The sequence below is a fragment of the Notolepis coatsorum genome, assembly GCF_963971535.1.
Source record: "Notolepis coatsorum genome assembly, chromosome: 3".
Taxonomy (NCBI): Eukaryota; Metazoa; Chordata; class Actinopteri; order Aulopiformes; family Paralepididae; genus Notolepis; species Notolepis coatsorum.
Window position 1 is genome coordinate 49,974,290 of NC_140167.1, and position 144,179 is coordinate 50,118,468.

The following is a 144,179-nucleotide window of genomic DNA, read 5'->3' on the forward strand; positions in this document are numbered from 1 at the left end:
GTAAAAATAACAAATAGTAACCTATATTTCTAAATGTTCAGAGCAATATGATGACAATCGAATCAATGAATCGCAACATTGTATTGTCATCTTGAATGCAGCACGTTATTAAAGGTTTGTTGGATACCAGCTGAGGGTGCCATATATTTTCTTTGCCTTGCTTTATTATAGACTACTTTATTTATTTAGTTAGTTTGGTTGTTTGTTTGTTTCTTTGTTTGTTGTGAGATGATGATGACTGGGAGACTTGCATACTGTGATTAAAATCATGAAGAAGGGCTCGCAGCGTATCGACTCGGATCCAAACATTGTATATTTCAAATACAATTATTTTGGGAGCGTTAAACAAGAGTTGCGAGCCCTTCATGATTTGAATGACACAATTCGGCTCAGCACCAAAGAAAGGGTGCATGGAATCTATCACAAACATGCATACAGTGATTGTGTGTGTGTGAGAGAGAGAGACCAATGTTTTTTTGTGAGTGGAAAAAACATTTGGAAGACACGTTTAAAAATGTTAAAATTTATTTTCCATTTCATTTAAAGAACAAAAAACAGGACAGGAGCAAGGAGAATAAAGTGCAAAATCCTTTGGTGTCAAACTGCAAAAGGATTAATCTCAGCACAATAATAGGCTGCTATCCAGACTCCTACAAAAGTTCAAAACGCATCATACTTTAACAGAAACACTCCCATGGTCTCCTCACTCTGCATGGTACACATTACATAGACAACTTATTCTAGTTTCTTAAAATTAAAACACATCTGAGTGACTCATGCCGAAGACAAAGAGTATGGTCCATGATTGATGACCATCATTTATGGAAATTTCTGCAAATTATTCCACACACTAAATTCTCATTGACACAAACAGCATTACAGCATACAACCAGGTACCACATTTACATGTATGCTTAGGCTATGTTATCTTGTTTCATATATAAAGGTGCACTATGCAGTTTTTGGAGGAGGGGGGGTCTGTTTGCAGAGCCTGCAAAATACTTTACTGTAATTCATAGAATTATTCTAGCTTATGTTATCATATTTTTAGGTACTGTGAACGACAGCTTCACTTTTCAGGAAGCTTTCTAGCTTCAAACAGTGTTCCAGGGATCCCGGTTTCCTCTGAGGACAGCTAGTTTATTCAGTTATGAAAATATACCTTAGAAATTAATCACTTCTCGGACTCGCATAAAACTACATAGTGCACCTTTAACTTTCACAAACGTCTATGTTGGTTTCACCTTAATTAACCTTAATTAACCTTTCATAACAGAAATGTACACACATTTAGACCCAAGGATCGCTGGCTGTTAGATCCTTCATCATCCTTGCAACTTGTCTCCGGTTGTCTGAATGTTGACGTCAGAGCTGCATAATACACGGATAGTAAAAGTGATATTTCCTGTTTCATGTGAACCAGATTGTTCTTTTTTTGCCTGAGAGTTAAAAAACAGTGAAACAGGAATACGTGGCTTGGTCCTCTAGTGATGACAACACCTAACAACAGCCAACGCTAACGTTAAATGAGTTGGAGTTGTAGTGACTTAAAGGTACATTCAGCCACTAGATGTCACACTAGAGCACCAGCATGTCATTTATCCAATCAAGTGCATTCCATGTGGGGAAATGGGAAGTAAGGAGGGGATACATGCAAACAACAACAGCAAAAAGTACCATTCTAAAATCTCTGTGGATGTATTATTAAAAAAAAGTATTACTCTACATAACATTTGTATCTATAGCACCTTTACAATTTAAAAGGTAATTATAGCCAAGAATTATGCAATTCATTAATTTAGCTCATGGGGGCTAGATTTAGCTGATGTTTGCGTAGTGATTACAGGAGCACCAGACCCATGTATTCCAGTTTCGCTCAGTTCTTAGCCTACTCCCAGGCTAAGGAAACATCTGAACATCACATTATAAAAAGGACTGCCCCTTTAAGGGGCTGTAGGTTCTCTGAACACTGACTCTAGTTAGAAAATAAGGACACACTGTCAGTCATAGATGCGAAGCAAACTTGTGCAATGACTGTGAGCCGCTACTAGGGGCAGCGCAGCTTACGGTGAGTGAGTGAGTGAGTTAATGAGTGAGTGACATTGCCGGTCATAGAGGTGCTTTGCAAACATTTATGTTCACTGAAAGTGTCCATTTTATTTCATACGTCATCCTGTATGTCCATCCATTGCTTCTGCTATGGTTCCTTTTTGTTCATATTGTATGTACTCTTACTCCATGATAAACATCTCTTGTTATCCTTGCGGTGGCCAGCAGTGGCTCAGTTGGTAGACAGTGGCGTCGACAACCCTATAGAGTCGTAGGTTCTTGTTGCTATGTGTTTTCCAGCAATGGGTTTTCATGTATGGTGACCACAGTAGACCCACTGATGGTGCTGAACTGCTCTATGTTGCTTCTGTCCGAGCTGCTCAGTTCCACTCTGGGGAAATGGAAACCATTTTCTAAAACTGTGTTGGAATTGGCAAAGCTGCCTGAGGCCGACACGGAGCTGACCCTCACATTGCTCATAGGTATGCTGCTTTGGACCGTGGACGACGATATCTTCTTCTGACGAGCTTTGGAGCCCCCACTGGCCCCCAGCACTCTGGACACATGGGTCCGCCTGTTGACAGAGGGATAGGAATGATGAGTGATGATGATCATTGCAGTTATATAGCGCTTGTTACATCCCAATGTATGTGCTTCCCCAGTGTGTGTCTTGTTCTCCATTTTGTTTCCTCCCTCCAGCCAGAACCAGTCCTCCACCATTGGTCCCTGCTAGGCCTGCCCTTTCATTAGCAGCACAGCACCGATTGGTGGATGGGTTTCAAGTCTCCAAGACTCAATCAGTAACCATCACCCACCACCCAATCATGGATCACCACACACCTGTTAAAACATGGCTTCTCACCTCAGTCACTCTCTCTCTCTGGCATGAGGCTAGGCATGGTGACATTTTGTGACATAGTACTTTTGATAATATCCCATTTTGTTTATAGGCTTTTGTGATAGTGAAAGTGCCTTTGTGTGTATGGCCGCAGAGAGAGCAGAATTGATAGCTTTAGATTGTTTTGTATATATTTTGCCATTCTTGTCTGTATCAATGTGTTTTTCTCTCTTTTCAGGAAGCACAGATGGGGTGAGCTGCCATTTGGATATTGTTTTCTCCTGTTTTGTTTACGTAAGGGTAGTTTAGGTAATGTAATTTCTTTTACCATAGATTAGGTTGGTTTATTTGGAGAATAGTGGTGTTTGTTTGTTGTTTTGGCCTTGGCTCACCCTTGAGCTACATGTGCTTCCTTTTGCGTTTAACAATAAATATCCTTGTGTTTACAAACGTGGTCCATTTCTTTCAACCAACTGTTATGTTACAGCCCTTAGACCCACAGAGGTCGTAACAGCGCTTTTCTAGACACTTAGTGCTTTACAATGTAGGGTGGAAATTGTCTCCTTCACCACCACTGTGTAGCACCCAACCTTGGGCTTCACAGGCTCAAAGGCTGCCATACACCGACACAAGGCACACATCACACTACACAATGGCTGACAGGCTCAGGAGACAGGGATTGGGAATTTGACCAGGAACGTCGGGGAACACTACTCTTTGCGATAGACGCCCTTGGTTCTTTAACAACCAAATTCAGTCAGGACCTCTCATCCGAAAGGACGGCACTTGCAACTGTATGGTGTCCCTATCACCGTGACAGTGGCATTACATTTGTATAGTGATTTTCTGAGCGCTCCCTGCTGGACAACAACACCACTTTCCAACAACAGCCCAACTGGGGTTCAAACCGGCGGTCTTCTGGGCCCTATTCCCCGTACCTGGCTAACTTGAGTTAGCCGGATAATTTTCAGCATAGTTTGACTTAAGCTAGACATTTCCGTTCCCCGACGTCGGATTGTCTAAATCGCCATGGTAACAGATCAGAAAGTTTGAACCTGCTCCGGAGCAGGGTTTAGTTCAGTTAGCTGGATAACCTGCATGGCCACACCCTCGCAAAGAAATCCCAGCTCGCTTCCTGAAATAAGTCACAGTCTAGATCCCATTATACCATTCTGAATTATGTTTTTGTGCTTCGTTTGAAATGTAAAATAATAGGTCTACCTAAAATGCTGATAATAAATCATATTCAGCCTATGAATTTACTTTGTCCTATATAATGCATGTCATATTTATACGGATACGACGCTCACGACACTGTTATTTTAATAACGGACTAAACGGATCATTGCAAATGTGAATCCTACGGGGATATTTTTAATGAATGAATCGGGCGTTTGGCTCTGATTAGTTTAATATTCTTCGCTGTGTATTTGCTTAACGGAGCGCCCGGATTGTGTTTCATTCAAGCATATGAAGCGTCTATGTGCGGATTGTGGATATGAATTATGAGGAATCTGAATCTGTGGAGTGTTTAATTGTATCACTGTCACTGTGACAGTGTCACACGTTATTGTGATATTGTAACTGGGATTAAAATGTATGAGGAGATGCGCTGTTTGATGGATTTGATGACGTGACGTGACTTGATCAATTGAATGAGCCTTTGACATTTTTGATGAATGAATTTGAGAAAATGCATTTATCTTTTCAAGCACTGTTATCTGATGATGAACATGAGGTGTCACTGGTATAAACCAAAGGTTAATCAATTCAATGCATGTATGGATTATGTCCGAAACAGATTAAAACCTGATTAATAGTGAAACTGTAGCCTCCCTCCAAGCCTCTCTTTGGGAACCATGTATTTATATAGTACATAATACCTAAGCACATACAGTACAGATATCCTCATAATATAATTTGTATCAATTAGATATACTATTTGGGCTTGTTTTTATCCTTATTCTGAAAGAGTTGAACTAATTATTTTCGCTAGCAAGATCTCATTTGATTATTCATTCCATTAAGCCTACTGCCAGCAGGCACGTTTAAAGAAATATAATCTGATTGATTGGGGTAATGAGGGACTTAAAATTTGCCTATAGATTATGCATTTAACTTGTCGGCGAGGCTATTGAGCCGTACTGTATTGTACCCATTCTGCAATCTGTTAATAAAGTTTTATATCAATCAATCAATCAATGCCGTTAGAAAATCAGGATTTCTGCGATCGACACCTGCTGTCTTTTCAGCTGAGGCGCGCGCGCACTTATCCTGAGTATCAAGTCTGGTTCGAATTAACGAGAGTGAATCAGGGTTCGAGGAACAGGGAAATCCCGGATTCAAACATCGGGTTAATTGAATCTGGATAATGGGACTTTTGATCGACTTAGTTGAACCAGGTACGGGGAATAGGGCCCTGATCATGATGATGTCAGGGAGTTAGCGATCCTCTCTGCGCCGCCCCCTATCTCCCTGTCTCCGGCTGTCCCTGAGCAATGACCGGAGTGTTGAATGTCCCGTGATTAAGACGGGGAGGACGCGACCCTCTTTGCGCCGCCCCTGTGCCTCAAATAGATTCGCTATCAGCTCTATCTTCAATCTTTCAAAATGTTCAGTTGCTATCACTATCGGCTCTATCTTTAATTTTTCAAAATGTTCAGTTGCTATTGCATGCACTCATCTGTGTTTCACTACACACTTGAGTGCATGCTTACCAACTGTTAGTCTGCAACACTACTATCACCGACATCTAAGAAGGGAGATCCCCCCTTGAATGGCCCTTCTAAGGTTTCTCTCCTCCACACTGCCTGTGGAGCATTTTTCCCTATTGTTAGGTTTTAGTGAGTTTTTCCTTACCTTCGCGTGGGGTATGTCTGGGAGTGCTTGCATTCTTTCATGCATTCTTTCATTTATTTGCATTTATTTTAAATTTGTTGGACCTTATGGTGTTCTTGTTCTGTTCTTGACTTATTGTTATGTTTTCTTCTTGAGTTGTTTAAAGAAGACCTGTACGGCCCATGGGGACATTAACGTGTGTTGTCGGGCCTTATAAATAAATTTGATTTGATTTGATTTGATCATGAACCTGGAGCCCTACCCATGTAAAAAAAAAATATATATATATATATATAGAAAGAATATACCCCGAAGAAACTCTGACTTTGTTCACATAAATATTTTGCATGTTAAAAGTGGCCTACTTTACAGTTATTCTCTATGAATGTGAATATTTTGTAAATATTTTGGTGAAAGGCAACCAGTAGGAAAAATTAAATGTGCTATTTAAGTTTCATTGACTATATTTATCCCCACCCCCAAAAAAGCAATAGGCACAAGTTGATTAACTGTATAAGCAAAGCATGTCACCAGATTTTAAAAATAGTGAAACAACAATACATTTGTTTGTTTAATTTGGCTCATGGTCTCATGGGCCTCAGTTGCACAGCGTCTATAATGAGGAATGTTGCCTGACCTGTTGTATGTCTTCAAGATGATGAGCAGAATAGTGAGGATGATAATGATGCCAATAACAATGACGGCAATCATGGCCCCGGAACCTGGGATCAAGAGAGAGAGAGAGAGAGGGAGAGAGAGAGAGAGAGGGAAAGAGAGAAAAGGATATTCTCAATGTTGTTTCCATTCTAATATTTGCATGTTACACACATTCCCCACTGGTCTGCGTGCTACGGATTTGTTGTGTTTTTTTAACACTTCAAGGTATGCAGACAGTAACTCGATGTCAGGACCATCCGCATATACTGTACATCAATTATTTTAGGTGAATCTGCTTCCTTTCATCAAAGGGTTAACCGTTTGGTGCCACTCCTTCGCAGTACATCTAGATTAGAACTGATGACGCACTGAGCCGTTATTTATAAGCCCTCGCTTATCTTAACTGTGGTCATAATATCCTATTGGTTTCCACCGGGGACACTATTTGATAATTACCAATTGGTTGGCTGTGAGAATGAGTAGTTCATTTACACGTCTGGTAATATTTGACAAAATATCCAATTTAGTGGTCAGGGAGGGGTAAACGCACACACATAAGATACAAATACACGCGCACACACACACACACACACACACACACACACACACACACACACACACACACACACACACACACACACACACACACACACACATTGTTTATGCTTACTTTGGATGAGTATTTGTTCTTTGGACTTGGTGGTGGTGGTTGTATTTGAGAACACAGTAGTGAAGTTGGTCACAGGTGAGACGGTTGAAGTTTGCATCTTCAGCAATAACCTGAAGGAGGAGAGAACGTTGCATTTAATGAGGCACATTATGTCTGAATCCATAATAATAATAATAATAATAATAATAATAATAGATTTATATAGCTCTTTTCCAAATGCTCAAAGATGCTTAAATAGATTAGATAAATAGATAAATTAGATAAATTAAGTATGTTATAGTGGTAATACGATGATAATTACTGTACAATAAGACGGTAATAAAGGTGAGAAATGTATGTCAACAAGACATGAGCACGCCACGTCTGCCATCTTAACTGATACATGATATCAGTAAGAAGAGAGAGGAGTCACATTAAGTTGCTGGGTGGCAGGCATTAATGTGTGGCGAGAGAGTGGATATTTTTCTAAGAACGACAGAAATGAGATGCCTTGGGTTCCCGACTCATTTACTGACATAACATTCCTCACTCCTCAGCTCTGGAATGTTGAGCCCCCAGCCTGCCATGTCACATTCTAAATGAGTTCCCTGTGAAAAACCATGTCACCTTTATTATAAATCCTATATTTTTAAGGTTTTAAGACTTATAATTGACCAAATAAATGTTTGAAGCTTATTGCCAACATTTATATAGAATTTACTAGAGATCGGATGATTAAAATGAAGGACATTATACAAATTATCAGGGTCTATCTTAGCCATTTCCCGCCTTTTTATTAGCCATCTTTAAAGGGCTCTAGTGGGCTAATTTCCTAAGCTAGTGCAAATGTAGTACTACTAGTATCACATGAAACTAGAGATATTACTTGCAAATAGAGTATATTTTTCTCCAAAATGAAGCTATTTTAAGATAGCTTAAATTTGATGGGAGTAAAATGCCACGGACATGGCCATTTTCAAAATGGCCCCTTGATTTCTGACCTCAAGATATCTGAATGGAAATGGGCTCAATATAACCACAGAAGACTCATATTTACAGTCAGCTAATGTATGCTAGTCACATGCAGAATTAGGCTTAAACCAGGTAGTGTAAAAAAAGAAAATACCACCATACAACCACATACAAAAAGTTCAAAAATAACATAATTCGTTTTTTTCTGTCTTCCGGTTTGAGAACGATATGTAGCGGACACGTTTGGTCAACGCTCCGCTCCCGTTAACGTCAATTTAGCTTCAAAACCTTATTTGCACAACACTAATGTGTTTAAACCTCATCGTATATATTAAATAAGACCTTCTACTAACTATATCAACAGAAAGAAAGATTCAACATGGGACCTAAGGAAAAGAAAGAGACTGGAAAGAGACACAGAGTAGACAGTACAACGGACCCGGCTGTGACACGCTCAGCGAGGGATATAGCAGCGGCCAATACAACGGCACCGGTGTTGACTTGCCCCGTTGGGGAGACAGCAGCTGATAATATAACGGTCCCGATGACTACTTGCCCCGGGAGGGAGATAGCAGACGACAATATAACGGCACCGGCGGGGACGAGCTTCGTGAAAGGGAAAGCAGTGGAAATTGAGAAGAAAATATCCGACAATACTGCCGCGACTCCCAACGCTCCTACAACCTCAACTGATACAGGCATGGAGAATACACCACCCGATTTCAAGTCTCTGACTAACCTGATAAAGGATCGGATGGATAAAGCGGACGTCAAGGCGGATGCCAAGGCTGACGCTTTCAAATTACACATCGACGCCTTCAAATTACACATCGATGCTAAATTCGAAGAGGTTAAAACAGCGGCCGCAAATCAAACCGAGCGTATTACTGCAGTGGAAAACACTGTGATCGAAATCACATTGAAAGTCGAGGAGAACAAGAAGGCATTTCACGATGGATTCATGGAGCTAGCGGAGGAGATACAACAGGTGGACAAAGCGCTTTTGAAGAAAATACAAGACAACGAAGAGAAAGCAATGGAGAGGCTGCTCGAGACAGAACGTCACTACCGTAGATATAATGTCCGTATTGTGGGATTGGATGAATCAGTTAAATGCACAGGCGACACATTTCCAACAGTGTTCTAAATTCTAGGTAAAGAAATCCTCCCCACAGTGCCGTTAGTGGACCATTGTAACAGAATCGGTACACGGTTGTTACAGGTTGAAAAAACCCTCAGCTCGGAACTAGGCAGAATCTGCATATGGCTCGCTGATAACAAACTATCATTACACATGGGCAAAACAGAGTCCATTCTCTTCGGTTCAAATAACAAACTCAGCAAGACCGACGGCTTCTCAGTTACAGTGGGTGACAATATTGTCACAAGGAAAGATGAAATTACCTACCTGGGTTCCATCCTAGAGGCTAATCTCTCCTGTGACAAAATGGCATCCAATGTAATAAAAAAAGTCAACCAACGAACTCGATTCTTGTACCGGATCTCCTCTCTGGTAAACAAGAATACCCTGAAGACTCTGGCAGGAGCCTCAGGAGCACTCATTCAGGGGTACTACGACTATGCTTGCACCTCATGGTACCAAAGCACCTCAAAGGCGCTAAAAACAAAATTACAAACATCTCAAAACAAACTGGTCAGACTACTGCTTGACCTTACTCCTAGAACCCACCTCACCCCTGCCCACTTTGACAACCTAGGATGGCTTAGAGTAGACGACAGAGTACAGCAACTTGCAATGGGCCTGGTCTACAAGATACACTACACGACCAAGGTACCCATGTACATGTCAAAATACTTCCCAAAGGTCAGTGAATACCACGATCACAACACCAGAGGGAGCTCCACAAATCATGTTAAACCCAGATTCGGCTCAAATAAGGGACTAAACACGTTTCGCAATTATGCCACATCAATGTGGAACGCCCTACCCAAAGCTGTAAAGGAATGTGGATCACTACCCACTTTCAAAACCTCTCTCAAGGGACACCTACGGGAGACTGCAATTCAACACTGGCCCCTGTAAATATCCTAACCCAACCCCCTCCAATGTACAGTAATTTACCTAGTATGGTTTTGTCAATAGTCCAATGTACAATTTTGTTTGTTTGTACAGTGTCTCCCCCCCCCCCCCCCCCTCAATGTACAGTTTTGCTTGTATATACAGTGTGCCCCCCCCCCCCAACCACCTCCAATGTAGATTACCCAGTATGGTTGTCAATATCCCAGTGTACCCAACCCCCCCCACCCAACCTCCTCCAATGTACAGTTTCTACGTCAAATGTATATACCCCCTTTTCCTGACTCCTTCTGTATCACAAACAGTACTGTATTTGCAAATCTGGTATGTCATAAATGTATAGATGTAGCAGTACTGACTATCTGTATGTCATGTATGTCATATATGTCCTGATGAATTGAAAATGGGGGACCCTGATGTAAACAAGACGAAAGTCTTTCTCTGGTCTGCATCCCCTTAACAATTGTGTGTATTGAGCTGTACTGTATTGTACCCATTCTGCAATCTGTTAATAAAGTTTTCAATCAATCAATCAATCAAACCCCAACGGCAACAAGACGAGGGTTATCATTGCTACTCTGCGCAAAACAGAAATAAGAGACACGATCATCAGAGAGGCACGTAATCAATGGGGGAGACTGAAATATAATGACAAACCAGTGTCGTTCTACGAGGATTTATGCAGGGAGGCTATAACCTGACGTGCCCCTTACAAAGAAGTGCTGCAGAAACTCTACAGGAGGAAACTCAAACCCAGCCTTCGCTACCCAGCGTCTCTCTCCATTGTGGGGGAAGATGGAAAAAGATTCGGGTTATGCTCGCCTGAAGACGCCGAAGAATACATGAAGCAACATAGGCCCGTCTCAGAAGACAAGCTTATTCATCTCTTTTTCTTATTTTCTATTATTTTTATTAGAATGACTTTGCCACGGCTCAACTACAAAAGCGACAGCAAATAAGCCTGTAGGCAACATTGAGGTACAAAGAGTTTAATACAAAACAATAGGCACTATATTTATAGATTTATGGTTTTTGTGCAGGCAATAATCGAACGTTGACATTGGGAACACTCTGGAACATTCTGGATTCTTCTTTCGACCGTTCAGGGACATACTGGAATATACTGGAAAACACTAGAAGGACATAACTCTTGGACAGGAAGAATATTCTGGAACATAACATCAGTGTTTACAAATAAACAAGGGTATTCTACAACTTTCTAGAATACAAACATCCGGTATGTATATGCATATTAACCAGATATGGAAGTTCAATAAACCCTCATAACGGTTTAACGCCCACACTTGTCGGGGGACGAACTGCATACAAGGTTTTAAAAACCTCATCCTCATCTAAAGGTATAAGCCTGACAAAGTTATTTTAATATTTTAAGCAATTGCTCCACTGCTTTATGGATTTGCATAATTTAGTTCTAAAAATCTCTTTTTTTGTTGATTTTTCTTTTTTTTTCTTTTCTTTTTCTCTTTTTTCTGAAGGTTCCAACATATACATGTTAGTAGAAGGTTCAAATAAATATACCAATGGAGGTATACTTTTCATTTTTCACACTGTTTTTATTACATTAATGGGAAGGCGCTAGACCACGAGTGACATTCTATTAAATTAGAATGAAAGTTTTAGATCCTATGGCAATTAGCATAGGAAAGTTAAGGTTAAAAGGCTCATTTTGGGCAATCCAGTGGTTTAAGGGAGGGAGTTATACGCGAAGGTTGTGTCTATGGAACACAGTCCTGTACGACTCTCTGAGGGAGGGGGATTTAGGGGATTATTTGTATATATATGTATGTTTTTAAGCTCGGCTCTCAACGGGACCTCAATAGTTGGATATATATCCATTGTGGATTCGCACTCCAGAAGCATTACCAACAACTACACAACAACATGTATAGATTATGGCTAGTTTGAATATAATGATCTGGAATACTGGGGGAATAAATAAACAACATAAACGCAAAAGCGTGCTCACACTGATGAAAAACAAACAGGTTGACGTGGCTCTGCTAAGCGAAACGCAAATTTTAGTGGAAGACAAAGCTACGTTAGCGGACAACATATATCATAACATTAGTCACTCTACATTTGGAACGAGAACCCGTGGAGTTGCTATAGTCATGAAACGGAAGTTGAATATTGAATTGAAGGGAGTATGGTCTGATGCAGATGGTCGGATAACCATAGCTAAGATTGTACACAGGAATAGGAAAATAGAGTTGGTAGCGGTATATCCCCCAAATTTGTACGAAGCTCATTTCTACACTACACTTACCAGAACAATGTTAGACCTTCCTGAATACTCATTTATAATTGGTGCGGATTTTAATGCCATTTGGGATCCTGGGATGGATAAATCTTATCCCACCTTTTCCAACGAACAGAAAAATTCATCTAATGCGTTAAAGGATTGGTCGAAGAATACAGGTGTAAATGATCTATGGCGATCACTCAACCCCACGACCCGCAAGTACTCTTGTCGATCTGCAAGACATAACATACTTTCCAGAATAGATTATTATTTTTTTGCATCCCCGAGACTATTTGATAACTATGACTTGGAAATGGTACCCAATGCACTATCAGATCACTGTTATTTACTCCTAAAAGGATCATTTGGTATACTGGCATCTCGAGCCCCAAGATGGTGATTTAACTCGATACTGCTGAATAACAAGGAATTCATTACACAACTCAAAGAAGCTCTTTCTGTATTCCTATTGGAGAATGCAAAATCGGTGCAGGACCCCAGAATATTATGGATGTCGGTAAAGGGATCAAGGATTTTACCGGGTGCTTTTCCTCCAAAATACGCAAGAATCGTTGCTCAAAACTGGCACAGCTGGAAACGCTTTACTCTACGTTATTTTCTTCTTTACAATACAACTACTCGTTCGACTGGAAACTCAAATTAATGTGCTAAAAAAAGAGATTAATGCCATTTATAAACAACAATCTGAAGTACAAATACGTAGCACAAGACAACAGCACTACTCTCAAGGTTCTAAACCAAGTCACCTACTAGCTATGCGGTTAAGAGTCAACGCAAAATTTGCAGATATAAATTCCATTAAAGCACAACAAGGACTTGTTACAGACCCTAAAAAAATCAACGAGACATTCAAAAAGTTCTACTCCAACTTGTATAAATCAGAAACGACCTTCGATCAAAACAAAATGGACACATATCTTAATCAAATTAACCTCCCCAAACTATCAGAGGATGACGCTAAACAGTTAGAAACACCCATCATACTAGATGAACTTAGGGAGGCCATATCTGAAATGCAAAGTGGTAGGGCTCCTGGAAGAGACGGTATCCCACCAGAAATGTACCTCTCATGTTTGGACGTAATTGGACCCCTATTACTTAATATGATTTTATACTCAATCAAGGAGGGGAACTTCCATAAGAACGACAATATTGCACTCATAACAGTCCTAGTTAAAAAAGACAAAGACCCCACCGATTGCGGTAGTTACAGACCCTTAAGCCTCCTCGGAACCGATATCAAGCTGTACTCTAAGGTATTAGCCATCAGACTCCAAAAGCATATGACGTCTTTAGTTCATCCGGACCAGACTGGCTTCATAAGAGGCCGCTTGATCACGGATAATATAAGACGATTACTACACGTACTAGATGCCAGCAAGGATGACACCACACCTAAGGCGATGCTGTCCCTGGATGCGATGAAAGCTTTTGATAGGTTGGAATGGTCTATGGGCAGTATTAGAAAGGATGGGGTTAGGGAAAGGATTCATTGATATGATTAAAGTATTATACAAAGACCCATCGGCCATGATTACAACAGGTATAATCACCTCCGAAATCTTTCCGGTATCACGCTCTTCTAGACAGGGTTGCCCTCTTAGTCCCGGACTATTCGATTTATCATTAGAGCCTTTAGCACAATATATAAGACAATCCCAATCCATAGAACCAATCGCAATCAAGGGCACACAACATAAAATTTGTTTATATGCGGACGACGTAATACTGTTCATGCAAAACCCTAACACCGCAATGCCTCATCTTCTCAAGTTGATTGATGAATTTGGCAGTCTATCGGGATTTAGGATAAATTGGCCAAAGTCGGCTTTCCTTCCACTTAATGCCCCTGCAAAAAATATACTCCTTCCAGAAGAAATACCAATGGTTAAAAACTTTAGATGTTTGGGAGTTGAAGTATTCCCTACTATAAGCCAAACGGTGAAGTACAATTACATAAAAATCCAAAATAAGATCAAATACGACTTTGACAGGTGGTCAACACTTAAAAACTCAGTTCAGGCACGGGTATCAATAGTTAAGATGGATGTCCTACCTAGAATCAACTTCATTAGCTCAATGCTACCGTTACCCCCTCCAGATGGTTACTGGAAAAAATTACACTCTACCGCATACACATTTATTTGGAACAACAAACCACCACGTATAAAAAGATCCACCGCACAGAGAAACAAAGCCGATGGAGGTATGGCATTTCCAGATTTTTACCACTATTTTAAGGCGTACACTTTAAGACCACTGACAACCTGGTTTGATTCCCAAGCATCAGTATCCTGGAGAAATTTAGAAGTAAATATAGTAGCACCACATAGACTGCAGGACATAGTATACACCAAATTATCAATTAAGCAATGCAAATTGAAATTTGGCCCCATTATTACTCATGCGATCCGGATATGGCGTGAAACACAAAAAAAATATTCTAACCCACATAAATGGCATAGTCATACTCCCCTATTCAATAACAATGCACTCCTGATTGGAAAACGACCTATAAGATACCCTAAATGGGAAAAGCAGGGCATACACACATTAGGAGATGTTTTCAACAAACAGGGTTTTTGTAGATATGAAGAAATACATAAAAAATTTAATCTCACCAGATCCACATATTATTTTTACGCACAGTTATTGGTATGTTTGAAGGCTCATGGAGTCCCATTAAGGATACCAATTGAACACCACAGATACCACAAATGCTTCTATGAAAGAGAGACATCGAGAGGTTTTGTATCAGATTTTGATCATCAATTACTAACGTCCTTGTATGGAATCCTCCCCCTAGACTCAGTCTGGAGGAGGGATATACCAGACCTGGAAATAAATTTTGATTGGCAAGAAGCCTGGGCAAACGTTCGACTTGCGTCACGTAACCCGGACCATCAACAAATCAATCTTAACTATATTCATAGGACATACCTGACTCCTATAAGATTGAACAGAATGGGACTTAAACAAGACTCCAGATGCTCCTTATGTACAAAAGGGGAGGAGGGTACATTTATGCACATGTACTGGGATTGCCCACCAGTTAAGATATTCTGGAAAGAAGTGTCCCAGCAATTATCAAATCTCTTAATTCTGAATATACCTGTACACCCCTCTGTATTGCTGTTGAATGATGTTTTTGAGTTTACAGTCCCTATACAGCTAAAGAGATTAGTTTTATCTGGTATCACAGCGGCTAAAAAGCTGATAGCATCACGATGGTTTCAACCGGAAAAAATGTGTAGGAAGGTTTGGATTCTTACATATCTCGATGTGATTTATCTAGAAATATCTACAGCAAGGATTTTAGGTGTCAGTGAATCCAAAATTGCAATGTGGTTAGAAGTGGTGGAGAGAATAAAAGCTAGCATATGAATTGTAGTGCCTGGTAAGGAGCGAATGATAATGGATGGATTATCCAAGTGGGGGTCCGGGGGGAGCGAGCGAGAGCATATGTGTGTAGGGTATTAGATAGCAAGTATTAGGTATATATCTCGTATAATACATTTATTTAAATGGTGATTTAATTGGATGTGTACTGTAATGCTTGTATATCTAATTTTATGTTGTTATGTTTATGTTTATGTGTATGTTTAAAAAATAATAAAAAAATTAAATATAAAAAAGAAAAACAAATCGTTTTTTTCAGCCAGACAAAGTGAGGACCATTTAGACTTGATCATGTAATTATGTTCTTATTGAATGTAATGCCTTTGAGATTATCTGATTGGTTAGAAGGGCTTTATGAAACTTTAGAATGTAATATATGTGCACTGCTGAAACTCACACACAGTAGACTGTTAGTCAATGTATCCACATTAAGATGTGTTTTGCAGCAAAATGGTATTTGTGACCTGTATTGGCCCAGAGGAGACACAGGAGAGAAGGTTCTTTATTGAGGCAGTAGGAAGGCTGAGAGGGAGACAGAGTAGAGGAGACACAGGAGAGAAGGTTATTTATTGAGACAGTATGAAGGCTGAGAGGGAGACAGAGTAGAGGAGACACAGGAGAGAAGGTTCTTTATTGAGACAGTATGAAGGCTGAGAGGGAGACAGAGTAGAGGAGACACAGGAGAGAAGGTTCTTTATTGAGACAGTATGAAGGCTGAGAGGGAGACAGAGTAGAGGAGACACAGGAGAGAAGGTTCTTTATTGAGACAGTATGAAGGCTGAGAAGGAGACACAGGAAAGAAGGTTCTTTATTGAGGCAGTAGGTAGGCTGAGAGGGAGACAGAGTAGAGGAGACACAGGAGAGAAGGTTATTTATTGAGACAGTATGAAGGCTGAGAGGGAGACAGAGTAGAGGAGACACGGGAGAGAAGGTTCTTTATTGAGACAGTATGGAGGCTGAGAGGGAGACAGAGTAGAGGAGACACAGGAGAGAAGGTTCTTTATTGAGACAGTATGAAGGCTGAGAGGGAGACAGAGTAGAGGAGACACAGGAGAGAAGGTTCTTTATTGAGACAGTATGAAGGCTCAGAGGGAGACCGAGTAGAGGAGACACAGGAGAGAAGGTTCTTTATTGAGACAGTATGAAGGCTCAGAGGGAGACCGAGTAGAGGAGACACAGGAGAGAAGGTTCTTTATTGAGACAGTAGGCAGGCTGAGAGGGAGACAGAGTAGAGGAGACACAGGAGAGAAAGTTATTTATTGAGACAGTGGGAACTTAAGGCTGAGAGAGAACAGAGTAGAGGAGACACAGGAGAATAGGTTCTTTATTGAGACAGTAGGAAGGCTGAGAGGGAGGCAGAGTAGATGAGACACATGACAGTAGGTTCTTTATTGAGGCAGTAGGGAGGCCGAGAGAGAACAGAGTAGAGGTGACACAGGAGAGAAGGTTCTTTATTGAGACAGTAGGAAGGCTGAGAGGGAGACAGAGTAGAGGAGACACAGGAGAGAAGGTTCTTTATTGAGGCAGTAGGAAGGCTGAGAGGGAGACACAGGATAGAAGGTTCTTTATTGAGGCAGTAGGAAGGCTGAGAGGGAGACAGAGTAGAGGAGACACAGGAGAGAAGGTTCTTTATTGAGGCAGTAGGAAGGCTGAGAGGGAGACCGAGTAGAGGAGACACAGAAGAGTAGGCTCTGGTAGGATGCACCAGCTCTGAGCACACAATACACCAGTTTTAACTCACTGGACAACCTCTAACTGCCAGCTGTTACATATCAAGATGTACTGAATAACAAGTTTGCATGTGTATAATTGACAAACAAATATAAACTAGAAAATGGCACTCAGTAGAGTGTAAATCTCCACCAGGCGGCAGCCACACATTTATTCTCTCTCTTTTGCACAGATCAAACAAACACACCTACAATATTTAAAATATACATATATTATCATTAATTATAATTACCGGTATCTAAACACACTAGTACAACATACACCAAGACCATCCACTGTCTGCAGTAAATAAAAAAAAGCCCAACTGTGTTGACAAGTCACTAGTCTACCAAGGACAGCTGGCATTAGGCGGGGCTTAAGTGTAGAGGGCAGAGGTGGGACCAAGTCATTGTTTTGCAAGTCACAAGTCAGTCTCAAGTCTTGGTACTCAAGTCCCGAGTCAAGTCCCAAGTCAAGACAGGCAAGTCTCGAGTCAAGTCCCAAGTCAAGACTGACAAGTCCCAAGTCGAGTCCCAAGTCCTAACCTTTGAGTTTCGAGTCCTAAACAAGTCATAATACGCGCTTCACCAAAAAAAATCATTATCAACTTGTTGGCAAAACATAATCTAATTACTATAAATGTAATAATATTCAGAATCAGGGTTAGTCTTACAACTAGATACATTTGGGCAAGAGCTGCTTGAGAAAACCAGTTCAGGAGTATATTGAGAAAAAAAAAGAATAAGGATCAACATATCAATTTTAAAGGTAGGATAACAATAACCAAAATATTGTCTTCCCACTTTGACCAATCATTTATTTAACGTCTGCCTGCCCTGTATATACAGTCTAATGAGTCTATGGCACATGATCCATAATAGCAGACCTCGGTTCAACTAACTAGTCTACCATAACCCTTTATCAATTTTGGGGTATAAAAAATCTGTACTGAAATGACAAGGCATCTCTGCATTTCGTATATTAGGTATTAGAATTAGGTAGGGCCTAATTCGTGTGTGAGTCTCTCTCTCTCTCTCTCTCTCTCTCTCTCTCTCTCTCTCTCTCTCTCTCTCTCTCTCTCGGATCAAATAACAAACTCAGCAAGGCCAACAGCTTCTCAGTTACAGTGGGTGACAATATTGTCACAAGGAAAGATGAAATTACCTACCTGGGTTCCATCCTAGAGGCAAATCTTTCCTGTGACAAAATGGCATCCAATGTAATAAAAAAAAAGTCAACCAACTAACTAGATTCTTGTACCGGATCTCTTCTCTGGTAAACAAGAATACCCTGAAGACTCTGGCAGGAGCACTCATTCAAGGGTACTACGACTATGCTTGCACCTCATGGTACCAAAGCACCTCAAAGGCTCTAAAAACAAGATTACAAACATCACAAAACAAATTGGTCAGACTACTGCTTGACCTTACTCCTAGAACCCACCTCACCCCTGCCCACTTTGACTACCTAGGATGGCTTAGAGTAGACGACAGAGTACAGGAGCTAGGTTAACAATATACTCATTATCACCATACATAAAGATTTTCCGGGAGTAAATACTTGATATCTTAGTCATAACAAGACGTTATAATGAAAGGTCTCGTTATCTTGCATGTTTTTCTACGTAAGCAAGTCAAATTACTTAGCGACCCTTGTTGCCAACGTAAACAGACTGCACAGCGAGCACATTAGAGATACACAGATATGAAACGAGTCACACAGAACGTATAACGGAGGCTTAAATTAGACCAATGTGACTCAAACTCACGACAGTAGTACACAACTACACGTACAGACGCACAAAATAGAATCTGCATCGATTAACTGATAACCAAAACCCAGCTTAAGCCGTTAAACCCCTGTACCGAATCACCGAAGCCAATACGCACACACACAGTTGAACTGGAAAGGTTTACCAAACATACACTCCCGGCATTCATAACTCTGACAATTATATTATTATTAACGTCCCGCATTCGAAGAAAAGATATCCGGACCCTCATATGTTCATCTTCCATACCCTTAATAAGTGACTTACCCAAACAAATCCGTACTCTCAAAACTTTAGAAAAATGTTTCGATACCCGAATCCACAATCATCCGATGTCTGGAAGTTGACCCATGGTCCATTCGATCTTAATAAACGGACGACCACCGGTCCAAAAGACAAATAGTGAGGATATCCATGTGTAAAAACTCGATTACTGGGTGCCGCCCTGACAGTCTAGACTGGCAGGTAAACAAAACACGCCCACTATCTCCGCAGGTGACACTGGAGCCGGCTGTGCGAATGAAGTGTATTTGCTGGAAAGTAATTAATTCACGGCACATTTAATAACATAATTTTTAATCGTTGGGCATGGGGGAATGTATCAAGTCTTCTCAAGTCAAAAGGCTCAAGTCCAAGTGAAGTCACGAGTCATTGGTGTTAAAGTCAAAGTCGAGTTGCAAGTCTTTTTTTATTTGGTCAAGTCAAGTCCAAAGTCATCAAATTCATGTGACTCGAGTCCACACCTCTGGTAGAGGGTGGGGCAAACATAGACCAATGAAAGCAGACCTCCATGCACTATTCCTATTACACTATTACACCATTAAACACGATTACACTATTACATTATACAGTAACACTATTACACTTTATTACACTATTTTTTTTATCATACTTTTTTTATTTGCAGTTGGTATACAAACCTTCAAATACACATCCTCCTTCCGTCTTCATCACATAAGCATACATACATATCATACACAATCACAATCCCCCTATCATATTATATACCACACCCCCCCTCCCTCCCCCCAGCTCGTCCCCCCCCTCCCTCCCCACCCTCCCTCCCCAGTCTCGGGATGCAATTCTCTTCCATTATCCCCTTCTCACTTCCACATACTATCTTCCCAATAGGTTGCCCACCGTATTTGCAGCTCCCTCCCACATCTCAATTGTCCCTGCCTTGGCTCTATTCAGTCTCGCTGTGGAAAGCTCCAGCATCATGACCTCCAGGAAATATTCCAGAAATTTTTTCGTGCAGTGTATGGGGCGGGACCCAACGTATCACCGCTACTAATAATTTCTTTGCTGCTGTCAATCCAGCCAACCATAATTTCCGCTCTTTACTTGTCAGCTCCATATTAGAGTCATCATTTAGCAACAGAATAATCGGTTCCTTGGGGATCATCTTGCCAGTGAGACTAGATAGAGTCAAGGCCACCCCCCCCCCAAAATTCCCCTACTTCTGGACATTCCCACATCATGTGCATGAATGTACCTGGCACACTCTGAGTACATCGATCACAATTCGGGCTAGGTGCATACTTCATAATGATATCTCAACAATGGGGTGTGGTAAGCTCTTTGACACACTTTGAAGTGAATCAGTTGACCGGATTCTTTGAGGAGTGGAATATGTTCTCCCAAACCGTGTCCCAATCAATTTCCTCTCCTTATATTATTATCCTTATATTATAATATGGCCATCCATTCCACAATTGGGTGAATCCGTAAGTTTATGTCCCAACGCCAACTAGGTACTCCATTGGCACGGAGTGCCGATCGCAGTTGAAGATATAAAAAGAAAGAGGTCCTAGGTACCTCCGAGCGCGCACACAGGTCCTGAAAGCTGATAAGCCCCTCTGAGTCGAAGATGTCTCCTAGATGTCTCATCCCCTCTGCCTCCCATTCCACCAACTCAGAGGGGGGGCCAGAGAACACTATTATTATCTTTTTATTAATATGGTTTTATTATTATCCTAAAGTAAGTTAATGTAGTTGACTCAAAAGTTTAATTGCCTGTATTAACACATCCCACGCCGGAAACGGCTTACGACGCGTTTCAAGTTCATGCGAATTCTGCCATTCCACGGCGGACGACGTTATTGAGATCATATTTCATTTTTTTGCCATGTTATTCATAATTCCCTCACGGAGCCTGGTCTGATGCAGTGGGAGCATGCACAACTCTGCAACGCTTCAATACTGCCGCCTGGTGGATGATCGGCGAGTTGCAACCGGAAGTGGATCTCTTGTGATCCCGGTGCATCTGACAAATGCGTCCGGTACTCGCATATTGTTGCGTGACTGTAGACACACGTCCGTGTGTAGCGATCGCTGCCATAACGCAATAATCTATACGATTTGGGCGTTTATTATGATGATACAAACCGGAAATGGATTTAGGAGATCGCCGTCAAATAAGTGGGATCTTTCTCCTCCAGTCTCATCGGCGAACGGTAAGAGGACGCTGACGTTACTTTCAGCCTGTTTGTTTATTATTATCAATGCAAACCGCTCTGATCAATATATCACCCATACTACATAAAGCATTTACTGACGATCACGGAATTATAAACGACCTGGTCATGGACCAGTCGACCAAAAGATTCGCGGAATGACAGAGTATTTCAAACGGAGCTTTTATTTCATCACAGAGAAGAAGAACAGTCACCCCGCACGGGCTCATCCCCTCGCACCAGCATCAGAAGAAAGAATATCCACATTACATGACATATATACCCTCTTGGATGGGGAGAGAAGGGGAGGGGTGTGTGTGTGTATGTATTTGTGTGTGTATGTATGTGTGTGTGTGTGGTGTGTGTGTGCTTGTCTGTGTGTGTGCTTAATGGGTTCCAGATGTAGGCGGGAGAGATCGCTACTCTCGAACAACATCCCAACAAATCATGGGCCTGACAGCTGGGTGGGGGAGATGTGTGCACGTGTGTACGTGAGTGTGTGTGCGTGTGCGCGTCAGAAGAGGAGGATGTGTGTGTGTGAGGCGCGCGTGTGTGTGTGTGAGGAGGGAGCCACAGGATGGATGCAGCAACGGGGTCATCAGGTCACATGCAGGGAGGAGGAGGATACAGACACACAGACTCCAGGCCCCATTAGGAATATTATACATTATGGCCTTTAGATATAAGATATTACCAGACATTATGAACGATGAACCTATCAACTTTAAGATATTCAACATCAATGAACAAAAAAACTATCACCCCCCCCCCGTTCATCCGCGCATGATAAGTCATAACGTTTAGGATCATGTACAGTTGAAATTTTTAATATAGCGTGGATCGGCAACAAACGGCAGTTTATAATCTATAATATGCGTTTATGCCTATATCTCACGTTCTAGGAATTACTGCAGAAAACGATAAAAACATATTTATATTCTAGACGGTATTTTCATATGAATGTATGAATGAAAAAGTATAACGTTCCCACATCCTGAACGATAGATAATCGATGTTGAATGGGCCATAGTAATGTCAATTTAGCAATACAATTTAAAAAGTTATAGCCCTGCAAAGAAGGTGAACATCTCCATAGACTTAGAGTGTTGGCAGAGAGTGGTATAAGATGCTCAAATTGCGTGGCAGGGAATGTGTTAAAGAAAAACGTCACAAAAGAAACAAACAGGTGTTTGTTACTCCGTTTGACAGAATGAGCACCCCTCCCTTCATTCATTGCATGATGGTTCAGTCCATGCACAGCAGCGCAAGCGCGTCTATGCTTTTACCAACGCGTTCGTGTTTCCGGGTTCCCGTTTTGCGCTCTGATTGGCCACTGACCTACGCTAGTACGCCCCCCTCGTAAGTAGAGAGTTGGCGCTGCACTCAACCGATTCATTCAACAGGAAGCGATTTGCGAGTACAATACACCATCACGCCAGAGTGGATAAAGAAATGCTCCAGAAATGAATATGCATAGGGAAAGGCTTAACGAGTCAGCGCGAGAGCCGCTTAACGAGTCAGCGCGAGAGCGCACACACAAAAGCACACACGCATGATATCTGATTTATTAATGCCAAATAATGGACGACGACCGCAATTGGCACTTGAAAAGTGTAAATGATGGATTAGTCAGTGACAATTCATGACAGCTTGTATAGCTCAACTGGTTAGTCCCCTGCCTGTGGACCATATGGTCCCCGGTTTGAATCTCTTGCTTACTTTTTTTTTCTTTTCGTAACGTTAAATAATCTATCCACTCTGGTGTCCCAAAAAGGACAATAACACCACCTTATGCATACTGCACCTTATGTGAATACTGTGATACTGTGAATACTGTATATTTCAGTTGGTTAGATAGTCAATTCTATTTGTTTACACTGCTTGTGTTGTTTTCACTACCTGTATACCCCCCCCATGCTGCTATGATGCCTGAATTACCCCAAGGGGATCAATAAAGGAATATCTTATCTTATCAACCAGAGTGGATAAATTAATTAACGTTACAGAAAAAAAGAAGTATCCAAGAGATTCAAACTTGGGACCATATGGTCCACAGGCAGGGGACTAACCAGTTGAGCTATACAAGCTGTCATGAATTGTTATTATAAAATACAATATTATAAAATCCTGTCAGGAAGCGTGCCTCAAAGCATGAATGAACCAGCATTTACCGGCATTTCTAAGCACTTTAAACGTACCAGAACTTTAGCGCACATAAAGTCAAACAGCTGTTCCTGGAGGCAGTACTGTGATACGCATTTGCATTTCAGCGGCCTACTACGCTCATAGCAAGGGGGGCGTACTAGTGTAGGTAGGGATGGGTACCTTTCACATTTGAACCGATACCGGTACCGGTACCTGTGAATCGATACCGGTACCCAACGGTACCTTTTTTCGGTACTTTAGTCTCAAGAAATTTTATTTACCTACCTCAGTCGTAAAAAAAAAATCCAAACTTCAAATAACTACAATTTCGACAGTTTTCGGCTTGTCATTGCTCCGACTGCTTTGTTGTTGAATCAAGTCAAATCCTACAGTAGGTAAGAATATATTGTGCGTGTGAACGTTGACATGAAAAGAAAAAAGTATCTCACTTGATTCGATACTCGGTAGTACCGACGTGTTTCGGTTCGGCACCTCAAAAGTACCGAATTCGGTACCCATCCCTAAGCGTAGGTCAGTGGCCAATCAGAGCGCAAAACGGGAACCCGGAAACACGACCGCGTTGGTAAAAGCAGCTTGCAGCGTGAACAGTCAAACTGACAGGAAAATGTCCTCTCTACAGCTCATGAATCAGGAGCTCAGAAACGAAAGAAAAAACTTCAGCATTGCAAGAGGAAAATAATAAAAAGAGGTCGACAGCTAGTCACCAAGTATTTTCACAAGAAAGGTAGCCCATAACAGCTTGGCCAACATTTTGTGGCTGACGTTAGCTACCTGTTGCTATCAAAAATTAGATGAGTGTAGATGAGCCCAGTGAATTTGTATCCAGCAGCTATGCCCTTTTGCTATGGCTAGCTAACCTAACCTGTATAATGTTACATGCTAATCACATCTGCTCTAATGCACAGAGATGCGGCTTCAGGATCAGTACCCCTTCCCTCAGGCCAGCTCCCAGTTGAAGGAGAGGGAGGTAAGCAGCAGGGCTTGGGGTTAACACACAGATTTTAAATATGCTTACCATGCATTGAATACAACTTTAGGCAATATTCACATTTAGTTACTCTAGTTCTTCCAGTAATTGCAATACCATTGACCACTGGCACATTACATTGAGGTTGTTACAGTAGCTATAGCTAGATTTGAGCAATTGGAAAAGATCTATACAAATTATTATTATTATTATAACAATTAAGAGATAGCTCGAGCTGTACTGTGTTATTACTATTATAGGGCATTTTATAAATTATGTACACTATGGATACTCTAGAGCCAGGGCCCTCGAGCAAGGCAGCCAACGAGGAGAGCAGAGGTGAAGAGGCAGAAGTACCAGTACAAGAAGAAGTTGAGGACCATGAAAGCAGCACAGATGAGGAGGAAGCAGCTATGGACAGTCAATGTCAGGGACAACGTGAGGCTCCGACACAGGATTCCACAGATACTGAGCCACCTGTAGTGGTGTCTGAGATAGAATTGAATTGAATTGAAAACCTTGATTTATCCCAGAGGGGAGATTCAGATGTCCATTACAGCATAACAGACATTGTAAAACAGTTAGTGGAAACAGTTAATACATAACATACACTTATTACTATGTGTTAAAAACAAGATGGACAAATACATAGGGATAAAAAGAGCTAAAATAGGGATAAAATAGAGCTAAAAATGGTGAAAAGAAAAATAAACAAGTCCAATCATGATGTTAAATAATTAAATTAATTGGTTACAGTCCACAACCCAGCTCCTCCAGTCCACGGCAGTTAGCCCGTCCTGGCCCTGCCTGGTTGTGGAGCCTGATTGCCACCGGCACAAAGGACTGCCCGAATCGCTTTGTGGTATGTCGGGGGGGAAAAATCTGTTGCTAAACGTGGACCACATTGCGGTCAGCTCATCATGGAGGGGGTGGCAGGGGTTCTCAAGGATAGCATACAGCTTCCTCCTCGTCCTCCCCCACCACCTCCAGATTGTCCAGGTCCGCTCCCACCACAGAGCTTGCTTTTTTTACCAGTTTGTTTATTTTGTCTGTGTTGGTGTTGCGCCCCCAGCATACCACAGCGAAGAAGAGGGCACCAGCAACCACAGTACTGGTAGAACATCTGCAGCAGTTTGCTGCAGACATTAAAATACCTGAGCCCTCTCAGGAAGAACAGTCTGCTCTGTCCCTTCCTGTAGAGGGCCTCGATGTTGTCCGTCCAGTCCAGTTTACCATCACTTGACCCAGGGTTGTTCCCAGCCTAGTGCGACTCAAGGTTCTTTAGTAGACTATTGCATTGGTCCATTCATTGAAGATGAACGCAATGCCACATCCTTTACTAGGCTCACCCATCAATAAATAAATGGCCAAATGGCCGCGTGCTCGCATGGGTTGGGGGCCCACAAACACATTCTTTCGTGGGGCCCAGAATCTACAGCTACGGCCCTGTCTGCATTGACTGTTGGTTATACCGGAGAACAACACATCATCCAACCTTAACGGATGTACCAATCTTTTCAATTTCTTTCCACGCTCCTGGTGTAGAGTGGCCAAACCATGATTTTGAGTGGGCGCAATTGGAAGGCTCGTGGTATGTCATAACGTTTGGGAGCGCTAATCCGCCTTCAAGTTTAGGTCTCTGCAGGGTAGTGAATTTAATCTTCAGGTGTTTTTTGTTCCAGATATATCCCCTCAGTAGTTTATCTACCCTTTTCCAAAATCATATTGGCGGTGGGAGCGGTATCATCATGCTTATGAAGTTTATTCGCAGCAATATATTCATTTTCACAGTGGCAATCCTTGTCTGAAGTGAGGCTGGTAGTTTATCCCATCTATTTACATCTCTCTCAACCTCTCTAAAAATACTCTCATAGTTGGACTTCACCATATTGGGGAGGGCAGTCTGTATTTGCACACCTAAATACGTTATCTCCTTTTTTACAGGAATATCTTGGGGGAGTGACAGTGTTATATTCTTTGCGGCTCCATTCAGTAACATTAAAGCAGATTTCGTCCAGTTAACCTTATATCCCGACAATTTCCTATATTCTTCTAGCGTCTTCATCAACGATGATATTGAGGCGTTGATGTCTGTTACATAGATCAGCATGTCATCTGTGAATGCCGAGATTGTGTGTTTGGACGATTTTATCTGGATAGGTGCAACAAAAGGTGTTGAGCTAACGGTTCAAGAGATCAAATAAACGGGGCGAAATTCCGCATCCCTGTCGCGACCCTCTAAATATGGGGAAGGGGTCAGAGTGCAATCCGTTGGTTACTACCATGGCCGTCGGTTTCGCATATAGAGTTTGTATCATATCTATGAAACCTTTCCCCATGCCGAATTTCTCTAGGACCGCCCATAGGTATGGCCACTCGAGGCTGTCGAAGGCCTTTTCGGCGTCCAACGACAGAACCGCACCCGGAGTATCCTGCTGTTGCGTCTCATGTATAATGTGTAGTAGTCTCCTGATGTAAGCGGCATGGTGGTGTAGTGGTTAACACTGTCGCCTCACAGCAAGAAGGGCCAGGGTTCGATTCCCGCTTGGGGACCAGGTTTCCATGATGCCAGGTACCCAGGTGGGGTATCTCCCAGGCCTTTCTGTGTGGAGTTTGCATGTTCTCCCCGTGCTCGCAAGGGTTTCCCCCCCGATAAGATAAACCCAATGGAAAAACATGCACAACAACAGATCGCTAATGCTGTAGCGTCCTTGACGAAGACGGACAGGAGCACTTGGATTGGTCCCCTGGCGCGGCTCACGTTGACGCCTGTCTGCTCCCGGCTGCCTTTGGGGGGGAAGGACGACGGGATGGGTTAATCGCAGAGACAAATCGCATCGGCGATCCTAAAGAGACAATGCATGCGTGTGTGTTCCGGTGTGTGTGCTAAACTAACCGCTGTGTGTACCGCTAAAAACATTGAGTGTCGATGCATGCCGAATAAAGACCTCTGCAACAGGTCCTGCATTATTATTATTATTATTATTATTATTATTATGATTATTATTATGATTATTATTATGATTATTATGATTATTATTATTATTATTATTATTATTATTATTATTATTATTATTATTATTATTATTATTATTATTATTATTATTATTATTATTATTATCTGCCGCTAGGCGTCCCTTCATGAACCCAGTTTGGTATCCATGAATCAATTTGTCCATGTACTTTTCTAATCGCCGAGCTAATACTTTAGAGTACAACTATTTGTCTGACTCAATCAGAGATATTGGACGATAATTGGAGCATTCCTTGTGATCCTTCCCTTTCTTGGGGATTAGCATTATCAGCGCATTGTTAGTGTGATCTATGAACGCCCCTTTTTCAATTGCCGAATCTGTGGCGCTAAGTATGATTGGACCGACTAGATCCCAAAAGTGTAGCAGGAACTCCGGTGGAATACCATCTGGTCCCTGTGATTTCCCTTTCGACATGCTTTTCAATGCACTTTCCATTTCACCCAAAGATAGCGGCCGAGACAAATCGAGTGCTTCCTGTTCGTCCAGCGTGGGGAGATTAAGATTATCAAAAAAATCGTTGCATCTACTAGGGTCGAAGTTTATCGTTGATTTATATAAATGTTTGTAAAAGGAATGAAATGTGTCATTAATCTCCTTTAGGTGCGAGACCTCATTTATCAATGGTGCGTACGCACCAGTGGCGGCTGGCCAATAGTGGGCGCTAGAGTGCCGCCCTCCCTGGTTAAAAGAAGAAGAAGAAAGAATTATTTGTATGAGGAGGCAGCAGCCTATTCATCCTCCAGCCGAGCCGGCGCCTAGCCCCCTCCACTCCGTTTTCATGAGCGCTCATTTCTGCTCCGCTGTAATTGCGCAACTCACAGGGCAAAATGCAAATACGTATAAATAAATACGTACGTACAACATAGCGCTGTCAAATACGATACCAGAGGGCGCTTGCTCGAGTGCCCGATGCAGTCACTATTGGCTGAGAGTGACACGTGACATCGCGTCTGGACGTTGTGCTCTGGGCTCTGGCTCTGCAGATGCGAGGGGCTACTAGGAAATAGTTGTCGGAAATTGATAATAATCACAAGATACTGTACATTCAGACAGTGTTGGATCTAACTAAATAGATTTATATGGACACTTTTATGGAAAGTTCAAGCCTGGAGTCTGGACCACAAAGCTTCTCGAACTAGGGTAGGCTATACTCTGTCTTAGCTGGTTCGACAACAAACAACAACACGCTATAATGGCTAGCTGGATGCTGTCTGGACAGTGGATATATACATCAACAGTCTGGACAGTGGACATATACATCAACAGCCTGGACATATCAAGCCCTCCTGGACCGCGTTTAAACTAAACAAAGTGAGTTGCGGTCTCTCTCTCTCTCTCTCTCTCTCTCTCTCGCTCTCTCTCTCACTTGCTCTCTCTCTCTCTCTCTCTCTCTCTCGCTCTCTCTATGCTGTGTTCTTGTTGAACTAACTCATTAATTTCGTCGCGGGTGGATCATAATCAACCAGACAATGAATGGTAACTTGTTTAAAATGACAAGATATACATATGTTCATTATTGTATTGATCAGAGAGAGAGTGGAGTTTCTTTTGGATTTAAAATAAGTGGATTATGGCTTGTTCAATATCGTCTATGTTTGAATGAATGAATGAATGAAAACTTTATTTAACAGATTGCAGAATGGGTACAATACAGTACGGCTCAATACATACAATTGTTAAGGGGATGCAGACCAGAGAAAGACGTTTGTCTTGTTTACATCAGGGTCCCCCATTTTCGATTCATATCGATAGTTTAATAGCTAGCCTTGGCTCGTTTAACAATATGCAAAATATGTGTACAGCCCTGTACTCATACTGAAGTTATTCTTGGTATATACTACACATACTAGGTCTGATTGTGTAACGAATCGATTCCACGTCGCGCTGTGTGTGAGTGAGAGAGAGAGAGAGAAAGAGAGAGAAGGAGAGATAGAGGGGGATACTAATTAATTCCGCCCCCCCCCCGTGAAGAATTCACCAGCCGCCACTGGTACGCACAGATGTGCGTAACCCGTGCATACAATCATTTCTAAGCAAAGTGTGGGACTTATCAATTTGAACGTGTGCTTGACTTTGTGCGTATATCTCCGCACAGCTCAGACCGTGCATACCTGGCGCCCAGCGGTAGAATATGAAGACTGCAATGCGGAAATAAGCTTTTGTGCATTAGTTTGACTGGCGTGTTCGGTATGACCTGTAATTCATTATAGTTAATTGTAAAATAGTGACAGTAGTGTAATTATTGTCAAACCCTATAAATAGCATTTGGAATAGGTCTTTCTTTCCGAATGAATGCAGCATGGTTTATATATAGCGTTATCGGAATACTACGGGGTGCACTGACTGCGCTCCGCGGGGAACTGTTTTCAGAGATAGGACAGTCTTTTCGCCATAAACAATCCATGAGCTAGTTTTTTTGTATTGTTGTATGCGTGGTGTATTATGTCTGTTTTCTATCTGCTTGGTTGGACTGCCTGTATTTTTTCAGTATTTTTTCGTATGGTTCCTGTCTTTCTTTGTTTATCTTTTCTCTCCCGGGATGCGCCCCGGGCCGATGTAACTATTGGTTGAGGGGCGCAATATAAATAAATGTATCATATCATATCATATTGCTATAAAACAATGGTAAATACTGAAAAAAGCCATTTATAATGCATGTCCCCTTTAAAGAAGGTGACAACAATAATACACTGCTTGTTCCACCTTCTACATGTAGATTAATTAAATGGCATACTACAGTAATGTTACACTGCAACTGTTCCTATGGTTTTCAATATTGTAAATAAAACATGTTCTCATTTTGATGTAAAAGAATTCCTTTTAATCCCTGTCCATTACTTTGGATAGGGATAGGGATTTATCATGGGATATCAAATCATTAATATTGACACTGGTTTGTCATTTGCGGTGCATACAATGCATAATAATACGAACGTGAATCGATAATTTCTGCCATTAATCAAAGGCCATTTTAGGAGACAGAGGCCCCAAACAAATCAAGTGTAGTTGGCATAAAAACATGGAGTGCACTTAAAAGCTCTGGATCAGTTCTGTGAGGGCGCTGGGAGCGAAGCACACAGCAATGCAATTGGAACAGGTGCTTCCAAAGAGAACAATATTTGCATGGGCTATAAAAAGCAGAGAACCTGTGGCACACGGAAGAGCCGCCTCTGAACAGTTGCATGTTGTTGCGCGTGTGCACATCCACGCACACACGCTAGAGGCCTTGCACGGAGTGTTTGTGTGCTTCTCTGTCTTCCAACATGGCTGCCCTGCAACATAGCTATTAACGGCAATGGAATAGTTGCTATAGAACGGTTGCTACGGTATGTGCAAAACAATGGTTGCCATGTGTTGATATGTGAGAAATACATAAACAAAAACAATCAACTTAATACTGTCACAGTAGAACAGTAATATCTGTTTTCACTGCACAGAGATTAGGCATTTTCTTTTTAAAGTAGACTAGTTACCAATGGTTACAGCCATACTGGAAGAAGGAGAACAAACATTCCATGCAAGGCCTCTAATCATATTTATCTTGCTCCCTCGCTCACAAACGTACACATAGATGTAGAAGCTAGAAAGAGAATGAGAAATAGAGAAACAGAAATAATTCAGCTGTCACTGGTAACCCTATATTCAAATTCACCACATGACATGCAAAATATTCATAATTTCTATTTTCCAGACTGGCAGCATAGGCTGTGTAAGAGGACTAGAGGCTGGTGTTTACTGAGGGCAGAGAGAGAGTGTGTGTACAGTACAGTATGTGTGGTTGTTTAAGGGAGTGTGTGTGTACAGTATGTGTGTAAGTATGTGTGTGTGTTTAAGAGTGTGTGTGTGTGTGTGTACAGTATGCGTGTGTTTAAGAGAGTGTGTACAGTATGTGTGTGTGTTTAAGAGTGTGAGAGAGTGTGTGTACAGTATGTGTGTGTTTAAGAGTGTGTGTGTGTGTGTGTGTGTGTGTGTACAGTATGTGTTTAAAAGAGTGTGAGAGAGAGTGTGTGCGTGTACAGTATGTGTGTGTTTAAGAGTGTGAGAGTACAGTATGTGTGTGTGTTTAAGAGTGTGAGAGAGAGTGTGTGTGAGAGAGAAAGAGTGTGTTTGTGTGAGAGAGAATAGCACCTGTATGCCTCTCATCTCATGTGTCTTTCATAATCAGTCTACAATTCTCACTCATGACACATGCCAGGTGTCAGTATAGCCTGCATGTTGTAACTGGACATGGCTTTTGTCATATCACTCAGAATAACACTTATTGTGACGTTAGAGTTTTTTTTTAAGTGGGTAAAAAAATTAAAAGGTTTATTAGTTTTGTTATATGGGATGTGAAAACTTTAAAGCTCAATATCACAAAACAATATTCTACTAAATTAATGTAGAAAAAAACGTATAATTCCAAGCTCACCTTATCTCCAGGTATCTGTTCTGGATATTATCATACCATATCACCCAGCTATTCAACACAATACATGTATTGTATTTCAGACGTGTAAGGAAGTAATGTGGGTCTTGCAGTGTGCATGGATGTGTATCAATGAGCGCATGAATCAGCCACTTTAGTGCCAGTATGTCACAATACAGAACTTAATAATAAACTATTGTTCCAAGGAGGAACAACACCTCAAGGGTGTAGTCATTCTCTCAAAGTCCTTAGTGGAGCTTCTCTATTACTCACTAAGACTTCCCTGTACGTACACCAAAGAGAATGACACAGACCAAGTCTAGTCTGGATCACAGGACTGAGACTGTAGACCATAATCATGCCATTAGCCGACTATTTCAGTTGGAATTCTCCTCCCCATCCACTATCTGCGACACTATTTTGCAAGGGCACCGTCGCTGCAGCCTGGGCTTAAAGTGATGATTGGTTGATTGATTTAAAGGAATACAAACAAGCCAGAGCGTTTTTTGCCTATACCGGAATGATAATAGATGCAGTCAGACCGGCACTGGCACAGCGCTAACATAGTGTGGAGAGATGTATGTATGGCTACATAATATATTTGGGATTATATTAGGCTCTGGACTCAGAATGTAAAAGTAGATCAAGAAAGCAATAATGCACACTTAGTTTCCTGCTATCATCGTACATAAGTCTAGTACTGTGTAGACCATTCACAATACTTTAAACCCAACCACAAACAATTCATTTCCACAGTTATATGAATTCCTTAATTACTTGTCCAGGACCAGCCTTTATGTCTGGACTCACACTGTAGAGATAAATCAAGGACACACAGTGTCATAGATGCAAAGCATTCTCACATACAGTGATCTGGTTACACACAAAGTGCCATGCCTGTGAGCCGCCACTAGGGGCAGATGAATGAATGAATGAATGAATGAATGAATGAATGAATGAATGAATGAATGAATGAATGAATGAATGGATGAACGAATGAACGAGTGAGTGAGTTAGTGACGTTGCCGATCACAGAGGTGCTTCGCCTCTAACAAGAAAGTGACAATAACGTTCCTGCTTGTGTCTCTCATAAATAAAACAACCCAGTCACAACCATTTGACCTCAACATCAACAATTCATTATCTTCTCTTATACCACAGTCAGCGCCATAATCACTTGTCCGGTAATGAGCCAGTTATCCACTTCAAACTCTAACCAACCAAATCAGAGCTGGAGAACAGAAGCTGTTTCCAGGCGAGTGATTCCAGGTATACCGTTGATCCTCCTGGAGGTTCACAGGGAGGTTATCCGTCTACATTTCCCTTCCAGGTCAACTCCTGAATGAGACAACTGCTGATCTGGTTCCAAGATGAATGTTAGAGTTACTGATCTGGGGCCTGCTTTTCAGCTTCTGACATGACAGGGACAAATGTGGTGGAGGCTTGAAATCTCGATAAAGGATCTGTATGGAGATCTCTGTAAAAACATGGTCCAAACTCCAAACTGTGCCATTTTCATGAATTGTGGTAAATTCTGTGGATTGTCAAGTTGTTGGAAGTCCATGTTCAGATTCACCAGCGAGCCTGTGGCAGTGGTGAGCTCAAAGGGATGGGTAAGAAAACGCAGAAATGTCAACTCTTATAAATGTTATCAAGGCAAGAATACAATTATGTTGAATCCCAATATAGTATTATATTTGTGTCTTTAGATTAGATTCAAATGTATAGTCAAACTCATTATACAGCATAAGTACAGTACAATGAAAATAAGTTTGGCATCCAACCAGAGTGCAAATGTAACAGTAAAGTGCAACAGTAATATACAATGTACAGGTGATTAAACTGGGTACAAAATATACAAATTGTATTGAGTGTAGTGCTAATCAGATGTATGTACAGAGTTGTAGTATAATATGTACAGTGATACCCCCCGCCGACCCCCCGCATTTCATTGTATACTTGTATGCCGTGACAAATAAAACTCTTGACTTTACTTGATACAGGTATACAGTATGGTAGTACTGTAGTCATACTGGCCAGCAGCGTAACTAGTAACATAACTTTAAGAGCACATTTAAAACCTGCTCAGTGTGTACTGTATGTGAGGCCTAAGCTTCAAACTCTTGTAAAGTCAACCATCGTCAGGGGTAACCCAAAGCACCCAGAAGCATGTATAACTTCATACTTCCCCTCCAAGCCAGATCCACGAAGCGTTAGGATAGGTCCTCTTTTTTTACAAGCCAACGCATGTCACATATATGACCTATGAAACCATACCAACGCCAATAAAGAGAGATGGAACTGAGATAGCGTACAGGTTTCATGGACTCACAGCTCTGACCTTTGCGTGTGTTTTGTATGTGCTGAAAGTTATAGGATGAGATAACATGCCAGACGACAGAGACCAGACTGGATCGTGAAGATATGTTTTGTAATCAAATTTTTTTAATAACAACAATAATAATGACAAGACAATAAAAAATAAGAAATACTTACAAATCAAAACCTAACTAATAAATACAAATTACAAAATACCAAGTAAAAATAAAAAACACCACAAACAACACAGAAGATATTAGACATTTCCTCCCCTACTCCCCCCCCCCCCCCCAAGACCGCGGGATCCCCCAGGACCAACACCCCACCCCCACTACATTGTGCCTTTGACCACCTTGGCCGCCGCGGTCCACAATTCAATACCTGCTTGTCCCACCCCAACCACCCGAGCAGTCGAGATCTCCAAATAAATAACATCCAGCAATGTCAGGGACCAGTTAACTCATTCCCCTATTCATTATTCATCTAGGGACCTTGGTGTTACCATAGGGAATGAGTCTGAGATCGCCAAAGTGCAATACCGGCCACATCCAGCTAGACGGTGGTATCGAGCACCCTTTGAAACCTTGTATCTTGGCCTGTGCAATGGTCAAATGTCACAGGCTCACTTTTCTTTGTCGGGCCAGTCTAGCGGTTCTCCCGGTTGCATTGAAGCACGTCAAATATCCCTGATCCATATGTTGTGGTGGGTTATGTCGTGGATCAAATGGACATCGGATGTACCAGATGGCGATCAAACAATTGGAATATTATCTTTGGAATACTCCCGATCACAGGTAAGGACTATCCGACGTCAATTTTAGCTTGATCGTGCAATGCTTTTATACCGATCGGACTGATAAGCGTTTTTAGTGTTCAATACGAATGCCGTTACTGGCAATCAAATAATCAGAAACGACCCCCCCCCCTTTCATGCATTCATGATGAAACATAATACCTATGATATAGATTTGATTTGGGAATAATAGCGTGTACAGGCAAGAAACGGCAACGTTTATAGTAATATTGACGTATAAGGCTATTACTCAGCTCTTCGGGAATTACCCCAGACCACGCTATAACCATACTTATATTCACCACGGTAAAACACGGGAACGTATGGATGAAGAAATTCATTCTTTTTCACATATTGAACGATAGATAGGTGATGTCAAATGGGCCATAGTATTGTATCCATAGCTATAATATAGATTATAGAATATAGTTATAGCCAGGGGCGTAGCTGTAGATTCTGGGCCCCATGAAAGAATGTATTAGTGGGCCCCCAATTAATGCGAGTGCGCGTCAGCGCGCAAGAGAATATCTTTTTTTGCCATTTATTTATTGATGAAAACGCATAATATGGTTTTTACCTATACATTCGGATCAGCAGTTCAGCACCTGCACTGTTGGTGGGTGAGCCTAGTAAAAGATGTCGCATTGCGTTCATCTTCAATGAATGGACCAATGCAATAGTCTACCAAAGAACCTTGAGTCGCACTAGGCTGGGAACAACCCTGGGTCAAGTATAGTAAACTGGACTGGACGAACAACATCGAGGCCCTACAGGAAGGGACAGAGCAGACTGTTCTTCCTGAGAAGGCTCAGGGCCCTCATTTATCAACGTTGCGTACGCACAGATATGTGCTTAACCCGTGCGTACAACCATTTCTAAGCAAAGTGTGGGATTTATCAATTTGAACGTGAACTTGACTTTGTGCTTATATTTACGCACAGCTCGGAGCATGCGTAGCTGACGCCCTGTGGTAGAAGATCGTTACTGCAGACGGACGGCATATGCGCTCCTCAGTTCATGCATTAGTTTCAACGCGGAAATAAGCTTTCGTGCATTACTCCCGACACTGGCGCGTGTTCTGTATGAACCGTAATTCATTATAGTTCATTGTGAAATAGCGACAGTAGTGTAATTATAACGGGCTCATGCACGAACAAAAGGTTGGCTTGCTTGTTTGGCACGGGGGGCAGACGCAGAACACCCACCTCCAAACGCCGAAATGCTTTCTACTTCAATTTGTTGGTTAGAATAGATTACCTCGCTCCGTTGAAACTTCACTGAGCTCCATGCACAGACGTGATAATAATAATAACAACAACAATAATAATAATAGCTTCATTTTATATAGCGCCTTTCAAGAGACCCATGCAAGGTCGCTTTACATAGATAGGGGGGGGAAATAACAAAGTAATAAACATAGTGGACAGACTATGTAAATATGATGATGGGATTCAAGTTCGCGTTTTTATTGATCACATAGGCAGGCTATACATAGGCTACATGGCACGGTCCATCGTGATATTGTAGATGGATCGAGTAATAGACTGTTATTACTGTACCACCCATTGTGACAACAGCCTTGTGAGCTCCCACACACAGACATGATGGAATTCAAGTTCATGTTTGTATTGATCACATAGGCAGGCTACATCATACATGGCAGTGAGATTCATTGTTCTTGTATATGCTCTCGTATTATTGTTTATATAGGCTACCCAATACTGACATCAAAATAGATTGTATGCCTCTAGAAATCATATGCAGCAGGTAGAAAATTGACGGAAAATCTGTCGCGATTTGGAATAAAATTGAGGAGAACTTTAATCCCTGGGTATTAATCGAACAAAACGGAAAAAGGTAGTCATATTCCAGCACGGTCTTTATTAGTGTTTGCGCTGCCCAGGCAGCAATGGTTAATAGATATCATATCCGACATCACCGTACGTGTACACGTCTGTCAGCCTGTCACGTATTTCTCCATAACACGCTTCCCTCGGCTTAGTCCACTTTTCCACATTTCATGGGGGTGTTCCATTACCGTATATGGTTAATCGGGGCGGTTCTGGTATGCAAATACTTAAAACAGTGCACGAGCTCCAGCGTAGGATCAAAGTGATATTTATCAAGACAGGTGTGCGTAGGACCTGTGTACGCACGTGTGATAAATCCAGTTTTTTTTGTGCATGCACACATTCTAAATTCTGTGCTTACGTATGAAAATAGAACACTTTCTAAGAATTTTTGATAAATGAGGGCCCAGGTCTTTTAATGTCTGCAGCAAACTGCTGCAGATGTTCTACCAGTCTGTGGTTGCTGGTGCCCTCTTCTTCGCTGTGGTATGCTGGGGGGACAACACCAACACACACAAAATAAACAAACTGGTCAAAAAAGCAAGCTCTGTGGTGGGAGCGGACCTGGACAGTCTGAATCACATTTTTTTTCTCTTTTTTTTCTACCTTAAACAGATCTTTTTCAAGTTCCAAGTTGTAATACTCTTATTAACATGCGAGTCAACAAATGCTTGCTTTATGCAGCCATTTAACACAAAAGGATGACCCTCATGCATTGCAAATTTGCATCAAATTCAGAGTGATGCACAAAATAACTTAAAAGAAAATAATAATTTAAAACAATGAATAAAGTGTGCATGAAATAATAGGGGAAAGAAAACATTAGGAACTTGTTACATTCACCCACACAAGGGCTGAGTAATCACCCCCCCCCCTCTCTCTCACACACACTCTCCCAGCTCTCTTTCTCTCTTGCCCCTTCCTCATCTCTCTCACCCCCCCTCTCTCTATATATCTCACACACACACACACACACACACACACACACACACACACACACACACACACACACACACACACACACACTTCAGAAACAAACATAGTATCAATGAGAGCATCAATCATACACCTGAGTGATGTCCAGTAAACAAAAAAAAAATATATATATAATTTGGGCCCCCCCCCAGAGCTGGGCCCTTGGAATCATCCTAAGCTACCCCCCCCCCCCCCAGCTACACCCCTGGTTATAGCTCTACAAACAAGGTGACGCACTCCTATCTTTTAAAGCGTGTCAGTGCTAGAACGGGGCCCGACTAATTCCCGGCGGTCAATGAGTTAATTACTGTGAGTTTCTCAGGTTCTTTCCATCTCATTGCAATCAGCTTTTTGGCTGCTGTAACGCCTGCCAGAATAATAATTTTCTGTTGTATGGATGTTGGTAGTAAAGATATATCATTTAGAAGTAATGTTGCTGCCGTGATTGGAATTGATATACAGATGTTTGAGAGTTTAGTTGCTATAGATTTCCAAAATATTTCCCATAGCAAACAATTTCCTAGGTGTGAGATACGTCCTATGAATGTAATTCAAATAAATGTGTTGGTGATTAGGGTTGCGGGAGGCTAATATAACATTTGTCCAAACGTCATCCCAGTCAAACTCAGGATCTAACCCTGGGATGTCCCCTCACCAGACTGTATCTAATGTACATTTTTTATATGTGGATTTGATTAAACGTGTATACAAATCTGAGACAAACCCTCCTGTGGTTGTCCTGTCACCGATAAGCCTGACAAAAGGGTGTGGGTGCAACGCCTGAGCCCACAGCACACCGTGGGCCTTGAGCACCAACCTTAGTTGTTGTAGGTAAAGGAAGAATGATTCGCCAGCAGACGAGGCTTCTATATGACAACAGGTGAAACATTGCTTCACCAAAAACAGACAAACAAATTCATTTAAAAATGTTTTTATAAAAAAAATTAAATAAAAAAGATAAAACATATTTTTTAGATGCCAACATTTCATTAGAATGACTATTACCTCTGTGAATCATACCAAAAAAGTGTCATGGGTTCAAAACAGCACCCCTTTCAAGTGACACATTTCGCTCCCAATCACTTACATTGGGTTAGTGAAACAGAATACTCTAACCCAAAGCAAAATAGTAGGGGAGAACGGGGATAGTTGTCACACTTTTTACTCGAGTGTGAATTGCTCATCATCAAAACATCTTTCAATAGTCATTCCTACATTAAATTGAAGCTTAAGATGTTGGCTTGAAATGTGTATCCCTCTCATTTTCCAACGTATTGTAACAAAGAGTTAATCACCTATCAAAGACACTCTGACACATTGTGACAACCAACCCCATCATCGATTTTTTATAATAATAATAATAATAATTATTTTTTTTAATTATAATTTTTTTTATGTTGTGGGACTTGTACAGCACTTTGTTCAACTTTGTCAGTGCTGTAAAGTTTAAACCTTTTTAAATCATAGACAAACAACACTTTGCTTTCATGAAATATTGTAAGCCGTCATTTGAGGCTTTATAAAAGCAGCACAATGAACACAAATCTGTCAGTGCAGAGTCCGACCTCATCTTAAATAACAAACAGCATTGCTTGTTGTAATTAACAAAGAGAGGCAGAGTTGATTTTGCACAAACAAACAAAAAATCATATTTTCTTAAATGTTCTTAATTTTTTTTTACATAATCGAATGTTATTTTCATATTCGAATCCCATGCCCATCGAACGAAGCTTCGAAGTATTATAAGACAGCCCTAGTTGGAAACACATCTTTAGGCCATCCTATATAACAAAATAAGAACACAATAAATCGGCCTAACAATAATAGCCTACACAACATGTGACAACCAATCCCAAAGAAAATGTGACGACCAACCCCAACTGGAATGTCTTGATAGCATCAAGGCTAACAGCCATCTAACACCTAGTTAGCTAGCTAACAACAATCTAAACTATAGCTATCCCTTCACACTTTTTAAGGGTAATAATTGTTTCATTATAAACCAATTGTGTAAAAGCCTAGAAGAAAAATACTGAGGAGCGGAATATTTACAAATGGACATGAAAAACACAAAAAGTCCTCTCACCTCAAGTCAAGCTGTTTCACTCCAAAGATGACAATGTAGGCACATTTAAATACCAAAATATGGGAGACAGGACCCTCTGGTGGTGAAATATAATGAATGTGACAACCTACCTGTGTGACAACGTCCCCCCGTTATCCCCTACCTTATACGTCGTTGATTGGACAGTAACTGTTTTAAGGCCCGCCTAGTGAAACACTGTCTCACCCTATTCATTTGAATCAGGCTCGAATGACTGACAGTTTTGACACCATTGATAACCATTTCCTATCCATTGCTTCCAGTTCCTAGCCGAGAGCCCTGTACAGTCAGTAATGTTACTGTGTAGGGTAATGCTAGTTGTTAGTAGCCAGATTCACCTTCATGTGAAAATGAAACTTTGCACCAACATTAGGACCGAAGTATAAACCAGCAACATGAAGAGGACTTATCCTCTTAGCCTGCGACAGCCCATATGTGGGAAGCTTTTAGGACGATTTTTTTTTTTTTTTTTAACCTTTATTTAACCAGGAAGTCCCATTGAGATACAAGATCTCTTTTGCAAGGGAGACCTGGCCAAGATGACAGCAATAACATTTGCAATATATCAGACAGCAATAAAATGTGCGATACATCACACAAGAACATAATAAAAGTGCATGTATACAATATACAATACATCACATGTAAACACAAAAACACAAAACAGAATAGTCTACATAATAGTAAAAGTGTACGACAGTAAAATACAGGGTAATACAGTAATTTTTCAGTTTTTCAGTTGGGACCCGACTACAGAAAGCAGCGACATTCTTCTTGTAGGAAGTTATGTAATAAATAATAAATAAATAAGATTTAAATTCGCAGAGAGAGACCAGGGTATCTAAGTGGATATGGTCCTGTAGCCCATTCCATGCCCAAGGTGCGAAGCTTGAAAAAGCTGTTCTTCCTAGTTCAGTGTTTATTCTCGGGTTTTTTAAAAGTAGCCTCGGGTGTGCATATTTTGTAATACAATATATTTATCGAATTGAAGGCTTATTTGTTGCCTGTCAATAGCAACAAGTCTCGAGTTACATGCCGGTATTTGAGGCTTGTGAAAAGTACACGGTATTGCGCAAAATACCACTCCCGACTCAGGCTGCAGTAATTCCGTCAATCTAGATCCGATCTCGAAAATGATTGTGGATCGTTGTAGCCAATGAGTGTGGCTTCCAATGATACCCCATGTGGGGATGTGTGAATCAGGGATCTAGGTGAACAACTAAATTCTTTAACAGGAAGCCAAATTAATTGAAGTCTAGAGAGAAAACTGAGTTTTTCTTTGTACACAGTTTACCAAAATCACTCATAATCACTCATTTCTGAATGGATCTTTATGGCTCCATCTGGATTTGTAAGCCATACCACCTTCTGGGGAAATACTACCTCTGGACTACTAACTACTACAGAAAAACTTGAGTAACAAGTTTTTTTACAACTCAAGTTCAGACCTATGTTTCTTTCTGGAATCAGAAACTTCAGAATGTCATCTTTCAATGCATGCACATGCATGCTCATGCATGTGCTATAAATATAAAGTATGTTGTTTTGGTTTGCAAAAAAAGTATGTAGTCATCAAGTTGAAGTTCAAAAATTGCCACTTTTCTGCCCGCTTGATCGGAAAAAAAGATGAGGAGGAAAAAAGTAAGTTATGTTTGTAAAGCCTGGACGCTAACGTTAGCCAGCCGAATTTGTTAGCGAACGTTAGCCAGCCGAATTTGTTAGCTAATGTTAGCCAGACAAATTTGTTAGCTAACGTTAGCCAGCCAAATTCATTAGCTAACGTAAAAAAATATATATATATATTTTTTTAAACGTCATTCATTCCATAAGAACGTAGAATAAACATTTACATGTTCTTGGTATCTGATTCTAGGGACATCTATGGATCTCAGGGAATGTATTCCCAGTGTCAGAAATATTGTATCTGTTACTAGGCTTGAGTAAATTGTAATGAACCAAAGGAGAATATCAATTATATATATATATTTGTATCTTTGACTTTGAATAAGGCCATGCTAAAATTGACCAGACCTGAAAAATCTAAGCAACTGAATAAAGGGAAGATGATTAAACAGAATGTTTTGTAGATACAGTACTGAATTCTGCCATCCGGACACATGCAATTTGAAATATGATTATAGAATATAGAATAGTAAGCCTATAAATGACCTTATTATGGCCAAGTCGCACATCTATGGATTGGGACAAATCTCCCCTTTCCAATGGCAGAGTTCAATCTGGATTTAGTATCACAAGGCGTGATTCACAAACCGTGAATGAAATCTACTACAGTTACTTTTTTCTAATGTAGATTTCTCCATCATTTTTCATCAGATTGCCACACAGTTTTTGCTAGACGTTCACAGAAAGGTAGAGAAACTGCGTTCTGTTTTATGGCAATAACGTTCAGGTTTGTGGGAGATAATCCTGAAAAATAAGAGAAATAAAAACGTTTATCCAGAAATCAGATGATTGACAGGGGCTGGCGTGAGCTGGGTAGGGTAGTTTTTCGAAAATCGAAAGCCCTGGGTCTCTTCCTTCAAAAGACTACACTCACTTTTGGCTGCGCCACTTCCTCCCGTCAATATGCGCCGGTTTCCAACTCAATTAGCTGAGATTTCTATAATCTTATATTTCACTAATAACAGTTAAAAAAGAATCATTGGTAAACAAACGTAGCATAAATCATCTAATAGTGGAGGGTATTCAAATAGAGGATGGGCCTCTAATAATGGACGGGGGTTTGATACATGCAGACAAATACAGGCCGGCTTCCTATACAAGGTCGCAAAAAAAAGTTTCTTTTATTTTCCGTGCCATGATATAGAATGAGATAAACTCTTGCCAATGCTAATTAAGTGCTGTCTCTCTCTACCGTTCTCTCTACCGTTCCCTACTCTCACTTCGTTGGCGTTAGCGTTAGCTAACGTTGTCATAGCTAGATCTGTGGTATCGGCTGGATGACGTTGGCTTTGTTTTGCAAACGTTAGTTAACGTTCGCTATCTATATGGTGTTGGCAGGCGGGGCTGGCTTTGGCCAGTTGACATTACATATCATGATGGCTATGATAGCGTTAGCTAAAGCTACTGCATGTTATCAACTCCATTCGACTCAGGTAGAGTCAAGAAGGTACCACACGCTAAATTGTCAGTGCGGACCCCGCAACCTATAGACAGTTCCAACTTCAGTGTGTGAATTACGTTAATCCACCACAGTTTCACAATTACAATTGGCCAGTTTGTGAAATTAAGGCCTGCCTCTTATATAAGCCTCTCTCTAATAAAGGCCTGGTGCTCTTTGCAGCTGAGGTAAATACAAGACCTGTCCAATATTAGAGGAAATACGGTAATGCTGAAAATATACACTTTGACTGCTGTTTTGACAGGGTTAGGGTCTTTTCTCTTGGCTACATTTGAAAAGAAAACGCAACATTAATTCATACATTCTGTAGAGATGGATTTAATGGCGTGATGTCATTTGTGGTCCAGTACCGGACCGCTCAGGCGTAACCCTTTCTGGGCCAACCACGTATATATACGTTATTGGGAGCCAGCGGTTGGCAGCCAAAAACGTATATACGTTTTTGACTAATGTTGGGGAAAATGTGTATACGAGGGTGGAGGTAGGAAAGGGGTTAGTCTTGACTAGTTTAATATAGGTCAACTAGCAGGGCTCAAAGACACTAGGGCGACAGTCTGGCTGATGTTCTTAAAACAGCCTCAAGATAGCAGATGGACATTTCAGTACATCATATCGTGTGTTCTAATCTTGTGTCTTTTCTCTCTTACACACATACACAGCACACACACAGACACAGCACACACACACAGACACACACAGTTACACAGCACACACACAGACACAGACACACACAGTCGCACAGACATACACACCGACACACACACACATTCCCTGTGTCACAATACACACATACAATACACACATGTCTGTACACAGACGCACACACACAGACACACACACACAATACACACATACAATACACACGTCTGTACACAGACGCACACACACACAGACACACACACACATACACACACACACACACAAACACACACATCTCACTCTCTCTTCGATGTTCTTAATGTTTTACATCATATCGTGTGTGGATATCATATCTTGCTTATCTCTCCTCATGTTCTCTCTCTCTCCGATGTTAAATCTACGTATCATCTTAATGTACGTCATGTCAGATCTGACATGATGTGATACGTCATCATATCTGTCATGGGGGCAGGACTGAGAGGGGATTTAGGGACAGGCAAAGGGATCCAGGACAGAGTGTTTTTGTTCAAGCTGTGGCGATCCTCTTTGACCCATAGCTCTTGCTGTTAAAGAACTTCTTTTCTTAAATAAATTACCTATTTGTTACAATTGGAAATATCGTCTCCTGCTGTGTTAAACAACCTTTCCACAACACTAGTTTTTTCTTTTATTCGCTTTTAATACCCTATTCAATGTCAGGGAGCTGTATTTTGCCTGGAAAAGGCATATTGGGACTCCGAAGGTTCAGTACCGGCCAGATCCTGCTAGTGGCGCTGTATCAAGAATGCAGTAACCCCTGTTCCAGACCGGGTGCCACACTGAAAACACTCCGGGCGCTCTTTTCTACTAACCTGAACCTAGGGCTTCACCCGATCGCATTGAATAGTTTTCGGGACCCCCGATTCATTATGCTGTGGTGGGTTATGTTGTGGGCCAAATGGACAAATGATCTACCAGATGGCAATCAAATAATTGGAATATTCTTTTTGGAATCCCACCGGCCACAGGTAAGGACAATTTAATGTCAATTTCAGCTTGATCGTGCAAGGATTTCATAGCCATCCCCCTGATCAGTATATGTTGTGGTAATAACGAATGCCGTTATTGGCAATCAATTAATCAGAAACTACCCCCCCCCCCTTTCATGCATTCATGATGAAACATAATACCTATCATATGCATTTGATTTTTTTATTGTAGCGTGTGTAGGGACAAAACGGCAATGGATTTGGTATAATACACGTTGCAGCTTATAAATAGCCTCACAGGAATTAGCCCCGATCATCCGAAATAACACTCATATTCACCACGGTATAAAACGGGAACGTATGGATGGAAAAATTATTTCTTTTTTGCATCTTGAACGGAAGGTTCTTACTGTCAAATGACCATGATATTGTATCCATAGCTATAATATAAAATATAGATTTAGCTCTACAAACAACGTGACGCACAGTGAAAGTGTGTAATGGAAAGCTGGCGTAGCTATAGCTAGACGGGGAATTCCAATGGTCATGAATGTGTTAAGAGGTTAACCCTGTGAGGCCCAAATAAAAAAGACATTAGCAACTTCAGAGGCCAGAGGGTGAGACCTATAAACACATGAAGGGTGTCGTGACAGTAATTTTTGTGGCTCTTAGTCTCTGACTGGTTGGCCACCCCTGGTCTAGTGTCTCATTGTTTCATTTTGTGAAAAATGCACTTTGTAATATATTTGCTTTTCAAAAGCTCATAAACACTGTTGGTGACTTGAGCATTATTATTAACTTAGCTACTGTAGCTGTTCTTGTCATTTTAAGCTATGATGAATGCAATACTTTTGACTATAATTATATAATTTTCTTATCTCTCCTAGGGTCATTATTGAAGTATTTTGGCACCCCACCTCCTGCCTATAATGTGCAAGAGGATACACCAGCCCAGGTGGACATTGACCAAGCTCAGGAGGACACATGATCCCTGTGCTGATATTCATAACTGTTTGTCCAGGATTCTTAAATTCTTAATTCTTTAATAATCAGAATATTTGGCCTTAAAAAGTTAGATAGGTCTTAAAATTGGATTGGATTAGGAAATTACTTCTATGTTGCGATAACTTCCCTGTATCATGTTTAAATGTGTTTGGGGGGAAATGTCCGGGCTGCAGAGTAAGCAGTATGGTAATAGCCTATCAGGCCAATACATATGGAATTACTTCTTAGTAATTTTCCTTAATAGTTCTTTGCTGGTATGGCAATGAAATACGTATTCGATTCTATTGAAAGTGGTCTTAAAAAGGTCTTAAAGTCTTAAATGTAACCTGTTGAAACTTGCAGGAACCCTGTCCATCAACATCCACCTTCAGTGAGACTGTAACACCTGCCCATCATGAAGATGACGTGTCACCCACCTCTACAAGCAGCCGGCCGGTATTGCACTTTGGCGATCTCAGACTCATTCCCTATGGTAACACCAAGGGCCCTGGATGAATAATGAATACAAATATTATTAAAAAAAAAAAAAAAGGAAAAACGATCCAAAAACGTTTTTGGCACTGAAATTAATAAGTAGACAAGCTGATTTGGGCCAATTAATTTTGAAGCACGATAATTTACCGAAGTCATCAATTATATTAACACTTTGGGTGCTGGAAAACGCTTTACAGCGTCATTCCCGGCCATGCTCAAGTTGCCGAAGGACGCTTTACAGCGTCTTTAATATCAATATTTCAAAAATCTGTGATCGGATTCATATTTCCCCTCCGCTGGCCTGAGATCCACCAGGAGGACCCACTGAGCTCTCTGGCGGTTCAGGAGCGCCATCTGGTGGCCGATCGGCGCAATCGCCAAACAGGAAGTGCTGTGGAGGTTGTGCTGGTCGGCCATATTACTTCCGGGCACTCGGTTTGGCTCCCGGCACTCTCGCTCGTCACAATATATAGCGATCCATTGCCAATAACTCGATAAACAACATGATTTGGACGTATATAGTATTATACTGGTTCATGGTTCATCAGGATAAACATCCCATAATCGAAAACGGTCTACACCACGCTGATCGTCCAACGGCGCGAGGAAGATCCGGTAAGATTCAGCGTTATTTTTGAACGTGTTCCATATAAACTGTTATGATGAACATATGACCCACACTAGATGAATGATATAACGCTGCCCACGGAATTATAAACGATCCCCCGCCCATCCGGTCATCATCAGATTATACGTAGATCATTCTAGAAGTACGTCCAATTGAAATTTTTTATATCGCCCCGATTGCCATCAAACTGTATTTCATCATCAATATAATGCATTTGGGGCTATAGATCACGTTCTGGAGAAAGCTGCAGAAAGAGATGAAAACATACTTATACATTAGACCATACTTTACTATGAATATGTGAATGAAAAAGTTTAACGTTGCTACACAATGAACAATACATATAGGACTTTGAATGGGCCCTAATAATGGCAATGTAGCAATAGAATTTAAAAAGTTATAGCCATGCAAAGAAGGGGTACTTCTCCATAGACAAATAGAGCTGGCAATCTATGGTATATCATGAATTTAACCCATGGCACCCAAAGTGTTAAGGGCATTAGAAGATTGTTTTTGATTATATGTTTCGGAGGAGCTGGATCTATCCATCTTGGAGTCCCAGCATATTCCGTTCTAACATAATTTTGGAACATATAATGCGATTAGTGCTATTTTTCTGTGAGAATATTCAACCTTTGCCATTGTTATCCTCCCCTCCGTGTCCGACCATACGTCTAAGACCTTGATATCTAGATTGCCTCTCATCACTATAGCAACTCCTTTTGTTTTGTTGTTGAGAGAGGATGAGGAAATTACATGATATTGGCGGTTCACCAACCTCGCCACGTCAGCTGACAATAAATGCATCTCACTGAGAAGAGCTATGTAAATGTTCCTTCTTTTTAACAAGCAAAGGACATTAGTATGCTTGTGTGGTGTGTTCAGCCCCCTGTGTTCCATATTAAAGTGTTTAATTTAGCCATGGTTGTACTTGTTTATGTGTTTAAAAACATACCAATGCAGCAAAGGGGAATATCGGTCCCCGAAGAGTCCAGACGGTCAGTCCCATGATTTTGGAGGAGGAACAATTACACAAACACAAAACACAGAAACATGCAACAATAATACCCTGACCCCCCCTTACTATTCTGTCACCTAAGCCCCCCCCCCCCTTTAAATCTATCATAAGGGTTGGCTTCTCATACTTACCACCTAATCTAACCCCGCTGACCCATCCGCTAAGGATAGTCAACATCCTTCCATTTCCCACTGGAGTCATAGGTTCACTAAGACTATCCCATCCCTGCTCCCCCCTTTATTAACTTACAGTTAAACCCCCCATTAGTCTTGAAGTAATGCAGTGCATTCTCCAGTACATTCTTTGGTTAAAGTGAATAAGATGAATCGAGCATCTCACCGTCCATCTGTCTAGGCACATTGGTTGGAGATAACAGCAATCCTATAAGCATACGCACAATACCAGCAAACCAAACGCATGGCCCCTTATTGGGTTGGCTGCCTAGTAATACCAACAGCAAGCCAACCTTCAACCAGCCATACATAATAACAACACAAAAACTACTGATCTACCCTCGGCACTATAGCATAAGCATAAACATAATTGTGGCCCCACATAAATAATAGGCTAATTGCCAAGATAACACCGGTCGGTGTCTAGTGGAACCATACCATATATAGGCCTATGCTCATATAAAATAAATGAATTGAATCAGTTGAAATTGTGAACATGCAAACCAGGTCGCTACAGCCTGCCAACCCACACGGAATCAAACATCAACACAGCAACCCCGGTCACGCTGTTCCCTGTGGCTGTGGACCGAACATCACACAACCCACAACTATTAATTAAGGCATGAACGGGCCTCTTAGCTGAAACATTGTAGAAGATATCGGTTAAGCAGCAAAAAGAAATGAAACAGAGTAAATCCAAACATTTAACATTAACACTTTGGCGACCACTGGGCTTCTGCAATGTGTTAAATAACGTTTGCATCCATTCATAGCGGTAACGTTACCACATTACGTTAGCATTTAAGCTATATACTATACATAGATATAGCCATTCACATTAGCATGTAGCTAACAACACCGGCGGTCTTTTGTGAGACTAAACTATCCGCTCTTGGTGGTAAATTGTGTTGCTGATGGTTGTTTCATCAACAAATGAGAGGCAGAACACACAGTGAATGTATCCGTTTGTTTATTCCACTTTTATTGTAGTTTCTTTCTTTGCTGAAAAATATATCCGCCGTTGGCAAAATGACATTTAAAGATGGCGGCTAAACAGGAAGTGTAGTGAGCGTTCAACCTTTTCTGATTGGTTGAAATGGCCTTCATGTCTGAACAACATCTCCGCCTACTGCTTTGACATTGTACTACATGTATCGGTTTGCTGGTTTTCCAGGCGCCGTGAGTACACAGAGGTATATTTTTTTCAAACTTCGGTTACATTAAATCCAGCGCTCGTGTGGACAGGGCCTCAGTCTAATTAGTGGCTAGAGGACCGGGGAATGTAAACAGACGTGACCCTGTTTGTTGAGCTATATCTATACTTTATATTATTGCTATCTGTCCATTCTCATTGTCACTTGAGTTCATAAACCGCCCATTCAAAATGGCTTAAAGAAAAAAAGAATTATAGCGCTGTGAATATAAGCTTTATCGCAGATTTCGTCTCATATATTTTCTGGAAAGCTAGTTATGGAGCTAAAGGCTACTAACGATATTCAACGGCATTTCCGTTATTATATGCTAAAGAAATAACACAAACTGCATATGATCCGGGCTCTCCCAAAGCATGTATGGATGAAAGGGGGGCGGCGGGGGACGGCGTTTAGTATTATTGATTACCAATACAGTGTCCGTGTAACTAGCCACATTCACTGATCGAATGCTTGCGTCTCACAACAATGTATGATCCGGCTGTAATTTAGGTGAATAAGGTCTTACCGTCAGCCCGTGGGATACCCTACAGCATTTCCCCGTTATCGATCGGCATCTGGTAGATCGATATGTCCATTGGTTGATGATAAATCCCCTTATTCCATGGTGAAATCTGCGATTCGAAACGTAATCAACGGTGCATGCTGTTGGTTCGGGATCAGGGTACAATGAAACGCCATTGAAGGTAACATTATTTTCCCCCCCATTCGCCCACATGGCATACTGCAGTGGAGCGATGGCGCCCCTAAGAGGATCTGGCCGGTATTGCATGTTCGCGATTCCACAGACGAGGGTAGATCTGCAGAGCCGGTCGGGGATCTTGATCCGGTTATTAATATGGAATAAAACAATAACAACTTGCCACGGCTATGTACGTGCCTCTGGTCCACAACGCATGGCACCGAAAGCCGTATATATACGTGGCCGGTCCCCATTGTGTTAACAGTCACCGTCAATAGTCTTGTAGCCGGTATGTCAGGCCAAAACGCACCAGTTGCGTCAATTCAACGTCAATTCACGCACCTGCCCAGTCAGGGCGGAAGGCCGGCTAGCTTGAATGAGCATGTGTAGTCCTGTGCGCATGTCCAGCTAGCTTAAGCCGGTATGAGGCTAGTTTGGTGTGATGATGCATAGTGTAATTCATGCCAGTTAGCTTGTGGATTATTCCAGCAATTGACCAGCTACAGTAGCTTATTTAAACAAATTAACCAAACACAAGGCCAGCTTAGCCTGCCACGATAGCACACAGTGTCATTCCACATACTTGTTGTGTCAATTCATGTCCAGTTAGCTTGAATGAACACGTGTAGTATTCAGCAATTGTCCAGCTAGCTTGATTAAACAAACCTAGGCTAGCCTAGCTGGTTACGATAGTACACGGTGTCATTTCACCTAATTGTCCAGTTAGCTTGAGTGAGCACATGTCAGCTAGCCAAACGAGCATGAGTCCAGCTTGTTACAGAGTGATAATTTAAGCACATGTTAAACTAGCTTGAAAGACCTCGAGCAGTAGTCACTCTATGCCATTTCCCGGGTCAACCACCTCTTTCTTCACATATTCCTCTGCCTTGATTAGCGACCATACTGACCGTCTTTCATCTCCCTTCATTTTCACGGATAATCTGGCCGGAAAAAGTAAGGATGCAAGCCCATTTTCCATAGTAGGGGCATGACTGATAAAATCACTGCATTAATAGAAGTCTTTTCAGCTATATTTTCCTGAGCATTATTAGCAGTGAAGTGTTAATAATTCAATAATCCATATATGATTAGTAGATGAATAGCCAGTTCTTTATTTGTTTTAATTTGATGTGTACATGGTGATACAAGGAATATTCATACTTGTGTGGTGTACGCGTTTTGGTTACTCACCCAATATGTGTGTCTGGTGAACCCACAACATTATTGGGATTTTAAAACAATAAAGCCATAACCATTTATGTAAAAATACTTAATACTTAACATATGTTAACTCAATTACAACCAATATAGACAGCATAAACAGTATGGTTAATATTAGCCATTTATCTCAGCTAGATTACATTTATAAATACAAGTGCTATTTGTTTTGTGTGATCAAAAATGTAAAACAGTATGAATGAAACAAGGTGGGGGCAGACAGTGAAGGTACACAGTGAACCTTTTTGCTTCATATTTACCATGTTTACTTGTTTTCACCTACAATTTCCACACGTTCGGGTCCAGTGTATAGTGCACCCAATGAAAACATGTTATTTTATATGCTCTTCACAGAAAATGAGCCAAGCCCAATCAATGAGTCTCACTTCTATTAGTAAACATTGAAATCAGGTCCCAGTCCACCAACCTGCTCCGGCGGCAAATCCTGCACTCGTCCTTTTGGGGATCGTCTGAAACAGATCTCAGCCATGTATATTTCTTCTCCCAGTCTCTGTTGTATGCGCAAAGTCTTTTTTTCTTAGGAGTTGCCTCCATTTTCTCGTTTTGTTTAGCTAGTTTAACTTTTATCGTTTTCGGTGGTCTTTCTTCTCCACTTACTGATAGTGATAGCCACTGTCTACATAAAACCGCGTCATCACGCACCTGCGCGCCACACTGACAGCTCGAGCTGCTCTGCTCGGCTGTGCATTGGTTTTTGACACAGACGTTGCATTATTAAATGAACAACATTTAAAACATAATTATTATTGTTTTTACCATGATCTTTGAAATGCGTTACATTGTTCTGTTGCAGCGGGACGCGGGATAAACGTTCCACTGCGAAACGCCTTTCTTTTTTTGGGGGGGGGGGGGGGGGGGAATGTTTACTGGGGCACAGCTGACCAATACTGGGTCATGTGCCCCAGTAAAAGTGGTCTAAATACGCCGATGCTCTGAGGTTAGCGATGCTATCTCGGTCGTGGTTCTTGTATTCAACGACTCCACCCTCTCCATCACCGAATCCACTGCCCCGATTTCTGATCTTACCGATTGCCTAAAGCCTTCAAAGAGCTCCATTTGTGTCCTGGCAATACGCTTCTCCGTTTCCGCTGCCGAGTCTGCTATCCATTTGCTAACTAGCCTGTCGATAGCTTCAAGGCTCGCCTCACTAAGCTCAGCCGAGGAGGACACGCTGGCAGAAGGCGTTGACAAACCTCGACCTACCGCTCGCTTAGTTGTCATCTCTAACGCTTAAAAATAGAGACACTGTATGTATCAAACAAAATACTGGATCAAAACCAAAAATTAAATAAAGACAAATGGGTATAAATGTGTTTTAAAAGTATTTATTGGGGAGCCGTTCCGAAAAGCGTCTTACCCCATGTCGCCTCTAGCCACGCCCTGTTAAATGTACTCTTATGGAGTTGAATAATACAGTGTGATCTTTACGACGTTGGAGCAGGGAATACTCACTTCTTGGGCATTGCTTGCACCCATCGGCTTAATCGGCACTGAAATATGCTTGTGTCATAGTAAAACCATTGTGGTAAATTCCCACAGACTTTCTACAATAATTTGAGGTTATTGTAGTACAACACAATGAGATTGACTATCTGGAAGGAGGAGGAAAGATTCATACTTGTAGAATCGTTGGTCTCCTCTTCTGACTTAGCAGATGAGGAATAAAACGTGCACGCCAGACAAACCAGAACTGTATTTCAACTCAACTGATTTATTTGAGTCAGGGCCAAGGGTGAATAAAAGGTTGACTTTTACATACAAAAGATGATCAGATAACATTAACAGAGCTGTCTGTTGTACAGAAATATCACAATCAGGTTTGCATCTCCAACCTCAATAATGTACATAAAACAGTCGCTTGGTTAACATAATTTGAACATACATGGTTTACTGTACACCCCTTTTTATATGAGTAAGCCTGGTTTCTAAGCTTTACATTCTATTTAACCAACAAAGGGTCCATGAGTTACTCACATAAAAAGCTGCAGTTCAGTCTCTCTGGTGGTGAAGCGGTGGAGCCCCCAGACCCCCTGTGTTGGTCCCGGTCTGAGAGCTCCAGAATAACCCTATGTAGGCCCTTATATCCTATCATTTCTAGCCAATATTAGCATCCAGTTCACTATTACAGTTGATCCAATCATGCATCTCCTGTGGGCGCCTTCTGTGGGGGGTTGGTGTTTTCTTCCTGTTGGGGCTGGTTGCCCCCACCTCTGGGTTTCTCTGGGGGGAGGCCGGCTGCCCCCCCCCTTTGATCTCCTGTGTGGATCTTGACTCAATACCCAGAGGGGGCCGCTAGTGGCCCCCGTCATTGTCTTCCTGATGGGTCTGTCCCAACAGGTCCCCAACAGGTTCGTGGGTGGGGGTTGGTGTCGTCTTCCCTCAGTGAACAGAAGGGGGGGTCTTGATGGGGACACCCCCTCCTTGGTGTGGTCAAATCTCCTCTTAAATGAATAATATATAACTTTAACATTCCTTCTATATGGCTATAGATGTCTAATATCATCCAAGTACAGTCAGTGCTTTCTTAGACTGATACCAGACATCATATGAGACCTTTTGATACTAAACAGTTGATTAATAGATTGTCCTGTCTTACAATGTCAGAGCCAGTATGAGGTCTCTGGTTAGACCAGCTGTCCTCTGCGGTAATCTGGTCACAGTAGGTGTGACCTTTGTCTCTTTGTTCTGAGTACTGAGTACATTTGTTAGTGGGGGTTTATTGACTATTTCTGTAACACCAGTATCACTTAAAACACCCTCTACTGTTGAAAGGGTACACATTCCTTTTTGCATTATGGTTCTCTAATTTATTCACACATATTACTTATGAAATTCAAAGGCAATATTACCACACCATCTACCGGTACCACTTCCTCACATTAAAAAAACCATTGAAGGGCATGTTCTGAAAGCGAAGTGATAAATAAAGATTATTGTTACGACGCCACTGACACGAACCAGGAAATCCATGTGCTGCTCCTACATTAGCTGTGGCCTACGCAACCAAGTCACTGTTGACTCACCTTAAACCAGAGAGATTATTGATGTCATATATCATATTTGTTATTTGCACAGCCGACAGCTTTCAATAAGTGACCAATTGATCCCATGCTGTATACGGTATAACAAACGTGCCTTATGGCATACTGAAAGTGTTTCCAAAAGCCTGACGTCGAGGAAGACTATTTCTTAAGGTGCCGGTTATGTCAGCCTTTTACCTCACTTTGTAATCAGCGGTTAAATGTACACATAAACTCATAGGCTGTTATAGTAAAATACACACTTAGATACTTCTAATGAAACAGGTGATTATACTGTACAAGTAGAAACACACATTTAATGAGACATTATGACACAAGCTTCACTTAACATTACACACAAACATTAACAGTAGAAATCCACTATAAATCGCAGGACTATTACCGGTATAATACTAACAATAATGGCAGCCCAGTTTTTAAATCAAAATAGATGTAGACAATACAATACATATAGTATGCTCTTGCTCGCTCCCCACCCCCCCCCCACAGGACCCCCTCTTGGATAGCATCCATTATACCGTTTGACACCAAGGACTAAAAGTTCATATAATGCTTTATCCTCTCCACCACACCTAACCAGATTGCTATGCTGGCTTCATTAACAACTAGAATTCTTGCGGTAGATATCTCTAGATAAATCAAGATAGGTAAGAATCCATACCCTCCGACACATTTTATCTATTAGCTTTTTAGCAGCCGTAAGACCGGACAAGATTAGCCTCTTTACATGTACAAAGTGTGATAACTGAGAGACATTATTCAGCAACAATACAGAAGGCAGTACAGGTATTGTCAGAAATAAAAATTCTGATAATAGCGTGGTTATTTCTACCCAAAATATCTTAACAGGAGGGCATTCCCAATACATATGCATAAATGTACCATTATCACCGTTTAAACATAAGGAACATCGAGAGTCTTGTTTAAGCCCCATTCGGTTCAGTCGTATAGGAGTCAGGTAAGTCCTATGAATAAAATTAAGATTAATCTGTTAATGATCCGGGTTGCGTGACGATAGCCGAACGTTTGCCCAGACTTCAGCCCAATCAAAATCTACTTCCAAGTCTGGTATATCCTTCCTCCAAACTAAGTCTAGGGGAAGGACTTCATACGAAGACGTAAGTAAGTGACGATAAAAGTCAGAGACGAAGCCTCTTGATGTCTCCTTTTCATAGAAGAATTTGTGATATCTGTGGTGCTCAAGTGGTATCTTTAATGGGACTCCATGAGCCTTCAAAGTTGCTAATAACTGTAGATAGAAATAATATGTGGAGCTGGTAAGGTTACATTTGTTATGTATATCTTGATAGCTACAGAAACCCCGGTCATTGAAGATATCTCCCAAAGTATGTATGCCCTTCTTTTCCCATTTGGGAAATCTGATAGGTCGTTGTGCAATAAGGAGTGCATTGTTATTAAATATGGGAGAATGGCTATGCCATTTATGTAGGTTAGTACATTTTTTCTGTGTGTCACGCCATATCCGGATCACATGTGTAATAAGAGGGCCAAATTTCAAGTTGCATTGCTTAATTCATAAGTTGGTGTATACTACATCCTGCAGTCTCTGTGGTGCCACTATGTTTTCTTCTAATGTTCTCCAGGATACAGATGCTTGATAATCAAACCAGGTGATCAGTGGTCTTAAAGAGTACGCTTTAAAATAGTGGTAGAAGTCTGGAAATGCTAAACCTCCGTCGGCTTTGTTTCTCTGTGCGGTGGATCTTTTAATTCGTGAAGGTTTGTTGTTCCAAATAAATGTATATGCGGTGGAGTGAAATTTTTTCCAGTAACCAGCAGGAGGGGGTAACGGTAGCATTGAGCTGAAGACGTTTATTCTGGGTAAGACATCCATCTTAACTATTGATACTCTGGCCTGTACTGAGTTTTTAAGTTTTGACCACCTGTCAAAGTCATTTGTGATCCTATCTTGGATTCCTGTATAATTATACTTCACTGTTTGGCATATAGTGGGGAATATTTCAACTCCAAGACATCTAAAGTGTTCTACCATTTGTATATTTTCTGGAAGGAAGGTAGCCTTCGCAGTGACATTAAGTGGAAGGAAGGCCGATTTTGGCCAGTTTATCCTAAATCCCGATAGATTGCCAAAATCATCTATCAGCTTGAGAAGATGAGGCAGTGAGGTGGTAGGGTTTTGCATGAACAATATTACATCGTCCGCATATAAACTAATATGATGCTGTGTGCCCCTAATTGAGATCGGCTCTATGGATTGGGATTGTCTTATATACTGTGCTAAAGGTTCTAAGGATAGAGCAAATAGTCCGGGACTAAGAGGACAACCCTGTCTGGACGAGCGCGAAACAGGAAAGAGAGGGGAGGTGAATTTACCTGTTATAACCATGGCCGATGGCTCTGTGTATAGTACTTTTATCATATTAATGAATCCTACTCCTAACCCCATCCTTTCGAGTACTGCCCATAAATAAGACCATTCCAACCTATCAAAGGCCTTCATCGCAGCCAAGGATAATATAGCTGTAGGAGGCACGGCATCCTTGCTGGCGTCTATCACATGTAGTAACCGTCTAATATTATCTGTGATCAGGCGGCCTCTTATGAAGCCTGTCTGATCAGGATGAACTAAAGATGTCATATGCTTTTGAAGTCTGATGGCTAGTACCTTAGCATACAGCTTGAGATCGGTTCCGAGGAGGCTTAAGGGTCTGTTATGAGTTGTATAACAAGTTGGAGTAAAACTCTCTGAAAGTCTCGTTGATTTTTTTGGGGTCTGTGATAAGCCCTTGTTGGTCCTTAATAGTAGGGATATCAGCAAATTGTGCATTGGATCGTATCTTCATAGCTAGTAGGTGACTTGGTTTAGAGCCATGAAAATAATAATGTTGTCTTGTACTGCGTATTTGAAATTCAGATTGTTGTCTTAAAATGTAGTTAATCTCTTTTTTTAACACATTAATTTGAGACTCCAATTGACCCGAGTAGTTGCGTTGTAAAGAAGAGAATAACGACGAGTGAAGCGTTTCCAACTCTACCAATTTGGAATTCCGTTTCTTACGGAGGATGGATGCAAAGACTGTAGTGTTGTCCTTGATAAAACTCTTTACCGAAATCCATAACATTCTGGGGTCCTGTACCGAACCCACATTAGTCTCCATGAATTTATCTAGTTTATCTTTGAGTTGTAGAATGTATTCAGTGTTTTTCAGCAGTGTCGAGTTAAAGCGCCATCTTGGGGCTCGGGATGTCTACCAAATGAGCCCTTCAGGAGTAAATATCTGTGATCTGATAGTGCACTGGGTTCCATTTCCACGTCAAATCTATCAAATAGTCTAGGGGATGCAAAGACATAATCTATTCTGGAAAATGACTTGTGTCTTGCTGAGAAAAAAGAGTACTCTCGGGCCGTTGGGTTGAGTAGTCGCCATAGGTCATTTACACCTGTATTCTTGGCCCAATCCTTTAGTGCATTAGATGCCTGTTTCTGATCATTGGAAGTGGTGGGATTAGATTTATCAATTGAGGGATCCCAAATGGCATTAAAATCCGCACCAATTATAAATGAATACTCAGGGATGTCCAACATTGCACTAGTGAGTGTTGCGTAGAAGTTGGCGTCGTAAAGATTAGGGGCATAAGCCCTACCAACGCAATTTTCCTGTTACTGTATTCTATCTTAGCAATGGTTACTCGGCCGTCTGCATCAGACCATACGTCCAACAATTTTATATTCAACTTCCGTTTCACAACTATAGCTACCCCACGGGATCTAGTTCCAAAAGATGAGTAGCTAATGTTATGATATATTTTGTCCGCCAGCTTTACATTTTCAGCCACTAAAAGGTGCGTTTCACTTAAAAGAGCCACATCAACCTGTTTGTTTTTCATCAATGTAAGCACGCTTTTGCGTTTATGTTGCTTGTTTAGTCCCCTAGTATTCCAAATCAATATATTCAAAACTAGCCATAATCTAAACATATTGCCGTATTCTTGTGTGCAATTCGTCTGGAGTAGCGATTTACAATAGATATATATCCAATTATTGAGGACCTGTTGAGAGCCGAGCAAGATAACAAACATAGAACACCCATACATCGTCACCAACCCCGGAGACGCTGGATTCGCCTGTTCGAATCCAGCTCACAGCTCCGGGGTTGTCACCAGCTTGGCTGGCCGTTCACACTAATACAATTGGCAGTATTAGAGGGTGGGAGAAGCTGGCGGGGTGGGTCCGGGTCGTTGTAAACAGCGACTCCTACAGTTCGGTCGGGGCGCCTGCTAAGCGCGGATAGGATCTAAGGGCGGTAGTGTGATCCTTCCACACGTTACACGCTCTCAGTGAGAGTCCGCGCTGCCAGGTGAAAAGAAGCGGTTGATTGGCTAGACGTGTGTCGGAGGAAGCACGTGATAGCCTCCACTCTCCCAGACCGACTGTGGGGGGTAAGTGCGCAGCGACCAGGAAGGGGATTGGGAATTGGCATAACGACTAACATTGGGATGGGAGAAAAATCGGAGGAAAATGGAGGGGGGAAAAGATCAAAAATAATAAAAAAAAAAAAAACCCATACATATAATCCCCTATTCCCTTATCCCTCCCTCCCGTACACGACCAGTCTGCCCAGACCGAGCGCTTCATCCTTAACTTTCCTATGCATGCCATAGGATCTAACATTCTCAATTCTACCATTAGTAGAATGTCAACTGTGGCTTGGCCTCTCTCCCGCTAAATAAAAAGGAGATATGTAAATAAAAATAAAAAATAAAAATATGCCTCAAATATCATACTATATTCATTTAAACCTTGTACGAACTTGTGTAAGTTAAAACAACCCGAAGAATAATAGAGAGGTATTGAACTAAATTAGAGAACCTCAAAGAGTAGAGAACATTTACTTAAATCTTGAAAGAGCTTTGCTAAGTTTAAACACCTAGATAGTATAAAGTGGAAAAGTAGTGGAACTATTTCCAAATAGTAAAAATAAGTTTTTAAATACGTATATGCAGTTCTTCCCCCTAGCCAGGGGTGGTCGATGTTCCGTTGTGAAGACTGTTGTTCATCCGGAGGTATTCTAAGCAGTGTGTATAGCACACAACGTTTTTAATGTTCCAGAATATTCCAATATGTCGTTTTTAAAGTACCAGAATGTTCCAGTATGTCCCAGAATGTTGTTAGGTTCCAGAATATTCCAATGTCGTTTTTAAAGTACCAGAATGTTCCAATATGTCCCAGAATGTTGTTAGGTTCCAGACTATTCCAATATGTCAGCCACGGAAAAATCCAACGGGGAAAACATACAATGACTTGCGGAAAAGTCGTAGGTCTATATGGCCCAGATACAGCGAACCATTGAAGTAATACGATATGGTGTTTAAGCTTTAACGGGAAAAAAAAATACCGTATGTAAACTATCCTCCACGTTATTTTCCCATGTATTCAACGGCTTCAGGCGAGTCGAGGTAGACCCTCTGTCCCTGTATATCGGTGATGCGAAGCCTTGCAGGATATAACAGTGTGGGTTTGAACCTTTTCACAAAAAGTTGAGACATCACTGCCTTGTAGTGGGCTCGTAAACCCACCACTTCCCGGCAATAATCCTCAAAGAAGTAGATTGGTACCTCTTTGTATTTCAAGATGCCTTTCACTTTGCGCGTCTCCCGAATAATCGCTTTTTATTCTGACCTGACGTAGGATAGCCATAACCACCCTCGGTTTGCCGTTGTTGTCGTTTTGGTTTTGGGACCCCATCCTGTAGCACTGGGCCCCGTTCCTTGTACCTGGATAACTGAGTTAGCCGGATAACTTTAACTGGATAACTGAGTTAGCCGGACTTTCCGGTTCCCCGTACGTGGATTTTCCAAATCACCATGACAACAGATCCAAAAGTTTGAGCCTGGTCGAAAGCAGAGTTTAAGTTCAAGTTAGCCTGAACCATCGCCACGCCCCCGCAAAGAAGTGACAGCCCGTTTCCTGAAACTATTCCCACAGTCTACGATCTGCATTATACCATTCTGAATTACGTTTTTGTGCTCCATTCTTCCAGAGGGGGCTTTTGAAATGTAAAATAGACCCAAAATGCTGATACTAAATTCACTTTGTCCTAAATAATGCACGTTATATATACCGTGGCGCTCGCTCGTGCGATGTACACATTATGTGGTTATTTTAATTGTAACTGGGATTAAGATGTCTGATGAGATGCGCTGTTTGACGGATTTGAGAAATTGAATGAGCCGTTGACGTCACTCGTTCATTAATGTATAAACAATGAATTTATCCCATCTGGCACAGTGGTGCAGCAGTAGTGCTCAAGCCTGCCAACCCAGCGACCGGGGTTCAAAACCCGGTGTTTCCAATATGATTTTTTTGAATATAATATTAATGATTATACGCCAAAGTAGCCTGGTTTTAAGTTAAAATATTATAGATCTACATGCATTGAGGATGTCATTCTTTATATAGCTCTCAACGTGCACCAAATTGAATTATTCCTATATTGCAAAAAGAAGGAAAAGACTAGGGTCTCGAACCCCGGTCGTCTGCGTGATAGTCAAAACAACAACCCGTTAGACCACAATGGAGATAAGTTAAAGATTGACTATACATCAATCAATGGGTAAGAGAGCCGTATCGTAATTCTGTATAAGTTTAACTAATTATTTTCGCTAGCAAGATCTCATTTGATTATTCAATCCAGCAGGCAAGTTTAAAGAAATATAATCTGATTGATTGAGGTAATGAGGGACTTAAAATTAGCCTATAGATAACGCATTTAACTTGTCGGCGAGGCGATTGAGCCGTATTGCAATCTGTCAATAAAGTTTTAAATCAATTAATCAATCAATGCCGTTAGAGAATCAGGATCTCTGCCATCGATACGTGCTGGCTTTTCGCCTGAAGCGGCCGCGCGCATTTAGCCTGAGTCGCAAGTCTGGCTTGAGTTAACGAGACTGAATCCACCTTCGAGGAACAGGAAAATCCCGGCTTCGAACATCGGGTTAACTGAAGCTGGATAATGACATCTTGATCGACTTAGTTGAACCAGGTACAAGAAACAGGGCCCTGGTCCACTTTAGGTGTTGTAGAAAGAATATTTCCCAGAATTTGATATAATACTGTCGCAAACTCTTCGGGTCGTGCGCAGCTCACTGACTCATCAAGTCCCACTATACGGATATTCAGTTTACGGGATTGATACTCGAGATTGAATATTTTAGCCTTTAATTCCTCGTAGTTCTCCTCAATTTTATTCTTTGTATTCTTGTCGTTTCCATCTATGGTCACGTCAATCTGATCGAGTCGCTGCGTGTTTTCCTCCAAGCCGGCTTCTACTGCTGCAGTGCGATCACTTTGTTTACCAGCCGCTGCCCTTAGCTCTTCGATGTTGGCTTTGATAGCTTCTGTGTTAGCTCCACTTTATCGGTTAATGTTTTTATTAGCTTAGCAATAAAAATATTCTGAGTTTCCAGAGATTCTGATGCAGATTCTATATCTGCGGGGGTTGCAGTGGTGGTAGATGTAGCGGCAGCCTCTTCTTTGGACTCTATTTCTCTTGCTCTCTTACGCACGGTAGCCAAACCCTCAGTCGGTTAGTTTTCGGCTGATTTAGGACCCTGTTTATCTTTCTTTGGTCCCATCTTGATTCTTTTGGTCGATATAGTTAGTTGAAAATATCAGTTGACATATACGTCAAGGTTTAAACGCATTGGTGGTATAAAAATAGGCTTTTAAAAGCTAAATAAAAAAAACGGGAGAGGAGCTATTTCCACATGCAACTTACTCCATGGTCGGGCAAGTCCGGAAGTCAGCTATGTCCAAACATGAGACAATTCAAACTGATGTATAAGGAAATGATGTTCACAAGGTACAGGGATGGGGAAGGGACTTGATATTCACGGGTGTTTACATTTTAATTTTATTTCTTTCATGTTTTACATATATAGTTTTAGTTTTTTTGTTTTGCATATATATATATATATATATATATATATATATTTTTTTTTATGTTTTAAAATAGTACACTCATTTGAGTAGTGGAAAAGGGGTAGGATTAAATAAGTGTATACTTCTTCCTACTCCTTTTCGAACATGTAGATCGAGTTGTGTTTTGCTTTTGTTATTGTTTGTTTGTATTCATTGCATGTTCGAAATAAAGATTTCAAATCAAATCAAAATGTACCATGTACACACGTACTGTACGCAGGTTAGCAGTATTCTCTTGCTCTTTCTTCTCTTTATGCCATAATGCTTTGTGTGTTGTTCCACTAAACCACAGCCATTCACTTACTGTACACTACAAATTCAATATCCTCTTTTCCTCCCTCAGCAAACACAAATCATTTTATTGGTCTGTTCAGAGAATGGCTTCTCAATACAGAACAGGAACACTTTAGTTTCCTCTTCTTTATGTGAATATGTATACTAGACTGGCTAGACATTCTGTACTTTAAATGCACATACGCACACACGCATCAAAACCATGACACACACACACACACACACACACACACACACACACACACACACACAGATCACAAACACACATTCACAGACCATGAACGCACATGGACATAGACATACACACCTGCGTGTACCTCCACCAACACACACACACACACACACACACACACACACACACACACACACACACACACACACACACACACACATTCACGGACCATGAACGCACGTGGACATAGACAGCTGCGTGTATACCTCCACCAACACAACCACACACACGCACGCACGCGCACACACACACACACACACACACACACACACACACACACACACACACACACACACACACACACACACACACACATACACACACACATTCACAAATCACACACACACATTCACGGACCATGAACGCACGTGGACATAGACACCTGAGTGTATACCTCCACCAACACAACCACACACACGCACGCACGCACGCACGCACGCACGCACGCACACACACACACACACACACACACACACACACACACACACACACACACACACACACACACACACACACACACACACATTCACAGATCACAAACACACACACTCACAGACCATGAACACACACTCACTCACACACGCATGCACATACGTACAGTACATAGACATACAACATACCTCCACCAACACACACACACACACACACACACACACACACACACACATTCATTCAAAATGTGACCTTAATCAAATGAGGGTCCAAGTCAATATTGAAGCAGTCAATCAGAGCCGCCTGACCACAGGTTAATAAGACACAGGTGCAGCCATTAGTTCTGCTTCGCCTCAGAAGGACAGGCAGGCCAGGCGGCACCAGAGCAGGCGGGTCACAGACGGGTCACAGGCGGGTCACAGACGGGTCACAAGCGGGTCACAGACGGGTCACAACCTCTACTGTCACCTGCGTTTCCATCACTGTCACGTTTACTCTTTCCATCGGTCCATGACGTATTTCTCAGGTCATGACTTATTCCTGTGTAGCCTCCATGCGTGATGAAACTACGCTTCGAGGCGCTTCAATTCAGAGCTCTATTCCTTCACAGCCCAGAAGACAATCATCACATCAGTGAGACTCTCAAACGACTTGCATTGATATTATAGCCCATGTGACAACAAAAAGAAAGGTCTAAAGGGCGATTGTAATGCTGTTTAAATAACTAAGACCAAATGTGAAATACAGTAGGCTGTTTTGGTCGAACAAACTAAAACACAATGACATTGCCGTAGGCTATTTGACAGGCTCGTCTAGGAAATCAGAGCTGTGAAGAGGGTGTGCTCGCACAATGGTTTCTCAACTCACAATGCATGTTTAAGATTTTTCGGACGACACGCCAAAGGGATATTAATAGAAAAGCAACACGCTGTTCATTAAGTCCACAATGTCAACACAGATACTGTATAGGTGTGTGACTCCATCATTAGTCAACATGCTGTTCATTAAGTCCACACACTGTCCGCGTAAATTAGACTAATGAGAGTATCGATTCTGTTCAAAACCACTGGAATGGAACAGATTTTTTCATTTACATGCATCATACCCAACCTGACTGAGGTGGTGAAACAGTGTTTGTGTGTAGAAGATATTTGTGTTCTGACTGCGCGTTTAAACACACGATAGGCCCACAATTAACCTCAACAACTCTCCCTTGTTAGTGGTACTGATTTACATGCTGCTTAATATTCTCTATTGTATTCTTTATTCCAAATAAAACTATCTGTCTCTATAACCTGAGCACCTCGGCTAGACTACAGGACCCCAATTAGCGTAAAACAAATTTTTATTTCAACCCGGTTGCTCCCTCAACCTCAGTAATCAGTATTCAGCTCGAGTATAATAGGCTGATATTAAAGCACCTGATTACTTAACTCTAATGCTCATGTGCACAAATGTAGGCCAAATGTATGTGCATTAGGATACGTTTGTCTGTTGGCGATAAAAGTTTATGTCGTAATTTTCTTTTCTGAATATCCTATGAATGACTGAAGTGTTTGATCAAGGTAAATTGTGAACTTCATAGACATTCAATTTGCAACCTCACCTCTTTTGTTGTCAGTGCATCTGTAGGCCTGTCATGTGTTATATTGAAGCCATAATTATGTACTCTATATTGTAATATTATCAGTGTTTCCTACAGACTCCTGGAAGAATAGCTATTACCTTGGTAATAACTAATGGGGATGATCAAAATAAAGGATAAATAATAATGACAAAAACAAAACAACTTATTTTGTTCTGTGTAGGCCTACTTAGGCCTACTTTTCAAACCCCTGCAATTCTCATTAAAATAAAAAATAATACGTCAAGGATAATAAGAGAGTGCATACAATTGGGCCATGTACTTAAGTAAACAGACGTTATTTTCTTTCAGTCTGCATGTAGATCTAGTCACTTACTGTAATATTATTACAATCATAACAATCTATTATAGGACTAATATGATTTTATAATTAACACTTAAAAGTCAGTGTAATTTTATTTTCTTATTGTCAAGACTAAAATCTACAATGCATTTTTCCTACTTACAAGTATAGTCCATCTAGCCAACACCAGACTGTAGCTCATATCCAGAAATCATAGAATTATGTTATTGTCAAAAAACAAGTCACAGAACCGTACTGTTGCTTTGGTCAGCATAATTCATTATTGCGATAAACATAGGCATTGTACTTTTCCTTGGACTCAAGTGTAATGCGCAGTGTGCATGCTGTTCTGTTTACTACTGTACATTGATGGATTGATAAAAGCTTGTTTCCTTTGAAAATTATTTTGTAATAACTACAATGCCCCTGTTTTTCCCACGATAAAATTTTTTTATATTTAGAACTGGAAATGTTAGAGAGCTGTATTTAATGATTTGTATCATACAATGGGAATGTTGAGACCTTCTAAGGGTAGGAGAGAGTAGGAGTATTGAGAGTAGAAGAAATGCATTGTTAAATTTCGTAGGCTAATGTATGTTGACAATAATATATATATATAGTATATATATTTTTACACACTGGCCTTGTCCTTTAAGCCATAACAGAGTTACCACAGTGGCCCTGAATTTAATTGAAACGTCTTAGTTTCTTTGCTTTTCAATCAGGTTGTTTTGATAATCCAGCTGTAGCCTCCATTTAGCGGTCAGATGACCTTTAAAGTGATGGAGAAGAGGAACACACAGCAAAACCGCATTGACAAGTTTTACACCACTTCATAAACTACACATTTATACAATATGTGCATGATAGAGAAACTTCTATTCAGTATTTCCTCTGTATATTCATTCACAAGAGGTAATATCTACCTACAAATCATATAGCCACAAATAGGATAATCAACTCTCACATGTTGATTCCATCATCATGGAATGATTCATGGAGCTATTGTATAATGCACATCATTTCATTATACGTTGAAATTATTTTTAATAACATAAAACTATAACGTGACTTATGCGAGCAAACAATACAGCACGCACCATTCAACACCATCACATTACCAATCTCTCATGCTGTCATATTTTCATATCACATCAGCAACAGATGGAATGATAAGTGCTTCAGTTTTGTCATAACATACCAAAATTACCAATACCAGAAACGCAGCCAGCCGGAGTTAGACTAAGTCAATAACAGAACGAGACTTAAAGTAAATCCCTCAGATTCACTTCTACTGGTTCATTCCTCTGATGGTAGCAGTCATTTTCTAAATCCGAGTGCTCTTTGGAATGTGAACTATTCCCTTTCACCTGACACCTGCTGCCATATTGTCTGGGACACTAACCCTCCACCCCAACTCCCTATCCCCCTCCGATCCATATACACACACACACACACACACACACACACACACACACACACACACACACACACACACACACACACACACACACACACACACACACACACACACACACACACACACACACACACACACACACGCACACACACACACATACGGCTCAGATCGACATAACCCATTCACCAAATAACCCACCTGTAGCCTTAAGAGACACACTGAGAAAAAACATGATGGATTCAAAAACACGCTTCTTCACAACTTTCTCTGTCAGATTAGAAGGGTTTTTCCCACTCACCTCACCTGTGTGTCCGGAGTCTCTGCTTTAATTCAGTCCCAGGCTCCCAGCCCTCTCCAGGTGGGAGAGCGAGCAGCAAGCCAGCCCCTCTCCCTCAACCCGCTAAGGGGGGCATAGTCCACTGTCTCAGGGGCCCGACGGGGCTGACAGACACGCCAGTTCCAGGGGGCTCAGGACGGGGGGGAGAAGGGGGAAAGAGGGAGACGAGCTGTGTTGCTATTCCCAATGACGAAGAAGCTCCAAGTGGCTGTCCCCACGAGCGCAGGGAGAAACTAAACACACAGAGGAGAGAAGCACAACAAACAAGAGAAATGTGTGCGTCTGGCTTCTGTGGGAATCAGAGCGTGTGTGTAGGGAGGAGGGGGGAGCAGCAGGAGGAGGAGGAGGAGGCTGCCTACTCCTGGGTAGTGTAATAATTCAGAGCAGCTGGTTTTTCAGGTCTCTCTGCCTGGCCCAGAGGCGCGCCGCGGTCCTTCTCTTTGCTCCACTCTGCTGTCTCTCACTAGATCTCCCACCTGAGTCAGACTGCCTCACATCCTCAGGAGTTCTCACTGGGACACATGCACAACAGAGGGTGTGGCGGCACTTTGTGTGTGTGTGTGTGTGGGGGGGGGGGGCTGTGTCTGTGTGTGTATATTATATTTGCCTATACTGTGTGTAAGCTCTCACAGAGGGAGAACAAATCAATACAGCTAATTTAAGTACAGCGATGCCGCCTACATGCAAATAGTGTGTGTGTGTGTGTGTGTGTGTGCACGTGTGCGTGTGAATGCATGAGTCACGCACACATGTGCATGTATGTATGTGCAGGCCTGCACGTGCACAGATACCGTAGATATGTGGGGCCCAAACATATCAATATAGCTCTACCTCCTGAGCCACTGTCGCCCCGCCTATGTAAAATGTATTTGTGTGTATCATTTTCACAACTTTTCCACAAGTTCACCCCTTTGACTGATATACATCTGTTTTTTTACATTTGTCATAGTTATTTTTTTAAACAAACATTTTAAACTCTCCTCAATTCAAAACATTCCCCCTCTAAACATTCCTCTGGCAGTGGTTCTCAACTTGGGGGTCCCAAAATGTTTTTATGTGGATGAAAGAATGACTGAATGAATGAATGAATGAATTGATTAATTGGATTTGCGTGTCATGCGACAAGTGGCCCATCATCCCACACGGGATTACGAAACACCAATATAATAAAAAACACATTATAATAACTACAATGCAGTACTGTCTCTTACATATATTCTTACTTCAAATAAGATTAGTACAAGTAAACTCCAACACTTTTTTTTATAATAAAATAGAAAATCTCATCTTATCTTATCTTATCTTAATATTTAATATATAAGCCCTCCCTCAATAATTAATCATATCAAATAGCCTGAAAAGGTTATGTAAAAATATTTATTTTGTGTCAAAATGTTGTAACTGCTTGTCCAATGGTCATGGGTAGCAGCTACAAGCTAAACAGGTTGAGAACCACTGCAGTATACAGTATGTGCAGTGCAATTGTCACTATTCTCTTACAGTATGTGTCTTTCTGGTCTCTCTCTCTCCCTCTTGCACGTGTGCTCTTTCCATCTCTTTCTCGCCCTCTCTTTCCACTTTACACAAGATCCTATGACACACCTGCCATAATAGCCTTTCTCCAACCAGTGCCAGAAAGTTGTCAGGAGTTAGGCTCGGGTTACCAGCGAGGGCTAGGTGGTGCCCACCACTACAAAGCCAGTCACTGTTGCTCCTTTGTAAGAAAGTGTAACTAAACTTCATTTAGGTGGACACATGTTCTACTTCCCCCAATAGGCTGATAGCCTTGTTTACTCTGCTGCCTGCTCACATCACCTACATTCAGCAGGTGGAAGACCTATTTTTTTCTTCTTTTTTCTTTTTTTCTTTTTTAAATCATTACGTAACTACAGTACACTTCTATGGCTCTGGGTCACATTTCACAGACACAAGAGAATGTATCTTTCAAAATGGCATCTACACCATTGTTTGTGCAGCTCTCACACCAGTGCAAACGCTTTCCGCCTAAGCTGTTCTTAAGAGTCTGAAGGGGAATGCTGATTCATAATTTATTAAATCACAGATTGTTCCTGTTCACGGTTGAAATGAGCGAATGATCGACCAACATTATTTGTCTTCAAGAGAGAGATTGATATTTCTCAGCGTTTGATGATGTTATAGGGTCGTTTTGTTGCGGTCGAGACACCAGGATCTGTCTCTAGATTGCAACCTGATTTCAGCTCATAGAAACCATACCTTCTTTATCTAAGTGCCTATGTCCTATAGACAAACATGAATCGTCGTAAATGAGCCAAGGAGTAGTCCACCCTTTGTGCCACCTTGCTTCCGGAATGAAAAAAAAAAAAAAAAAAATGCTGTTTACGTTCACTAATTAATTCACATGTCCTTCACACATGACTGCCTTATCGGATTTTAAATCAAAGACTCAAATGTACTCTGGAATAAGTCCACTAGTTCTTGTCAATTACACTGACATAATACTACCATAAATGCTATACTTCCAGTACACAGTAGTAATTTCACAAAACCCTAAATGCATTTCTTCACTGTTCAGCGTTGGATGCATCATTCAAAATGCCCAAAGCCACATTGCAACATTTTAAACTCTAAGAGCTCAATAACACGTGGTCCTCATCAGGGGCCATGTTACCCCCCCCCCCCTTCCCCCAGGTGAGCAGCGGCTTTACACAAGCAGGTGCTTCCTAGTCACGGAACACAGTGAGGGTCATTGTGAGGAGGAATTCCCCCATCTCTCTCACCATGAAGAGAGCGCTTGTTGTTGTTGTGTCACAAGACGAGACGCAGGACAGAAATACACCTTCTCAGCATCGCCTACCAGCGGGTCCATCCTCACCACCTGGGAGAAACACAGGGAGGGGCCCGTCACGGTTTCACCCCTGGATGATTGAGCCAACAGGTCAGCTGTGATGACAGAGGTCTCACCACGACCGCTGAGATCTGGCTGCTGCGTTCTGGCTACCTGGTGGGGGAACAGGTTATAGACAAGGTTGGCACAAATTAAGCGATTCAATTACTTTTATTATTGTAAACTACTAATGAGTCGGTCGCAGTCAACCAGCACCTGCTAATGGGTCTGACCCTTTAGATCAGCTGGTTAGTGCAGCCACCTGTGGATCCCGTGGTCCCAGCTTCAAATTCACTCACTTACATTATCAATAACTTCATGGTGAATGTTGTAAAAAAATTTGAGGAATCGGGCAATGGGGGCATTGGATCCCCCCCCCCCCCCCCCGACACACACACACACATGCACATTGTTCTGTATTGCCGCAGAGGATTTACTGATCTTACATTTATTGTAACAATTATTCTACCTGTAGGAATTATGAGCATAACTATTTATTTCTCCACATTGTCTTTCTTCTACAGAAGATTGTCGATGTGATTGAAAGTGTGTTGGTCCTGTCTATTTCCTGTGAGCAATGTGTTGTGCGAGTGGAGAGAGGAACAGAAGAGGAGAAGAGCAGTGTGCACTGTGCACTTGACTTTCATGTACTAAAGACAGTGTGTAAGAAAGTGTGTACTGCTGCTTCTCCCAACCCCCGCCCATTCCAAATGCTGAATCGAGAACCTCATCCTTTACTCTGTCATCTTTCTCTCCCATTACAGACGCCGAGGCCCTGACACTGGTAACGTCGAACCATCCCACTACATGTCAGCTGGACCAGATACCCTCCCCACTCCTCCAGACCATAGCACCAGACATCCTTCCATTCCTAACGGCAATCATCAACTCCTGACCCTGGGGGGGTCCTACTAATCACCCCAAAGTACCAGAAAATACCCCAAAGTATACCCCAAAATACCCCAAAGTATACCCCAAAATACCAGAAAATACCCCAAAATACCCCAAAGTACCCCAAAATACCCCAAAGTACCAGATAATACCAGAAAATACCCCAGAATACCCCAAAATACCCTAAAATACCCCAAAGTATACCCCAAAGTACCAGGAAATACCAGAAAATACCCCAAAATACCCCAAAGTTTACCCCAAAGTACCAGAAAATACCCCAAAATACCCCACAATACCCTAAAATACCCCAAAGTATACCCCAAAGTACCAGAAAATACCAGAAAATACCCCAAAATACCCCAAAGTACCCAAAAATACCCCAAAGTATACCCCAAAGTACCAGAAAATACCAGAAAATACCCCAAAATACCCTAAAATACCCCAAAGTATACCCCAAAGTACCAGAAAATACCAGAAAATACCCCAAAATTCCCCAACGTACCCCAAAATACCCCAAAGTATACCCCAAAGTACCAGAAAATACCAGAAAATACCCCAAAATACCCTAAAATACCCCAAAGTATACCCCAAAGAACCAGAAAATACACCAAAATACCCCCAAAATACCCTAAAATACCCCAAAGTATACCCCAACGTACCAGAAAATACCAGAAAATACCCCCAAAATACCCCAAAATACCCTAAAATACCCCAAAGTATCCCCCAAAGTACCAGAAAATACCAGAAAATACCCCAAAATACCCCAAAATACCCCAAAGTACCCCAAAATACCCCAAAGTATACCCCAAAGTACCAGAAAATACCAGAAAATACCCCAAAATACCCTAAAATACCCCAAAGTATACCCCAAAGTACCAGAAAATACCAGAAAATACCCCAGAATACCCCAAAGTATACCCCAAAGTACCAGAAAATACCAGATAATACCCCAAAATACCCCAAAATACCCCAACGTACCCCAAAATACCCCAAAGTATACCCCAAAGTACCAGAAAATACCAGAAAATACCCCAAAATACCCCAAAGTACCCAAAAATACCCCAAAGTATACCCCAAAGTACCAGAAAATACCAGAAAATACCCCAAAATACCCTAAAATACCCCAAAGTATACCCCAAAGTACCAGAAAATACCAGAAAATACCCCAAAATTCCCCAACGTACCCCAAAATACCCCAAAGTATACCCCAAAGTACCAGAAAATACCAGAAAATACCCCAAAATACCCTAAAATACCCCAAAGTATACCCCAAAGAACCAGAAAATACACCAAAATACCCCCAAAATACCCTAAAATACCCCAAAGTATACCCCAACGTACCAGAAAATACCAGAAAATACCCCCAAAATACCCCAAAATACCCTAAAATACCCCAAAGTATCCCCCAAAGTACCAGAAAATACCAGAAAATACCCCAAAATACCCCAAAGTACCCCAAAATACCCCAAAGTATACCCCAAAGTACCAGAAAATACCAGAAAATACCCCAAAATACCCTAAAATACCCCAAAGTATACCCCAAAGTACCAGAAAATACCAGAAAATACCCCAGAATACCCCAAAGTATACCCCAAAGTACCAGAAAATACCAGATAATACCCCAAAATACCCCAACGTACCCCAAAATACCCCAAAGTATACCCCAAAGTACCAGAAAATACCAGAAAATATCCCAAAATACCCCAAAGTATACCCCAAAGAACCAGAAAATACACCAAAATACCCCAAAGTATACCCCAACGTACCAGAAAATACCCTAAAATACCCCAAAATACCCTAAAATACCCTAAAATACCCCAAAGTATCCCCCAAAGTACCAGAAAATACCAGAAAATACCCCAAAATACCCCCAAAGTACCCCAAAATACCCCAAAGTATACCCCAAAGTACCAGAAAATACCAGAAAATACCCCAAAGTACCCCAAAGTACCCCAAATAGTGTGTACTAGTGTAATAGTGTAATAGTAGTAATAGTGTGTAATAGTGTAATAGTGTGTAATAGTGTAATAGTGTAATAGTGTGATAGTGTGTAATAGTGTAATAGTGTGTAATAGTGTAATAGTGTGTAAAAGTGTAATAGTGTGCTAGTGTAATAGTGTAATAGTGTGTAATAGTGTGTAATAGTGTGCTAGTGTGTAATAGTGTGTAATAGTGTAATAGTGTAATATTGTTTAATAGTGTAATAGTGTGTAATAGTGTGTAATAGTGTAATAGTGTAATAGTGTGCTAGTGTGTAATAGTGTAATAGTGTGTAATAGTGTAATAGTGTAATAGTGTGTAATAGTGTAATAGTGTAATAGTGTAATAGTGTAATAGTGTGTAATAGTGTAATAGTGTGTAATAGTGTGTAATAGTGTCTATTACACTATTACACACTATTATACTATCTATCTATCTATCTATCTATAGATCTATCTATCTATCTATCTATCTATCTATCTATCTATCTATCTATCTATCTATCTATCTATCTATCTATCTATCTATCTATCTATCTATCTGTCTGTCTGTCTGTCTGTCTGTCTGTCTGTCTGTCTGTCTGTCTGTCTGTCTGTCTGTCTGTCTGTCTGTCTGTCTGTCTGTCTATGTCAACTCTCAACTACTTTCCTCTCCTCTCCTCAACCCAACTCTCCTCTCTGAAGGTTATGCACGGGTGAACAGCTTCTGGGGCTTTACCCTTCTATTTCCTGTCATTTAATTTCATATGCAGCATTTGGTCATGCAGTGAAGTGAATGAATAACTTTGCTCTTACGTTCTCCTTACCGTGGACAGAGGAAACGGGACAAAACACAGAAAGAGGATGTGACTACAATGTTACACAACTCTTTGGGCCAGACAGGACTTAGACACTGACTAGTAGGAGGCTTACTGCTAAGTCCTCTGGGGATATGTGAGGTGCAAAGTGCACCATTCTAGCACACGGAGTGAGGTTTAAATACACAGTCATCCAGCCAGCCGCTGTACTGCTAAAGGCTTTGTTGTGTACTTCACTGCTCCGTATGAGACACCCAGACAGCGACTGATCCACTGGGAAGCCACTTGGACACTTTTCGAGAAACATGGGTGTGACCAGAAAACTATTATATGCTCAATTGGAACTATCCCTTTAATCATATCCTAAATGAAAGCTTTCACCACGTGTATACCTGCCCACCTGCCTGACCACTCCCACATTCGCTCCTATAAAGCGGGGTCATGGCCATACTATAGCTCCTTCCCCAGTCTTTCACCGCCGAAACGGAAGACAGTGGGGTCCTCAGTGAGTCAGAGCAAAGCGCTCGCTATTACTCATATAACTGGGGTTATAAGATAACCTTCGTTATATTTCGTTAATAGCTTACGCTTTGCTCTATTGGAACACAAGAGCTGAGCAGAGCGTAAGCCCGACAGATGCACCCGCTGAGGTCCCCTACAACCTCAGAACCGGGGAGGATCCGGGCCCCCCGGGCCCCCTAGCGAGGGATGGGAGGGAGATCAGACCCTAACTGTGCGAAGAGGGTTTAGCGCCTCAATGCACAGGGCGAGCAGACCGTGGGACTTACCTTTGTTTAGAAGGGCCCGCGACTACCCAGACGTGCATCCCACACGCCACCAGGGAACGGACGTGAGCAAAAAGCCCCCGTCACAGCCCCCAACATTGCGAGGTCGGGGTCAAAACCCCAACCCCGTGGCAAGGCCGTAGCAGCAGGATGCGGAAAAAAGGGGCCTGGTGAGGTCAATGAGGCCGCAGCATCGAGACCCCACCAGACGGTCACTGGTGACACCACCCCCCACATCGCCAGCGTATCGGACAGGGCCTAAACCAGGTGAAGGCCCTTCTCCTCTAGACACACCGCTAGCCCTCCAAGGAGGTTGATCCCTCAATCCAGGCCGACAGGTCCCAAGAGTAGAACTCGACCTGCGCCCGGAGCACTGTGGACTAGACAGGCGCCTAAGGGATTTACTGTAAGAAAAGCATCCCGGCGGAAGAGGTGTTTCGGTATGCTGAGCACCATGTCACAATCTCCACGAACCCCGACCCCGCCAAATTAATAATCTCGCGGGTTCAGAGAAAGAGTTTGACACAATTGGCAGATGTCATGACAGATGCGGGGGCATACTCTCGAGCAGCCGGGGTCTTAACCGGGCTCAACCAGAGAGTCGACTCTGCTACCAACACACCGGGGAGCAAACACCCCCCTATGTTTTTTATAACAGGAGGTGGTTGCTCCCTTAACCCACTAAGAAACCCCAGAAACATAACTGCGCGTATACACAGGCTATACAATGCAGTTCAAGCGTTTCAGGTTTAAAAAGGGTTAACCCAGGCCAACAGGTCATTGCAGGCAAAGCCCGACCTGGGCCTGGAGGACCGGGACCTACACAGGGATGCATAGAGGAGTTGACAGAAGCAGCCTCCCCGACAGCCCCCTCCCATCCCTGGTTAACAGGGAGGGAGGGGTGAAACAAATGGAGAAGGACCAACCCCCTAACATTGTGCAAAAAGGTACAACACAGTATGGACCAATGCATGCCAGTGTTAAGGGCAACTCAAGGTGACATGTATATGACACACACATTCATGACATCAACCCCTGTGACGTCCGGCCCGACCTGGCATTTTCCCCCCGGAAAAGCACAGAGTCCCTCGGGGAACCAGAACCTGTCTGTGCCCCGGCGGACAACGGGTTAAACTGATCCGGTCCGGCGCGACCAAGACCAGTCCCGTGCCCTAGTCACGCCACCGCCCCCAGTCCTAAGAGGGGGGTAGGTATGCGTGTCGATACAAAACATCACAGAGGGCGCCACCAAGACGGTCATTACGCGAACGCACTGCTCTCGGTGGCCCACCCAAAGGCGTGAACCCCCCTGCCAATGTTTGATCTACTCCGTCATCTCCCCCCGGAGATGTACGCGAGTCCTCGAGTCTAACCTAGTGCACTGGCGCTCGGTAGAGACAAAAATCCCCTTCCCAGCCGACAGCATAAAAAACGCTGTTTTTATGTTATGGTGGGCAGCCAAGGCGCGATGGGCCCATAAGCATATTCAATCATTGAAAAAACACCCTGGGCCAGTGTTGAACGGTCTCGAAAGACCACAAACCGATTTCATAACAGCGCATATGCTCACAATGAACCCGAGAACAGTGACGGCGAATTTCCAACAAGAAAGAGCCTCACAACGTTTCCCCCTGCTGTCTGGGAAGAGCTGCAGGGAGCCGGTCTAGAGACGCAGACACAGGCTCACATATGGCAAGCCTGGGAATAACAACCGTGTCAATTCTGCTCCTTATGTAAGAGGAGAAGACAGTTATCCCAGAGAGACCTCACCGTAAACAATTGAAAAAGGTTCACGTGATATTGGCAATATTGGAGCATTACACTAGAGGTTCCAGTAGTGGGCAGCTTGAATTGCCAGGTCCTAGAACCAGCGCTTTGGGGAGATCTTTTATTTTTAGAGCATTAACTCTTTGGAATGGCCTGCCTCGGAACCTCTGCTGCATTCACAGTAGATTCACTTTTTAAAATAATCTTAAATTGTTTTTAAATTGTTTTCAACACTGTAAAGTAATTTTTTTTTTACACTAATGTAATTTTTGCTATCTTAAAAATATAACAGGCTAAAGAGAGGGACCAAAGGCCCTTGGTCATATGCTACATATGTACAACTCTGTAAGCTAACACCCAGACCAGTTGTGGACTCAAGCTACGTTTACCTAACGTTACATGAAAACACACACAACTCTCATCAGGCCTAACAAAATTAATAGTTGGTTTCAGGTTGCCGACCGACCCTGCCGATTTAGGTGCGACCCAATATATTTTATGAGTTTTTAAAAAAAATTATAAAAAAAAAAATTGCTATTTGGTTATATGTATATTCATGTGAGGTTAACAACGTTTTGGCCAAATCCTTTGAATTGCCTCACTGCCCCTTTAAGTTATCTCAGAACGCTAGTAGGTGAGCAGTTCGCGCCTTACGCGAGATGGAATCAGAGATTGGCGGAGACTGACGCAGATATTGAATACTTATAGAACCGGCATGAATTAGCACCATGATAATAGTTATCAAACAGTCATAAAATATTCCCCATTTACAAAACCGAAGAGGGTGTTGCTGTTAAAGAACATACCACTTCCCAAGACGGTTTTGCCCAGGTTTTCTACCCCGTTCTACCCCCGGGAAGAGTTCCCAGGAGTCCGACGGGCGACAACCGACCACCGCTCATCACGTGTGTGCACGCGGGACGAGGCAGTGTGTCGGACCGACACATGACACCGGAAATGGTCACGCTCCACCTTCCTCAGAACGATTTCCATGAGCGGAAAAACCATCCAAGGGACCTCAGGGCACTAAGAGCGAGACGCTCAGCCAGTATTCATATAACTAGGTTATGAAATAACCTTTCGTTCAGTGGCGGCCGGCCGATAGTGGGCGCTAGAGCGCCGCCCTCCCTGGTTAAAAGAGAGAAGAAGAAGAAAATATATATATATATATTTTTTTTAGAGCCCTAGAAATAAAATAAACATGTTTAAAATGAATAATATTTACTCATTTTAAGTATGTTTGTGTTTCCAATGCACAATATAACGTTAATATATCAAATATAAATAATAGTTTTTAATTCACAGGAAGTCACTAGTAACTACCTCTCAGGCCGGGGCGAGACATATCGCGCACAGCAGGGCGTGCACTGGTTTCATCGCTGTATCCTCGCAGCCAATCAAATAGGTCAATGCACGTAATGCACTGTGCGTTGAAATATGATGTAATATGATGGAAGCCGGGCGCGTTTTCAAGCGATCTATATCATCTAAGCAAGCAGCGTCTATACTTTCCGTAGCCGCATTTCTCGGAGACGCTCTCTGATTGGCCGACGCCAGATTCTACACTGGTTAGGCTTAGTTACTCTTCGAAGTTGGTTAAGGTTAGAGTTTGTCTTAGAGCATGACGGCAAGTTCTTTCGACGGTTAAGCTTAGGCACTCTTTCAAAGTTGGTTAAGGTTAGAGTTTGTCTTAGAGCAGGGCGATAGAACGCCAGGTAGTTTGCAGGCTGTTCGATGCGGAAATGGGCAAAGACACAGCTCATCACAGTACTTGTGTTGGTGTGCCTAACTTGGCTAACAAGAAGCTATTTGGCTAGCTGGATGCAGTCTGGACAGTGGATATACATCAACAGTCTGGGACTGTGGGACAGTGGACATATACACTTTATCAAGCCCTCCTGGACGCGTAGGTGACAATTCAGACGTGTAGCTTCCTGCCAAGCTGTTATCGGAAATGGCAGACTTATGCACACTACTGCAGTATGTGTTTGACAACGAAAAGTGCTATATGCAATTTGAATAAATGTCATCGTCTTCAAAGGCGTAATCCTCAAAATGTAAATAAAGGGCATAGGCCACTGAAAACCAAAATTTGGTATTCAGGGAATTGTTTTATTCTGAAATGGATTAACTGATCTCTTGATATAAAGACTGATAGTAAATGTGGGTTAAAGGTGCTATAGATAACATTCAGCCACTAGATGTTGCACAGGAGCACCAGCATGTACTATTTATCCAATCAGGTGCGTTCTATGTGGGGAAATAGGACGTAGGGAGGGGATACAAATGTGCAATATGTAAACAACATTCATTTTGGACCCACAAAATATTTTTAAATGATAAATGCATTAATGAATAATTATTTTGGGTGAAAAGAAACACTTTTATTCTGCACCCTTCTCTGTGTGCTCTGTGGCTGTATTATAAAAATATATATATATATCACTCTACCTAAAATCTTTATCTATAGCCCCTTTAAACCCAACATTTTACTGCATTTTATCACTGCAAAAACGTTGTTTACATGTGATATATTTGTAAACATATGGCATAATATTTATATGATATAATCCTCATTCTGATGGTCCAAAAACATCTGGATTGGGACTTGAACAGGCTTGTAAATTCTGCTTCCCCTGAATTCTGCTTCGGCTGTCTGTCTGAAGCATGTTTGTATCCCACAACCAGAAAGGACACTGCTGAAGGAAAACCACAATAAACATAGTTTTTAAGAATAATTATTTATATATTTTTTTCTATGTGAAACAAATGACAATTATACTACACAAATAGAAGCGGGTACTCTTAAACAGTCAGAGACCATCTCTGAGAAATAAGTACAGAACATGAAAATACACATAGGCCTACCGGTATTATAGAACTGTAAATTATTGCTTATTTTTGCTACTTTTGTTTTCTCGATTCCTACGGTACAAGAGACACAATATTCATATTTCAACAGAAACAGTACAACAGTGACAGACGGTATTATTGACCTTTTAGTAGACTTGTCCCCAAAAACAGAAGAAAACATTCAAACAGAGTCCATGTTCAACACAACACAATGAGTTGGTTTTGATCGAGCATCGCCGGGACTTACTGTTTTATACGTTTTGTATATATATAATTTTTTTCTTTACAACATAAAGAGAAGCCGTAACAAACTGCACACTGGGACTGGCCGCAGCAACAAAAACACTTGGCATATATATACATAAATATACATTTTCTTTTTCAACTGTGACCAAAAGATGCACCCAGTTTCAAACCACGGACAGTAAAAAAAATTTCAGATAAGCATCCTCCTCCTCCGTTTCCTTGTCCTTATCGTCGTATAATTCACTTCAGAATTTTCACCAGTCTGCGCGATCAAAAACCTCGCAGAGTGCCGCGCGTTCGCGTACAAACTCTTTTTTCTGTTTCCGAGAAGGATAAACGTCAAAAGACAAACACGGCGACAAAGACATTGATTTTGTTCTGCGGCATGTCAACTGCCACATATCCCACACGATCCCGCACGTGTCAACATACCACATAGGCCCTGTTTATCCCCCCCCGTTCACTCCTTTTCAATCGTACACCCTCATCCACCCCCCGACAACAGGCCTCGCCCCAGGCAGGGCCTTACGCACCTGTGAGGGGAAGTGGACGTCGGACATTTTTTTCGAGTGTTTTCACTCACACTGCAATATGCTGGTGAGAAGGCTACCCAGGTGTTCAGCTTGAAAATAAACAAAACCACCAAAACAATTTTTTTTTATAAAAAATTAAAAAAAAAGATGAAGAAAAAAGAAGAAAAGGGGAAAGGGTTAGAAAAGAAAAACAATGTGCTTTCTACTTTTTTTCTAGCAAGACTATTTATTTTAAAGTGTGTGAAGAAAAGAGTAACAAAAAGGACGATAACAACTGACGATAAAGTGCTCGCATGCAGACAAGACTTGTCTTTCGCCGACTAATATCCTCGTAGCAAAGAAAAGTATTTTTTAAATGTCATGCTGCCTAAATACGAATAGGCTTAGGTTTAGTCTAACCGTTGAACCCCCCCCCCCCCCAGAGAAGCGCTGCACAGAACACTTGATCAATGCTATTACGTCTCAAACAACCGGATCATTTCAATTAACTATTAAAAGATGATATTATACACTGATCCAACAAAGGGGGTCGCATGGAGAATGTCAAAGAAAAACAACAACACTTCAACGTCAACGTAGAGCAGCTTTATTGACCTAATCTCAAACTCTGTCCTCTTTTCTCCATCCTCCGATCGCAACAGTCACTTCCCTCGGACAAACTCGGCCACAGTCGTGATTGGAGGATGGAGAAAAGAGGGCTGGGTTTGAGATAGTTCAATGGTGTATCGGTAGCCTGTGCTTTTCTTCTTCTATTTTTTTTTCTTTTCAACCAAATTAAATTAAAAGTATTTTTGTACAGGTTCCCAAAATCATTAGATATTCAGGAGGAAATAAATCAATTAAACGATGTGCTGTAGTTTTGTAAGGGAAAAAATATATACTGGTCTAATTCAAGTAGTGTCTGTAAGAAAAATCAATACCCTCTGTTACTGAATGTAGATTTAGCTCATAGTGGTTTAGGGTTATGTTGACTGCAATGTGGGGTTTGGTTGATATTTCACGAGGCCTACCCTTCCCTTTTCTCAGCAAAATGCTTCCCAGGTTAAGTTAGTAAATAAAAAAAGGACTATTTCCACCTATGTACTAGTCAGCTATTTACAGCTAGAAGCAGCGTGTTATTCTAGATTGCAACATGAGATGGTAGAGAGAGCCACCTCACTGCTGCTTGGAGATATCAAGAGATACCCAGTGCAAAACAAGCAAGTATTCTTTAGAAAGAAAACCCAGACGACAAAGAAAGTGAGTTGATAAAACAAACATAATCAAGTCATTACTGTAAAGATGTAAATGAAACAAATGTCTTCTGAAAAAATATTAAATAAAAAACATCCCCACCCCCTCGGAAAAAAAGATGAGGGGCGCAAACAAATCTCAGATTGCTCAAATCTCAACAAAAACCATCGATGTACAATTGCCATCAGACTCGGAAAAAGGCTGAACTGTCAATCTCAAAGCACAAAGCCGTCACGCTCAGCCCTCGGATGTCACCTTCTTTAAACCCTGTGAGTGGATATGCGTCGGGAGTCAAAAGTGTTCATTCAAAGATTCCCTGTCAGCACGAACAACGGTACAAACACCTCAGCTCCTCCACTACGGTAGTACTAACTAAGCATGCAAAAACCTTTGTTTTGTGGTATCAAATACATATTAAGAATACATATCTACGATTTCGGCAAAAGAAACTACAAATTAAAACACCTCTCCAAATGTAAATAAGACAAAGCGGGAAAGAGAGAGAAATATTCTTTTCAGACAACCGCCACACACTTGTTGTTTACACGTGGCACCGTGTGTGACATTACTACTGTAAATAGGTCTCCTTTTGTCTTGATATATCTGGTTAGCAGTATTTGTGTACTCTGTGAGTATTGTTTGAATACAGTATATACATGCAGACGAGAGCAGGTACGTCACACAGTCGATCCCGATGCTGAAAGAAGCTGAAGCAGCAATCCAGCTGATATGAAAATAAATAAAATCATAAAACAAGACGTATATAACCTGTAAAACAGTCATAAAAAAATAAATAAAAGGTTTTTTCCTTCGAGGTATCGTATGTCCTCAACCAAAGATGTTTGCACACACAACGATCAAAGACAGGCAGAAGGAAGGAGAGGTAAGACTAACCAGCTAACTAATAAACCAACCGACTAACTAACTAACCAACTACCTATAGCAGAACTAACGATGAGAGCCGAGTGTGTATGACAGGTGACAGGCGCCTGTGTTGGGACAGGAGTTTCTACCCCCTCCCCCGTGGCTGAAGGCAAGAGGGGTGGGGGCGGGGGTGGAGGTGGGCTGGGACGCCCACCGCTCCCCAAACCGTCCACCGAATGTGATGAGCACGTGTGTGGTTCTCATCCATCCATCCTCCTCAAGCCTCCTCGTTCCATCGCCGCACTCCTCCACAAACACCGTTTCTAGCAATGTTTGTTTTGTTTTTTTCTCGTGTTTTTAATATATTTTTTGCCTGTAGTTGAACTGAAATGAGGGGCGTCGACGCTCTCCGTGAGTGCAGAGACAAGAGAGAGAGAGAGGGCTGGTGTGGTTGTGGGTAAAAGAGGCGGTCTGGGGGCCGCGTGAGGCATCTCTCTTAGTTGAAGACCTTCGGGGGCCCCTCGGGACGTCTGGTCTGGACGATCTTCTGCTTGGGCCGCGCGTCGTCCTCCTCCTCTGTCTCGCTCTCGCAGACGTGGACCACCACGCTGGGTGTGGACTCTGTCCCGGCGTGGAGCTCATACTTCTCTCCTAGAGAGAGAGAGAGAGAGAGAGGGCATTTTTTTTTATGTATGAATACACACAACCTACACAAACCTTCCATAAACAGACCAAATACGGCAGAACAGTGCAGCAGGTTACAATCCTTACTTACCATACCTTAGGCTATAAATGACCATATTAAATAGCTAAAAGAAAACGCTAACACACATTCTATCTAATCAGTGAAAATCTGTGTTATTACTGGGGGTGAAAGGCACAAAGGCAAGACCATTTTCCTCCGAGTAGCCTACTATTCACACGGACGGCACTCGCACTAACATTTTAAATGTACACATTCTAGATTGTATCAGTTGCCATGGAGATAAGACAGCTGGCAGACAGAGAGGAGATGCTGTGTTAAGAAGCTCTCCGCTCCCGCGCCAGGCGGGGAGAGAGGGGCAGTGAAAAGCGAGATGCTGTTGTTACAACAGGCAGCTGGCAGGGGGCGCAAGATAGCTGTGTTCCAGCCCAGCTCTAATCTGATCTCATTTAGAATGCCAGGAAGGAAAGCCATACAGGCAAACATCCCACTTCCTGATGCTCCATGTTTCCATGGTAACAGTGGAGCGTGGCAAAGGGTGTGTGCGTGTGCGTACGTGCGTGCATGCAAGGTTGTGTGTGTGTGTGGTGGGATTTTTGTCATATTTTGTATTTAATAAAAATTATAATTAACGTTATGTTAACTCTTTCAGTGCCACTCACGAGATTTCTCGTGTTTTTTTATAGGTGGTTGCTAGCCACTCACGAGATTTCTCGGATTTTTTTTTTTTTTTTTTTTTTTGCGATCTGAAAAATTATTGCATCACCCGAGCCTACCCGAGTATTGCCGAGCTGCGCCGGTGATCACTGTGGAAAAAAGCGCCCCCTGTCGTCTCCCAGATGACATAAGTGATTTTGGAATGGACTCAATGAAAATGAATGGGGAAAAAAATCCGGTACTCCACATTTTCCAGTTCACTGATCCAGCCGGGGTTACTAGAGTTCATTCTGGAGCCTCAGATCTCCGCGGATCATGGAGAACCACTGTGTCGCGTTGGATCCATACACGTATCGATTTTTTCGAATGGTGATCAGGAATTGGAATATACCAGTTGGATACCATCTGATGTCAGGTAAGGACTCTATGTTATCAGTGGTAGGATAATCAGAGTAATTTTGATGAAGTTATAAGCTGTTTTGTGAAATCTCTTCTTTCGTTTTCACTGTAAAAGTCCGAGAGGAAATCAACAAGGCGATTGTCCGCGCGCGGCCGTAATGTGCGTGCGTGCACGTATAATATTGATCATCTAGCGTTTATTTGAAAACGATTCATAAAAAGGCCGACGAATATCAGCGTTGTGGAATATTCCACTAAAAGACGATTTTCATAGAATGCTCCAGAATGAGTTGTTTTTTATATCAAAACGGGGGCTTTTCTAACTGCTCTGAAACGGCAACGACGCGATAAAAAAACAATCTGCCTTCACAGCACTGTCTGGAACATAGTCTTTGATAATGCGATGGGCAGATTAGACACATAGCCATAATTTAAAACATAGATTAGGCGATATTAACGTTAACATTGGCGCGGATGGTGGCATTCAAGCGGTAAAATGGAAAACCAGGCATGGCATTTAAAGAGTTAATCTGGTGTGAAATAGATTAATCCAAGTCAAGTCACATTATCGTTTTTCTGGCAAGGCTAGAATTAACATACATACATACACACACACACAACACCAAACACACAGACACCAAACACATGCACATACACACAGGCACACCAACACAGTCTCTGACGTGGGGTGGGTGACATTTTGTAAAGGTTGCTGCAGACTGCAATACAGTCTCCTCCACAAGACAGACAGAGGTAACCTTACACTGACTGAATATATACCGTCTGGGAGTGATGAAGATGTTTCCAAGAGACAGACCAAACATCTTCAGATCACACTACTGCCAATACAAAGGTACTAACGTTTTGTTAGGATTGCAACCCGATCACAGTCAAACAGCTCATCTGCTCAAAAACTCAACATTTATGACATCAATATTTCATCAATAAATATATGTTTTTATTTATTTAAGTTACACTCAAGTGAAGGGAATATTCCTGAGCAGTTCTTACTTTAAAGACTTCCTCAACTCATCAATCTTCAGATCCTCCTAAATGTCTCACTTGCAGATCCTAAATGTCTCACTTGCAGAGGTTAATTTTTTTTTAGATTCTTTTTTTAGCATTTATCTTTTTTTGCTACTGGGCAGTCCAGTAGAGAGAGAGAGAGAGAGAGAGAGAGAGAGAGAGAGAGAGAGAGAGAGAGAGAGAGAGGAAGAGCAGGAGACAGAGTGGGGGGAAGACATTCGGCAAATGACGCCGGGTCCGGGAATCGAACCCGGGTCTGCCGTGCCAGGACGCAGCGCGTTACATGGATTGCCACTTGGGCGCCCCGGAGGTTCATTTTCTATAAGATTTCGGGTTCCCAAATTATGGAATAGTTTTTCCCACCTGGCGAAAAACTGTTCCTCTATAAAATATTACAAGAGATGCATAAATAACCATTTAACTGCTATTTTCTTTAAACTTTTTGTATGTATTGTCCACAAGAATCTATGCACACACACACACACAATGGCGTTATTGGCCATTTTACAGAAGGTTATGATATTTGATATTTCCATGTTATTATTACACCATTTTGGACATGTTCCAATCATTAGAAACGTACAAAATGCAGGTTTCACCCTGCAGCTGCTCCTGTCTAGTATGACCATGGGTAGGTACTTGTCCTCCAACTAGCCTCTAACCCACCAACGCTCCGCTCACCAAGCGAGGGTGGCGGAGGACTTTACACCAAGGGGCTATTATTACTTTATAGTTTAGTTTCAGCCGTGTTACTCTAGCCCACGGTATCAAGTGTGCCAGTATAGAGGATATAAGAAGTCAACCCAGGGATACAAAACCTCTGGTATTAAGTCAGCCATGGGCCAAGAACAGTGTGAAACGCCATCATGTCAAGGGTGATTACTATGATGATCACCACTCCTCCCAACATGTCATTCACAAGCTCTTTGCTCCAATTTGTTTATTTAGATTATTTGTATCCAGGTGACGGATGCTGAATGACCAATGTCTCTAACAGGGTTGAATATGGGGATGTTTTTCTTTCTGTTTAAAATACTGTAGCGACCCTGGGATTTGGGTCATTGGTCGGCCGGGCTGTCGCTCTGAGCTCTACCAACATGGGGCTGGCAGGCGACGCTGTTGGTCGCGCGGGCCCGGGGTTGGTAGAGGGGAGGGGGCAGGGGCTGACCTGGGAAAGGTATAAGAGGTATAAGAGGGTGCGCTCTCTTGATGCATGGGAAGTTATAGCAATGAGTCTTCCGGTTACGTGCAGAGGTGATGCATCCAGTCAATAGAGTCAAATAGAGTCGTCAATAACCAAAAACCCAAGTTCGTTACAATACCATCATCCCATGGTCATGATGAAGCAAGCGTTCCAAGAGTGTCAGTGGCTATAAGCTCTTGTGTGTGTGTTTGTGTTTTCCTGACATAACTAGAGACACATTGGAGATTAGCGTGGAGATAGATTGTTGATTGATTGGAGATAGATGTTCCAATTTTGGAAAACAAAAACACAGAAAATATGTTTTTCTTTGGGGGGGTTAGTGGTGAGGTTCAGAGTTATAGGTTTAGGATAAGAGAATAACCAAAGACTCTAGTCACCCAAACAACTGCCTCTTTGAACTGCTGCGGTCAGGCAAGCGCTACCGGAGTCTCATGGCCAGTACAAAGAGACTCAGAAGGAGCTTCTATCCACAGGCCATCAGGATGTTCAATGCTCAATGACAATGACACTATGTAACAACCCATCATCTACACTCACTGCACACACATCCACATGTACACACTCACCTTAACACCCACTTTACTCACTTTAGACGCTTTAACACTAAATTATATGTATCTATTATTAAAGAAATTTGCACTACATTCATACCTCATTTGCACCTTATCCTAAGTTTTGTACCTCATTTCTGCATTGTACCTCACTGTTACCCATTTTACTCTGTATTGTATATTGTATATAGAACATTCCTTTACTTACTTTTGACCTACTTCTTAATAACTTTTTTACTTACTTTCTTTTTTTACTGTATGAAGCACACTCTCAGGGGCTCATACAGAAACAAGCATTTCATCGTAAAGTATTCTGTATTTTATTGTGGCAAATAATAAACAAACTTGAAACTTGAGGATGTGTGCACGTAGCTGACTCTCTGTACTGACCTGGTCCTAGCTTGGCCACCGCACACAGCAGGTCGTAGTTGATGCCGGGTGTAGCGTCTTCACTCTGGCTCCAGCCCTCGGGCGGCGAGGCGGGCGGCGAGATCAGGAACTGTTTGACGGGCTGGGGAGGGGCCAGGTACGACTTGTCCACATCTTCACCAGCGTTCTGGATCTAGAAGGAACGATGAGTGATTCAGATTCAAATATGGATTATTTTTAAGGCCGGGCCGTTAACGCCGTTACCGGGCTAAGTTAACGGCGGACTCTTATCGCGCGATAAAGAAATTACAGCCGTTAATCTATTCTCAAAGTTTGCCCTAACGTGTTGTTGTGATGACGTATTCAAAATGCGGCTACAGTCACACAACGCTCCAGCTGCAGGGAGGGGCTGAGCAGTACCCACACTTTAGTTTAAGAAGCAGCTCTTCAGCCCTGCGTTCTACAGCCTGTGATAACTCCTCTTGGGAGTCACGCTGTTCTATGTAAACTCTGCGAGCAACGCGTCCAATAAATGCGTCTTTAACATGCTTTATATCCTCGCCATTACTATATGCCCATCGCGGTTAAAACCTTTTTGCTAACTAAGTTAAGCTATACGTTACAAGCTAAAAAGAAAACAGCCCTTCTACTGATGGGATCAGAGTCGGAGTCGGATGACGACACACCAGTACGCAATGCTGTGGAGAGGTACAAGGTAGAGCCAAGTGCCAGCTTGGATCAGTGTCCACTGAAGTGGTGGTCAGACCACACTGCTGTCTACGGTACGCTGGCCCACATTGCCCTGAAGTACTTGGGGACCCCTGCCTCAACTGTCCCATGCGAGAGACTGTTCTCTTTATCAGGCCATATTGTACAGAAGAAGAGAGCTAGTTTGTGACCAGCCAATGTGAACAAGCTGGTCTGACTGAGAAGGAGAAGTAGAGATTGGACTGATTGAGTCAAGCCATGTCACATAGCTACTGAGTGACTGTAGGCCTACTGGTAACATTATTTGTGTTCTGAATAAAACAATTTATTAAACACAAGTACATCTTATTGAACATTATTTTGATATTTCATTACCAATTATCATAGCAAAACAGCTTTTTCAAACAGTCTGTAATGCATTTTGGAAACGGGAGATGGGCTCATGGTGTAATGGGCCACCTGGCCTGAGAAACGTAAGGAGGAAAGGAAAAGTAAGGACTTACTTCTGGTCATTATTTGGGTAGAACACACATATTTTGAATGTCTTCGGCAGACTTCAAACAGGGAACAAAATAACTGGGCGCCCATCGCCAAATGCGTGTAGATTTACCGTCTGGCGTCTAAAAATAATAGTCTGCCCGCCAGCTGGCGTGTAATTCATATCGATACTCTTATTTTGAAAATCCTGTGCGGGTCTCATTGCTGCCCCAAGCGCAGCTCCAGTCATAATATCTGGGCTCCGGCAGCTAGCAACGTTCAGGTTAATATGATACTCTTATTTTGAAAACCTTCTAGCAACTCCGCGAGTCATATGATATCCGCCCAGTCCGTGTTGTTTCTTGAAAACAGAGCAGCGTTGTAAACAGAGCAGCGTTAACACAGCAGTGAGCCTACAGACGCGAAATAAGTCTGTGATGTTTTTTTTCTTCTCACAACGAGTCCAATGCAGCTACATGCTTTGCACCGTCGCCATTCCTTTATGCCCACATCGCCCGAAATTAACGTTTATGTACCAATCACTACAACGTTAACGTCAGCTAACAAGCTAATCCTGATGATCAGACGAGGCAGAGCCACATTAAACAGCACTGAGGAAAGGGAAATGGGGGGGGGGCACTCTCCCCTTCCCTGTGTGTGTGTGTGTGTGTGTGCGTGCGTTTGGAAAGACGACGGAGTCACTAGTCAGGACTCAGGACAGGAGTATATTATAGTAAACTGAGGATTACTGAGGATGGACAGATAATGTTGATATTCAAATATACATTTTTTTGAGAGGAGTGGAAGTTTGAAGACAGACTACAATATGATGCAGGGGTGGTGAGTTGAAACACAGTGTGTGTGTGTGTGTCCCGACCCCACTTCTATGTTTCAATAAATTATTTGCATTTAAAACTATTAACGCTGACTCATTCCTTCAGTCCACTCAAAATTATTCTAATATTCCTTATGTTGTTTATGATATTAATTGAAAATAGCATATGATGAGAGTATTATATGTAATAATAACACATGGCGATATACTAAAAAGCTATTTATAATTTTTGGCTAGTAAAAAATCTGCCCGGCTGGTACTTTTAAAAATCTACCAGCCAAATGGCTGGCAAGTCAAAAAGTTAAGTTTGTTCCCTGACTTCAAATGAGCAATTTTTATCTAGATTAATCTAGATTAACTCCTGGATTGCAGATAGATTAATCTAGATAAAAAAAAAATGTCTATGCCCACCTCTAATTATTTTATTGTCACCGTTTTTAAAATGTACATTACATTCAGAAAAATGTGAGATGCTTGTTTTTCCCGGCTCCTCAACCGTAGTGGATTTGTAAATATGGCACACATTTCTATCTATACAAACTATAACTATAAGCTATAACTATATAAACTGTAACTATAAACTAGATAGGCTATAAATAAAGTATAAACTAAAATTATAAACGAAACTATAGAACTAATATAACAATACTACACAACGTATATTCTATCTATACAAACGTATACAATACAAGGTATCTGTTAGCAGCAGTGTGTGCATGTAATAAGTGTGCTTGTGTGGTGTGTAAGTGATGATTTAGAGCAGGGGTGGCCAACCAGTCAGAGACTAAGAGCCACAAAAAAATTACTGTGGTACCACAAAGAGCCACACCATATACCAGCGTTTCTCAACCTTTTTTTTCAGTCACGGCACCCTTCATGTGTTTATAGGTCTCACCCTCTGGCCTCTGAAGTTGCTAATGTCTTTTTTATTTGGGCCTCACAGGGTTAAAAGTACCCTGTGAGACCCACGGTTGCAAAATTACAAAATCACTTTTAGCCATTTAAAAAAATAATGTTTATTTAAAAAATGTTAAAGGGGAACTATTTTACTATTTCTTTCACTATTTGGGCACTTTTACACAATTCCTGTGAGTCTATGGAACACCTAGGTTTTTTTCAAAAAAAATTCATTGTTTTGTATTTCTAATCAAGTACTAAAAACCGCATTTTTCTACCTTAAGATCTTAAGCCGTTTTGAGGCTGGGCTCCAACCACTGTGTGGCCTGGTGCCAACTGCCACATCAACTGCCACATTATTATCAGGCATGCGTTGTTCATGGGACGGGGTCCCACGGTGTGGGACCTCACTCGCTATTTGCATATCAATAGCTCCGGTCGTCAGGTGTGTTAAATACGTTCTCAGACACATTCACACCTAACCTTGTTGTGAAGACGTGTTACATTCCATTCGTAGAGGCAATTAGGCACTGTCTTTAGTCTGTGCCCAAGCGAGGGGACATTAAATGCGCATTCGCGGGAGCGCGCGCACGCGCAGGGAGCGCGCGTGCACGTGGTGCGTGTCACCCCAGATGATTTCAATAACGCACCACTGATTATTATGCAGCTGAGAAATCTCTGACATCACAGATATGCACATTTTCAGATGACTCAGTTCAGTGAGGGTGAATATTGTGAGAGGAGAATTGGAAGAATTCGCCAATATGAGAATTAGAGACATATATCCTATTAATATAAGTCCACATAGCTAAGAAACAATGGTAAACACTGAAAAAAGCCATTTATAAGATAGTTCCCCTTTAAGCACATGTATAGTCAATTGGTCCTGTTGTTCAGCCTCACAATGCTATTTGATAGTAAATGTGTTTATATGTCCCACCCTCTGGCCTCTGAAGTTGCTAATTTCTTTTTAATTTGGGCCTCACAGGGTTAACCTCTTAAGCCCGAGATATACAGTAAAAGTGTATATTTTCAGCATTATGTTTGTTTACCAATTATTTTAACTGTTATTAGTGAAATATAAGATTATAGAAATCTCAGGGCATTGAGTCGGAAACCGGCGCATATTGACAGGAGGAAGTGGCACAGCCAAAAGTGAGTGTAGTCTTTTGAAGGAAGAGACTCAGGGCTTTCAAATTTCGAAAAACTACCCTACCCAGCTCACACCAGCCCCTGTCAATCATCTGACTTCTGGATTTACTTTTTAATTTCTCTTATTTTTTGGGATTATCTCCCACAAACCTGAACGTTATTGCCATAAAACAGAACGCAGTTAGTTTCTCTACCTTTCTGTGAACGTCTTGCAAAAAACGGTGTTGCAATATGATGAAAAATGGTGGAGAAATTTACATTATAAAAAAGATGGCAGAATTCAGTACTGTATCTACAAAACCTTCTGTTTAATCATCTTCCCTTTATTCATTTGCTTAGATTTTTCAGGTCTGGTCAATTTTAGCATGGTGTTATTTACAGTCAAAGATAATTTTTTTTTTAAATAGAATTGATATTCTCCTTTGGTTCATTACAATTTACTCAAGCCTAGTAACAGACACACTATTTCTGACACTGATCCATATATGTCCCTAGATTCAGATACCAAGAACATGCAAATGGACCATTTAAAAAAAAATTGTAAATGTTTATTCTACGTCCTTATGGAATGAGTGACATAAAAAAAAAAAGGAAAAAAAAAAAAAAAAGGGATAAGCACACGAGCAACAGAGTATAGGGGCAGGGCCGGACTGGGGAAATAATTCATACCGGGAGGTATAGCGCGAAATATAGCCCCAATCAGGCCACTTTTTAAGCGGGGGGTCTGGGGGTCCCCCACCCGGAAATGTTTTGTTACAAAGACTTAATTTCCTGCATTCTGGTGAATTTTAGTGCATGTGAATCACAAACTAATGAGCCAACAATTGCTTAGTACAATGTACTGTTATGAACCTCAAATAAAACTGTTGTGGCACTAGCAATGCTACTCTCTCCACCTTCAAAAAGAAAAAAGCAAGAGCACAACATATTTTTCTATTTACTATTATAATACAGTTAACCACTCTCTCCACCTATTCAAACAGAGCAAGAGCACAATACCATATTCACTTTACTGATGCACTACCCATCAACAGTTAAAATAGCCCTTTACACAAACATTAAATAACAGACCTTTCATTACAATACTATAATAACAGTAGCCACTGCCAGAATAGTGACACATGTATCGCGTGTGGTGAGCACACGCATGCATGCACAACGAAGACAGAAGATTGCGTTGTCTCAATCATTTTAACTATAAAATGAGCTCAAAGTATGAGCTCACTGACTGAAATTTCCAACAAAAAGCATCAATTGTCAAATAATATTGATCACATTAACTAGACTAGATGTTTTTGATTATGTTTGTAGCCAATGTGGCAAAGGTGTGTAATCTTTGAATTATCTTGGAATTATTTTGACTTTCTCTTTCATAAATTGTTTATTCAACTTCAGCCCCAATCATAACCACCAGTATGTTTTTTGTAATGTCAGATTTAACAACTCCTTTCAGAAAAGTGGGAGTGTGCCATCTGCCATTCCATTCGCCGCCTCCGCTGTCAATCAGTTGTATCGCCTGGTCCCGCCTCCACCAATCACAAGTGGCAGCACGGCTCCATTGTGTGTGTGTGATCCGCATGAGGGAGAGAGAGTCAGATAGTTCTCCAACTCTGTCGCAGACAGTGAAATCCTGGTTGTTCCCCACCCACCTAGGTTATCTAACGATCGCGCTGCGCCGCCGCCACAACTAGAAACAATGACCTGACAAAAAAAAATAAAAAAAACATATAATAATAGGCGGCTACGTGGCGTAGTGGGCAAGGCGCTCGCCACAAATGCGGAGACGCTGGGCCACTGAGAGATCGAGCTGCGCAGGTGAAAAGATGCGACTGCTGTTACCTCAAGTACCGGAGGGGACTTGTGCTATGTATGACTTAGTCCACATTGCAGCCGGCTTGTGGGAGGCAAGAAACAGCGTTCGTGACAGGGGAGGGTTGAATTGGATGATACGAAATTGGGATGGGAGAAAATATAGAAAATGGGAGAAAAAGTGGATAAAAAAATAGATATAATTTTTTTATATATGATCTTTTATTTTTTTTATCTGTGCAGGCCAGGCCACCGGGAAAACTCCCGGTGCTCCTGATGGCCAGTCCGGGCCTGTATAGGGGGCTTCAAGAACGACAGGCAGGGTACACGGGAAAACACGGAAGACTGGGTACAGAGAACACGGAGCGTGATACTGGATACACGGAACAGGAATCAGGATTACGTAACAGGGTTCAGGGTTAAGCAACAATGACACGGAACAGGCAGGAATATATACAGACGCTGATTACAAGGGGTGACAGCTGGGGGCTTACAGGCAGAGACAATTACAGGCAGATACAGACTAAAACATGACAAGACTAAATAACAACAGATACAGACTGGGGAGGAAACACTAGACTAGGCAGGGGAACAATGCAGGAAGCAGGAACACAGGGAACAGAGTAATGAACAAAGCAGAGACTAGACTAGCAAACACAGATAGACAGAAACACAGGCCAGACATGAACAGATGCAGTAGCGCCGACAGGCCGCAGGATGGCAGCAGAGGACAGTTCAGGAGTCCTTGGGTGGACGAGAGGAACGGATTGTAACACACAGAGGAAATTGGTATCCGGTCAAATGCGTCTTTGTCCATTAGGGTTGTGCAATATGTTGCCATTGCCACTAGCTGTGTCGGAGTGAATGTGAAGGTGCAGGCTGTTGATTGAGGGCTATGTGTACAGTATGTTGCTACTATGTTGCATGTTGCTGTTGCTCTTTATGACGTTGTATGTGCACCAATGCTTTTATTGTGAAACTGCACTATGGAGATCAAACTTTTTAAGACCTTTCTAAGACCGCTTTGAGTAGAATTTAAAACATTTCACAGAAATACTGGCAAAGAAGTATGAAGGAAAATTACTATGAAAGAAGAAATAAGTCCCAGAATTACTTACAAATATAAAGTTACAAAAGTAAAGATTTGAAGTTGTATGATCGTGACACATTGGCAGAATTTCTCTTTACTACAGGATTGCACTACAACCCGTACACCTTACTGTAAATTGTACCTAAATTGTACCTCATCCCATTTCTGCTTTGCACTATATAGTACTGTACATTAGTACACTGCATAGTATTGTATATTATATGGTAACTCAGAACATTGTACATATGTCTATACCGAACACTGTGACCTCATTTTCTTCTTCTAAATTACATGCTATACTATGTTATTTGATACTATCTTGTCTAGCACAGTCTCTGGAGCGTAACAGTAAGAAGCATTTTGTATGAAAGTATTCTGTACTTCTGTATGACAACTATTAAAGAAACTTGAAACTTGAAAACTCTGACTGACACTCAAGCTGGGTTGCTAGGCGCAGTTGCTAGCTGGGTGTTTTCACTGGGGCTACAAAGTTATTGGCTCCATCCTGATTTATTTCCAATATGGATTGCTGGGGGGGAACTGATTAGGCTATTACTGTACTGCTTACATCACAGCCCTGACATTTCCCCCAAACACACGTTTAAAAAAGAGATACAGAGAAGTTATCGCAACATAGAAGTAACTTCATTATGAATGTGTAAGTATTTGTAAGTAATTCTGGGACTTATATCTTCTTTCATAGTCATTTTCCTTCATACCTTTTTTGCCAGTATTTCTGTGAAATAGGTTATAAATTCTACTCAAAGCGGTCTTAGAAAGGTCTTAAAAAGTTTGATCTCTCTTTTTTTATACATTATTTAATTATTTAAGACTTTGTAAGGCCTAAAGTTCCTATTACATTTAAGAGTTTTTAAGACCCTGCTGGAACCCTGTGTTGTTAGCAAATAAACTGCACTTAGTTCCGTCCTCCCAGCGACCTCCCAGTTCATACTTCAGAGGGCGAGGAGCACATTCGAATTATAATCAGGCGTCTTTCCCAGAATTTCAAATTGCTAGCCTCGTCCCCTGAGAGGATTAAACAGCTTTGAGCAAAATGATAGATGCAAGTGCCATAATTGCTAACATTTGGTATATCCCAGTCATTTTAAATCAAAGTATCGAGAGGGCATAGGGGTAATGGGTTGGGGTATATTTGGGACTGACAGACACTGGTTGGGGCTGTTTTTTTGTCTCTCTCTCTGAATATATAGTTTGTTCAAGTACACTCTGTTTTCTTGCAGGCTCCCCCTGGACTGGACTGTACATAATGTACTTGGATCGGACACTCTCTCTCTACCTCCACGTATATCTCTCTCTAGCTTCCTCTTGCTATCTATCTCTTCATCCCTCTCCCCTGCCTCTCCACCTATATCTCTTGCTATCTCTCTCCCTTCCTCTCTCTATCTCTCCATCTCTCTTGCTACCGCTAACTCTCTTTCGCTCCCCACCCTTCTCTTTCTGGACGTTTGTGCAACGTTACAACTCCTCCACCTAACCCAGTGGTTCCCAACCTTTTTCCCCCCAGGGACCCCCAAACATCTCTGATGAAATTCGCGGACCCCCTCCTAATAAGATACCATAAAATACTTTTTTTTTTCATTTTAATAACAAACTGCTTATACACAGGCATATGCATCACAATTAGACCCACTATGCTTCTTTGACTTGTGCCTTCAATCAACAAATCTCATCTTGCACCATATGCATTTCAAAATGTTTGGCCAATATTCAAATGCTGTATTCATCCTCTCAAATCAGGCCCTAATGGTGAACGGTTTGCATTTATGGAACAAATCAATGCAACAAATTAAACTAAATATGAGACAGGAAATTCCAATCAGTAGCAGAGAGAATCTGTCCTAGCTGGGTTTAATACCTTTTTTTGTCATTTTAATAACAAACTGCTTATACACAGGCATATGCATCACAATTAGACCCACTATGCTTCTTTAACTTGTGCCTTCAATCAACAAATCTCATCTTGCACCATATGTATTTCAAAATTTTGGCCAATATTCAAATCCTGTATTCATCCTCTCAAATCAGGCCCTAATGGTGAACGGTTTGCATTTATGTTGAATGAAGTAAGAATCCACTGCAGTAAAAATATCCTCACCTCGAGTGGTGGTAGTAAGGTTGACTGACATGAGAATGTCCTGCTTCAGATCCTCATTTTCAATATATTGCACATAAACGATGAGCACAGCCTCGTCTGCGACAGTTGTAGTTTCATCAAGTTGTATGGCAAATGGACCCTTTCTAAGCTTTTCTGACAGCTGCTGCTCGCAATCACTTGACATCTTATCAATTCGGTCTTTCACTACATTGTTCGAGAGTGGTACTGATTTTAGTTTATCCGCCACCTGTGGGCCGCACAGTTTCTAAACCATTTTGATGCAGGCTGGTTTGATGAGCTGCTCGCCAATATTGTGCGGTTTCTTTGCTTTTGCAATTAAAAGTGAACACTCAAAGGAGGCTTCGGTAGCCTTCTGTAAATCACTGCCACCCCTGCTCCACGCTACTCTAACATCAACAGGCTTGTTCGCCTTGAGAGACTGTTCTTTCCTCCGAAAAAAGTCTGGATCCTTCCCAACGGTTTCTGGGTGCTTAGACGCCTGATGTCTCTTCAGCTTGCTGGGCTTCAGGCTCGAGTTTGCCAACTTTTCTCCACAAATCACACACTCAGGTCGTTTGTCTGGTCCCTCAGTGAAGCCCATGGTGATGTAATTTTCGCGATTGCTGTAGGTCCTAACTTTTTTTGCAGATGAGCTGCCGTCATCTCCTTTTCGTTTGTCACACATTTTCGCCTCTGGCGGCTGACTGCAGACGAGCCGAGAAAGTTAACTAGCGTGCTAGGCTAGCTACAGAAAGTGATACAGTCAACTGATTCGCGTTTTAGCGGCTACCCGGTAGCCTATACTGTTAACGTTCAAAAATCATGTCTAGATGTTTATTTATTTATCTTTATTTTTTATTGTAGTGGAGAGACTATTCATGCTTCTGATGATAAAAAAAAAAAATTAAAAAAAAAATTAAAAATATCAAAAAAAAAATAATAAAAAAAAAAAAAAAAACATCTGTGGTCTGGCGGACCCCCTGCGCCCCCTGGCGGACCCCCAGGGGGTCCACGGACCCCAGGTTGGGAATCACTGACCTAACCAATTAGGGCTGGGACGATACATCGATCCAGATCGATACATCGATGTAATTATCAACGATCGAATCGGATCGATGCGATGTAATAAGATCGATTCATATCGATACTCTTATTTTGAAAATCCTGTGGCGAGTCTCATAACTGATTGTGTTAAATGGGCATATGATATCATCTCATATCGATCGCAGGCACCTGAATCTAATCGTATCGTATTGTATCGTGAGAGACTTTGTGATATCGGCAAATATCGTATCGTTGTCCAAAGAATCGATATCGTATCGTATCATGATGAAACTGGTGATTCCCACCCCTATAACCAATACATCTGCTGGCCATGCATATCATATCAAGGAATGCATGCATACACACACACACACACACGCACACACGCACACACGCACACACACACACACACACACACACACACACACACACACACACACACACACACACACACACACACACACACACACACACACACACACACACACACACACACACACACACACACACACACACACACACACACACACACACACACGAAGGAATATGAATCAAGAATTCATGACCAGGCATTCGGCTACGCTCAGTAGTGTGAGAGACTGATGGGGTTTGACAGGTGAGAAGATGTGAGGAATGACAGGTGGAACAGGAGGTCACATGTGGCGTGGAGAAAATATGAGAGGGAAAGAAATATGAAACAGGAGAAAAGGGAAGAGAAGAGAAAAGAGAGTAGAGGAGATGAGAGGGGAGAGGAGAAGAGATAAGAGGAGAGGATATGAGAGGGGAGAGGAATAAAGGAGAGAGGAGAGGAGGGGAGAAAAGAGAGGATAGGATATGAGAGGGGAGAGGAATAGAGGAGAGGAAAGGATATGAGATGAGAGGGAAGTAATTACCTTGGAAGTCATAGAATCTTTGGTTTGGTTGCATAGCGGCCTGGCTATACAATAGGGCTGACCCCTATTAGTCGAATAGTCGACTAATCGATCGAAAGGAGCCGTAGTCGACTGCCAACCTCTTAGTCGAATTCTTTATTTTTTTTTATCAGTCTTTAAAAAGAAAAGAGGCCTAGAAGCGTGGCTAACGCTAATGGCACACATACCAGAGGCTAACTGCCTAAGAAAAAAGGCACAGAGGCACTGATATACGTCCATATACTGGCATTCATCTTCATCAGTTTGATCTTAAGTGGCGTTCCTAGCTTATATACTTTTATTAAACAATTGCAATTGTTTATTTGGTAGCTGATTTTATTTTATGAATTGCATTATGGAGGTGTGCTATTTTGATAGATAGATTCCCGAACTTCTCTCAGTTGTTTTGGTATTGCATATGTTGGTAAGCATCGGCTGATACAGAGAACACATCTGATCCATCATTTTTACTGACAGTACGGACCCCGCCATTAGAGATCTAACATCCATCAATGTCCCAAAGTCGTTTTACTTTGATTTCTCACATTATATATCACTATTAGTATCGGATTTTAGCATTGGGGAAATCCTCCATTACTGACACCCCATTTCAGGCTGGTACTGGACTTACTGTATATCAGCATTGGTGCATCCCTATGGCAGAAGGTTATTCCTTCATCAATAGTGAAAGATATGACTGGTTTTCGTCAAGGCTACATTCTTTTAGAGATAACACCATGCTCTACACGACATACAGCGCCCCGAACGGGGGAGGGGCGAGGCCAGACAGACAGAGAGATCGAGATATAACACGGACGGAGGCGATGAAGGTGATCGAGAGAAACTACTACCATAATCGTACAATATGCTTCCTTAGTTCACATCCCTATTTAGCATGTAAGCCCCCTGCCCCAACACACCTTTAGCCGAAGCTCACCTGGGCAAAGTACAGCTTGAGCTTTATGCCGTTAAATTCGGACTCATGCAGCTCGTTGCGAGCGCGTGCGGCGGCCTCCGGGTTGCTGAAGCTGATACGGACTCTCCGGAAGCTCTTGAACATCTGGAAGGTCGTCTGTTCGTCGTAAATCCTGAACAGCGCCTCGAACCTCTCCTGTCGAGGACAAAGACAAAAGCAAAACAAGAAAAAACATTTTAAGACACTCATAATGGACTGCATTTATATAGCGCCAAAGCACTTTACAACTTATGCCTCACATTCACCCATTCACTCACACACACAGACAGACGGTAGAGGCAACCATGTGAGGCACCAACCTGCTCATTGGGAGCAGTTAGGGGTTTAGTGTCTTGCTCAAGAACACTTTCACCTGCTACCGGGAGGAGCCGGGATCGAACAGGGAACCTTCAAATGACCAGAAGACTGCTCTACCTCCTGAGCTCTCGCCGGCCCCAAATATACAGAAATACATTATGTCCATTGATGATGTGCGCCTAATATACATTGATATGTCATTAACAACAAGTATTTCGTCAGATACACAGATCCAAAGACAAAACGCAATGAAAGTGCATACATCATTTGCTGAGACAACTGTTGGAGACTCCCATCCAAGACTGAAATCCAACGCCATCACTGTATCTTAGGAGCAATTGTGATGTATCAGATATCATAGATCTCTGTTACCACCCTCTGCTCTGGCAGCACTGTGACTACAGAGCATCTGTTGAGCAGGGGGATAAGAGGACTGGCTTCTAATTGAATGTCCCTGGGCAGAGGGGCAAGGTCAAATCCTTTGTGAATTCAGATCATTTGTAGTACAGTAAAGTTATATTCCATTAAGGGAGGCATCGATATATGGGGCAGACAAGGTATCAACGGTCTGCAGACAATCCGACTCGTTTGTAATCTAGATATGCTGGCATGTAAATAGGAATCGGTGCATCTTTTTATTTGTTAAATGGACTGCATTTATATAGTGCTTTTATCCAAAGCGCTTTACAACTTATGCCTCACATTCAGCTTATCCCTCACATTCACCCATTCACTCACAAATTCACACACCAGGCAACCATTCGCAGGTGCCAACCTGCTCATCGGGGCAGCGGTGAGGGAAGGGGGGTACTGAGGGTGCTGCAGCACCCCCACCTGTTGGCAGGGAATTGTAACTGCAAGGCCAAAATGTTGACAAATCAATAAAAAACGTTTTTCTTTTTTTTAGGATTTTACTGTAAGCAGTCTAAAACATGGTTGTTTTTTAAATGGTTGAAATCCACCCTCTGTTTTTTTTATGATCTTTTCTGTGTATCTGACCTGACGCACAAACACACACATCACGTGACGTGAATTGGGCACGAAGGATTACGGTTGAGGTAATGGGTAACTTACTACTTGTGTCTCGTCGCGGGCTTTCACACCGACCAAATACACCAGCAGAGGACAAAGGATCATCCCCACCCCCCCTCCTAACATCAATGAACACAGGACCCCATCCCCCCCTCCCCACCTACCGCCACAAGATCAACCACACACCACAGTGGAAAAACAATTTGAACTTGACGACATTAATGAAATAACAAACTCAAATGGACTTCACATATTTCACTTAAACATAAACAGCTTGAAACCGAAATTGGCTGAAATCAGACATTTGTTTTTAAACGGTAAGGCTAATATATTATGTTTCACAGAAACAAAACTTGACTCATCTGTTCAGGATCCAGAGATAGAAATCGAGGACTATTCAATCATCAGGAGGGATAGGAACCAGTATGGAGGTGGTGTCTGTGTGTATATACACAAAGATACCAAATTCAGCAACCGTACTGACCTTAACCATGACGAGATTGAAACTGTATGGATTGAAATCTTATTTGAAAGGGCAAAATCAGTACTAATAGGCACAATCTATAGACCACCAGAACAGAGTGGCTTTTATGACACACTTGATGGGTACTTAACTGGGGTGGAGGGCGTAGAAAAAATCCTCATTGGGGACTGGAACACGGATATGCTACGTAAAGCAGCACCTGTCTTCAAGGCCTTCAGTAGATTTTCTGATCTGCACGGTTTCAGCCAGCTAATCACCCAACCCACAAGGGTGTGTGAATCAACCCAGACTACCATTGACCTCATCCTGACCTCCGACAAGTCCATGATCTCCAATAAAGGGGTGATAGCATGCGGGCTAAGTGATCATTATATGATATTCTGTTCCCGCAAAAAGCCAAAGCAAAAGGCTGGCTGTCACAAAATGGTCACATCTAGAGACCTCAAAACGTACTCTAGCGAGGCCTTTAACCTTGAACTGAAGAGCCTGGACTGGTCAGATGAACTCAATGGTACACTGGTTGAAGAAATCTGGCTTGGCTTCAAAACCAAATTCTCAACAATACTAAACAACATGGCCCCCCTAAGAACCACCAGGGTAAAAAATCGCGCTGAGCCGTGGATGCACACTGAAATACTGACCGCTATGAAAGCCAGAGACAAAAAATGCTCTGAGTTTCATAAAAGTCAGTCAAAGCTTACCAAAAGCACGAGCAGTGAACTCCAAGCCCACGTGACTGAACTCAAACTAGAAAGAAACAGACTAAGAAATGACGTAAACTCCATGATAAAAACTGCAAAAAAATTTCATCAATGACAAAACTGAGGAAAACAAAAATAAACCATGTGAACTTTGGAAATTACTCAATAATCAACTAGGCTGCAGTAAAAAACTTAAAACCAGGTTCTCAAACATAAACATAAAGACGGACAACACGCTCATCACAGACAAACTGGATGTAGCCAATTACTTAAACACTTTCTTCACAAACATAGCCACAACACTGGTAAACAAACTACCCTCCCACTCAGGGCAGTATGGGGTAGAACACATAGTAGCATACTACAAGAACCTAGGCGTCCACAAAGACGATTTCAAACTGGAAATGGTAACTACAGATGAGGTACTCAATAAACTGAGCGCCCTCCAACCGAACAAGGCCACTGGCCATGACAACATCCCCTCCAAATTCCTCAGAGACTCAGCAGCCGCCATCACCCCAGTCATCACACACATAATAAACCTCTCCATAAAACAGGGACACGTCCCCAAGGACTTCAAAATAGCGAGAGTAACACCCCTGCACAAAAAAGGGCAGCAAATTAGACCCAGGCAACTACCGCCCTGTTTCTATCCTTACATCCATCTCGAAAGTCATGGAAAAAATAGTATACGAACAGGTCGAAAAGTACCTTACGGATAAAAATCTAATCTACGAATTCCAATCTGGCTTCAGAACATCCCACTCCACTGACACATGCCTTCTCTATTTGAACGACCACATCAAGCAAGAGGTGGACGCGGGCAAATACTGCGGCATGGTCATGCTAGACCTACAAAAGGCCTTCGACACTGTCAATCACACCATTCTGATTGACAAGCTAAAAGCAATTGGTTTTGATAGTTTATCAGTGAGCTGGATACAATCCTACCTGGAGGGGAGAGAACAGATGGTGGAGGTAAACGGTACCCTACCCCCCCCCCCCCTCACAGTGAACTGTGGTGTTCCACAAGGAAGCATACTAGGACCACTACTGTTCCTAATTTATGCAAATGACATGTCGTCAGCTTGTGACTGCAACTTGTTCCTGTTTGCGGACGACTCAGCCCTGCTGGTCTCTGACAAGAACAAGTTACAGGTTGAAAAAACTCTAAGCTCGGAACTAGGCAAAATCTGCATATGGCTCGCCGACAACAAACTATCATTACACATGGGCAAAACAGAGTCCATTCTCTTCGGTTCAAATAACAAACTCAGCAAAACAGACGGCTTCTCAGTTACAGTGGGTGACAATATTGTCACAAGGAAAGATGAAATTACCTACCTGGGTTCCATCCTAGAGGCTAATCTTTCCTGTGACAAAATGGCATCCAATGTAATAAAAAAAGTCAATCAACGAACTCGATTCTTGTACCGGATCTCCTCCCTGGTAAACAAGAATACCCTGAAGACTCTGGCAGGAGCACTCATTCAAGGGTACTACGACTATGCTTGCACCTCATGGTACCAAAGCACCTCAAAGGCACTAAAAACCAAATTACAAACATCTCAAAACAAACTAGTCAGACTACTGCTTGACCTGACTCCTAGAACCCACCTCACCCCTGCACACTTTGCCAACCTAGGATGGCTTAGAGTAGACGACAGAGTACAGCAACTTGCAATGGGCCTGGTCTACAAGATACACTACACGACCAAGGTACCCATGTACATGTCAAAATACTTCCCAAAGGTCAGTGAATACCACGATCACAACACCAGAGGGAGCTCCACAAATCATGTAAAACCCAGATTCGGCTCAAACAAGGGACTAAACACGTTTCGCAATTATGCCACAACAATGTGGAACGCCCTACCCAAAGCTGTAAAGGAATGTAAATCACTACCCACCTTCAAAAACACTCTCAAAGAACACCTACGGGAGACTGCAATTCAAAACTGGCCCCTACAAATGTCCTAACCCAGTTGTACAATAAAGACCAAGCATGGCTATTCCAATGTACAGCCCCACCCAACCCACCTACCCAACCTCCTCCAATGTACAGTTTCCATGTCAAATGTATGTCAGTATTCCAATGTACAGTGTCCCCCCCCAAGAGCCACAAAAATTACTGTGGTACCACAAAGAGCCACACCATATACCAGCGTTTCTCAACCTTTTTTTCACGGCACCCTTCATGTGTTTATAGGTCTCACCCTCTGGCCTCTGAAGTTGCTAAGGAGGTGCAAGATTTTGGAGACAAAAAATAAAAAATAAAAAAATTTAAACTTCTATTTTTATTTAATTTTTTTAGGCTTGTGCCATCGAACGAAGCTTCGAAGTATTTAAGACAGCCCTACACTGCATTATCGCGATAGCGCCCCTAAGAGGATCTGGCCGGTATTGCACTTTCTCGAATTCAAAGAGTAGGGCACATCTGCAGTGCCGCTCGGCGACCTTGAATAGGTTATTAAAATGGAATAAATGCAAAAACAACTTGCCACGGATATATCCATGCTTCTGTCCACAACGGGTGGAATCGAAACACGGAGATCTCCGTGGTCGGGCGCCATTGTGTTAAGCCCGAGATATACAGTAAAAGTGTATATTTTCAGCATTACGTTTGTTTACCAATGATTTTAACTGTTATTAGTGAAATATAAGATTATAGAAATCTCAGGGCATTGAGTCAGAAACCAGCGCATATTGACAGGAGGAAGTGGCACAGCCAAAAGTGAGGGTAGTCTTTTGAAGGAAGAGACTCAGGGCTTTCGAATTTCGAAAAACGACCCTACCCAGCTCACACCAGCCTAGGGCTGGGCGATATGGCAAAAAATCATATCGCGATAACGACATGATAATGTTATCATATCACTCGATATCGATAATTATCGAAATTGTTATAAGTAAAAAAAAAATAATATGTATGTTTATTTTGCAGCAATTCTTTGTCGTTGCCGCCATCTTTAGTGTTACATCCCCTCACACTCCAGTTCTCAGGCTGCAGCTGGTTTAAAAGCGAAAGTAAACCGGCTTCTCTGCTGGCTGTGGCTCCAGGGGAGTTGAACAGTTCTGGCTCTGCTAGTTTATTTTCGATCTTTTGGCGCTTTTTTGGTTGACAAACCACCGCACATGTGCACCGTGACTCGTGACTGGAGTCTAGTTCTGCTAGCACACATAGCCTACTGTGTACAGACGGTTTCAAAATGTATTTTAAATTAGAAAGCAAACAAAATAAATGGACAAGAGAAAAATAAATCTCAATTTGGTCAGTATTGTCATTTGGACAAGCAAAGCCATTACTTTAAGTTGCAGGCAAGAAAGACAAGTCTGTCCACTGTCTCTGGTTTTAAAACTGCCCTGTTGCAGGTCACAAAAAAAAATATATATATATATATATATATATATATATATATATATATTCGATTTTTTTTCCGATATTCGATATTGATTATTAAAATATATCGCGATATATATCGTTATCGTTATATCGCCCAGCCCTTCCTGTCAATCATCTGACTTCTGGATTTACTTTTTTATTTCTCTTATTTTTTGGGATTATCTCCCACAAACCTGAACGTTATTGCCATAAAACAGAACGCAGTTAGTTTCTCTACCTTTCTGTGAACGTCTTGCAAAAAACGGTGTTGCAATACGATGAAAAATGGTGGAGAAATTTACATTATAAAAAAGATGGGAGAATTCAGTACTGTATCTACAAAACCTTCTGTTTAATCATCTTCCTTTTATTCATTTGCTTAAATTTTTCAGGTCTGGTCAATTATAGCATGGTGTTATTCACAGTCAAACATACATTTTTTTTTAAATAGAATTGATATTCTTCTTTGGTTCATTACAATTTACTCAAGCCTAGTAACAGACACACTATTTCTGACACTGATCCATATATGTCCCTAGATTCAGATACCAAGAACATGCAAATGGACCATTTAAAAGAAAAATTTAAATGTTTATTCTACGTCCTTATGGAATGAGTGAAAAAAAAATTAAAAAATTTGGATGGAAGAGCCGCGGGTTGGCCACCCCTGGTCTAGTCAGTGTTTTGCACCACAGTGTGACTATTGAAATGATGGACAAAGTTGCAGCTTTTTCCATATTACAAGTCACACTAAAGCTAAGAAGATATGAGCTCCAATGTATCAAAGTAATCTAAACAGAATAGCCAGGCAGGTGAGTGATTACAGATGTCTTTCTTCAGTGATGATGGGAGTCTCCAACAGTTGTCTCAGCAAATTATGTATGCACTTTCATTGCGTTTTGTCTTTGGATCTGAAAGAGGAAGACGGTGATGATCCATCCATAACATAAGGTGCGTTTTCACCAGACAATGTTGGATTCTAGTATTTTCCAACAGGCTGTTTGGATGTAAGTTCCTGCCATGTAACGTTGGTTGGTGACTGTCACTCAAAGCGCTTTGCGAGTATGGGCGGAGCCCAGCCAAAAACAGCTTGGAATCTTGATGTGGAAAAATGCTGCTTTAGAGCAGTGGTTCCCAAAGTCGGGGTCGCGACCCAAAGGTGGGCCGCGAGCAGCCACGGGTGGGCCGCGAGATGATAAAAAAAAATTAAAAATTAAAAAAATCACGTTTTTATTTTTTTATTTATTTATTTCTCTTTTTTTTTTTTTTTAGGCCACTGAACTTAGAAGCAGGCCAGGACAGTGTTTCTAGTTGTATTCTAAAATTCTATTCTATTGTATTCTAAAATGTGACTATATGGTTTTATATTAACTTAATAAATAAACAAAAACGAAAAATCTACTTATTTCAACGAACATTTCAAACTAAATAACAGATTATGCACATAAAACGCTGAAAACAACCGAAGCAACAATAGTATTTTAATGAGGCTATTATTATTATCATTATTATTTTGCAACAAGTTAGCCCTCTCATAAATAGCACATATACATGTAAATGAATAACTAACTTGAACTAACTTAATAGGATTGAAGTGATATTTGGCTTAAAAAAAACTCGGTCGCCTGGCAAAAAAAAAAAAAAAAAAGGCCTGACGATGTGCATTGGGCCGCGGCTCTCTGACGCCTTATTTTCTGGGTCCTGGCCTGAAAAGTTTGGGAACCCCTGCTTTAGAGTACTTGATTAGAAATACAAAACAATGAATTTTTTGGAAAGAAAACGTACAGATGTGTTCCATAGACAGGAATTGTGTAACATTGCCCAAATAGTGAAAGAAATAGTAAGATAGTTCCCCTTTAATTAAGGTAGGCAAATAATGTTTTATTATCTCTCCTGCGCCGTGCATGCTCACTTGTTTGATCTTGGTCACAATAGTACGTGCGGCTGGCGGCCCGACGTCACTGTCTTAGTACTGAAATGTTTCAGCACCAATCCGTGGCGATTTTTGTTGTGCGTAGTTGTTGAAACAGAAGCCATGATGCAGCCTTTCTGACGCAATTGCATGGCTAAATCAATTCATTTTATTTTATGATTGATTATAGCCTATCATTTAGTAAGAGAGAGTGTGTGTGTGTGAGAGAGAAAAGTCCAGTTACTCGTTATTAATATGGTTGCTGTGTGTTCACTTCATTCTGTCACAAAAATGTGTAAATGTGTAAATTGTCACTAGTGAAGCCTATGATTATTCATGTATATTCATCTGTTATACAATCCTGTGCGCAAAGTTCAAGTGCCTTGTTGCTACCCGGCTGCATCTAAATCCACAATAAATCGTCTTCTGATTAGGAAAAAAACTGCTGCGTTTCGTGTGTGAACTGTCCACATGTTGGTATTCAAGTTTGCTGTCTGTTGTAGTGTAACATTTTCTAAAACTGGTGTAAAATGTTGACCTTTCAAATTAATGGTAAATCACGAATGATGCGCATGCGCGTATGACGTTATTATATGACTTATCTCCGCACCCCCAACTCTGACTGACTTCCCGCGTCCCTGCATCGGGGGCAGTTTGACACGCTGCCGGGGAGGAGCCGGAATCGAACCAGGAACCTTCTGATTACCAGACGACCGCTCTACATCCTGAGCCACTGTCCCACATGATCTTATTTACCTCTGTACATTCTCTTCCAACCATGCGGTGTGGTGTTGTTAACAACAACAACAACAACACAATTGACCTATCTCTCCAACATTTGTGATTGTAGGATCAAGAAAAGAGGCCTGAGCTTGAGATAGGTCAATATCCTCATGGTAACACTTTCTCCTCGCTCTGTATCACACTCTCGACCTTGTCCCCCTCTCTGTCTCTCTCCCCCCCCCCCCCCCCCCCCCCGGCACTAAATTGACATTCCCGACTGTGAACTCAATCAGACAGCTCAGCTGGACGCCTATAGGAAAAGGCAAGGGCCCGGTGAGAGAAAAGGTTGCTGTGCGCCAGCAGCGCGGCACGCAGCACAGATAGAGCAATCAGAAAGACTATTCTTCCTCCTTTGACCCGCTCCCAAATGCAGGCGGATAAGTGGCTATGAAACTGGATTTCCTTTCAAAGAGCCAAGATGGCCGACGACGGACAGAACGAGCCATTTCGGTTTTGAGGAAAGACTGAAGAAAGGATGGACGGAAGGGCAGTATTGTGTATATACATGTGGAGTCGCCAGCCGCTTCTTTTCACCTGACAGCGAGGAGTTTCACTGGGAGAGCATAACGCGTGTGGAAGGTCACACTTTTCGAACAGGCGCTTCGAGCGACCAGTATAAGTCACTATTGCAACCACCAGGACTTGTACCTTCACCCAACAGCGAACAATGCCGACTGTGTTCGTAGGACGTCTGCCCAAGCTGGAAGTACTGCAGCCAGGGATGGAACCCGGGTCTCCGCGGTGGGAGGAGAGTGCTTTTACCTCCACACCACCCTGAAGCCCCTCTTCAACACAACAGTTTTAAATGTAATGGCTTTGAAACGGCCTTTAACGTTAGTATAGAAACATAGTTTGAGATATAGCAATGAAACTGACCTTTCATGCAGAGTAATCTAATTTATACAACGGCATGCAAATTTCTCGATTCTGATTGGCTGAAACAGTCATTTTACACGTGTTTATTCTTCACAATTCCACGCTGCTGGCCCAGGACCCACCCACAACCGAATCACATCACATCACTCCGCCGGATCACAAGATGCCGGACAATAATTTAACAAATGGATATGTTGATAACGACTAAACGACTAAATATCAAGCGATTCTGTCACAGCGAATGGCTTAGTCCTTTAAACAATGTTGGATGATGTAATTGATGGGTCTTGAATCATTGTGTAGCAAAAGAAAAATCGCGGATTGATTGATTGATTAATTTGCAATTTTTTATTCAATTTCTTTTTCTGCAGCCCTCACTCTCACACTGTCCGACGCTTGCTCAGTCTCCACCCACCCCAAGCACACACACACACACACACACACACACACACACACACACACACACACACACACACACGCACACACAGGGACCGAAACTAAAGCCCGCCGCCCGCCAGGGGCGGTCTGTTTTTACCTTTGGCGCATGACACTTAGAGGGCTGCCCGCCGTGTGGCGTGTAGTTCATAAGCAGGCCCCTAAAAATATTTGTATGCGAACGGTAAAAATCAATTACGCGCACGCTGTGCGAATACAGATTATAGCCTCTCTCGTCTTTTTTTTCCTCCGCTGCGAGATCGTTAAAAAACTACAAGTCCCACATTGCACTCAAGCCAACGGTCCAATCACAGTAGAGTGAAGTGACTGGTTTCATGGGAAATAAAGCAAATGACCAATCGGAAGCTCTCATTTTTCTTGTTTACTTCCTGAAACTCCGCGATCAGGGCTCTCGTTTTCCGAGACACCAACTTATTATAGTCTCTCTTACCAATAGCAATAGATTTTAGAACACCTAGATTTATCGATAGCAATAGTAATATAACGTTAATGCAACAAAACGAATGCCTTGCTTTGTTAATCATAACGTTGATGCAGTAGCGTATGTCGGTGTGTTGTCTGTAACGGACATGACAATAACATAACGTGTACACATTAAAATTGCGATAATCTATTCTAACATTTTCAAATCGATGCAGTTGAATTTCCCCCTTAGGATCGATGCATTGTTACACCCCTACACCAAAGTCACTGGCCCACTGTGTATCTGTGTGTATAATAACTTGGCTAGCGTTATCAACAGCAGAGGTGGGCAATGGGTCCAGCTGCAGCACCGGAGTGCAAGCGATGTGATGTAATTGGCAGACTCGACTGTCAATCAATGGTCTACCTGACACGCAAACTCAAACAATGTTTCTGTACTGGAGGTGTGATTGATTGATTGATTGAAAACTTTATTAACAGATTGCAGAATGGGTACAATACAGTACAGCTCAATACACACAATTGTTAAGGGGATGCAGACCAGAGAAAGACTTTCGTCTTGTTTACATCAGGGTCCCCCATTTCAATTAATCAGGAAAGTGTACAGTAGGAAAGTGTACAGTATTTCAATAGGCAACCCTGAAAGGATTATTTTTCTAGAAGAGCAACACAGCCAAAACAGACAGTGGAGCTGTTTGCAGATAGCAAGCATTTTGACTTATTGCGTGGTGGCGATGTCTCGCAGATAATACAACTACAAGTATGATTATATAATATATATTTTATTTAAAAAAAAATTATATATATAAAATATATATTGGCAGGTAAGAAATATGCTTGGCGGGTAGACTCTTCCCATCTACCCACCACTGGCCGGTGAGTCAAAAAGTTAATTTCGCTCCCTGCGCACACACACACACACACACGCACACACACACACACACACACACACACGCACACACACACACACACTCCTGTCTGCAACGTTACACGGCGGATAGTCAGACTGAGAGAGAGCTGGGTGCTGCGCTGTTCTAAGTGAGCATGGCCTATTGAGTTGATTGATTGATTGATTGCTAATTTTATTACTTTACGCTTGGTTTCCAACTGGTTAAGTTTAGGCCCTCTACAGTAGGTTTAAAAAAATAAATAAAAAAATAGGGCAGAGAAAACTTTTTTTTCCTATAGGGCAAAGAAAACTTTTTAATTTGTTTTACCTACTTTCTATAGAAGCATCTACGAATGAAGTTCTATAGAAAGTAGGTCTGCATCCCCTTAACAATTGTGTGTATTGAGCCGTACTGTATTGTACCCATTCTGCATCTGGTAATAAAATGTTCAATCAATCATTCCAATAATACACAGTTGGATGTGTTAGTTGGTTGGATGCACTTCAAGCTGCTTCCACATGAGGCAACTTCTCTCAATCATTCCAACAATACACAGTTGGATGTGTTAGTTGGTTGGATGCACTTCAAGCTGCTTCCACATGGAGGCAACTTGTAACTGAGGGGTACAATTCCCTGACTGTATTGTTAGATATGATATTTAATACCACTACCTCATGTACTTTAACTTCTGGCCACCCAGTACAAGATATAAGTATGATGAACACTTTCCCACCTGATGAAACGAATCCACACAAATGTACCAAATCGAAGGTTTAATACAGCAAAGGGTGTATACAACGATCACTTAATTACATTTATGATTTGAAATATGAAATATGCACTTTTATGGCAAATGAGTATTCGTAGGTAAATCAACATTGAATGTCCAATCTCTGGTTACGCAGGGAGTAAGTATACAACCTGGAATATTTAGGAAACGATAGCGATGGTACTTAAATGATTATAGCTGGATACACTAAGGGGGGTGGGGTGTCCCGCTGGTTGTAAGACAGTAGGAGGGGGGGGTTAGAGAAGCCGCTGGCGGTATCCCATCTGGCCGACGGTGTCTTGGGAGAATCCAAAGTCTTGGACACGGTGCCCACAGAACCTCGGGCCGCAGACGAATACAGCTGGACCCTCTGTGGACGGTATCTGCCGGTCCACAACGGAGAGACGTGAGGCGACCTCACGTGTAGAGCGCCGTCTCACCTGGAGTCCTCTCCGGGGGGGTAATTCCAACACTCCGCAGTGTTGGCCTTTATCCATGGAATAATCAAAGCACACAAAGCATAATCCAAGCCGTGGAAGGCTCGCCGTCGTCCGGGTAGAGTAATCCAATATACAGGTCCAGTCGCTCTTGGCCCGGAGCTCCTCGGATGCAATCACCACTAGGGGTCTGACCAGCCTGGTTAAGCGTCCAGATAACGTCAGGAACGATGGGGGTACTGATAACTTTAGAACTCTAACCGAACGATGCACCATACATAAATAGACTATTATTAGCTTAATAGAATACGTCCAACTCGACGGTATAGTGCCAAACTATGACTATTCAACTATTAATCTACACGATATCTCAATGCCTATTCTGGGCCAAGTAGGCCTTACTACACCACACGTGCGTCGTGGGGAGGCTTTGCGTCTGTCACTCTGTTGGAGGGTAAAGAACTGGACTAAAAGAAAGTTCTACTTTACTTGCGCCATATATATATGCGCTATGAACAAATAGTACCATTCGTATTTCGCCCGACATATTACTGCGCGGAACCGGGGGTTGCCACGACATGTTAGGCGGCACGATTGAACTTGGACCTAGGGGTATGGCAACCTGGCGCCAGGTTCTCGTCCAATGGTAGAATGAAACTATTATGGGCTGTTTAGTAGACTAAAGGGATATTCAATGCATATTGTACAAGGAATATACAGGGGATATCAAACGATATACAAATACAATTAAATATATATATATAAATAAATATACATATTCGGTTTAATCTGATCCTTCACAACAGCCGCCCCCTAATTAGTCCCACCTAATTAGCTAAGCAGAGACAGATTAACCGCACTGTCTACCACTCAAGGTCCGCTGTAAGGGTCAGTCAACTCACAAAGTCATGGGGTCATGGTCATCATCGATAGTATCTGGGAGTCGGGGCAGTTCTATGAGCCTCGCCACGGGACATGTGTAGGTGCGCCCTTGGACGAGTACTTCAGCTGCTCGGACCTTGCCATCGGCACCGGTGATCACTTTGCTTACGCGGCCAGCCGGCCACATAGCTCTGGGTAGTGACTGGTCAATAATCATGACGACTGTTCCTTCTGTCAAATTGTCTCTCTCTTTTACCCACTTCTGGCGGGTCTGTAGAGACGGTAGGTAGTGAAGTAGGAAGCTGCTCCAAAACTTGTCAGCTAGTACTTGGCTGTACCTCCACATTCTTCGGCCGTTCGCTTCTTCAGGCCTGTACATTGTCTGGGGTAGCGCGGGGTCCAGCCGCACCATTAGGAGTGTGTTGGGGGTGACTGGGTCGACATCTGCTACATCACTGGAGACGTAACCGAGGGGCTTTGAGTTCAATACTCCCTCGATCTCCGTGAGGACTGTCATTAGGACTTCCTCCGCCACAGTCTGGGCTCCGAGTACGGCGTACAGGGCTGTCTTTATAGAACGTACTTCTCGTTCCCAGGTTCCACAGAAGTGGGGTGCGTTCGGGGGATTAAACTGGAAGTCAATCTGGGCTGGAGCGAGGTGGGTCTTAAGTTCTGGGCCCATAGCTTGGAAGCTCTCTCTCAGCTCTCTTTCTCCGCCTTTGAAGTTGGTCCCGTGATCAGACAACAATGTAGACGGTTTTCCTTTCCGTGATGTGAATCTCCGGAAGGCCATAAGGAATGAGTCTGTGCTCATGGTCGGAAGGAGCTCGATATGTATCGCTCTGGTGGTCATGCATTTGAATACAATACCCCACCGCTTCTCGGTGCCTCTTCCTCTCTTTATATACAACGGGCCAAAGCAGTCCATGCCTGTGGAGTGGAATGGCTTGTCGCCGATTCGGAGGCGACAGGGGGGTAGGTCAGCCATCCGTGGTATGCTGGGCTGCGCGCGCCAATTACGGCAGTCTAGACAGGTTCGCTGGAAGCGCCGTACTGCTTCTCTCCCTTGCAATATCCAATAACGACGTCTGATCTCCGCGAAGACTCTCTCTGCTCCTGCGTGGTGTACATCCTCGTCGTATTTCTTTATGATCAGCTCTGTGACCTTGTGTCGGCTGTTCAAGACGATCGGGTGCTTAATGTCATCTGGTAGATCGGGGGCTCTCCGCAGGCGACCACCCACTCTGATGAGATTATGGGCGTCACTCTCTGGTGCCAGGTGAATCAGTCTGCTGTCTGATGGGACGGGGTTTCCTCCCTGTAGACAGTCTAGCTCATCGGGGAACGAGTCTCTCTGGGCTCGTTGTAGTAGAAGAAGTTCTGCTTCTTCGTAGTCAGCTGCTGACATGTCAGTGGTGGACTGAATCTCTGGGTGGTGCCGCAGGAATGTTCTTTGTTGCGCACTCTCTAGGGTAATGCAGTCATCTATGTTGGGGTCTGTGGAGGCGACAGTGCTCAGTCCACAGAACATAGGTTTCTTGTTCTCAGCCTCCTCGTTACTTGCTTCCCTCGGGGTGGGCGTAGGCCAATCTCCTTCCGGGAGCTTGAGGAATGCTGGTCCGTCACTGTAGATGTTGCGACGGGTTAGGTCATCCAGAGACATTCCCCGGGTGATGACGTCAGCTGGGTTGTGTTTGGTGTCCACATACCGCCAGCTTGCTTCTTCTGTTAATTCTTGAATCTCGGTGACTCTGACTCCCACGAAGACTTTGTATCTGCATGAATCAGACTTGATCCATGTGAGTACTGTCGTGGAATCTGACCACAAGATTGTTCTATGCACCGGAATGGTGAGTTCACGTTGGATTAACGTGGCTAGATGCGCTCCTGCGAGGGCTGCGCAGAGCTCTAGACGTGGGATAGATTGTTGCTTACGTGGGGCTATTCTTGAGCGGGCCAGGATGAAAGCAGTGTGTATCTTTCCTCCCATCTCTTGGGCACGCAAATAGGCCACCGATCCGTAGGCTACTTCGGAGGCGTCGCTGAAGACGTGTAGCTCAATCTCGCATGTCTCTGGCCTCACTGTGGATGGGAAGTAGCTGCGGCGTATATTGACACCTGGGAGTGAGCGGAGTTCCGTCTCCCACTCTCTCCATGTTGAGGCAAGGTGTGCGGGTATTGGGTCGTCCCAGCCCTGGTCCTTGTCCCATAGTGCTCGTACAATCATCTTTGCCCTGGTGGTGTAAGGTAGAATACATCCCAACGGGTCATGTTGTCTGGCGAGTGTTCTGTACACACTCCGTCTGGTGCTCGGTATCGCAATGTGTGACGCCGTGGGTGGCGGATACATCGGCGAGCGTTGGGGGAGAGGCCTCCTAGGCGAGTCTCCTCTTGCGCTTCTCTGTGGGCTGGTACCGGCAGGGCACCATAGCCAGCTGGTCCAGGTGCTATTCCTCGGGGCTGGTCGTGCGTCGTGCTCACCCGTGAGTAGAGTCGGGGGTCTGTAGCGCAGCGCCGCGGGAGTATAGCCTGGGCTGTCCTGGACCTCCTGGTCCGGTGGAGTACTGTGCTGTCGTCGGGCTTGGTTCTCCTCCTCTCCCTCTTCTTCCTCTATCAGATCTTCCAGATCCTGTAGTGGTTTATCTTGCTTCTCCGCAGTGTATGCCGCTCCTTCCTTGTAGCTGGGTCTCGCTTGGACCGGTCCGGTCTGGGAAGGGGGTCTGCGGGGGGTATAGGCTTTGTCTGTTGGTCAAGTTCAGGGTCGCTTGCTCGTTTAGGAGGCGCTGCTCTTGACTGTTGTCTCGACGAGTTCCTTGAACCCCTGGTGGAGGGAGAGGGTGTTGCCCTGGGGATCATCAGCCGCTTCCTTAGCTGCGCCATTAACTTGTCGCGCTCGGCTTGTAGTGTGTCGCGCTCGGCTTGGCGCTGGATGAGATCGATGTTGCGCTCTGCTTCTCTTTGGGCATAGTCAGCGACGCGCTGGGCTCCGGCGGCGGCGCGCTCTGCTGCGGCGGCGGCGCGCTTTGCTGCGGCCCGGTCTCTTACCCTATTAATTTCCGTCTGAAGGCGTCTCATCTCCCGGCGTCTCATCTCCCGGCGTATGCGCTCTTCTTCGCTCCGTCGCTGCGCTTGGAGCCGTTCTCTTTCAATGGTAAAATGTTCGTGCTCGCTAAGCGCCTGTGCTTGGAGACGGTCGCGTTCACCCTGAAGTCGATCGCGTTCGGTAGAGGCTGTCAGGCGGACGAGGAACGCCTGTTGTAGCATCCTCGCCGCTTCTCTGGGGGAAGGCGGTAGTGGAGGTGAGCCGCTCCTGCGTGAGCCGCTCCTGGGGGTACTCGTTGGGGAGTCCTGGAGCTCTAGTTCCTCGGCGCTCTCCTCCTCTTCTTCCGTGCAGAGTTCTCTCTCTGTAGGGTTGTCTTCCTCCCGGGGCTGGTCGGGGACTACTTCTTGGGTAGTGGCGGGGGGTAAAGGCATGTCAATTCCCTCCTGGTCCCCACCGTGAGCTTGGTCAGTTACATTAGGACCTACTAGGGCCTCTGTGGTCGGGGAAACCTGCTCGTTAAGGTCAGACATAATTTTACTTTCTACTTCTACCGCGTTTACCGTTTGTCGAAGGCTAGGTAGTTGACTGACAGTGTAAGCCTCTAAGTACTGAGGTGTCTGTCGTCTGCGCCGCGGGCGTTCTAGGTTAGGAGGATCGTTTCGTGGAGTGTTCATCATAGGCCATTTCGATATTAATAACACTATATTAATATTACACTAGTTACCCTCCGGCTCGAAGGACCAATTGTAACTGAGGGGTACAATTCCCTGACTGTATTGTTAGATATGATATTTAATACCACTACCTCATGTACTTTAACTTCTGGCCACCCAGTACAAGATATAAGTATGATGAACACTTTCCCACCTGATGAAACGAATCCACACAAATGTACCAAATCGAAGGTTTAATACAGCAAAGGGTGTATACAACGATCACTTAATTACATTTATGATTTGAAATATGAAATATGCACTTTTATGGCAAATGAGTATTCGTAGGTAAATCAACATTGAATGTCCAATCTCTGGTTACGCAGGGAGTAAGTATACAACCTGGAATATTTAGGAAACGATAGCGATGGTACTTAAATGATTATAGCTGGATACACTAAGGGGGTGGGGGGTGTCCCGCTGGTTGTAAGACAGTAGGAGGGGGGGGTTAGAGAAGCCGCTGGCGGTATCCCATCTGGCCGACGGTGTCTTGGGAGAATCCAAAGTCTTGGACACGGTGCCCACAGAACCTCGGGCCACAGACGAATACAGCTGGACCCTCTGTGGACGGTATCTGCCGGTCCACAACGGAGAGACGTGAGGCGACCTCACGTGTAGAGCGCCGTCTCACCTGGAGTCCTCTCCGGGGGGGTAATTCCAACACTCCGCAGTGTTGGCCTTTATTCATGGAATAATCAAAGCACACAAAGCATAATCCAAGCCGTGGAAGGCTCGCCGTCGTCCGGGTAGAGTAATCCAATATACAGGTCCAGTCGCTCTTGGCCCGGAGCTCCTCGGATGCAATCACCACTAGGGGTCTGACCAGCCTGGTTAAGCGTCCAGATAACGTCAGGAACGATGGGGGTACTGATAACTTTAGAACTCTAACCGAACGATGCACCATACATAAATAGACTATTATTAGCTTAATAGAATACGTCCAACTCGACGGTATAGTGCCAAACTATGACTATTCAACTATTAATCTACACGATATCTCAATGCCTATTCTGGGCCAAGTAGGCCTTACTACACCACACGTGCGTCGTGGGGAGGCTTTGCGTCTGTCACTCTGTTGGAGGGTAAAGAACTGGACTAAAAGAAAGTTCTACTTTACTTGCGCCATATATATATGCGCTATGAACAAATAGTACCATTCGTATTTCGCCCGACATATTACTGCGCGGAACCGGGGGTTGCCACGACATGTTAGGCGGCACGATTGAACTTGGACCTAGGGGTATGGCAACCTGGCGCCAGGTTCTCGTCCAATGGTAGAATGAAACTATTATGGGCTGTTTAGTAGACTAAAGGGATATTCAATGCATATTGTACAAGGAATATACAGGGGATATCAAACGATATACAAATACAATTAAATATATATATATAAATAAATATACATATTCGGTTTAATCTGATCCTTCACAACACAACTTGTCTTTTTTGTAGTTGTGGGAACTACTTTTTCTGGCGGATGGTTTTTTCAATAAATCTTCGATTAATGTGTGTTTATTGTATAGCAATAAGGTTGGATGAATATGGCAGTTGTATAAAAGCATTACACCACTTGCAGTCGTGATTTGTGAACAATAAACCATGCCTAGGGGGGTCTAACGACCACCCCTAGGCATGGTTTATTGTTCACAAACCACTCCTGCGCATGATGTAATGCTTAAATACTTCTTCTGCTGTTCAAAATACACAATTGTCGAAGCAGTTTTCTTATCAGTCCTGGACTATGGTGACATAATTTATAGGTAATGCTGTGGTCTCAACCCTTAAATCCTTGGACTCTGTATATCACTTTGCCCTCAGATTCATCCCTAATGATAGATACAATACTCATCACTGTGTCCTTTATGAGAAGGTTGGTTGGTCCTCGCTGATGGAGAGGCGCAACAAACACTGGTATTTGTTTAAGCATTACATCACACGCAGGAGTGGTTTGTGACCAATAAACCATGCCTAGGGGTGGTTGTTAGGCCCGAGGCGCAGCCGAGGGTCGTTAGACCCCCCTAGGCATGGTTTATTGGTCACAAATCACGACTGCACGTGGTGTAAAGCTTTTATACAACTGCCAGATTCATCCAACCTTATTTCTATACAATAAACACACATTAATCGAAGATTTATTGAAAAAACCATCCGCCAGAAAAAGTAGTTCCCACAACTCCATGTGGAAGCAGCTTGAAGTGCATCCAACCAAACTAACACATCCAACTGTGTATTATTGGAATGATTGAGAGAAGTTGCCTCATGTGGAAGCAGCTTGAAGTGCATCCAACCAACTAACACATCCAACTGTGTATTATTGGAATGATTGATTGAAAATTTTATTACCAGATGCAGAATATAAAGTAGGTAAAACAAATTAAAACGTTTTCTTTGCCCTATAGGAAAAAAACGTTTTCTTCGCCCTATTTTTTTATTTATTTCTTTTAGCCTAAACTTAACCAGTTGGAAACCAGGGGTACAGTAATAAAATTAGCAATCAACCAATCAATCAATTCAATAGACCATGCTCACTTAAAACAGCGCTGCTTCTCTCTCAGTCTGACTCCCCCGCTGTTGCAGACAGGAGTGTGTGTGTGTGTGTGTGCGTGTGTGTGTGTGTGTGTGTGTGTCACAGTGTGTGTGTGCGTGTGTGTGTATGTGTGTGTGTGTGTGTGTGTGTGTGTGTGTGTATGTGTGTGTGTGTGTTTGTGGGTACGCCAGCGACAGTGTGAGAGAGAACGCTGCAGTCAGTAGAAAGAAGGAAGTAGAAATTTAAATCAATCAATTAATCTATCAATCAAACCGCGATTTTTCTTTTGTTCTAGATTGTCTCAAGACCCATCAATTACATCATCCAACATTGTTTAAAGGACTAACACATTCCCCTTGACAGAATCGCTTCATATTTAGTCGTTATGGTGATTTCAACATAACCATTTGTTGTCCGCGATCCTGTTTTCTCCCGGAGTGAGCCGGGGAGGGTTATGTGATTTGGTTGTGGGCGGGTCCTGAGCCCAGGACCGTGGATTGTTGCCAATAAAGACGTGTGAATGGCCAATCAGAATCGAGAAATTTGCATGCCGTTGTATAAACATTTTTAAGGCATTTATTGGTAAGCTCCCTTCTTATACCACATCATTATTGAAATGGAATTTTGGTACCTATGGAACCCGTTCTAGAGACTGGCTGGTTCTTAAGGTCCCTCGAGTTTAAAACCTTGATCTCCAACCATTGTCAATCAAGTTGTACATGTTTTAATTGATTGTTATCCTTACTTGTCTTATTGTTATCATTTTATATGCTGTGTGATTTTATGCCTTTTTGTTTTTGCTTAACTCTGTATGTACACTCGATGTGACTGTAAATGAGGGAAACCTCAATTGCCTTTTCGAGTTTAAATAAAGATTTGAAATTAAATGAAATAATTGTTCCGCAAATGCTAGAGAGAAGATTTTACAACTACAATATGAGCAACATTTAAGATATAAAACATTAGACATGCCCCCAATAGGAAACACTCAGCCGCTCTATGGGCAAGTCACACAATTTGAACTGGCTGACATGCAGAGTTAATGATGCACCAAGGAGCCACAGCTTATGGAGGGCTGCTGGGGAGACTTCACACCATGGAAATGGAGTAAGCTTAAAGGGGAACATTTGAATGTTATTTTCATGGCCAAAGCCAGAAACCAGAGATGTAAATAATCAAACATATGAGGTTAAGTGTGGTGCTGCTCCACTGACAATGAATGGGAGACTGATTTTGTGGACCCACAGAAGGTTTGTTTGACTTTTATACTCAAATGAGCTGTATTCTATAGTAGTGGTCTCAGTTATGAAACAGAAACTGTACCTACACACTATGAACTCAGATACATTCCCCTGGGTGCTCTCAGTGTAATCCATAACATCTTTCCCAATTCATTGTCTATGGAGCATCTTCAGACTTTATACTTGGTGACATCACAAGTTAGAGTTTTAGCATTTTAGGATTTGGGAGAGTTGCTAATTTTCACTAATATGTTTGTATCATCTTAGACCAGAGGAATAACATGTATGACTTCTAAAATTGGGCATAGTTCCCCAATAACACCACAGAGCACTCCACCCGTAGAATTTGAATTGATGGATGTGATGGAAAATGGACGTGTTACCAGGACAAGCATACAACAATGACAGTTGTGTTGAACATTACAACTTTCTGAGTCTCGTGTGCAGTCCGCATAATGGAACAGTGCTGCTCATTCCTATGACAACATCATCAAAATTCCATGGGAGCCATTTTAGGTGAAAACGGACAAATTAATAAACAGTTCGCACACTGCAGCGCTCCAAAGTCCACTTATTTATTGCAACAGTCTGAAGAAGAGTAGTAGCTCCAAACATCACTACCCGGGGTGCAACAGTCTGAAGAAGAGTAGTAGCTCCGAACATCACTACCCGGGGTGCAATAAATAATTGAACATCGGAGGCCTGCACTAGTATGCAAGCTGTTTATTCATTTGTCTGTTTTCATTTGCTCACTCTCGACTCAGCAACCTGCCTGCTTTGGTTGGGATGTCCGTGCATATTCCTGTACCCATGAGATTACAATCATACACTGTGGTAGCCCTCCCTGCTAGAAAACCCAGCATGGACCAGCATAGCTCATCACCAGAATGACCAGCACAATACATGCTGTTTATACCAGCAAAGACCAGCATAATACATGCTGTTTATACCAGCAAAGACCAGCATAATACATGCTGTTTATACCAGCAAAGACCAGCATAATACATGCTGTTTATACAAACAAAGACCAGCATAATACATGCTGGTTATACCAGCAAAGACCAGCATAATACATGCTGTTTATACCAACAAAGACCAGCATAATACATGCTGGTTATACCAGCAAAGACCAGCATAATACATGCTGATTATGCTGGTTATACCAGCAAAGACCAGCATAATACATGCTGGTTATACCAGCAAAGACCAGCATAATACATGCTGTTTATACCAGCAAAGACCAGCATAATACATGCTGTTTATACCAGCAAAGACCAGCATAATACATGCTGTTTATACCAACAAATACCAGCATAATACATGCTGGTTATACCAGCAAAGACCAGCATAATACATGCTGGTTATACCAGCAAAGACCAGCGTGTGTTGTGGTTTGGTGCACCAGCTAAACCAGCATCACACCAGCATACCTCTCTTCATGCAAGTGGTCTGCTTTTCCTTCCATGCTGCCACCCAGAGAGCTGGGCTCAATTCAAACGTTCACCTTCAAGACTCCACGCTAGCTATCCCTCCTAATCCACCACACAAGGGTGTTCCTATATACGCAGAAGCAGGTCATACGATTTCAAAAGAGTATCTTGATAACTGGACTCCTTTTTGCATACTGTATTAAACTGACATGCCAACATTTCAGTGAAGAATCTCCTAAGGCGGGAAGGAAACGAAAGACAACCAACACCAGAGCCCGAGGGCCTGGTCGCGTGAATATTAAAGGCAACCAACTTGTGTTCGGCTTTTCTCTGATTGGCCGCGCCCCCACGCGCAGGCAAGCGCAGTCGTCCCACGTCCCAAATGAAATCCAAGGAGCGCAAGCGAGCGGCAGCGCGGGCAACCAACTTGTGTACAGGCTGCTGTTCCAACGCACTTGTGTTGGGCTGCTGTTTCACTCGTGTATAAACAAAGCCCATACAGTTATGAAATGCGCTGAACTAGAAAGCGTAACGTTATTATGTTTCGCGTTTTTAACAACCAACTACCAGATTCACTCGTGTATAAACAAAGCCCATACAGTTATGAAATGCGCTGAACTAGAAAGCGTAACGTTATTATGTTTCGCGTTTTTAACAACCAACTACCAGATTCACTCGTGTATAAACAAAGCCCATACAGTTATGAAATGCGCTGAACTAGAAAGCGTAACGTTATTATGTTTCGCGTTCCATTGATTAACGCCATTACCTGCTGTGCTGTAGGAAGCAGAGGTACAGTAAGTTACAGAACACCGCTGGTTCGACCAGCACTCCTGCCGCGTCTCTCTTGCCGCAAGGGCGTGTGCTAGTGGATTGATTGATTGGCTGTGTGGCCAATCAGAGAAACGCTGAACGAAAAGCTGAACACAAGTTGGTTGCCTTTAATATTCACGCGGCCTGGTCACGCATAGAAGTAGGTTAAAATGAAGTTGTGTGACTCGGCAAAACCCAGTGACTGCCTAGTGTCGGGTGTAATCCTGAACCTGAGTCCCTGGCACCTCAAACAGCAGCTGTGTAGTGTATATACTGGAGTAAACAGAAGTGCAATTAAAAAAGTTCACACACATTCTGCAGTGGCCTTATTTGTGTCTTTGCTTTGACAGTAAGAGACACAGGGAGGAAGCAGCATGGCAAGACTTTTCCTTAATTATGTAATAATAAAAAAACAAATGCCTCTAAATAGTGCTAACAACGTCAACAGTGCTAACAACGTCAACAGTGCTATCAACATCAACAGTGCTAACAACTTCAGTAGTGCTAACAACGTCAACAGTGCTAACAACATCAACAGTGCTAACAACTTCAGTAGTGCTAACAACGTCAACAGTACTAACAGCGTCAACAGTGCTAACAACGTCAACAGTGCTAACAACTTCAACAGTGCTAACAACGTCAACAGTGCTAATAATGTCAACAGTGCTAACAACGTCAACAGTGCTAACAACGTCAACAGTGCTATCAACTTCAACAGTGCTAACAACGTCAACAGTGCTAACAACGTCAATAGTGCTAACAACTAGGGATGCCCCGATCACGTTTTTTGCCACTGATACCGATCACCGATCGTCGTGAGCCATATCGGCCGATACCGATCCGATACCGATAGTTTTTGATTAAAATTGTTTTTTTTTAAGTTTTTTTTATAAAATATATATATTATATAATTAGACTTGTACTTGTATTATCTGCGAGACATCGCCATCCACGCAACAAGCTCCACTGTCTGTGTGTACTCTAGTAGCCTCCAGCTACGGCCAGGATTCTCCGGAGCTGCAGCTGGACCCTATACTCGAGTAGCCTGCAGCTACGGCCAGGATTCTCCGGAGCTGCAGCTGGACCCTATTGATCACATTCAACAACATGCCCTCAGCTCGAATATGCATCGAATGAGTGTTATAAAACATTGATATCAGGAGCTATCTGTGGCTACTGCTGGCCGGCTATATAACGTTGATACAGCGCCTCAGTGAACTATTTAGTTCAGTGGGACATTTCGTTTTGAACAGTGAGCTAGTGTCAGCTAACGTGAGCTAGCAGAGGTATCATACACGTCTCTACTAGACTTGCTGGAGCGTTTGTTGATGTCAGGAGCTATCAGTAGCTGGCCGGCTAGATACCGTTCGGTTAGACAATGCCTCATCATGTATTGGACTGGAAGTGAATGGTTGACTGGGTCATTTTGTAACGGTAGCTAACGTTAGCTCAGGGAGGTCCCGTCCCACTAGACTAGACTAGACCCGTGTTTACATGCGTGCGGGAGGGGCTGGAGGGAGGAGCAGACGCCGCACCACTGTGTGGGAGTGTGTGCAGCTCCCGGTGTCTGAGACAGAACTCAGCGAGTGAAATCGGTTTTGACGATAGGCGAAAATAAAGCATTATCACCGATCACCGATCGCATATTTATACTGATTATCGGCCGATAACGATCGGTGGCCGATCGATCGGGGCATCCCTACTAACAACGTCAACAGTGCTATCAACGTCAACAGTGCTATCAACGTCAACAGTGCTAACAACGTCAACAGTGCTAACAACTTCATCAGTGCTAATAACTTCAACAGTGCTAACAACTTCATCAGTGCTAACAACTTCATCAGTGCTAATAACTTCATCAGTGCTAACAACATCAATAGTGCTAACAACTTCAATAGTGCTAACAACTTCAATAGTGCTAACAACGTCAATAGTGCTAACAACTTCAACAGTGCTAACAACATCAATAGTGCTAACATAGTCAATAGTAGGGCTGCAACGATTAGTCGACATAATCTACGACGTCGATCATAAAAACTCGTCGACGTGGAATTTTAGTATCGATGCGTCGTATAAAAACAGAGAGCCGGTAACGTTCATTCAAAACTGCGCAAATGTTCATTTGTAACTGCAATGCACTACAGGAAGTGCTGGGGCAGTATCATTTCCCTTGTCTGCCATGACTGCATTCTGTGTACTAATGCCGAAGAAGAAAACACGAGCAAGCACACTGGAACCGTGATGACAGCTACTCGGATCATGGGTACGTTTTAGCTAGTTAGCCATAGTATTGTAAGCTTACATGTTGGAAAACAGAACGTCTCATGGATAATGCTTGCTAAGCGAACACTATTTCAGTTATTATGTTGAGGCTGCGTGTCCACCAACAAGCTGTAAGTAACGTTAGGTAAACAGCGCCGAGCTTACAGCCTACTAGAGCACACTATAGCTTGGCTAGGCTACCGGTGTTTACAGCTCCGTGAATTAGCACTAAGTGTCATATTTTTGCAGACTGGAGTATTAATTAGGTATGTTAAGATAGCTAGTGCTAACATCCACTGTCTGTATAGCGCCATGGTCTCTAGCCAGGCTGCTTTTTTTCTCAGTTGAAAAAAGTTGTACTTTTTGGGCTAAAGCGCAGGCAAGACTGCAGAGGCAGGGAACGTTAGTGCTAGCTATCTTATATCTGATGATTTATAAGTTTGCTATAGCAATACAATCACGGGTTCCTTTATGGACGCTGTCATTTGTAAATTGTGTGTTCCTCTGCAGGAGATCAGAGTAAGACACACACAGCCCCTCTCACTCACACACAGCAAACAAAAGACCTAGAAGTCTGTGATCTGACTCGTCCTCCTCTCCTCTCCCCCTACAGCTGTTGGAGATGCCTAGTGAGTGAATCCATGTCACCCTCCTGGACCAGGATAACAGCCCCATCAGAACCGCGGTGCTGGGGCAGAGGCTGCTACTTTTAAAACATTATTTGCACATTATCTTTACATTTAAACTTGCATTAATTTGTATTATTTAATTTGTTTATTATGATTGATTATTGTATTTGTTATTAAATACATTTGATTAAGCAAGTAGCTTAAGATCCTAATTCAAATGTTTCATGAGTCATTATTTAAATTTGCTATGGGATCATGTTATGTTAACACTTTCTCTGCCAGAGACGCCTAAACTCGTCATTCCCCGCCATGCTAATTCTGCCAATGACGCCGTAACACGTCATTGAGATCAATATTTAAAAAATCTGTGATCGCAATCATATTTCTCCCCCGGAGACTTGAGATCTACTGTTGATCCCCTCTCAACTCTCCAACGGTTCAAGAGCGCCATCTGGTGGCCGATCGGCGGATCGCCCAAACCGGAAACGGAAGCTGGTGCTCATTCCAATTCGGTCCGATCACTCGCTAATAGTCCCGGGACTCGAGCTAGACACAATGGATAGCAATCCGTTACCAATAACTCGATAAACAACATGATTTGGACGTATATACTATTATACAACCTGGAGATGGATCGCATATTTCAACATCCCATAATAGGAATATTTTTGCTCCACGCTCATCGCCCAACGCTACGAGGAAGCTACGGTGAGTTTCAGCGTTTTTTTTACCGTCTTCGATACAAACTGCTCTAATGATCATATCACCCACACTAGATGAATCATCTAACGTTGGCCACGGAATTATAAACGACCCCCCCCCCCATCCGGTCAACATCAGATGATAAGTAGTAACTTCTAGAAGCACGTCCCTTTGAAATTTTTTTTCTCGCGCAGATCGCTATCAAACTGTATTTGATCATCAATATAATGCATTTAGGGCTATAAATCACGTTCTGGAGAAAGCTGCAGAAAACGATAAAAACATATTTATACTTTAGACCGTATTTTAGTATGAATATGTGAATGAAAAAGTATAACGTTCCTACGTCCTGAACGATAGATAATTGATGTTGAATGGGCCATAGTAATGTCAATTTAGCAATACAATTTAAAAAGTTATAGCCCTGCAAAGAAGGGGAACTTCTCCATAGACAAATAGAGCTGGCAGAGAGGGGTATAATGATGTACATAAGCCTGGCGAAGAAAGTGTTAAGGTAGAGGGACTGGACAACAGGGTGACATTCACAGGTGTGCAGACTGGTAAAACATGCACTGAAGCCCGGAAAAGGAGCCGCGCCCACAGGAAGCAGAGATGGAGGGTGTGACAGAAATAATCGTTAGATTAGTCGACTAATCGAAAAAATAATCGACAGATTAGTCGACTACCAAAATAATCGTTAGTTGCAGCCCTAGTCAATAATGCTAACAACATCAATAGTGCTAACAACGTCAATAGTGCTAATAACGCCAACAGTGATAACAAAGCCGACAGTGCTAACAACATCAATAGTGCTAACATAGTCAATAGTGCTAACAACGTCAATAGTGCTAACATAGTAAATTGTGCTAACAACGTCAATAGTGCTAACAACGTCAATAGTGCTAACAACGTCAATAGAGCTAACAATGTCAATAGTGTTAACACATTGACGACCACGGCTTGCAGTGTAATATGTGGCTGGAGGACAACGCTTTGTCAACAAACCGATGTACTTTCTAACAGCTATATATATACTTTATAGTATTGCTATCTGTCCATTCTCATTGTCACTTGAGTGCATAAACCGTGCCTTCATAATGGCTTAAAGAAAATAAAAATCCATCGGTTGGTTGTCATTTTATAGCGTCGTGAATATAAGCTTTTTTTTTTTTTAAACTTTGGCCATTTCCCTGGCTCTTTTATACGTTTATCGCATTTATACTTGGTCAAGTTCGACCGACAGAAGCAGGCTGAAAGGGTTCAGATGGGGGGGAAGACACTCTGGGAAAGGCACGGCTGCAGTCCGGGATTCGAACTCGCTCAGCCCCAGATCCGTGACGAGCACGGTTGTCCACGGCGCTGAAATAGCACTCGCGGTACGTGGTGAGCTACTGGAGCTCCCCTTATGTGAATATAAGCTTTATCGCAGTTTTTGTCTCGTCTTTTTTCTGGGAAGCTAGATATGAGGCTAAAGGCTAGTCACGTTATATCAAACGCCATTTCTGTTGTATATATACGAATGAAATAAAACAAACTGCGTAGCATCCGGACTATTACAGAGCATCTATGGATGAAATGGGGGCAGCGGGGGATGCCGATTAGTAGTATTGATTAGCAATACAGTGTGCGTTCAAGTAGCCATTTTCACTGATCGATCGCTTGCGTGTTACAACAATGTCCAATCCGGCTGTAATTTGGATGAATAGTATCCTACCGTCAGCCCATGTGATCACCGGCAGCATTTCGTCATTAGTCATCGGAATCTGGTAGATCGATATGTCCATTGGCTGATCATAAATCCCATTATTCCAGGCTGAAATCTGCGTTCGGTAACGTGATCAAAGATGGAGTATGTTCGGCTGGGATCGAGGCTCATATGAAACGCCCCAGACAGTAAAAAAAATTATTTTCCCATTCGGCCTCAATGATACTGCAGTGGAGCGATGGCGCCCCTAAGAGGATCTGGCCGGTATTGCATGTCGCCGATTTAAATCTGGCGGGTAAATCTGCAGAGCCGATCGGGGACCTTGATCCGTTTATTAATATGGAATAAAACAATAACAACTTTCCACAAGTTAACTCGTGGCTCTGGTCCTCAACGGGTGGAATCGAAACACGAGTTAACTCGTGCTTGGGCGGCAAAGTGTTAATAATGCCAACAGTGCTAACAACGGCAACAGTGCTAACATTGTCAACAGTGCTAACAATGCCAACAGTGATAACAAAGCCAACAGTGCTAACAATGTCAATAGTGCTAACAACAGCAACAGGGCTAACAATATCAATAGTGCTAACAAGAGAAACAGTGCTAACAATGTCAGTCTAACATCAATAGTGCTAACAACGTCAATAGTGCTAACAACACCAACAGTGCTAACAATGTCAATAGTGCTAACAATGTCAATAGCACTAACAACACCAAGCGCCAACAGTGCTAACAATGTCAATAGTGCTAACGTCAATAGTGCTAAGGACGTCAACAGTGCTAACAATGTCAGTAGTGCTAACTTCAATAGTGCTAACAATGTCAATAGTGCTAACAACATCAATAGTGCTAACAACGCCAACAGTGATAACAATGTCAATAGTGCTAACAATGTCAATAGCACTAATAACGCCAAGCGCCAACAGTGCTAACAATGTCAATAGTGCTAACGTCAATAGTGCTAAGAACGTCAACAGTGCTAACAATGTCAGTAGTGCTAACTTCAATAGTGCTAACAACGTCAATAGTGCTAACAATGTCAGTAGTGCTAACTTCAATAGTGCTAACAATGTCAATAGTGCTAACAACGTCAATAGTGCTAAAAACACTAAAAGTGTAAATAAATTAAAAAGTCCTGCCAATTTACATTTAGTTTATTTTGAGACCATGATGGTGCAGTGCTAACTCTGACCAACTGATTGATTGATTGATTGATTGATTGATTGATTGATTGATTGATTGACTGACTGACTGACTGACATGACATGTTTTTGCATAATGCTGCTGTTCCTGTGTATGACATTAGGGTAGGGACTAGGGAGGTATACCGAAGTATTTCAAAATGCTGAAGTTGCACTGCATTGTATTAAAAACCAAGAGAATCCACAATAGTGTTTGATGCCGCACTGTATGGCAGGATAGTTAAGAGTATTACACAGACACACTGGGAAAATGACCTCATGAAAAAGATTGCCAATTGCCAATATCATGTGAAAAAGAGACCAAGGCATTTAAAATGTCCCCCACACTACATGATGTACCACAGTGACATAGCCGGGACACACGTTGTAGGTGGTGTGTGTGTGGCCACTGATTGATTGGGAGTGGCTCTAATAATATGCATGTGTGTTGTTGTCGGCGTATTAGGTAAGCACTTCACACAACTTAAATGAAAAGGTTGCTGCGCAGCATTTGGTTGGGTTGTTCTTCAACATACAATTACGTCATGCAACGTGGGTGTGTAATGTGTTGAGCTCAGATTACAAAAGTACAACTTGTACAACAGCAACACATTATTTACAATACAATCGTATTTACCATTTAATAATAATAATATTGTCTCATCTTTGAGTGGCTGTCGAGTTCATCTTTATGTGGATGACACTATTGTTTATTATATTGCTGACTCACATTTAAGACTGCAAGATGCGCTTATTGTTCTAAAACGTGTACTTAATGCAAATAAAACTAAATTCATGATGTTCTTTAGGGCTTGAGATATTGTTATATATATCGACTGATATATATAAACTCCCAATGCTTTTCAAGACTAAATACAGGTTGAATGAATGAAAGAATGAATAAATTACAAGGAAGGACCTTGTACAAGACTACAAACAGTACTGGACTATCTCTCTAGTGAAGCTATGGTAATATACTGCTTAAGGCAAACAATGAGAAAGAGAATCATTGCGCCCTCAACATGATCTGACAAATGACTTTGACAGGTGGTCAAAACATAAAAACTCAGTACAGGCCCGAGTATCAATAGTTAAAATGGATGTTTTACCCAGAATCAACTTCTTCAGCTCAATGCTACCGACGATATCTTCAACGAACGGGGTTTCTGTAGCTATCAAGATATACATAACAAATTTAACCTCACCAGTTACACATATTATTTCTACAGACAGTTATTAGCATGCTTGAAGGCTCATGGAGTCCCATTAAAGGCACCACTTGAGCACCACAGATATCACAAGTTCTTTTATGAAAGGGAGACATCGAGAGGATTTGTCACGGACTTTTACCGTCACTTACTTACATCTTCGTATGAAGCCCTTCCCCTAGACTCAGTTTGGAGGAAGGATATACCAGACCTGGAAGTAGATTTTGATTGGGCTGAGGTCTGGGCAAACGTTCGGCTATCGTCACGTAACCCGGATCATCAACAGATTAATCTTAATTTTATTCATAGGACTTACCTAACTCCTATTCGATTGAACCGTATGGGGCTTAAACAAGACTCTCGATGTTCCTTATGTACAAACGGTGATAGTGGTACATTTATGCATATGTATGGGAATGTCCGCCTGTTAAGATATTTTGGGAAGAAATAACCACACTATTATCAGGATTTTTGTCTTTGACAATACCTGTAATGCCTTCTGTATTGTTGCTGAATGATGTCTCTCAGTTATCACACTCTGTACATATAAAGAGGCTAATCTTGTCCGGTCTTACGGCTGCAAAAAAGCTAATAGCATCACGCTGGATTCAACCTGATAAAATGTGCCGGAGGGTATGGATTCTTGATGTGATTTACCTAGAGATATCTACCGCACGAATTCTAGGTGTTAATGAAGCCAGCATAGCAATCTGGTCAGAAGTGGTGGAGAGGATAAAGCATTATATGAACTATTAATCCTTGGTATCAAACGGAATAATGGATGTATTCAAGGGGGGTCCGGTGGGGGGGGGGGGAAGAACGAGTAAGAGCATTTATGTGTTTTATAGTGGATTTCTACTGTAAATGTTTGTATGTCATGTCAAAAAATAAAATAAAAATAAAAACATTTGTTCACAACATGATCTGACTGCATCACCGAATGCACATTGTGTACAAAAGAGATGATGTGAGTTAAGGGAGTGACGCTTGTAGGCACAACATTATATATCTCTATGGTGACACTGTTTTGACATCATGATTACATAACATTAAATGGAGCACCATCCTCTCATCTGGTGCTCCTCATCAACTTCAAACACACATGAAAACAAACAGAGAAAACACGTTGACAGCACGGTGCATGTAATCAATCTAACTTCCCCTACGTTCATTTCCAAAGCATTTTACAGCTGCAATCAAGCTCCACTCTTGCTAATTTGTAAACTTTCCTGGTGGGGGGCTTAATGGTAATTAGTGTGAGAATGACTACAAAGCACTTGTTTTCCCTGTCTGCCCGAGCCCACTTAAGCCCTTATTCAAACAGTGAATTTTCCGCAAGCCTCAGCCTGCTAATGGCAACCAGCGCGGGCGTATTAAGAGTCCACCCATATGTCATCAAACTCCATTGTGTGATAAGGTGGACTCTAAACACAAACACACACATGCATGTGAGCATGCACAGATTGCACACACACACACAACCACACACATGCATGTTATTCACCCAAATTGATGTGCAAAAGGCAGTGCCTTGTGTGGTTAACACTTTGAGTGCCAGCGACGAGAAATCTAGTTTTTAATCGTTGTTTTTTTTATTATCGATTTCCATTCATTTTTCATCAATATAGCCTCACGTTACCAGTGGGGATCTGTCTGAGCTCAAACAGGGAAAATAACGCCCCCTATTATCTCTCCGGATAGTACTGCACCCCATTGGATTGGACTGAATGAAACGCATGGGGAAAAAAGAGTCCGGATTCCACATTTTACTTGTCAGGCATGTAATCCGAGCCTATTGCAGTCATCGCTCACCATCAGAACAGCGTGGAATATGTCTTTCGACCACCCAGCGTTGGATCAATAAACGCGATCGATATTTGGAATGGCGATCAGGAATTGGAATAATCTTTTTGGAGAACATCTGAACTGAGGTAAGGAATCTATTTGACCAGTATTGGGATAATCAGAGCTGTTTTCACCTATCCATATCCATATGTGCGTGTGTGTGGCTGTGAGTGTGTGTAGCTGATCAGGAAATAAGATAATCGATTTTTCGGCCCGCTTCTATAGCGTGCATAAGTACACATATACTATCGATAATCTACTATCGATAATTCATAAATAGGCAGAAAAATGACAACGTGTTTTGTGTATTACAGTAAAGCGCGATTCCTGCACTCAACGGGGTATATAGGACTGGCACGGCTGGCACGGAAAGTGTTAATGGAATTAACGGTTTGTTTTTAGCTGACACACACAAAAACATGCATACACACACACACACACTGGATAGGTGAGTAACATAAGTGGATGAGCTGATCACTAATTGATGTGGCCATTAATGGGTGGACATCCTAAGAGGGGAGGAGGGGAGGTGGAGAGGAAGAGGAGGAGGCAGAGGAGAAGGATAGAAGGAGGGGGAGGAGAGAGAGAGGAGGAGGAGGGAGAGGAGGAGGGAGAGGAGGAAGAACAGAGAGGTGTTGAGTTACAGACGCTGAAAAGTGTCCTGCTCATCTGCCATCACCATATCTCTTATCTCCTGCTGAGTGACCCACTTCCATTGTTGTGTGTGTGTGTGTGTGTGTGTGTGTGTGTGTGTGTGTGTGTGTGTGTGTGTGTGTGTGTGTGTCTGTGTGTGTGTGTTTATGTGTGTGAAAGAGGGTAGAATCCCATGCGTAGCTAGGGTCCCTTCCTGTCTCTTCACAATGCCTTGGTAAGTATTTCTATTGGGTCACACACGTGCGCGAGTGAGCGTGCATATGCACGCACACACCAACACGCTCACACACACAAAGGACATTTCTGCGCGACAGTGGTAAAATTATATGACAGGTAAAACCATCGCAAACTCAGTCTGAACTGAAGGATGTCCATTAGCCTGTCAGGGGTGATGGACCGGTTGTGTTGAACCACAAGCACACTCTCACTCTCACACTCACACACACACACACACACACACACGCACACACACACACACACACACACACACACACACACACACACACACACACACACACACATACATACAAATGTACGCATGCACACACATACACACACATGTATGCATGTACACAAGGTCACACACACACACACACACACACACACACACACACACACACACACACACACACACTAAGGCTGAGCCCGAACGTTTGAACGTTCGTTCGTTACGCTGACATTCGGACATTAATTAATGGGTTTGAACGTTCGGTGAAAAAGAAATAAAGGAGGCGCACGGGGTTGAAGCGATGTGAAGAGGCGGCGCTCGGCTCAACCAGTATGGTCTGCCGGGCTGTAGCGGGATACTATTGTCTCAACCAGAGCTCTCAACCAATGCAATAGAACAATTTTGATTGACAGGCGATTCTGCCAATTACGTCACACCGCTTGCACCCGCCTCTGCTGTTACCACCAATCGGCAAGCGTTTATTCGTTTTTTACTTCCGGCAATGCCGCCATTGATCTGCTTGCGAGAAGCACAACAGACTTACCGCTGTAGCTAATACGTTAGCTCCCCGCCAAGAACGTAGATGAGGATGACCAAACGAGTCATAATGATTTTACTGCAACGAATGTTATAATAAAACAAAGCCTTTCTATACATGTGTCTGATTGAAAACTTTATTAACAGACTGCAGAATGGATACAACTCAGGGCTCTTATGAGCAACGGAAGCCCAAGGGGACGGATGGGGCACATGGTGCTCCCACTTAGGTGGGAGCACCATGGTTGACCGATGCCCAGGACGGGCGCGCATCCGTGGGGTAAGGCGGCCGGTGAGAGCGCGGCGCGGAGCCAATGACAGTGACATGATGGGAATAGCCAGACTCTGAGGACGAGTGCTTGCTACTTGCTATGTTTGGGTAAATAATATGCTGATGTTATTGAACGTGTAACACTAACTATATAACATTAATGCCACAAAACGAATGCCTTTGTTTATCTAGCCCCTTACGTGATTGCGGTGTGCAAGGGCTATTGTTTATCATAAGTAGTAACTTTGATGCAGTAGCTTGTTTATTTTCTTCTGAGTGCTTTGTTTAATTACATGTTTACATGAACAGCCACCAATGTAAACAACATGTTTTTCACCAATAGACTATGCAATGCCGCCCTCCGTAGGATCTATAATAATACAATAAAGAAATATATATATATTATTAAAAAAAATTCAAAAAAGAATTTATTAGAAAAAAATTTATAAATTTTTTTTTTTTTAAACGAATGTTCGCACGTTCGTTCTATAAACCCTGGCGAACGTTCGAACCCTAAAAACAGGGTTCGGGGACAGCCTTAACACACACACACACACACACACACACACACACACACACACACACACACACACACACACACACACACACACACACACACACCTACATCCAACACCTGCTACTATGGAGGGCTGTTGGACAGCAGGTGAGCGGGGGAGAGAGAACATGATGTTCTAGTTTCTGATTTCTGACAATGAAGAAACCAGCAAAATAGGCTACAAAGGTCTAACCTGGGTCCGAATAATATTAGCTTAGTTGGGGTCACACACACCTGTCACAAGGATAATTTCTAATACAATCTACTAAAACCCTGAGCTTTTCTTCTGGGTATTTTGTAAAGTAATATTTCTACCCATTATCTACCTGAATTCTCAAATAGGTTCAACCTGACCTGCCAGATGGTCTGTGTGAAACCATCCTTTGAAACTGCTTGGAATGGGGCTGGTGCATTAAACAGTAAAATACTTGGCAGGGTATCTTTGCCCATAGCCGCCAGTAGTCCCTCAAGTCCCCAGCTGCTGTGCAAGGTTATTGCCAGTTAGCTTCTATGCTAATTGTTCTGTCACGCTGTCATTTATTTTACGTTTTCTAAGCGCTTGTAATCACAAACATTTGAAAAATCACCATTTGCAGGTGCTGTTCAGGGACCAGTATCAACATGTCGTCATATTGCTTACCTCACAGAATAGCTTGACTCTTCTATAAATCGATAGCCCTGATCAAAACCTGACGCTTCATCTGACCTGATCAAAATCTGACGCTTCATACAGTACAGGGTCTGGAGGACCAATGCAGGAACATAATGCTCTGTCGTCGCTGACAGAGCATTAAAGCATTTTTTAAACAAAGGTAAAGGCTAAATTATGGGAAGAGCAAATGGCTCAGCAGCCATAGGGCAGAAAATCTGATTCCAGGGCTAGAGTAGACATATGTGCTGTGTTTTTATGTTTTTATGTCTTCCATCGACGACCACCTTGGAAATAAGTGTTTTAATTAAGGCTTTTAGGTGATATCCTCAGGAAAACAAATCGGTCATGATAATTTGTTTTTATGATGTGTTTGTAATTTCCAAATAAAAATCTAATCAAATCAAAGCCTTCATGTCCCCTTCACGTAAAGGTTCTGGTTGCATCTCAGTTATAGCCTTCCTCCTATCTAGTCTCTTCTCCTCTCCTGCTGGTCAACGGGCTGAGCGAATCTGGAGGAGCAGATCAAATGCCAGGAGGAGGAAATATTTGTGTTGTCCCTCCACTCACAGTGAGCGTGGGACAAAGGTGCGAAGAGCGATGATGACGGAGAGAATGAAGAATGGCTGAGATTCATCACACACACACGCACGCACACACACACACGCACGCACGCACGCACGCACGCACGCACGCACACACACACACACACACACACACACACACACACACACACACACACACACACACACACACACACACACACACACACACACACACACACACACACACACACACACACACACACACACACACACACACACACACACACACACACACACACACACACACACACACACACACACACACACACACACACACACACACACACACACACACACACACACACACACACACACACACACACACACACACACACACACACACACACACACACACACACACACACACACACACACACACACACACACACACACACACACACACACACACACACACACACACACACACACACACACACACACACACACACACACACACACACCCGGAGAGGAGGGAGAGAGAGAGGGGTGAGAGAAACAGAGGGAGGATGGAAGAGAGAGAAAGGGAGAGAGTAAAACAGAGAGGGAGAGGTGATGTACAGAGATGGACCGACAGAGAGGAAGAGGTACATCAGGTATCTGGAGGCTGCCTATAGGAGACAGAAAGTGACACAGCACAATATATAACCCAGTGTGAGGGATGGATGGAGGGATTAATGGGGAGGGCCAGCCAGCCAAGTCAAGCCTCTGTGGGTGGCGGCTGTGCGGTCATCTTTCAGCCAATTGCCTTGTGGGCAATGAGGCAGTTATTTTCCTGACGGTAATGGAAAACCTGTCATCGCTGTGGCGACGGGACATCGCTGTTGGCGTGACTCACATTCAGAGAGAGAGAGAGAGAGACAACAAAACAAAAACAAAAAACACAAAAAAAAGCCAGTTATCCGGAAGCCCAATCATCTCACAACAGATCAATCTGTTTCGGATTCTATAGCACAGATTTACTTGCTTGAACAGAAGACCGACAGAGAGAGAAAGAGAGAGAGAGAGAGAGAAGAGAGAGAGAGAGAGAGAGAGAGAGAGAGAGAGAGAGAGAGAGAGAGAGAGAGAGAGAGAGAGAGAGAGAGAGATCAGAGGATAGAGACAGAGGAACAGGAAAAGACAGACAGAAAGAGAGATAAGGCAGTCCAGACAATTATATGTTACTCTACTGTACCAATTTGTTGTAGAAAGCCTTGTTTATCTGCTTAAAAAGCCTGATTTATCTGCCTCTATTAGAGGGGATAAAGATTCCTCTAGCCTTCTGGCACGGTGCTTGGAGTGCACTCGACAGTCTACATTGATACGTCTGTAGGAAATGCAGAACATCAGATTGTTTGCCCTTGATGATGCAGACGAGACGATCGTGCATTTAATATTCCCTCACATGTGCTTTGCTGTGATCGCAAGGCTAACACTGTGAGCACCACATTAAGCTGACAGAGAAGCAGACACACATTCACCAATGTGACGCATATGTTGCCAAGCTACTATTCACATGGTGGCCATTTTGCTAATTTTGTCACACTCGGGATGGGATTCCTTTCCACTCCGTTAACACCACAACAGGGTGGAAAGGGTTCCCATCCCAAGAATGACATAAGAGCAAAATGGTCGCTGTGTGAATATGATCCATGGAGCTCCCAGTGTGTCATAGGAATGATTTTTAGTACAGTAAGAGTAATCATTAAAAAAATATACTGACAGAACTTTCAGAAAGGTGCGAAATAAAAGTATTTCTTTTCCCCCCAAAACATTATTGATTAACTCATTGAGCGCCACGCTGTTTTCCCATATTTAATCCCTGGCGCCAGCGTTATTGACCATTTTCGCGATGTTTGCGGACCCATCGTGTGTTCTGTATTATAGCTATGGAGACAATAGTGTGGCTCAATTGACAGACACTATTTCTAGTCCAACATTGATGAACCAGTTTGTTTCTACATACTTTCGTTTGTGCGCTATTCCATGCTAAACATCGCCCCCTTTCGAAATAATCCAGTCTCGTTTTCTAGATAGTGAGATATAGGCATGTGCCGGTATGACATTTTGAAGGTATGATAACCTTGGGCAAAAATACCCCGGTTCACGGGGGTATCGCGGTATTCCGTGATAAAAAAAAAGTATTCCCATTGAACAAAACGTCTTTTATTACAGTGCACAAATCAGCCTTTCTGTAAGTGTTATTAATGAATGTGTGAAGACTGTCTGTATTACACACAGAGGGAACTGTCTGAGCACTTTCAAACTAAGTACAGAATAAAAAATACTTCCAAATAAACTTTCATGATTATGAATATGTAGGCCTGCCTACATGTCAAAAGGGCAATACGTTTTGTTAATGTAATGTAATTTACTTGCACAGATGTATGTTATATAGCCTAGTACTATTCTTACTGGATTAAACATACATTTAAACAATTAATCTTTTGTGGAAGATCAACAACTCTAACAACCACCCACGGAACTATGTGTTGGGGATAAGGGTTCCACACGGACCATATTGTTTGTTACTTTCCTGTCAGCACACTAGCTCAACGTCAACAGAGTTTAACATTAATAAATGTTTAGCGTCGTCTTTCGACATCCCACCTCAGACTCCTATCCTTCTCATGATTATGAATATGTAATGGTATGGCCATTGCGTTGTTTATATTTTACATTAGCTATTTATGGGTGGAATATTCTGATTCTAGCTCACTAGATCAGTCACATTAAACTTTCTTTGTCTATAGCTTGCTAGATATGTAGCTAACGTTAGCTAGGCTAACGAAGCTGTAGCTAACGTTACTGTCCATGGAAACCACTCGTCGAAGGGCTAACGTTAGCTCACGTTAATTACCCCTGTGTATTGAACATTATTTTCAGATAACTAACAGCACACCACGTCATGTATGATCCATTACAGCTAACTAGCTAGCCATGTAGCCCCTTTCGTGACTGTGATGCACGCCAACAAGGTTTGGCTGAGTAAATCCACAGTCCCTTGCTCCCCCATAGGAAACCACCCTATTTTAACTCTGAAGAACTGGTCCGACGCGAAATATTCGTTATACAAGTATCGCAGAGAAATTTCAAAGACACTCACAGTTGCACAGGGGTCTTGGACAGAGAAACACAATGGTTTGAACGCTTGGTTGCTAATAAACATTTTAAATAATTTTTATAAACGTGTAAACATCACTGAGACGGCAGTGCGGCTCTGCAGATATACCCTACTCCTCATTGCGGCGTTCAGGGGAGAGCAGCCATACATTCTTCGCTGTTTACACGTTTATAAAAATTATTTAAAATGTTTATTAGCAACGCCAAGCTTTCAAACCATTGCGTTTCTCTGTCCAAGACCCTCGTGCAACTGTGAGTACCTACATTTCTCTGCGATACTTGTATAACGAATGTTTCGCGTCGGACCAGTTCTTCAGAGTTAAAATAGGGTGGTTTCCTATGGGGGAGCAAGGGACTGTGGATTCACTCGGCGTGCATCACAGTCACGAAAGGGGCTACTAGCCATGGTAACTCCCAGCTATTTCAGTTGACATTTCTGACAGGCATTTTCCGAAGTTCATGATTCGAAACGTAATGTATACCGTCGGCGCCTACCGTCTGAACGTAATTTTAGTGGTATTGACACCGCAACGTTTTGAAACCGCGGTAAACCGTGGAACCGGTAACCAGCCCATGCCTAGTGAGATAGGATGTGTTATATTCATATGCGCAAATCTTTCGGGTTGCTCGCCTGAAACCTATATTATTTCCGAATCAAAAGCATATACCATATATAGATGTTTCTTCACAAAATCATCAAGGGGGGGTCGCTTTACGAAGTTGCGATCGTTACCAAAAGCATGTTTTAGGTCCGGTAAAATACGATGCTGTGATCAATACAAAAGCATGTTTTAGGTTCTGTAAAATAGACCTAAAATAGACCATACCTTAGTCAGAAGGTACTCCAAAAATAATAATCCATTTGGTTCCATCGCCATTACTCATGTGCATTGGGTCTGGCTATAATACGGGAAACAATAGGTTTCAGGCAAGCAAATCTCCGACAGATGCCTGTGTGCTGACTTCACTTTGAGGAGGAAGGGATGCCTGCAGCCGGAGGTAGCGAGGCACTGAAAGACACCTTAGAGACCCAGTTCAAAAGGTAGGCGATACTGCCACCTGTCGGGATTCGATCGCCATTGCAATTATAACATAGGCAGCGGTGCCAGGGAGACACAGGCAGGTCTGCGCGAGTGTTTAGAATGGGGAAATAAAAAAATAAAAGGATCTAAAGACGAGAAAACTCGTTTTTGGTGCTCAACGGTTGGATTTGAAACACGAGATTTCTCGTTTTTGATGCAGAAATTGTTAATGAATTAATCATTTTAAACATTTTGGCGGGTCCAAAATGTATGTTGTTATTTACATTCATGTATCCCCCCCTACTTCCCATTTCCCCATGTGGAATGCACCTGATTGGATAAATGACATGCTGATGCTCTAGTGTAGGCTTGGGCGGTATGACGGTATTGCAATATACCGGGGTATTTAGAAATACCGACGGTATTGAAAATCAATACCGTCGTCACCGTCAAAATCACAGATGCGCTTCAGCTTCTATTACAGTGAAACTGAGTTTTGAGTGTAGTGCACACACTGAGTATAGTGCACACACGCGCCAGCAGAGGGCGAGACCAGTCTAGTGGAGCGAGTGGGTCACAACGGTGTTCACGTTTTACGGTAATGTTGCGACAGTGCTGTGAAAATACCGTAAAGCGTTGTGACGAGAGTTGATGTGTGTTGTTGTGGAGTGGTGCGCTGGTGGAGCAAGCAAATACTCTGTCTCTTATTATATGTGAACTAAAGAGTACAAGGTTTACACAACAGCCCCCACCCGCCTTTTTATTGTATTTGTATCGTCCTGTACTATCCGCTGTCAGCTGTGTATCTCTCTCTGTGAGATACTGAGCTTGATTAGATAGCGTTAGCTCACGCTAACTAGCGTTAGCTCTGCGGCTAATCTTAGATTACCCTGAACTAAATCAATGACTAGGTTATAAAGCATTCAAGTCGTTTTCACTGCACATAGAAGTAGCCAAACAACGGGAGCATTTCGGGAGCATATGACCAAAACTCATGCAATTTCGAGCCCTTAACGAATCAAATAGTCTGCCAAGGCTAGATGCTAACGCAGTAACGCTAACGGTGCGGGCTTCTGACTACCAATCTGAGAGCTGACGATGATTTGTTTACTTGGTAACACGCGTTGCCACCCCCCCCCCCCCCCCCCCCCCCGCTGATTAAAATGAAAGTCATACCGTCAAATACCGTGCACCGGGGTATGATGTGATAAAGGTATAACGGTGTGAAAAAAAGGATACCGCCCAAGCCTACTCTAGTGTGACATCTAGCGGCTGAATGTTATCTATAGCATCTTTAATTGTCATTAATAATTAATAACATGTTGATTAGTAATTTACTATATATGTTTATTTAACCATGGCAAAAAGTTATTAAGTGAAATTGAATTGGGCAGTAACACAAATACAAAGTTTATTTCCCTCCATGGTGGGCATGGCCTATTTGCCTATGACACAATGCCAGGTGGCTTGATTGGCCACCGCCCAATTGGCCACAACCACTGGACTTCCACGTCTTGGCATCTTAGCGGTCAATGTCACTCCTCGTAACAACAGCTGAGTCAATCAGCGAGAGATTGAAAACAGGTCTTGCATTATTATTTCTTATTTATGGTGGTGGGGTTATCCACTGGTTTACATTTGGATCACTGATTGGGCCTTTAATAAAATGGCATTTTGCCCTTTTATTCTGCGGATTTTTTTATTGACTGAAAAAAGTATTACTGCATGAAATGTAATTGTTAATTGAACCATTTAATTGTTGTTTTAATTAATTGTTTCATGAACCATTTTATTAAATGGCCAAATCGACTAAAGACGCACTTCTTCAACCATTATCTGAATTTTAAAAAGAATAATAAAAAAAAATATCTAACCCTAACTAACCTTACTGTCATGCACTTGTCCTAATAAACTAACCTACTGTAACACTCAACACTTTGATGAACATTGTTACTCAGCTGATAGAGTTGTGCCCTTCCTGATGACTTGTCGTACAGAACTTGTAAGTCGCTTTGGATAAAAGCGTCAGCTAAATGACTAAATGTAAATGTAAATGTTTTGAATTAATTGGTTGATTTTGAGTAATTTATAATAATGAATTACTCTACAAGTCTATTATAACTCCTGAGGCACACTAGGAGCTCCAGAAATGTGCCCTGATCATTGGCTGAAGATAAAAACAAACATCTCTATCTTTTTCTCCCTCTGGGGCATCCGCTGACAAAGCTCTGGGGTTGCTTGCGATTATGAGGCACAGGACTACGGGGTAAGGGATATAATAAAGGATTTTGATTATATCAATGTTCTAACTACTGAGTGACGACAAATTCTCATACTCTGGACTTGTTAGAACTTGATTTTGGTAAGAAGTGACAGCCCTACAACCAGCTAAAAGGAAGGCAGTCCGGTCCGCGTGAATATTAAAGGCAACCAACTTGTGTTCGGCTTTTCTCTGATTGGCCGCGCCCCCCCGCCCCCACGCGCAGGCAAGCGCAGTCGTCCCACGTCCCAAATGAAATCCAAGGAGCGCGCGCGAGCGGCAGTGCGGGCAACCAACTAGTGGATTGATTGATTGGCCGCGTGGCCAATCAGAGAAACGCTGAACGAAAAGCTGAACACAAGTTGGTTGCCTTTAATATTCACACGTCCGGTCCACATCAACCAAAGAAAGCAAATAACTACCAGTTAAAAGAGTGTAATTATGGAGTTGTCTGTGATACTTTAGTTTGCAGTTAATGTTAGCAGACAATAGAAGACATGTGCAGCATTATTCCCCTCAACGTGAACAAAAGCAAACCGAGAATATGAATAGAGAACACATTCAGTTTCAAATGATGTACAACTAGTTATGAATAGCGTACCTGTTAGCTAGTAATAATAATGTAATCCACTGTGTCCTTCTCACACATTCATTTCTTCCTTGGGTGACTTGCCGGCGGTTCAGGCTAAGGTCCTTCACACTCTGTCCTGATTAAATGTGGCATAGCATCCATTTCGATGTCCAATTGGCCTTGTGCCTGTACCAAAGAGTCTCTGCCTGTATTGCAATCCACTGCAGGTGACCAACTGATTACCGGAGGCTCTGAGCAGCGAACCTATGTAGTATCACCCTCTTGACTTCTAATATGAGTTTCATGCATATGCCTAGGTTTCACATGAGCATTTCCTGGTTGATGATGGTGACCTAATAGACAATAGCAAACATTAAATACTTAACCTGCAAACATAAGACTGTTCCGAAAGCACAATATTGATGTAAGAAAGAGATTTGTTAGGGATCAACGACAATAGGCGTCTTGTTTTGCTAAATAGTGAACATTGGAAATACTTCACCTATAAGCACAACCCTGCTTAGCTTACACAGTGTTGTAACTAAGAGATTCTCTGAAAATATATTTGTATCAACTTCTAATACAAGTTTCACACAGAACTAGGTTTTACATGAGCATTTGGTAACACTTATAATAACACTCAGTTATAAGACCTTTATAAGGTATTTGTAGATAATGAACTAATCATGAACAAACCATTTATATACATTCGTAAATTATTATTAAATCATTATTATTATTACAACTATATTTGTATAACATTTACAAATTTGTTCTACATTATCAACATTGTTTGTACTTGATTTGTTCATCATTAAATAATGTTGTTTAATACCATAGTCCCCTCCAAACTCATAGCCAAGCTCAGGGACCTGGGCTTGAACTATGACCTCTGCCAGTGGGTCTTGGACTTCCTGAAGGGGAGACCCCAGGTGGTGAGAGCAGGCAACTGCACCTCCTCATCCATCACCCTCAACATACTAAGGGGCCCCCCAGGGCTGTGTTCTGAGTCCCCTCCTCTACTCCCTGTACACACATGACTGTGTGGCACAGCGGAACAACAACACAATCATCAAATTTGCTGACGACACAGTAGTGGTGGGCCTGATCTCTGCAAACGACGAGAGGGCCTACCTGGAAGAGGTCAAGGTCCTAGCGGGATGGTGTCAAGAGAACAGCCTCTCCCTGAACGTCAGCAAAACAAAGGAGATGATTGTGGACTTTAGGAGGTCGGGGGTCAGGGACTACAGCCCCCTCAGCATCGACGGGGCACCGGTTGAGAGAGTGAACAGTTTTAAGTACCTCGGAGTCCACATATCCGAGGACTTGACATGGACCACACACATTGACAGTGTTGTGAGGAAGGCACGGCAACGCCTCTACTTCCTCAGGCGCCTAAGGAAGTTACATGTCAGTCAGAAGATCCTTAAGAACTTCTACTCATGTACAATAGAGAGCATCCTGACTGGCAATATCACCTCCTGGTTTGGGAATAGCACCGCACAAGACCGTAGCAGACTACAGAGAGTGGCCCGTTCAGCCAAACGCACAATTGGAGGGGGGCTTCCCACTCTCCAGAACATTTACAACAAGCGGTGCATGGGTAAGGCTAAGAGAATTATCAAAGACTCCAGCCACCCAAACAACTGCCTCTTTGAACTGCTGCGGTTAGGCAAGCGATACCGGAGTCTCATGGCAAGCACAGAAAGACTCAGAAGAAGCTTCTATCCCGAGGCCATCAGGTTGCTCAACGAACAATAACACTATACAACCATCAAATGCACTCACAGCACACACAACCACACTCACACACTCACTTTAAACAAACAACTCACTGCAGCACCCACTTACACACTTTAGAACACCTTATATTTATTGGCAAAGAATTTGCACTACAACCCATACCTCAGTACACCTTACTGTAAATAAATTGTACCTAAATTGTACCTCATCCCATTTCTGCTTTGCACTATATAGTATATTGTATATTAGTATATTGTATAGTATATTGTATGGTAACTCAGTTACTTCTACTTGCATTGAAC

The 144,179-nt window shown here is 42.4% G+C and overlaps 2 protein-coding genes across 3 annotated transcripts in view; both read right to left on the reverse strand.

The window, feature by feature from the left end:
- Positions 1–530: 530 nt before the first annotated feature.
- ncmap (non-compact myelin associated protein) lies at positions 531–67,394 on the reverse strand. 2 transcript variants are annotated; one of them, XM_084311670.1, is made up of 4 exons: positions 67,071–67,394; positions 7,053–7,162; positions 6,363–6,447; positions 531–2,623 (listed from the first exon to the last, which is right to left on the reverse strand). In XM_084311670.1, the coding sequence occupies exons 2-4, from the start codon at positions 7,147–7,149 to the stop codon at positions 2,335–2,337; spliced, it is 471 nt and encodes a 156-aa protein (XP_084167796.1). In that variant the 5' UTR covers positions 7,150–7,162; positions 67,071–67,394; the 3' UTR covers positions 531–2,334. The 2 variants fall into 2 exon arrangements, with proteins under 2 accessions (XP_084167796.1, XP_084167795.1); XM_084311669.1 differs by having other exon boundaries at positions 67,066–67,394.
- Positions 67,395–78,991: 11,597 nt separating this feature from the next.
- The window catches only part of rcan3 (regulator of calcineurin 3), a gene marked incomplete at its 5' end in the record, with an annotated part of 138,173 nt that continues 72,985 nt past the window's right edge, over positions 78,992–144,179 (reverse strand). The window contains 3 exons of the mRNA XM_084310021.1: positions 78,992–82,569; positions 86,849–87,020; positions 98,804–98,977. Of these exons, the coding sequence (XP_084166147.1) occupies positions 82,415–82,569; positions 86,849–87,020; positions 98,804–98,977 (501 nt within the window). The 3' untranslated portion in view covers positions 78,992–82,414. The remainder of the gene's footprint in view (positions 82,570–86,848; positions 87,021–98,803; positions 98,978–144,179) is intronic.

Excerpts from the sequence above, each read along its gene's own strand:
- ncmap (XM_084311670.1), bottom strand. The coding sequence starts at position 7,149 with ATGCAAACTTCAACCGTCTCACCTGTGACCAACTTCACTACTGTGTTC. Across the intron at positions 6,448-7,052 it reads AGAACAAATACTCATCCAAA|GTTCCGGGGCCATGATTGCC; the intron begins GTAAGCATAAAC and ends TCTTGATCCCAG. Across the intron at positions 2,624-6,362 it reads ATCTTGAAGACATACAACAG|GCGGACCCATGTGTCCAGAG; the intron begins GTCAGGCAACAT and ends CTCTGTCAACAG.